Source organism: Bacillus rossius, chromosome 1 (genome assembly GCF_032445375.1).
Source record: "Bacillus rossius redtenbacheri isolate Brsri chromosome 1, Brsri_v3, whole genome shotgun sequence".
NCBI lineage: Eukaryota > Metazoa > Arthropoda > Insecta > Phasmatodea > Bacillidae > Bacillus > Bacillus rossius.
Window position 1 is genome coordinate 141,042,543 of NC_086330.1, and position 144,179 is coordinate 141,186,721.

Consider the following 144,179-nt stretch of genomic DNA (forward strand, 5'->3'; position numbering starts at 1 on the left):
GCGAACAGTAGCTGCGTACATGACCAAGGTCCTGACGATTGCGATGGTAAACATCTGTGCCATTGAAGCACCGTTCAAATATCATGCACGTTTTAGCATTGTACACGCCCAAGCCATAGATGTACTATTCCTACAAGAGTGTGTCGTGGCCCAGTTGCCATATTTCGATCAATTCAATGTATACCCTAATATTGGAACTAATGGAGGCACTATAATTGGCACGAATAAGCATTTAGAACTTACAAACATCAGGGAACACACGTCTGGCAGGATACTCTCGGGCACCCTTGTAGCGCTGAACTCTTCCAGTGCTTCTGGACGGAGATTTCTTAGACAATGCATTAATATCTATGCTCTGTGAGGTATGCAATGCAGATCGGAGCTGCAAGAATTTTTTCGAATGGAAATTATTCCCTTTATTAGGAATGATGGCACAAGTATTATACTGGGCAGCGATTTTAACTGTGTAATTAAACCAATTGATCATATCGGCGGCCATTACCCAACCAACACAGCACTTCATGAGCTCGTTACTGCGATAGAGGTAGAAGATGTGGTGGATGTCCTCAACATACCAACACCGCACTACACGTTTCATTCACATAATTCGAGTTCACGTCTGGACAGGATTTATCTTTCCAGATCACTGCTGCAAAATGCAAGGACCTATGATGTAGTACCGGTGGCGGTTATTGATCTGGTCGGCACAGTGGCGGCCCCGGAAGTCTCACCAACCCCGGGAAGGAATTATTGGAGACTTCAGACACGTTTGTTGGGGCAACTGGAAGTGGATGAGGATTTCCGACAGCATTAGACACAGTGTTTACGACGCAAGCAGCGCTACCCGGACATGGTAGAGTGGTGGGAAGGCTGGGTTAAGACCAGTATTACCAGACTTTATAAACATCATAGCACAAGATGCCGGAGGGAACAGGACTCAATCCTCTACTTGTACGAAAGTGCGCTGTGTGAATTGAGTGCCCAATCCGTTTTGGTCACGAATGTGAGAGAGATGTCGCCAACTGAAGGGGAAAATAATGGCCATTCACCGAACTAACATGGAAAGCAGACTCGGATTCAGTAACACACAGAGTGCGCTCCAACACGAACGGCTAAGCATACATTCCTTCATGCTCGAGAGGAAGATGCGAATGAAGAGACACATTAGCTCGATAACGAAGGAAGATGGAACGGAAATAATGGATCCGAATGAAATACTGAAGGCGTTTACCAGTGAATACGAGGAGCTATATGATGAACATGCCATCGACTATGATGCAGGGACAGCGTTTCTGGACTCATATGACAGCAGCCTTGGGGACGAAGCACAAGATGACTGGGGGCAGAAATAACGGAGGACGGAATCACGCAAATAATTCGACGGGCTCCAAAAGCAAAGTCTCCTGGCATAGATGACATTCCATACGAATTTTACCAACATTTTTGGGCGACAATCAGATGAGACTTCTGTGAAATGGTTCGAACTGTTCTACAACGGGGACGCCTTGGACGCACACAAGCGGAAGGCATTATCGTTCTTCTTCCCAAGAGAACACGCCCACGTGAGATATCTCACTACAGGCCAGTCACCCTTCTATGCGCGGACTACAAACTCATTGCGCGGGTATATGCTCATCGCATTAATGACGTGCTCTCACAAGTCATTGGTTCGGATCAACACTGTGCTGTGCCAGGTATGTCCATTACGCATGCCACCACTGCCCTTCGGGGTGTACAGATAATGGCAAAGAACTCGCATGGTGCTGTCGCCCTTCTGAACATAGACCTCAAAAAAGCATTCGATAAGGTGAATTGGGCGTTCCTGGACAGGGTGCTTGAGCACCTGAATTTCCCATACATGGTGAGGACAACATTACGGGTTTTCCGTGGCGACTTATCTTCGAAGTTATCCATAAATGGAAGATTTGGTGACGCCTTCCCGATCCTCTCATCGGTTCGACAAGGGTGCCCACTCTCCATGGTGCTTTTTGTGATATACATTGAGCCCATTGTTAGGAGGTTCCATACCATGCTCTCAGGATTAAGTGTTAATCGGAATCGCTTGACGTGCGTTGGATATGCCGACGACATCACAGTCATATTGCGCAGTCAAAGGGAGTTAGCGGTCGCCCACGTCATCCTATCGGCGTATCACCTAGCGACACTGGCTAAATGCAACTTCGATAAAACACACTTGTTCAACTTGAAAGATGCATCCGACGTTATCTCTCCACTGCACCCTTTCAACCCCACATGCATGTGCACGCGGGGAATTACTTTCACAAACACCATCGAGCGAACACTTCAAGAGAACTGGAACAAGGTGGTGCAAAAGGTGTGTGGCAGCCTGCTAGAAGCACGCCTGAGAAATTTAGACCTCCTGCAACGAGTATATGTTGTCAACACATACTCTCTGTCTCAGTTATGGAATATGGCACAGGTGTTTCCGATGACAGCTGCCACTGCTGCCCGCATCAGGCAATATGTGGGGTGGTTTATATGGCAGGGTTTCCTCTTCAGGGTCAGTTGAGACCAATTAACTTTGCCTGTCTAGAAAGGAGGTCTAGGGCTCATCGAGCATGAGAAAAAGCCCAGCGCCTTATTCCAGAAGACCTCCATATAGCGGGTCTTGACGGGTGGCCCTCAGTGGCGAGGCGTGAGGTTTACATGAGGGAAAGAAACAACTCCGTTCACCCCAAAACACGGTTGGGGGGGGGGGGGGGGGGGGGTCCGGGAACCCTCCCCGGGAAAATATTGATTTCAAGGTACAAAAGGGTGCTATTTAAGTAGTTTTCTTAAATGAAAATTGACTATTCCACTGGTAGAAAAATTGACATTTTTTAAAAATTATAAACTATTTTTGAAAAATAATAATGTTTGGCATACATTATTCTGATAATAAAATACCTACTCTACATTATTTATATACTAAGTGGGAGTGTAGTATCATCGATATCTGGTACAAAATATATAAACAGACAACACATGGCAAAGTAAGTACTTAAAATAAAGAGAAGCTCATAAAAATGTACTAGATTAGTAAAAGTTAAATGTTGGTATTTTTTGTACCAACACGAAAGAAACTATCTTCATACATATTCAGAAACTCTGTTAACTGGTATGTGGTTATTCACAGTCACTCCAGCGAGATTGCAACTCTCGAGCTGGGATCCCGTATCTGCCACCCGCGGGACACGGTCGGTAGCAGTTGGCACTGCTAGGCCGCCTCCCGTATGCCCACAAATCCCCCATGCACTGCCAGCCTTTGGTTACCCAATAGGGCGCAGGGAACTCCCAGCCAACAGCCCGCGAGAGAGATGCGCGCGCCCCGAGAGACGACCGCCGACTGAAACGCCACCTCGCCACCTGCCCTGCCGAACTGTAGCGGACATAGCCGAAGCAGTCGGCGGAAGAATTCCACCGTCTGCTTCGGCCATGTTCGCTTGAGTTCGGCAAGAAAGCGCTACCTTCGTAGCTTCTACCATGTGTTTTTACAGCCAATCCCCTTCTCGAACCTTTGTACCATGCCACCCCTCTTCCGAAAGGAAACTACTGCGGCAGCCTTCCTGCTGAAAGCGGTCCTACCAGCGCTTCTAAACCTAGCAACGCTTATAAAACAGCATGTTTTGTGTGTCGACGAGTTCTTTTCTTATTGCGCACAGCGCACAGTATTGGGTCCCAAGAAGATAATGTATAAAATACATACACCTAACTGCACGAGCCAAAGTAAAATACTATTCTGAATATATTTATTTAAAAAATACATTGTCTGCAAACTGCCTGGGCAAGCACTGCTTGCCTTGCTTGCCCTGACGAGACGCCACTGGTGGCCCTACAGCTGCCTTGTACAGTGAAGCATGGGAAGTGGTGGGGAACCTCCCCTGGCAGTACAGGACAGCCACCCAGATATTATGTACTACCATTTTCGAACTTCCCGACGGTACGACTGTGTCCACTCGTCAACTCTACGATTTTCATCGCAGAGCGATCAACACGATACCCCACGCACAGCCCAAAGTACTCTCATTGCATTGGGCCCACGTATGGAAAAACATCTCCGATCCTGAACTACCCACACATCTCCGGGCTGCCGCTTATGCTTTCGTGAATGATTTGATCCCTACCAAATACCGCAGGACACGAATCTCACTATCCCGGGACGACCTGTGTGAGATCTGTGGCTACTGTGACACGGCTCTACATAGAGTGTACGTCTGCTCCTCCTCGGGCCGACTGTGGGTGTGGTGTCAAGGAACACTGGCAAGACTCCTGGGCGTATCACCGAGAGACGTATGTGCGGACAGAATGTGCTACCTTGACTTTACAGCTTTCCAGTCTGTGAAGAGGGCTGCCGTATGGCTGATGTCGCATCTGATCGCTTTCGTGTTTACAACTCCGGAGCTGTACTTCCTGCGGGACTTCATTTCCCAGTTACGAACTGACAGATGGGCCATGGTCAAAAACAAAACACTCAGAAGGAGATATGGGCATTACCTTTTTGTGTTTTGAAAATATGTAAGGGCTCGTGTTGTTTTGTTGATGTGCGTGATGGGGTGGGACTATGTAACCAATACTTTTGTGTGAAATGATTCTGTTGTGTACTGTAATGAGCATGTAGTAGTCTTCAATAAACAAACAAAAAAAAGTCGAGTGGTCACATCACTAGCCTTCTACCAAAGCGATCTGGGTTTGATTCCCGCCTGGGTCATACCCAGAATTTTTAATCATGGTAACTTGACGTTGACATTGAGGTCTTGAGGGACAAATTTGTGGCGAATGAGATGGAGCAGCGGACGGAATGATTTGTCAGGAGGGGGAGGAATTCCGAAGTACCTGGAGTAAACACATCAGTTCATAGCCACAGTTGAAGGAAATATTTTAACCTACAGTTATTAAAGTGAAACATCTGATTTAGGAAACACAGTATCATAAGAACACTTAAGGAATAGTTAGTTAAGCTGAATTCCCAAGGCCACTCAGCAATTGATAAAAGTGCCAAGGAGGGTCGATGCACGAGGTGGAGGGGGAGGGTGTTAGTGACGACCCTTGTAATCTGGCGAAGCACGTGTTTCATGACTTATGTCAGTGGTCAGCACGTGACGCCAGTGGCTATGCAAAGCCGCCAACCAGATCTGAACCTGGCGTGTCGCAGTCCTGACTGCATTTTTAACACTGCCCCCTCCTTAAACCTGTTAATCCCGAAAAGGTAACGCATCCCTTCCGGCATATTCCCTCAATCGGTTCAATTGTACCACTTTCATCTGTCCCCTCTTTCCTCTCTGGATGCGGTAGACTACATCATCTAGTCCCTTAAAGATTTTATACAGGCCTTCCCTCACTACTTGAAGCTTAGGGCACCTTCCCTTCCTTCGTTGCGGGTTGTACAGCCACACCAAAATGCCCCCCTGAACACCACTTCTAGACGATTCACATAATTAGTGGTGTTGTTTGGCTCTGCGAGGACGATCGAACTTGACATCACAGGGCAGCCTCAACTCCTGTCCAAACACAATACTCACAGGGGTCTGCCCAATGGAGTTATAGATGACAGATCTATATGCCATTGGGAACTTGATGTGTTGATCCCAATCCTGTTAATGCTCGGCCACAACCTTGGCAAGGTGTTCCTCAAGAATTATTTTGAACCTCTCTACCATGCCACCGGACTGAGGATGTAGGACTATAGTCGTGGTTTTATTAATTCCCAGCAACCAACACACCTCCTGAAATATTTTCGACTCAAATTTGAGGCTTTGATCTGAGTGGAGCTCCATAGGTATCCCAAATCTGCAAATGAAGTTGTTGACTATTACATCCGCAATGGTATTGGCTGGCCACTTACTGAACTAATCCATTGCTACCAGAATATACCCATTACCATCTTCAGTCTTGGAAAATTGTCCAGCGATGTCGATGACTATCCTCTCAATCATATTGCTGTATTATTCAATCCACCTAGCAAGTTGTCCCTCTGGATTATTTAACTGTTGTAGCCACTTAAGTGCAGCATGGTCAGTGCGCAAAAGGAATTTTCTCCCACATAAATATTTGTGGAAATGTTGCAGACACTTCACTACAGCCAAAAGTAATCGTCTCGTGAAGCAATAGTTGCATTCGGGCTTTGACAAAACTTTGCTGTAGTATGCTATTACTCGTTCATTTTCATCTTGAACCTGGGGAAGTACAGCACCCAACCTCTCTGTGCTTGCATCTGTGTCGAGGATATACTCTCCATGTTGACAGGGGTAGTTAAGTATGGGTGTAGTACAGAGAGATTCCTTTAGGTCTTGAAAGGCAGTCTCGCATGCTGAAGTCCATATAAATTATTTCTTTTCCTAAGTTAGATCATGCAGAGGTTTTGCGACTGTCTAGAACCCCGACACAAAGGTCTATAGTAGGTACAGAGTCCCAAGAAACCCCTTACTTCATGCTTATCCTTAAGTTGAGGCAACTCCTTTAACAGAATGGATCTTTTCAGGATCTGTTTGTACTCCATCCTGCAATACATTATGCAGCAGGAATGTTACCTCATGTTGGAACAGGAAGCACTTCTTAGGACTGAATTAAAATGGGCATGGCGAAGCCTGTCGAATACATCCTGGAGATTTCGCAAATGTTTCTTCACTGTATTTCCCACCACAATAATGTCGTCCAGGTATACTAAGCATGTTTTCCAAGTCAAGCCATGCAGTACAAGTTCCATCAATCTCTCAAAAGTTGCAGGAGAATTAGGCCTACATAATCCGAATGGTAAGTGAACTGGAACAGCCCACTCTCTGTTGTGAAAGCAATCTTTTCTTTATCCTCGGGATGCAGCTCCACTTGCCAGTAACCACTCTTCATATGTAGTGTGGTGGGTGTATCAAGTGTGTCATTGATATGTGGGAGGGGGTAGCTGTCCTTTTTGGTGAAGTCGTTCAGCTTCCTGAAGTCCACATAACCTCAGTTGGCCATCCTTCTTCGCCACTAAAACTACAGGGGAAACTCAAGGGCTCGCTGATGGTTCTATTACACCACTCTTCATCATACACACTATTAATTTCTCTGCTTCTTTCTGTTTTGCTAGAGGCAGCCGCCATGGTGCTTGCTGGATTGGCTCCGCATCACCTGTGTTGATGCGATGGTAGACCAGGCTTGTTCTCCCAAGGTCTGTATCCCCTAAGGAAAATACATCCTTGTTGCTACCAGAAAATCTGCGACTTCTTCTATTTCTTCATCTGTTAACATTATTTCAGCATCACCTTTGTAAATGTTTTAGATTTGGGTTCAGTGGTTTCTCAGAATGTCTAATAGGCGAGGAAGACTCAAACAAGCCTACCCAAGAGACTGGTTTACAGTTAGCTATTGGGTCTCCCTGTTTCAGAACCCTTGTTCGCGAAACGAGGTTGGCCACACTGATTGACACAATCTCGCCAAACCTTGCAGTGCTTCAAGCGACCAGGAGCATTTTCAATCCTAATATCACATCTGGCTCATGTTGCCCCTAGGTTCTCCCATAATCTTAGCTGCTATTATCTGCTCATGGTTTGCTGGAATTGAAACGATTCACTAACTACCATTTGTATTACAGGAACTTCTTATTGATCAGGAATAAACAAGGCCACCTCATCTTTAATACGCAGAGCCAGTCCATCAATAACGAATCCATATCGAATCATGGTGTCCACTTCTAAAAATACCTCATCGGTGATATCAGCAACAAGAATGGTCTGTGATAATGACCATGTTCCAATCCTTACCTTCAAATCCAACTTTTAATGCACAGATGAAGTGTCTCCGGTAGCAGTTTTGAGTTTGTATGGGATGGGTGTTCTCTTCAGCTTTTCCCTACTTACAATGTCCGTGGGAACTATACATGCAGATGCCCCTGTGTCAATAGTAAGTAAACAATGTCTGCCATTGGTACATCCATTTACCAACAAACTGTCGTGGCCACTACGAAGTACGAATACAGGAAAAAAACCCTAGGGGCTACCATTTCCCCTCACACCAGCTACTGCTCGTTTCCCTGTTGATCTTCCTGCTTCTCTTCATGTCTTCCTGCGTGTCAAGACAGTCCCACTGGATGTATCCTCATTCATTGCAAACAAAGCATCGCGGACATCAACATACTTTTCTGATCTGGTTACCTGGAGTTTATTCAGCAGCTTCTTCCAATTCCCTGAGAATATCTACTTCATTAGTGGTGTTTTTGGAATTTGCTCCATTGTAGGGCTCTAGTCCAGCTCTCATTGTCCTAATGCTTGTGTTTGAGGCACTTGTGCACCTTGATTTACAAGGCATGGACCAAGGCATCACAGCTCTTCTTGCACCGGGCCAAACAAAGAGTTTGCTGAACCTTCTCATCTCTGAGTCCATCTATAAACGCACTGGTGGCTAGCTGCTGACGGAACTCCGTTGGTGCTTATTGGTAGACGAGGTGCACAAGTCGCTCAATGTCGGCTTCGAATTATTGGAGTGTTTCTGAAGATTGTTATTGACTTGTCTTCCAAGGCTGTTCTATACACCTCGCCCATGTGTCAGTTGCCATACCTCAGCTCCAGGACCTCTACTAATACTCCATAGTCTTTCTAGTCTGGGACTGGTCTGCAGCAAGGCCAAGACAAGTAAGTGCTGAGCCTTTTCTTCCTTGCCCCAACCATTTACTTCTGCAAGTGCCTAGAACTGTCTTCTGTACATGTCCATGAAGATTGACCATCGAAGGTTGGTGGCTTGAATTTTGAGAGGCCACTAGAAATCCCCTCCACCTTAAAATACTCGGAGTTACTCCCGGTTTGCAGCAGCTGTAGCTTCCTTAATCATCCCACAGCACTCCTGTCATAGCTCCTACATGCCGTTCGGTTGCCTGTTCAAGTTGGATTAACTGTTGTTCCTGTTCTTGTTTTGCAAGGTACTACTCCAAACTCTGCACTTTTCCTTTCAACTGGATGCTGGTTTCATCGATTTTCTTCTTCATTTCTTCTTGATATCTTCAATCTCTGGCTTAATAGCATTCTTCATCTCCTCTTGGCAGTTCATTTAATTCTTCATCTCTTCTTGGCATATCATTTTATTCTTCATTTCTTCTTCACTGTTCATTTCATTCTTCATCTCTTCTTGGCCCTTTTTCAATTCCTCCTGGCCCCTCTCTATTTTATTATTCTTTTCGGCCAAGAAAGCCATTATGTTTTTAAGTTCATCAACAGCCATCTTTCTCGTCCACATACACTACCACTCTGTCACTATCATTGCTGCCCTACGATCTACAGTGCAATTTGACCTACGAGCTAACCTACACTTCTACCTGGCACGTTAGTAACAATACAAATACAGGAACCATGCATAAATTTAACACAACTATAGTCACTTGATATATATTGTAACGTTGTACATACCTGGTGCCTAAACCAAATGAAACGTTGGTGTTGATGGTTAATCAAAAAATAACATATCTATTACTTTTGTGGGTTGGGCACCTCAAAAAACGTAACTCGCTTGGAGATAAAAAGGTACTTGTAATCAAAACTGTTCACAACCCGGGATCTTAAAATACTAGGCTCCGCCCCCTGTACAGGTCTGGAGAGAGAAAGGAATTACTTAAAATGAGTTAAAACTTAGTTCTAAAGAAAGTACGTTTATTTCACGAGACCTTAACCTCATACAAAATGATGCTAGTTGATGAGAGACAATCATGAAGTATTAACTTTTACATTTAAACTTAATAAATAAAATCTTGGGCAATCTGAAAATCAGTTTTATTAGTTGCTTTATAGTTAAGTACTTTAACTTGAATAAACTAAAAGGGGTTCATGATTTTCAAACGCTTTGATCAACGAGCAGCTAGAGTGTATCAAAATCTTCTACGATGTTAAAATTCATTATAAGTCCTTAAAGTTAACTTAAACATTATTTTAAATTATCTAAGGTCAAAACATAAAACTATACGTCCCGCATGAGGTCAGCAATATCCGCTCAGGTCCGTCCTCTTCTAAAATAACTCAAACATGACTTCTGCAACCCCAACCAACTTTACATGAACGTATTGCTGTTCCGGGGCATAGCCTCCGCCTCAAAGAGCCTAACATCCTTAAGCCCCTAACTGACTCTTTGCCACTGGCGAGAGGCATAGCCTACCCCAGAGTGAGCCCCGAGCTACCTCCAGCGGCCATTTAAAAACCTTCTCTCGGTCCCCCCGACATTTCCAGAAAATCTCGGCCTGCCGCCCCCAAACTTCGCAATCAGGGCCCGAGCCCGCTGAACGAGTACCACGTTGCGACCTAGTTACACCAGCAAACCGCCGCTTCACGAGGGCCGGTGGCCCGTGCGACTCATAAGGAATGTGCAGCGAGGGCAAACGGCACGCTGCCGGCCGGTCGCTTACGAAACGAGGCCGCTTCTCGCATGGGCGCAGCGACCTGCCCACAGCTCGCGCCATGAAAGACAGAAATCTGAATTCGGCCACACCGAGAAATTCTGGAACGCGACATTACCCTCTGCTAACGAAGCTCGAGCCCCATAGAGCTAGCACAAAAATAAAATAAAAGAATCTTACGTGTTAATGACTAACGGTGATAAAAATTTAAAAGCGAATAAACTCAAAGAAAAATATAAAAAAGATTAATAACAGTACAAACTTGAGCTAGAGACATCGAAGCCTCCTACCTTAAAGGTTGTGATACCCTCTGTACAATAATTTGTTACATTAAGGATTTAATAACATTATGGTCTTAGACTGTGAATTTTACAAGTTCATTCCGATATTTCGTCACAAATTACAATGAGTGGGTCCTAATAAAACATTAATTTATTTTAAATTTACAATGATTATTCTCTAAATTTCCGTCACTTCGAACAAAAGTAATTGTTTACATTATTTATTTCCTGATTCCTACCTTTAATTTAAACCTACTGTAACAATATTTTTTTTAAATTTTCTGTTTAAAATAAATTAAGTATCATATCCCCTGTTACAAAGACAAAAATTTCTTAGCTGATTTATGTCCAACGTGACAATATCAGACTTTGCCACAGTCCTGCAATAAATACTGTGCATGTGTTCGAGGAAATACAACTTCATAAAAAATATGACAACACTGTAATAAATTTGTTTTTTTCTGTATTCTCATTTTCTTAGTACTGGTAATCCTCAACATTCATGATATTTCATACCCTATGTCTAGCTCATAAAAAAGTTTGGGCTGTACATTGGGCTGATCAATAACAATGCTGCTAAAAAATTGCAGATTAAAACAAGATTGTTACAACTTACTTCACTGTTACATTTTTAGCTCACGCTTTCCTAGTCAATTGTTTATGTAGAAACTAAAGTTTTATGGGAAAAACGTCAGTTTTATCAGTATTTGACAAGACTAAAATAAGGTTATCCCGGATATATTTTAGTTCTAAATACATGCTTACATACCCTCTAGTATGGTCTCGTAAAGTCAAAGTTCCCTTTTCTCATATTTGAGTTTTAAAATACTGCAAAGAATTAGAATCTAAAGCTGAAGGGTCAGGAATAAAATAATAGAAGAGCAACACCAAAGAAATTAAAATTTTTAATAATCATTCAACCCATACAATTGTTATCTTTGAAATTAAAACAAAATAAATATAGTACATGTTTAAGCCATAAACAATTCCTTTTTTTTTTGTCATAAATGTTTCTCTAGAAGTGCTAAACAAACATTCCCAGAGCACTGTACATAGCTGGTGGCAGTTACAAACATTCCTTTGTTAGCTTCTGTCAATAATAGTGTTGACTTTGCAAGAGCGTATACAGAATTTAATTTTGGAGTGAAAGGGGAAGGAGGGATAGAAACACATTTCTATCCGTATACTTTCGAATTCTTTACTTTTGTTGGTCGCAGTGGTAGATTTTAATACATATTTGGAATTTTGGGCAGGGAAAGGGGAAATATCCATCCCCATACATATGCCCCTAGTCCTTGTAAACTACACTGTGGGTAGTGCCAGAATTTCTGAATTTCCTTTCCTCACAGTTGTTTCTTTTCCTCCACATTTTTCCTTAGTATCAAATTTTTAGAGTACTAAAGATTGATGGTATTTAAGGATTTCATTGGCCCATTCCACTTGGGCACACATACGGTATGCAGAGCTTCAGAAGAAACCACACGATTTGGAAACCACTCAAGATATGTGAGTGGGTCTGTTTACAAAAAGCATTTCGGAACACGCTGAGGGCGGGTGAGTAGTTCTGTTTCCATTATTTTGTTTTAAAACTGTTTTTACCGTATTTACTTGCGTAAAGCCCCCACCCTTTTTTTTCCAAATTTTCTACTCCTAAAAAGGGGAGGGGGACTATACGCGAATTTTGAGGAAAAAATAGATTTTTCTTTTTTTCAGGTATGAAAAACTAACATTTAATAAAAGCAAAATGAAATACCGCCACACCTTATTTAAACGCGCAATTAAATTTTGATTAATGAAACAGCTGGCAGAACGACTGGCAAGTCGTGCGTCTTTGTTCTAATGAGGGAGGGTGGGGGAGGCAGCGATGCTGCAGGAGGGAGAGAGAGGCAGCGAGTCCGCAGTGGGGGAGAGGCAGAGGCGTGGCTTAACCTCCCTTCTGCCAGCTAGCCAGCCAACCAGACAAAGGAGTGTTAGAAATACCACCCACTTCCAGTGGCGTAGCCAGGATTTGTGTATGGGGGGTGTTAAGAAGCATGGCCCCCCCGTATTAAAGCGGGTGGTCCGGGGGTCCTCCCCCGAGAAAATTTGGATTTTAAGGTGTAAAATAGTGATATTTTAGCAGTTTGCAGTACTTAAATTTAAATATTGTAATGGTAAAAATTTTATTAAATTTAATATGAAATTTGTTTGAGTGATGAATAAGAAATTAATTGAATATTTGGTGCTAAGGGGGGGGGGGGGGGGGGTTTGAACCCCTAAACCCCCCCCCTCCCTGGCTAAGCCCCCGCCCACTTCCCTTCCTCCTTCACTTCCCCTCTTCTTCTCCGACAACACTGCACATCAACACAAGCGCGCGAGTCCAGCTTTCTTTATCTTTATGTCGTTTGAAATACGACTAACTGTGTACGTCTGTTACGCCTCACGACAGTCTTACTGAGAGCGGACAAACTATAATACCAGTCGCTGTATCACTGCCGCTTACAAAATCACCTCCCGCCACTAAAAATACATGGCTTGCTGTTTGATGCATGCCAAGCTGCCCTGCCCTCAGATAAACCCAGAAAAACACGTTTTAAAATTTTTTTTCAAAAATGTTTACAAAACGAGGGGGGGGGCGTATATGCGGGCGGGGCCTTTACGCGAGCAAATACGGTATATAAGAGAGAGAATGGCTAAAACACCTGTTTTCAGAATAATTTTTAAACATGAAATGTCTGGTACAGATTTTTGAAAGCACCCAAGGGCCTTCCATTACACCTTTGTCTTCATTTACATGCAATATAATGTTATGGTTGCAGCTCAAATTTCATAGTTGTCCTTAGCACATCAAGATTAGGCACCAGTTCAAAGCCTCGTGCTTAGAGGAGATACCAGCGAGCGTCAAACTTAATCATCCCGCATAACTGACAAAGTTGTAGCCCTGAATAGGCCGGCCTTTTAAGGGTGACGTTCAGGCAGGAGTTAAAAATGGTTTTAGGAACCACAAATGGTACTTATGAAAATTATGTAATTTCAGATCATGAGTACATTTAGATTCTAATTACAAAAACTAGTAAAAAATGTAAGTGAAAGATAAAATAAATAAACAAGACGAAAGAAAATTAAAATTACAGTTCGTGATGTCTATGCACATAAGTATTTCATTTTTAATAAAATATTTCTAAGGAAAAATAATTTGTGAAAAATCATACCATTACTTATATAAAAATATAGTGATAACAATTGACAACATAAACTTAAGACCCTCGGTGCAATATAATTTGTAGTCGTATAGTTACAACAATATAGAATACTTCTGAATTGCCATATTTATGTAGTAGTAAAATATTATTTTACATAAATTTTAGTTTACTTAAATTTGCTTTCAATCAGAGTGGGTGTATTGCTGTAAAATACGCCAATCTGAAGTTGAAAGCTTGTGATCAATACCCCAAGAGCAGACATAAAAAAAATACTTAAAGGGTTTATTATTATATTACTGAGAAACTTAGTGGGATGGTGAATTTCGGCCTAGGAAAATTCCGGGTTAAGAAAACACATTCCAGCAAAAAACGAGATGGGAACTGAGGTAAGAGACTTCAAACATTTGTATACTTTTATTAAGAATTTTTTTTTTGTTTATGCCCAAAGCTAGTGATTAAAAATTGACACAGGCAGGTATTTTTCACAAACCAACAAATACCACAAAATAAGGCTAAATTTATTTAATTTTATAATTGCTAAATGAAAACAAACACCATATTTTTCATAATAGTGATTAAATTAGTTCATATTTACACTTTTAACTAGCGTTATTCATCAGTTTCAGTTTTTTATTACGGCCTCATGTCCATTTGGCAATATTACTTAACACATTTACGGCTAATTTCACCCAAATCTGGCTTTTTTATTCACTTTTTTATTTTACTTTTGAGTTGCAAGTCCTAATGTCTATAGTGTCTGATAAATGCAGCAAGTAAGCTACATATATGAGAACATAGTGGTTGACTAATCGTAACTATCAATTAAAACATAGTTTTATTTTATGTTTCATATTTTGTCCATAAAATAACAGTCTCAGTGTTTTTGTTAATGTCCATGGTTGTAAGCCATTTTGTTTATGTTTGTTTTTTGATACCATTACCATTATGTGTTACAAAAGAAACAAATCATAATTGTTTCTTCCACTTTTAACATATTAAATGGTCCATATTTTTTTTATTGTGGGCAAGTTTTGGTCCATACTGTTTCGCGACAGTACACTAGAACCCTGATTTTATGTATGCTTGCGGTTACACAAATTACATTCGTTAAATCACTACCTTTGTAAAATTGGAGGTGGCCCATTTTGACCCATCCCCTTACCCAAAGTTTTTTTTACATTATTTGAACCAAATATATATGGTATTATTATTGTGTACTTAGCCTTAATAAATAAAATACCACTAAAAATTGAAGATATTAATGCAATGGAAAAAAAATAACCTCTGGCCATAGCGGGTGAACATGGAATATGTGCTAGATGTCCTCGCCCACTGCCACAGCAACAGTCAGCTGCTCGCAGCGCCCCACTGCACTGCTTCCAGTCTTGGATCCCTGAACTTGTTATGCTACAGTTTTTCCCGTAGCATGCAATGAAATCATGCTCGCCTTTCACACACAGTTATTCCTGATCACGTGAATAGTGACTTCTTCCAGACAGCAAGTGAAGTGTTAATACTAATAGGTAGGGCCCCCTGAAAGTGGTAAATAAAATTTTCAGTTTTCGTCATTAAAAATTACCAAAAGCGGTGTTAAAATTCACTTTTAAAACACAAAAGCGGTGCTAAAAACTAAAAAAAAAAGTGTGTGTTACCGTAAATATATCTGAAATTATTTAAGTTAAATAATTTTACTTGAACCTACTCATTACTGAATACCCTAAACAAATAGGTTACATATATTTATATGACAATACTTTTGATTTAGACACTGATTATTAGTTTGTTCCCATAAACTAATCTGGAAAACTATTAATTCCTTTAACAAAATCGAGGACGCATCACAACTCCGAAATGCCAAATTGATCACAACGACGACAGCTAGAAAACTGCTGTGTACCACAACGCCGAAAAATGTCATTACAGGGCTGCCACAAAGGTTGGGTTGGGTTGGGTTGGGGTGGGTTGGGTTGGGTTGGGTTGGGTTGGGTAAGGTAAGGTAAGGTAAGATAAGGTAAGGTTTGATTGTGGTATTTCGGCGTAAAGGTACATTAGAAACGCACACAAATTCATTCAGTTGTTATTTAGGCATTGTGGTCAATTTTGACATTCGGCGTTATGGTATTTCGGCTTTGTGGTCAATTTTGACATTCGGCGTTATAGTATTTCCGTGTTGTGGTAACGACCCAACAAAATCTATAAAAACTGTTGGCCAACTAATCATCATCGTCACACCATTCGAAAATTAATATTTGTTTACATTTTTCCGCGATTTAAAATGCTTGTGCCTGGTTCGCCCGATAATCAGCTTGATACTACGACGCTGTTCCAACTATATGCCAGCGCCCCCGGCGGACATGATATGGCCACTCACGTAAGGCTGTTCCAAACACCATTCGCCCAATCATCTGCTTGCTTTTGTATTTATCCGGTGTCGCTGTTCTAAGCTGATTTCAGTGCCCCGAGCGGTGTGTGTACGCTTTAAAACTTCGCCTGTTTGTCTTATCTATCCAAACATTATGCCGGAAAGGAAAATAAACGCCGTAGTTTTGCGTATTTTTACAGTATATTTTTGGGTTTAACATTATAACGTGAGCGTGTGTAAGCTTTTGTTTGCTTTAGTTCATTTATGATTAATGTTTGGCGGCCATGTTGCGGTGTTTGTTTACCATTGACGAGACAAGTCTTTAACCAGTATTTAAATTTCGCGTAAAAACACTGCGATTTCGCGTTTTAATACAAAATTCCGTGTAAAAACGCTGTGTTATGGCGATTTCGCGTAAAAACTGTATTTAACGGTGATTTCGCGTTTATCGTCGTTTAATCGCGATCGCGAAAAGAACAGGCCCCTACTAATAGGCTTACACATTTTCATACATTTCTTACATAAAATCAACAAACCATTTATTCAGCCTCCTTTCCCTTCTTATTTAGCCACCACTGATACTTTTCTTCCTCCCCTCCTTTATTAATTTCCCCCAAGGACAGATTGGTATCTAAACTTTATGGAAGAAATAAAGGAGGGGTGAAAAGAGAAACAGAAGTACTGATAGTTAGAAAAGACTAGCCCAGGGTCTGGTTGATAAGCTGGAAGAATTTACTGCCTTGCATTTCTAGGCACTGCCCTTAGCTTTATAAGTTAATTCTTTAGCAGCTCACAGTTAAAAATATACTGCACTGTAATTACATATACATTCATTAAACTGTACATTTTAGAGTTAGAAACCCAATTTTTTTAAAGCCATTGGGAATTATTTGTGTCTAGAAAGTTGGAAAGAGCTTAGTTGAAAAACTGATCATCGTGCCTTCAAACTGAGTCACTTATGCCATTTGGTTTTTGAGCTCTGTTCACAGCTTGATTGAAAAACTGCACTACGTGCCTACAAACAGCATCACTTATACAATTTTTGAGAGCTGTTTACTGGTGAACCTCCCTAGCGAATGTGAGGAATGCAACATGCGTTAAGATAATTGCCAGCGATTAGGCATAGGGGGAGGGAGTCACTTCTCAATTTCTTTTCTTTTTTCTCTCACGTTGCACATGGTTATGGCTGCTATGCATCACGTGCCGGAAAAGTTGGAATGCAGAGAGAGGTAAAGGTGAGTGTGGTTCAGTGGCGAAAAATAAATATTTTTACAGTCCTGCTAAATTTTGCCATTGATGAAATTTTTAAGTTTGTGATTATCCATCAAAAATAAAACAAAGTGTTCCTAGTCTATTTTTTTTTTAAGTATAATGTCTGATGCTATAATAACTTATACAGTATTTAATAAAGGTAAATGGCTGCCACGTGGGCCTTAAAAATATTCATTTTACCAGGAATAGACTATACAACACCGCGCAGTGTTCTGACGGAATGTTGTACAAGGGAAGAGAATGTTGGAATATTAAAAGGGGAGAATCAAGATGGTTCAAGTCTCTGGAAAGGATGAGCTTTTTAACCTTGAAGAATTTGAAGCAAGGGAGGGAGAAGTAAGCCATACATCATGATGCCGCCGCAGCCAAACTAGCTCAAGAGCTGGACGAGTTTCACACGAGCCCACTTACATCGCTGCCAAATTTTTAAACAAAATGTCCCATTTTTTTGTTCTTATAAAGACGTAAAATGGAATATTAAAATCCACACAAAATATACACTGTGCGTTAAAAAATAACATTTGCATAAGCTTTCACTGAAAATTTATCAAAATTTTTCTGATTATTTTAATTTTGGTGTCTCAAAATTTACAATTATTCGACGGTTCCTGAGAATGTATTCGTAAAATCGCTGCATTGTTAAATCTAGATTTCGTAAAATCGGGGTTCTAGTGTAGTAATTTGTGATTTTGATAATTTCTTGTACTTTTAAAATGCTGAATAAAGCGCTTGTTTACGATTGTGCCAGTGAATGTTTTTACGCTACAGTTATTAGTTAAAACTGCTGAAAATGGTGCGTTTGCGATCCCGTGCATGAACTGACTTAGGCTAAAGCGCAGTGCTTTCTTTTAAAATAGTGTAAGAATAATTTTGGCACATTCATACCTATACTAATGCCATATCTTCAGGAATTGGAAAAAAGTAGAATCCCATGTACTTATTTTCAAATTACGTTTGTGTATAAATTAAATAACAGATGATTTTTTTCAACTGATGACTAATTTCAAGTGAACTAAAACCACAAATCTCTTGAAAAACACCACAACAAGTAATTTATATTAAGGCAATGACAAACACCCTTGGGTTTACAGCTGACCTAATTTAATTGATAAACTGACAAATCCATTACAACCTAACATGTTTAAACCATATTAAACCACTTATAAAGTATTTACAATTAGAGCTGTACATTTAGAAAAAATCCTTATTGTAATTTCATGCAATTCTCATGAATTTTATGTTGGCAACATGAGGTATGATGGAGTGACACTGCATCACTCTGCTGAACTATCGACACCACCCGACACTCTGAACCGACACTGATGGGGCAAAATGCTACATACCGTGATACATCACATTTAAAACAATGCCTTGTATTACGATGGGGAGATGGTTGTAAGCCACACATTTACAAGCATGGAGTCCCGGGGTCAATGATCGATATCGAGGTCGTCCAGACCTTCTTCTAAATCTTCAAGGTCATCATCGTCCACAAACAAGTTCTCGTTTATGGGAACAGCTATGGCTTCATCCGCACCATCACCTGCACATGCAGCACAAAGGCACCAAGAGTTATTTCTTGAGCTAACACAAACCAAACAATTGAAATCCGACTGGTATCATTGATCAACCCCAACTTATGAAATACTTGATATGATTGATGGAATTATTACCAAAAATGAAGATTTTATCAATGTAATTAGTTCTTTTCAAGTGTTTCTTAAGTTGCTTACTGGATCAAAAATGTGATAAGTGTAAAATTGAACAAATTAAAAAACTAGAGAGTGCATTTTCTTAAACCAGTAAAAATTTTTGCTGTTGATCCAAGTTATATACATAAAAATAGAATATTATAAATAATTTTAAATGAAATCACATATTTTTTACATATTAAAAAACATATGTATAAATTTGCTGAAAAAAAAAATCAATTTTTTTATAAATAAATCATTTTAATTCACAAATACTGTAATTTAAATAATATTCAATTTGAAATGTTGTATTAAATAAAAATATCAAATTATTAATCAATATCTAATATTAATTTATTCATGAATATATTATATATTTTTTTGAATACCCAGACCCCAAATGCACATATACATAAATGCAAAATGTTATTACAGTGAACATTTTTACGTACTTTCAAAATCTTATTTTATAAACGTTACAATTTTGAATGCTGGCTTTTAAATATTCCTTCAGATATGACTGTCATTAAATATTCAACTGTATAAAAAATCCAAAAAAACTTTTTGTGCACAAGAATTTAGCATATACTTAGTAAAAAGACATCATCTTCTGTAAACTATGTGAAAGGAGCACATCAGCAGTAGAAACTTGTGCGATCTGCACTTACGTTTACAAACACCAGAGACGTTGGTAAGCAACAGAAAGTATGAGCGGAAGAAAACGTGTATAGGTTGGCAGCGCTGGTGCCACAAAATGGTGGCGGGCGTGGCACGCCAAGATAATCACTCGGAAGGGCATGTGACGTAACACAGCTGGCCCAGTTTAAGGACACACGGTATGGGTAGGGGAGACAGATGAATCATTGCATGTTTAGATACGATGATGGCCTCAGATATGGTGTGCCATTTTTGATGGCTGTGTACGAGCTATTGCAGGCTTGTGATCCGTGCTGTGAAAATGACCATGAAAGAATGATGACATTACCAGGAAGCAATATTGAGAACCAAAGACTGTGGATATGGGCTAGAAGCTGCAGGCATGGGAAATGGTTAGTGTGATGATTAATTTTAAAGGAAATTGTGTCGCCAATTAGGATTTTTTGGCACAATTTTAAATTTGAATTTTGAACTATAACTTTACCAGTAATTTTGTAACTAAAACTTTTTCCGCTCTCTGCACACACTCACTTAATCTTTGTCAGGCTAGTCTCCCCAATACGTTCCCAGCGCCAGATCTGATTTTTGCAGAGTCTTTGCAAGCCAGAATGTGGGCTCGTCTTATCCCCGTTTTGATGCACGCCCGTTGTCTGTAATTCTCCCTGTAGCCGTGACAAAACCTGCTATGCTCTACAAGCTATCAGAGCAGCCGGTTTCTTAGAGCCAGCCTTACGCAAGCAATTTCTGACATGATCACGAGCCGTTTTACTCAACGTCCCGGCACGTCTCCGGACTTTGTAGAGGTAGTTTCCCACCGTCGTTGCACATTTCCCCCTCCCCCCCACCCACGAGCATTTCCGGGAAACACTGCCCCGAGCACTGACCGGCCACTAACCCCGGCCAGGGGCGGCCTGTCTCAAGGCCTCGACACTAGTGTGTGAATGTACCGCTTCTGCCCTCTAGTGGCAGATTTGTGAGTTATTTCTCCTGGGTGTTTAAACGCCCGCTAAACGCCTGCTTCCTGGCAACTCACACCACAAGCAGTGCCCTGTAATTCTTTTCCAAGCCATTAGAGCGCTGCACAAGTCTCCTCCATAAGCCCCATACTTTCGAAATAGCCTCGTGTGAGATATGCACAAGTCAATTTGTTTTCTGTTTCGGCCACCACCCAAGAGATTGCACTCCGCTCGGGCAGCTAACGACAACGTCGAGATATCGAGGCAAGTGTTTCTTTGCCACCCACTCGGATATCTTTGGAACCTTTCGCAGTCCCCCCACCCCCCCTTTCTTTAGAAAGCAAGCGCCTGTTTTAATTAAGAGTCACTCCCGCCACACAGAGACTTCGCGCCGCGCTATCAGACTGACCACTTCGCATCCTCTGCCAGCCCACAGCAAGACTTCACTTCTGCCATCATACGAAAATGTAGTCCTCTCGTAAAGGGATGTTTTCCTTTTCCCTAAGTTTTTTAAAGACTTAAATTTGTCAGTCTGTGTTCAATGTAGAAATATTCATATTTTGCTAAATTTTATTTCTATCAATGATGAGTGCGTCCGCGTCAACCGCACTTGTTCGGGACGGTCTTTGCTCACCTCCCGGCTGGCACACATAATGAGTGCTACGAGCTACACCCTGTTTTGGTGAGTTTCTACAACCTTTCTCTTCCCCGACCATCACCGTTTTTGTGGGAAGTTTTGCCAGTTTAATGACTGTCAGTGAACCAGGTCTACTCATGTTGGATTTGTCTTGTTCACAGACAGGGTTCAAGAGCCAGAGCAAGCATGGCGACCGCATGCTTTTTTCCCGTCCTCGGACCCAGGACTGCTATGGCACCCTGGTAGTCGAACTACAGTGTGAAACATCATCTTTGGCCACCTAGTTCCAAACATATTTCCAAATTCTCCGTTAGACCTCCAGCATGCCCAAATGCGATAATTAGAGAACTTTAATTACACAATGTGCCAATATTATAATCCTGGGATTGTTTATTCTTATTGTTAAAACTCTTTATTGTTAATGGTTTATTCTTATTGTTAACAACGGTGGAAGTCATCTCGTAATATTTTTACAACGGGTCGACCCTACGAACCAAGATTAACCCAATTTGTGTATTAGTCACCATTGTAATGGCTAACGAATAATGCATTAGTCAAATTATGTATGTCAAGGAACTAACTTCTTTATCAAGTTTATTGTTATAATGTTTTGTTCGCTCAGTTTCCAGTAACTATAAAAGTAAAATAAATAGGTGCACAGATATAGAAGAAATTGCATTTGTTATTTATGTATTTGAAACTAAAAGATCCACCAGTCTCCCAAAGTTTTTTCCAAGGAGACATTTACGTTACACCAGTATAGAGAGTAGAGAGTGTAACAAAATGTTCATTGTAGCAGCACATTTCAGAATAGTGCTTGTATAGTTTACACACTGTTGATATCTGTAAAGTCTGCTGCAGATGTTTAAAGCTGAACTCTCAATGATCTGTTGTGTCCGTCATCTGTCCATCCCGTTAACAAGCTGAATGATAAACAATGATCCGCACTTCCATTATAATATTTTTTACATTTGGATGCTGCCAACTGACTAGAAAAAATTAATGTTTGAGAAAATTTCTCTTGAAAGTTTTACTAGTTTGACAATCATGTATGCTAAACACTTATATCATTAAATTATATTTTTTTCCACTAGAAAAATATTTATTAAATCAATTTTTTTAGGGGTGTGCAGGAAAGGAAATTGTGCTACGAGAAAAATTTGAGAGGGAAAATCGATTTCAATCGGAAATTGGGAACAATCGGGAAAATACATTAGCTATAGAGCATGAGAGCAAACTTACAAGTTTTGTAATATTTAAACAACATTAAGTTCTAAAAAAAATACCACAATGGTGAGTCTCAAATTTCATGAACTAACCCTCAAGAAACTAAACAATATACATGACATTCTTTACACTTATGATTTGCATCATCTTTCGAGGAAATGTTACTCAGCAGAAGTTAGCTCTATCCGGCCACCCAGGACAGAGAGCATGGAACAACAACAGCCTATGTCATTCCACGTAACTACAGCAATTTCCAATCAATTTTTTATATTTTTACAACAAAATCTGCAAACTTAACGATAAAGCAGTTACATGGCGACCTTCATACATGTGAGTACTATCAATTAAAATTAAATTTAGAGTGTGAACCATCGTACAGTTTGTCCCAGGAGCCCTGAAGGCCTCCAATGTGTTGTTTTCATGGAGTAAATATCAAACATTTTTTTCCGTCCTCTTTGGCCATTGGTACCGATAGAGCTGATACATACATTGAGTGTAAAAAGTATTAGTACACTGAGCAAAAAATAGTGTATCTCTATCGAAGAATTTTATAAACACATTTGATAAACAAATAAATATTATCAATTCTTCTTCTTTGATAAGATTGAACAAAAAAACTAATGAATAAGAATTTTTTAGTTTTTGAACATAGAAATAACGAAATATAGTGATTTCGGGAAGTACAACAACATTATGAAACCAAGGACATACGATGATAGGTCGGGAACACTGTTCGTACATTTGTTTACATCTTTCGGTTTGTCCTTCCCTCCATGTCTATTTACAAAAATTCCATATTTCATTCAGTTGTTACTTTTTACTTGTCGAAAATGGGTCTTAAAGGAAAAGAAACTACAGAGGAAGAAAGAAAAATTATTATTAGGCTTCATAATCAATGCAAAAGTGTTGCGCAAATTTTGATGATCGTCGGTCAAGCCCGCTCAACAATTCAATCCATAATCGATCGATTTGGCACGCGGAAAACTGTAAAAAATGTGCACAAAAGTGGTCGACGACATTCTCTTTCACGTAATGACAAAATATTTAACGTGTGAATTATAAAAAAAAAACCTACAAAATCTGCTCCAACGATTGCTGCTACCATGCAAGATCAAAATACAAAAGTTTCAATCAGTACAGTTCAAAATATCTTGTGGAAAAATGGATATCATGGTCAAGTTATGAGGAAAAAGATTTTTGTCAACAAAACTAATCGTGAAAAACTACTCGAATTAGCCAAAAAATACAGAAATTAAGATAGTGATTTCTGGGGCAAAGTCATCTTCTGCGATGAAAGTAAATTTAATATTTTCGCCTCGGATGGGAGGCGTACAGTATGGCGGAAAAAAAAAACTCAGACTGCATCCAAGTCATTTGATACCGACTGTCAAACACGGTGGTGGTTCGGTAATGGTGTGTGGGTGTATGAGTGTGCAGGAGTCGGAAATTACATGTTATTGAAGGAACAATGAACCATAAGATGTACATTGACATTTTAAAAAATAATTTGGCAGTGAGTGCCGAAAAAACTTGGACTTGAAAGTAATTTTACATTTCAATAGGACAACAATTCGAAGCACACGGCTTATATGTAATACAAAAAATTGGTTATTATATACTCCTGCATACTCCTCCCCAATCACCTGACCTAAATCCTATTGAGCATTTGTGGAATGTTTTAGAAAATTTAATCAGGGAAAGACAAGCTCCGAATCGTGCGGAGTTCATCAAGGTTTTACAAAAAGAATGGGAAGAAATTTCTCCTACCATCACAAAAAATCTTGTCGATTCAATGCCACGAAGACTGCAGGCAGTAATTGATGCAAAAGGATACCCAACAATATATTAATTTCATTTTTATTAAGAACAAATGACTGTGTACAAACACTTTTTCTACTATCCAAAATATTGTTATTTTTTTGTTTTGAAAAGTAAAATATTCTTATTCATTGGTTTTTTCATTCAGAGTTATCCAGAAAAGAAGTATTGATAACCTTTATTTTTGTATCATGTATTGTTCGATAGAATTACACTATTTTTTTGTAAAAAAGCTCAGAATACGAATACTTTTTACACCACTGTAGGTACCTTCCTACAAGTATAGATTATCAAATAAAAAATAGATTTGCGGGTCAAACTATCGTACAGGTTGTCCCAGGAGCCCTGAAGGCCTCCAATGTGTTGTTTTCATGGAGTATATTACAAATATTATAACATAAGTCATGAAACTAAATCATTCTTATTCAACTTTAAATAGAAAAACCAATATTGTGACGCGAATGTGAGTCGGAACGCATAACTATCGTCCACCACGAGAAAGCACAGGCTATCAAATGTAGTCAACTCGGCACTCGACAGAGTGCTCGCGTTGCATGCAACCGGTGAGCTATCTGTATTGATATTATTGGACTACGTGTGCTCGCTCTATACGGGAATCAACATAACCAAACATGAATGATGCCAACGAGCGCTGGCTACATTTTTATAAGCGGTACACAGGGGCAATGAAGACGAAAAGATAAAGGTTATGACATATGAAAACATCTTTAAAAGAAAATTTACATATCAGACACCTTCTTATTTCTGTTAAAATACATTATTTTATACGGGAAAACTACCTACACAAAGTGCTCGGAATCTAAAAACATCATGTGACGTTTATGCCAGAAATTTTTCTCTCCAAATTTTGATGTCCTAAAATAACGGTGCAATGATTATTAAAAAAATACGGTAATCGTATTTTCACTACATGTGGAAAAAAAATTATAGTGCTGCCATCTCTTGTCGGCCGTAGCGTAACCCCACCCCTTAGTGACGCATGGGCCAATCACAGCAGTCCCCGATGATTTTCGTTAATTTTTTCTTGATTTTTCAATTAAACAAAATGTTAGATATTTCAATTTAATTCAAGTAAACACAATAATTAATACAGATATATAATTCAAATGTGTTTTATTATACATGGGAAATGATAAAGCGGTATTGTGAAAATGTCTCGCTCAGCACTGCGTTTCAAGCCATTCATTGCCCATTTATTTTTAGTTTTGACGATAATCATAATACCGTATTGGTCCGAATATAAGGCGACCATTTTTACATAAACGAGAGATGCGAAAATTGGAAGTCGACTTATTTTCACACCCAAGACGTCAGCACCGCAAACATTAGTTCCAAGCTGAAAGCTACAGTAGAAAAATTTTTAATCAAAAGGTTTACAATTTTTTATATTAACTAAAACTTGGTTACCTCACACGGGGAAAACCATAAATCCACCCAATATTGCAGTAATTCACAATTGTTTAAAGTTGAAAATTAAAATATTTGTTCTTGAGTAAAAATGTGAATGTTGAAGCATCTCAAAATGGCAACCTTTTATTACACAATTCATATTTGTACTTTGTGTACAATCGGCAATCGCCTGTTAACGTTTACAGTAGTGGTGCACCGATGCGGATACCGATGAATCGTAATCAGCGATTATGGGTACTTACCGATTAATCGTAATCGGCGATTATCTTAACGATTACTTTGCCGATTATTTACGTCCCGGCGTAAAGTAGGTTTTTACCGTGTACTATTTTGTTACACATTTTAGGACGAAATACGGTAATATTTGTATATATTACAAAATTCATCTAATTCCGTCATATCATAATTACAGATATTTCGTTAAGTTTAATAAATCTCATTGCCTCTAACAATAAAAAATAATTTTTTCCTACACGTTTATTTACGTTTTGTCTTTTGTTCTGTCTTTTGTTTAGTGGCCTTGTACACTACCTATAGCCAGAGACGTAAAATAAATGGCACGCAATCAAAATACCACAAACAGTTGCAGTGGATTCTATGACAATCAATCTTTTCGAGTCGTAGTAGCGGTTAAAAATCGTGGTCCCGATACCTTCTAGTTTTTATCACTGCGTTTTACAAACTCGTTATGGGCGTCTTTGGTAACATTATCCGTTTGTTATTTGTATGTGACGTGAAAAGTGAAAAAGTATTAATAATTTTATATATTCAGTCAACATAAATAAAATCACATGTGCTAGAATTGGTTTTTAGTCATTTTTATATATTTACAGTGAGATGGCGAGTATGGAGAAAAAAAAGTGAAGTGTGGAAACATGTTTCTATAAACTCAAGTGAACAAAATAAAGCAGCATGTTTACATTGTTAAACGGTAATTTCTTGATGCAACCTTATGTGATAGTCAATAGTAATGCTAGTTTTCCGCAACAAAAACTTACCCATTGTAAATTACAATTATTAGACTGTAGTTCAAGTTGTTTACAATATCAAATATAAATAGAAGTTAATTTAATTTACACTTTGCAATGACTTAATAGTGTATTTTATATATTTTTATACTGTTATTATAACCGTATTCTCAATTTTACCTAATCTTGTTATTAAATTCACATGGGAATAAAAAAATTTGTGTGCATTATTACACTTAAAAAAATTTGTTCATTATAATCGGTAACTGAATCGGTATCTGCCGATTATTGCTCTCATAATCGGTAATCGAATCGGTAATCGGTAAAGTCATATCGGTGCACCACTAGTTTACAGTAAATAATTTTCAGATTTTTAACGGAAATATTTTTACTAAAATATCACAGCTATTTTCAGAACGATTGCTTACGTTTACAAACAGAAAATGTTAAGAACATTTCGGATGTAATGTTTGGAAATTCACGGCTGCCAACTGTCTTTCCACAATATTTCTTTTTTGTAAAACGAACATTGCAAAACACGCACGATGACGCCATATTTACAGGAATTTGGTATGTTGCTTCAAAAGCTATTTTAATAATTCCACAGTAATCCACTCTTTATTTATGTAAAAACCTTTCAAACAACATAATTATCATAGATTATTCTTTAAAATTCATAGGACAGAGACTCCCTGTCAGAGAGTAATATGGACAAATATTCGCGGTCACGTCACCGAAGTTATTCATGGTCGTATGCTTCACCATGGCAGCTAGCCACTTGTTTTGTTCCGGCAAGCTGCATTCTTTGTTTGCTTTGTGCGTTTAACACACTACTAAATAGAAATACGTACGTAGCTTAGTGAAACGGAAAGTTAAATGCGGTATTTTAAGAGTGATTAATAGCCATTGTAAAAATTTTAAATTCATAGATACAGTAATTGTTTTCTTTTGACTTTTAGGGTAGGCAGTTCAAACTTTTATTTAAATAAGTAATGTGATAAATATAAATTAATTGTTATACATAAATGCAAAAAGGATTTATCAACACAAAATGTATGTCTAATGAATTTTCATATTAATTTCTACCCAAATTATTTTTACATTTGTTTGGGCTCCTGAAACTACAGGTCGCCTTATATTCGGGCCAATACGGTATACATCATTTTCTGGGGATTATTTTTATCGGAAGAATTGTAATTTTTAAATAGTTTCGGTATTAAACATGCCATTTTTCATAAACATTAGTTTGTTCTTTCGTTTTAAGCCAAAAACGGCCTGCTGTTGTTAATAGAAGCAAAATTTTTTTTGTTTAAAGATAGCAATTTTTGTTTTTTCCCCGAAAATACCAGGAAAAATATTATTCCTCCCAATGGGAAAAAAGTAATTACCTACCAAAGTTTTTCCCGAAAGTTGGGATCCCGCACACCAATAATTTTTTTAAATTTCCATACATTATGTCTCCTGGTCAATTTTTGTTTCAAAAATCAAATTTAAAACGTACTCAAAGGAAAGTTAAAAACATAATACAGAAGCTGTTAAACAAAAGAACAAAAAATATTCTAAACTAAAGGCGATGCTTTTCAGTTATTTTTGAGGTTATAATTTCATCCGTATGTCCAAAGTTAAAGCTTGGCAAGTTTTTGATGAATAGACAGAATTTTTTTGGGCCATCTGATTGGCTGCAGATCACGTGATTGATGGACGGACAGTTGGGATGGGTCATTTTCTGTCTAACTTAAGAAATAAACTTTTTTTTATTTAAAAAAGAATTTTTTTTTCCTTAATCCCAGACCATTGTAGTAGCTGGTGGTGAATACAAACATTTCTTTACTAGCTTCTGCTTGTCAACTACACAGATGCTAGTTCTTGATTTAATTAATTTCCCTTTCACATACAGCAAAACCCCTTATTTGCACTTTTCATGGGGACAAAGTAAAAAAGTGTAAAAAGCGGGAAAGTGTAAATAAAGGGAAAAGTAAGAAATACGTTAAAGTTAATTAAAATACAGTCGCATCCTGCAGCGTTCATAACAAATGCGGGCTACATTACACATACGCAGTGTACCACAGTCAAAAAATTTAAAAAAAAAGGACCATAAATTGGAAATTTACCGTCAATAGCGCGCCGTGCGCGGAGAAAGGTCTTCGTACTCAATCAGCTGTTATAGCGCGGCGTAGCTGCCGGCTGGCTCTCTGTGTTGTCTGAGCTGCGCATGCGCAGTATAACTCACTCAACGCTCCGCCCAGAATCGTGACGTTCCATCAGCAGCCAGCCAACAGATGCGAGCTTAGCGGAAAAAAATATAAGCTCCACCTCCCGTGTACCAGTTTTGTCCAGTTCTAATACCAGTTTATTGGTATACGCACCAGTTTTCTCCTGCTGTGACGTGTTCAAGTTTACGATCATCTTGATGTCTTGATACCAATAATTAATAATTTACGATCCCCAGATATAAATGGTTAGTTTAAAAGATATGCGTCAACTGTACAATACTTCCGAAATTATAAAATACGTTTAAAACAGTTACCAAGACTCCGCTCATTTTATCTAGTGAAGTTTATGTCTCGTACCAGTATTTCGGCTAAGTTGTGACATAAATATAGTAACAGAACGTTTATACATTCGTGAGTTTACGTTTTTCCCGAGTACATTTTAGATTGTCTCCTGCTATAATTACTCGGACATTTACACGCCTAGGCTTAAATTATTATATGTTTAGAAATAAAAGCAATTTTTCATGTTATAAAATATGTTTATTTTGCGATTTAAAATGTTCACTGCCGACTATAAAAGTTACGTTTTTCACAATGTTTTTAGGCCTACTATCGTTGTTACGTGATGTAAATAGCGGGATGGATTAGATTTTTGAGACGTAATTTGCGTGAAAGTATTGTATTGGATTAAATGGGAACCAAACGGGACCTGAAGAATATAGTGCAAATAACGGGAAAACGTAAATAACGGTAACGTAAATAAGGGGTTTCACTGTATTTATCTTGAATTTTTTATTCCTTGAATAGCTAATCCTTCAAATATGATGTTATTTGAGGCATAGTTAAAATAGTTATTTGCATCCTAATAATGGCTTGCAGCTCAGTTGTAAATATTCAGCGGCCCAGTGCCTGTGTATACTGCACGCGGAACTGCACAGACACAATCTACCTGGAGGCTGAGGTTCCCCGTTGGTCTTGCTGTGGTCCACCGGAGGAGGAATCAGTCGGTCGGCGGGAGCCTGGGTACCCGTGCCATCCACCTCTTGAGCTTCGAGAGCCAGCGCATCCAACTGGATTTCTCGGTACTGCCAAACAAACACTCACAGGATGATGACTCAACATTTATAGCTAACAGGATGACACAAATATATAATTAACTTCCCTGACTTTTCTACATGACTAACAAACTATTTTTAAATAATTTACCTATTTTGCAATTCAGCCTTGTTCAAATAGAACATTATACGCAACATTTAATTGTGTATATAAAAATTCACTAAAATTTTAAATTTTAAAAAATATATATATTTCACAGTGTGTGATGGCAAATTGAAGTATAGAAAAAAAATTTCATAGTGTGGGTGATTGCAGATGGAAGCATGACATTTTCCCCCTCAAATTATTATCACTAGGGAATGTTCATGACTTTTTCAGGACTTCAAGTGAATACGATGACTTTCTATGACCAATTACAACTTCCCTGATTTTTTCAGAATGTGGACATCCTGGCTAATTACATACCTTGTAAGTATACATTTCAATACAAAGCTGTTCAAAGATTCTACAGGAACAAGATTTAAGAGTTACAAACTGACTGGCTGGCATAGAAGCATGCAAATAAACGTAGGTGAGTATTGTTGTAAGTACTTAACACAATACACTGAATTCATTACAATATTTAAACAGTAGTTTAATTTTCTATGTCAGTACAAGCACAACAAATATTATTGATGTGAAACTGTTTCAAATGATAAATATTATTTTGTAATTGTCATCTATAGCATGCTTCAATTAAGAACTTTTTTTTTTAAATCTGGTGTAAGAAAACGTTACCAATATTACTTTACAGCGCATGTAAAACTCAACAAAACTCAGGGTGGTACAACGGCCCCAATATTTTGAACATTTTCTATCTGAAGTGCGCCAGTCATAAGAAAATCACTTTACAAACTTGCGAAAGCTACATTAGATAACAACTTACCTCATAACTAATTTGGTCATCATCATCATCATCCTGAAGGTTGTAGGAATCAAAAGCTTCATCTCCTTCTTCAAACTGATCAGCTGCCGCAAGCTCCGGGTTGAAGAAAAACATTTCTCGCCCCGAGAACTGAAATTATTACGATATTTTCACTATAATTATGCATATTCATTAAAATACAGACAATTCGAGAGTTATGTAAAGCTAAATCAATAAAGTTTAGTTTTCTAATTTAAATTAAAGTATCAAATATAATCAACTTTCATTTCTGTGTATCTTGAAGAATAAAATGGCCAGTAATACAACTCAAGCGAAAGCTTTAGAAATTAATTTTTTGTCAATCCTAGTTAAACAACACAAAAACTAAAAAAATGATCCCAACATAGAGGGTGTGAAAGTGATTCAATTTTTAACCAGAGAACCTTAAAGTTGGCAAGTATGTGAAGGACAGTGTTGCCAATGTTGGCATGCTATCATATTTTCCCCTACTCCTTCCATTATGATTATAATCATTGTAGTTTTACGGAAAGCCTACAACTACACACTTGCAATGAAGCCCCTTTGTTTCATTTGCACACCTGATGATTAGCAAACTGAAAATTCATTCAATTCAAAATTGAGCCATTTTCTACCCATGTTCAATGACAATTTTTTTCACTCATTTTGATTTTTTTACTTGAGAACGATAATAGACAAAAAGTAATTTGGGATCCCACTGAAAACTACAAATTAATTAACCCAATGTACAGGGGAACCTAGCTTATACAAGTAAGAGAGAATGAGAGGTAAACTAGAGAATATTTAAGCAACAAATACACTATGAACAGTGTTTCAAAGACATTTCTTTTATTTTAGAATATTTGCTTTAGAATTAATAATAATTTTATGGTATTCACCAACAAATTTATAAAAACAATTTACGTTTTAACTACACTAGAACCCCGAATTTACGTATGCTGACGGTTTATGGATTGCATTTGTAAAATCGCTACCTTCATAAAATTGGGCAGTTCAGTTGGTCAAAAAAGTTTATTATGATCCCCCTCTCCTTTTCGGTCACTATTCTGCATTGTACACACACAGTTTTACTGTATTACCTCCGCCAGTATGCAATCTTTACAGAAGAGGTTAGACAAGACTGACCCCGGGTCTTGTTGCTATGCTGGAAGAATTTCATGCCTTGCATTTCTAAATGCTTCCCCCCTTATCAGCTTTGTAAGTTATCTTTAACAGCTCACCATTAGAAATATTGTTGAATGCACATTGATTACCACAATCGAGGGGAACAAGTACATAGTTCAGTGTACATCTATACTGTTTCATAAGTGATCATAGGCAGTTGTGTTTGACAAAAACACTGCACTGTAAAGACAAAACACGTTCATTAAAACATCTGTACATTTTAGTACCACAAATCTGTGAATTTTAAAAAGGCATTAAGAATTATTGGTTTTTATAGCAAGTAGAAAAGAGCTGTTCACAGCTTAGTTTTGAAAAACTGAGCTGTTCACAGCTTAGTTTTGAAAAACAGCATCACTTATACTATTTTTGAGCACTGTTTACTGGCAAACCTTCTAAGGTGATAAGAGGAATGCAACATGTGTTAAGATAACTATGGGTTGCCGGCGATTAGCCGTAGAGGAAGAAGTTGCTACTTAATTTATTTTCATTCTTCTCTCACGCTGCTCACAGTTTCAGTTGCTATGTGTCTTACACTGTAAATGTTGGAATGCAGAGGGAAAAATGAGTAGTTAATTTGCGATAAAATAAATATTTTTACGACCCTGCTAAAATTTTCAATCCAGGTAATTTTGAAGTTTGTGATTTTCCAGCATAAATCATGCTGAGTTACTAATGAAAATAACTGTAGGCCAAGTTTTTTAAAAATTTAATGTTGAATGCCATAACTCATACAGTATTTTTTAACAGTAAATGACTGTCGCGTGAGCCTTAAAAATTAGTGATGGGTCGATTCCGATTCCGGAATCGGTCAGTTCCACCGATTCCAGTATAATCGTGGGATTCAGAATACAATGGTTTTGGAATCGACCACCGATTCCTGCATTGTTTTTAAGTTTGCAAAATACATCTCCTACGCAACGTAAGAAAATATTAAAATGCATGCAATATAATTTTTCAACTACATAATACAATATATTTTTACGGAACTGATTTACGAATTACGGTGATTAACGTATTTATTTTCTTGCACCACCATTTTCCCTACAGTACAAATGCAGTATCTACTTTCCCGCTTTAAGCGAAAACATTTTTCGGAAATTACGTTGCACCAGCACTGCATTTAATAGTAAACCTTCAAAAATAATTAGACAAAACCATAAATGTTTAAAGAAAATTATGTAAATGTAAACGGTAAGTAAAATAATGTAAACATTAACTATTTGATCATGGCAGCTACATTTGCCATTGTAAACAACCTAATTTTTTTTTGTGCTACCTGCCATGGTAAACCATATGGCCATGAACAAAATCTTTGGTGACGTGAACGTGAAAATTAAGATGTTTCACATCTCTGCACTTTAAACTTTAAAGAATTAAAATGAAATAATTTTTGAATTAGATTTTACTCAAATTCACAGTGGATTACTGCGACCATATTAAAATAAGTTTAAAAGCAACATAACCAAATTGCTGTAAATCGGCGTTCTTGTGCGTGTTCAGTGATGCTCACCTTTACTTACTCTATGGATGCTCGTTTTACATTAGATATATTTTGGAAAGGCAGTTGGCTAATCTGAATTTCCAAACGTTGCTGCTGAAACGTTCGTAAATTTTTTTTTACCAAACGTAAACAATCTTTTGAAAGTAGGTAGTTGTGTTAGTTTAACAGAATTTTTTCTGATAAATTTCTGAAATAAATTAAATGTTAACAGGCGATTATTTGAAGAGTTTAAATATTTTGTGTAAGAAAATCTCACCATAAAATGTGGAAATTTTGAGATGCTAAAACAAGCACAGAACTTTCTTACTCAAGAACCGAAAATTTATTTTCTCTTTACGGTTATGAAGAACTGCAAGACTGGATGGTTTTATTCTTTTCACGAAGTGAGATAATTAAGTTCTAGGTAATATATTAAAAGTAAGCATATCTGAAATTTTATTTTAGTGTGGTACATATTTATTTCTTGTCATTTCCATCATAATAAGTTAATAAAGTTTTATTTTTACATTTCCCTCTTTATTTTTTTTTTCGCCCTGGTCCCTTGAAATATGTATAAACGAGGTTGTATTGTCATTTTATTTGGATCATTATTTAGTTGTGCTTGAAAATAAAATTCTTAACCTAACCGTACAAACCTCTTTTTTTACAATTAATTAATTGAGTTAGTAATGTAAGGTATCTAAAGTTGGTTAAGTTATAACATTATTTACAATTTATGTCATAAGACATCTTTGATTATTGGCAGTGTTTGAACACGTGTTTCGTCTAACTATATGCAAGGTTAAAAAACCAAATTGTACTAGAAATTCAAGGTAGCATAGCATAACTTGATGGTAATGAACATACTTTTTAACATTATATAAGCTGTATATAATGTTAATTTCTGCACAGAAAATGAAACACAACCCAATTACCTTTTTAAAATCATAAACAACCTTTTTTTTTCTGAGTATATTACTATGTTGAACATTGTCAGATAAAAATTAAGGAATCGGAATCGGATTCGAAGAATTAACCCTTTAATTTAAGAATCGAAAATGGAATCGGAATCGGTATATTTTAGGAATCGGCCCAACACTATTAAAAATATTTATTTTACCGCGAATAGACTATAATACAACATTTTGTGGTGTTCTGGCTTTAGTCACCTCGGGGGGAGATGTTGAAAGTTTCTCAAGGGAAAGGTAGTAAAATGGAAGGGAATTTTGGAATGTAAACCAGGAGAAGAGACTCGACATTATGCTGCCAGCACACGCCAACCTAATTGGATAAGTTTCGCGCACTTCTGCTTACGTCGCAAAAGCTACTGCTGCCATATTTTTTAACGTGTCTTATTTTTTTTGTTCTTATAGGAACATAATATATGCTGTGCATTAAAAAGTAATATTTTTATATGCTTTCATTCTGATTATTTCAATTTTCTTTCTGATTATATATTACTTGGTTTCAAAATTTCTAATTTTTCAACAGTTCCTGAAAATTAATTCATAAAATTACTGCTTCGTTAAATCTGAAATTAAAACTAGTTAAAATTGGGGTTTTAGTATATTTGTTTAAAAAGTATGGCTAGTAATATTATATGTTGGTTGATTCTAGTGTCAGGTATCTGTGGTATCAGAGTTTCAGCATCGGTATTGCAACAGTCCTATGTGAAATGTAAACTTTTTTTAATACGTGTGGGAATCTAACATTGGACATATTTCATCCTTATTTGGCTGTAACGAGTAAATCCTCTGCCACATTAGTTCTGAAGGTTCGACTGCACACTTCGGAAGTTGTCCTCACCCCCATCTGTTTGCCGGCCTTGTAATCCGAGCGCTTCCTCTCCTCCTCCCTCAGGGCAGCATCCTTCTTCTCCTTCAGCTTGCGCTTCTTCCATCCCGTGAATGTCTCCAGAGTGATCTTGGTGAGCACAGAGCCGAGGGCGGCCCGCTCACGCTCTATCAGGTCCTCCAGCGAGATTTCGTCCTTCTTCTCCTCTTTCTTGCGGTCCTGGTCGACATCACACAGCGACCCGGTGTCGAGAACTCAAACTTGTGCGGTTTGTGCAGTCAGTACCAACTAACACAGCAAGTTACTGTTACAGGGTGTCTACAAATAGCTAGTGAACCGATTTCAGGACTTTTTCAGAACCTTTTAACTAAATTTTTTACAAGTTTTTGTTATCAAAGGGTGATTTTTAAAACTAAACACAAATTCAAAACCAAACAAGAGCAGGTGTAATACAAAATTTTCTACAAATTGCAGGAAAATACATATTTTTTTTAATAAAAAAGCTAAAACGTTTTCAGAGATAATTCCTACATGCAACTATAAAAAACTGAAATGAGGCATCAAAAACCAAAAACAAGTCAGCTAAAGGCTGCTGGGAATTATTTAGGGATTTTTTCACGACTTTTATGACCAGTCCTTCAATTTACTTACTTTTTCATGACCTTCGGGACTGTTGATACCCTTAAGGGCTTAGCCACACTGGATGCAATGAGACGAGACATGACGCGACGAGACACTTTGGAGTAACCATGCTTTTGTATGTGGATGGCCACAATAAGTAAGAACGACACCTAGAGACAAATATCAGCACGACTATCTCTCAGCTTTCTCAGGAGATAGTCTCGTCACTTGCACATCAAACATGGATGCAGAAAAGTCTACAAGTGCAGTTTATGTGAAAAATGCTTATGAGACATGGGCTGAAATTGTTAATGGGATCGTAACATGAGGGATAAAGTGAGATATAGAATCCCCTAAAGGTTTAATTTCAATAAATTTAAAAACTGTACATGAATGTTGTTCTTTAATTTCTTACCCTTAGTTTCAATAGATTGGGAAGTACGTATAAATTTTTATGTTTAATACATTCTGACCCCTTTGACAGTTCTTACGGATTGTTTTTCACAAAATGGTAAAATCGTGGTTGGTAGTTATAATATGTTTATTATTAATACTCATCTTTTCATATGCTTGATTATGTTTTTAGACATGATTAACTATTTTTAAATCATATTTCCCCTTTTTTCACCGCCTTAGGGATGTAAAATTATAATTTTATATAACAGAAACATTTCATCAAAATATGTCAAAGAGTTTTTGGTTGATGCTAGAACCAACAACAGACAAACTAAAAACAGATAAAAATTTTAAAAACTATATATTTTTAGTTCCGAAAAATTTAAATAGCCGTTTACATTTGTTTTTTTCATTACTTCAAACAATTTACAGACTTTTTAACTCTTAACAGTTATATTATTATATTTATTATTTTATTATTATAACAATAATAATAATAGGGTTCAAATGTAATCAAAAGATCAGAAATCAATTCTAAAGTTCTCAATAGATTCATTTCAAAATTCTTTGTGGACATATAGGTGAAATTTGCCAAGCCTTCATTGCTCCCAATAATAGTAATCCACATACAATTTTCTTACTGTCTAGGAGAGCATTTTTTTATTAATAAATAAGATTCTGTTAGTATTAACATTCTCTACATCATCTTCAGCACGTCTCTCGTATGAAACTGAGACAGTTCAGTGGGAAAAGGCTGTTGGAGATAGTCTCGTCGCGTCACGTTTTATAGTGTCGCGTCACATTCAGTGTGTTCAAGCCCTTAGATCTTACCTATAGTGCATTCCAGCTAATATGAACACTTCTGAATAACTGCCAAAGATTTTAGTGAAGTGAAGAAAGCATTAAACAATGGAACTACTTGTCCTGAGACAGCTGAGACAGGGGAAGAGATACTATGCATAATTTTCAATTTAAAAATACATCACAAATAATTAATTAATTTTTAGTTTGAATTTCAAGCACATGCTCTTTCCTATTATTATTTTTTTAAACACCTATTTTCTTTTGTGAAAACCTACCACTCAACTTCTGGATACAATTGTGACCCTTGGGCTCTCTGAACTTGGAAAGATGCTTTTTTTGATCAAAATACATACATAACATTTGCACATGCATGTCAGTGGACAGCTAAAGATAAGATGCGAATGTGAGAAACTGTTACCTAACCTTCTTCAGCATGAATCCAGGTGGAAGGGCATGCCTGTATATACAGTTCGAGCCATTTGGGCAGCTCCAAAACCAGCCATATTTGCTCTTCTCTACCGCATCCAAGAAGAACTTGCAAATCTGAGACAAACATGATATCAGGATATCCTATACATCATACAAACTAACACACTATTAGTCAGACAATATTCAAGAAAATGAAAGGAAAAAAAAGTGCAAGCAAAATAATAAATATACACAGGTACATCATGACTTCATTTACAACAAAATTCTTCGTGAGACCAGAATTATGATTAACTTATTAGAAATCATGGTATTTTTGTATATATACATAAAAATGTACATAAAAGAAATGTACATAAATAGAAACTTTAGTTATAACAGCAAAACCCCTTATTTACACTATTCAGGAAGAACAACGGAATAAGTTCAATCTGCGGGAAAGTGTAAATTTAGGAAAAACTCTTAAAACTATTTCCAGTATGTATTCCTTCAACAAATACTTTACATTAATGAAAAATTATTATTTTTTTTATATAGCACTTGGCTTGCACTGTGCAGCATTTTCTGCAATTATTTTGCTGTTATTGACAATTGTTTTGAGTGTGCTCTTTTGCCAGATAAACATGGGCATCAATAAGTTTATCAAACTTTGATGTAATCTTTCATTTATCTGCATATGAAATAGTTTTACACACTTAAATGTTTTGCATTATTTTCACTAATCAAACAGTTATTTAAGTATGTATAGATAAAAAATACTACTAATATTTAGCACGTGTGTTATTTACACTCAAAATTCACCATAGAAACAGTCACTACGATGCGGCCACGCAAGTACAAATTACACTTAGACTTGAAACAAATAAACACCATTTTAATGCACAAATGGCTGTCAGTTACCACAAGCACTTTAGTGGTGACAAAAATATGAAACTCACCATTTTATTTTGCACTATCTATTCTTTGTGCTCTGCATTTAAAAAATTCAGGAAGTAACCCAACATTTCCCCCAAACATTTTTGAGCTTTTTAAAATTAAGGTAAACTAAGACATTTTTATCTGTGCGGACATGCAACATGTAAATAAAAAAACGTTTTTTTTTAAGTTGTATACTGTAAAAGGTCCAGCTGTTTACAGTTTTATTTATTGTCAGAATTATTATTCTAAATCAATTTATTTATTTTTTACGTTTTTAATTGATTTAAATGTATAGAATTAAGCGAAACTACAGAGATCCAACTTAATGTAAACCATTCAAGTTCACCTTAGTTTAGACATCGATAGAAGGTAATGTCCGATTTTCAACTATATATTCTTTGAAGTTGTTATTCCGTTTCTAAACTATGGACCAGAAACGCATTTCATAGTTATTTTCTCTTCATGAGTTTCATTAACTCCAGCTGGAAATACTTCTCATAGTTATCTTGTGCCATGGTTGCTACAACAAACCAAGTTAGGACTTCAAAATTAGAATAGAAGGAAAGCTGAAAGACGCCATCACGAGAAGAAGAGTTGTCCTCACGTATGGGGCTAGCCGAATACTCAGGGCCCACGCGGGAGATTTGAAGACACGCGACTACCACGATTTAGTAACAGAAATTGGCAAAGTGCTAGTTATAGGAAATTATGATTTTTTATAGTATCAGCATTAGGGAGTATCGAAGTCCCAATAAGTCTACTGTGTCGGTCGCAATTGGTTATGAGTGCGAAGAGATGACTGTGTTGCAGAGCTTGGTTCCTACTAGATCATAGAAGGTGAGACTATTCCAAGATTTAGACTTTTCAGGAGCCACAGAAATCGCCGATTTTCGACATCATTCCAGCATCCATAGCAGTAGTCGTTCTTTGCAGCTATCCGTGTGAGTTCCTGCCACCGGAGAATCTACCCAGAGCTCCGAAGGAAGCAGAGAATCTTTTCTACCGTCGCGTAGCAGCTAGTCAATTAAGATTTTTGTGTGTTCTGTCTTGACTGACATCAATCATAGCTAGGGACATATTACATCATCAACATGGGCTCATAATAATAATGAAGGATTGGCTTATAAATTAACACAAGAATTAACTTTAAAGTCATATCTAGTTTTGCGCAATTACCTTAAAAGTTAATGTTTTGACAAATGAATAACTATAATTTATCAGTTTGTCCAAGTACATACGTTTTGAGGTCAAAGCCCATTTTGAAGAAATGCATGATATGTTTAGAGCCAAACATAGTTGCATATCATTACTGGCATTAACAATATTAATTTGAAACCACTCAGAAATGTCAGAATTGTATTTATCAGTCGATAGCAGATGCATTTACATATTATGTCAGTTTATTATAACTACGTAGAATCTCACACACCTACACCAATGGCAATTTAAAACTTTATTGCTAATTTATTTTACTACACTCTTTAATCCTGAGAAATTCCTTATAAGTATTGAAAGTTCAAAGCACACTAGATACAGCAGTGACATGATGGTTGCACTGCTGGGCATATTTAAAATTGATCGCATTCATTGTACCTTCAGCACGCACGTGAGCTGCGTGTGCAAATCATCTGTCGTAGTGAGTCTCGCTGTGACAATACGAGACATGAATAACGGGAAGAAAGTAATTTCCATGATGTAATTTGTGGGAAAATAATGCATTACAATTAATGAATTGTAAATAGGACTTTAAAAAATCTTCTAAATTGCAGTAAATCATAAATTCCTAGAATGCAAATATGAGTTTCACTGTATATAAATGTAGACAAAAACATAAACAATAATATTGGTATTAACTAATTGATAGCTTATAAAGTTTTGCTTTAAATCAATTGTACTCTCTTCTGTACATTGAATAATTTTTAGAATATACAGCAATTGTCAGTTTTTTTTATATGAATTCTAAAATAAATAAATGTGTTTATTGTTTATTTCTTTTTCTTGGATAAATTAATATGTTGGTAACTATGATTCCAACATGTACTTCAATTTCACATAATCTGACATTGCTTTGTAAAAGATTAAAAGTTTGTAGCTAGTTAAGTTCACTAATGTGATACTTTAATATATACAAAATACAACACACAATGTTCTGTTGTTTAAAAGATTACCACATGTCTACATGGCCATTTTAAAATTCTTATCAAGAATTTTCCTACAAAAAATCTCTCGCAGTATTGAAGTTTAAGGGGCTGCCTACCCTACATGAAATTTCACTGTAGAAAATTCACAATTCATGTTATAAAAGGAACTTTAAGCTCAGCAGGATGCTAACTTTCAAAACAATTGGAGTTTAGTAAAGATTAATTCAAAGCTCGTAAACATGGCCAAAATGGGTATTTTGATACTGCTCTAGCTTAAAGCCTACCAACTTAACTTTGATGTAATCAAAACCACCCATGGTATGTGCACTGAGATTTGTTAAACACTTTTCAACCACTTCAAAGTCAACGAAAAGACTGCGCATCCGCTCACTCCAGAGGGGAGAAGAGACGACTGGGCAATTGATTGAATGCAGACATCAACCTTTGTGCTACCTTACAGCTGCACCAAGTAACCATAATAGCAACTTAGAGTAGGAAGGCATCTTGAACCAGGCCCAGGCCTCTAAAAAATTCTGAAAGTTTAGGAGCCAGATACAAAATCTAGGATCCAGTCTTACAGCCTTCTACCTATTTAGATTATATATCACACCACGATCAGTGGATATGTAAACAACAGTACAGTGCCCGTGATAATGCTGCAAATGCCCTGCTCGTCTGTTTTTAGGTTGCACTGTTGTCTACATTTAGATGTGCGAGGTGCACATTTAAGGCGCATGAGTGTTGCATTCGCAGTGAGTCCGTCATGACCAATCTATATGAAGTAGCCTGCCTCTCGAAGTAACGCTGTTTGATTTGCTTTGTTTTTGAAGTAACGACGCCAATAAATTACGGCATGTTTGGAAGTAGTGTGGTTATTGATTTGATGAAGCTCTTTTTTCGTTTACATGAATTTTTATTTCCATGCACACACCATGGCAACAGCACTTGTATAGCATTAAATGCAATGCTACTAGTGATGCACCGATTATGCCGCTGGTTAATCGGCAACTGCGATTATTGACCCAATGGCGATTAATCGTAATCGGCGATTACCAGGTTAGGTTATAACCGATTGCCGATTATTGTAAAATTTGTTGCTGAAACCCATACGACTTGAAAGAAAAGAAAATACATTTAAAGTTTAAACCTTAATAAGTTCTTGAATTGAAACTACAAACGGCTGAAATCTCTTAACGAATATGACCGTGGAAGGTAGGGAATGTCAACATCTCAGAGTGTACATAGATACACTCGCCTAATAATATTTGCTTGTTTCGTGAATTGTGCTCGTACATACATAACTGCCCCGTATTACTATTTACAGTATTTACCCCTTTCAATTAATTTACTTACTGTACAATTTATCCTGTTAAGTTAACGTCGTGAATGGTATTATTGTCACAATATTTACCATGGCCACAGACAAATCACACACTTGATTTCTTCGCACAAAATATTTAGTTAAGAAAATTAATGCATTTTTAAAGCTGTCACAATTCACAATATGGCATATGTTACTTATATTAGTAAATGTAAGACTGCAAAAAAAAAAAAAAAAAAAAAAATTGGACATGGTATCGTAGAAACGATGCGCCTAACTAATTTCCACTGCATGCCGTATGTCGGCCATGTTTGTTATGTATGATGTGAGGTTGGAACGGAAAACACGCACAAATACATAATAACGCCATCGGTTCACATTCCACTGCCTATACATAATTACCTTTCTCAAAGGATTCAGAAAAGCAGGCTCACGTGATGCTAATTAGTAATTAATAAACTGAAATGGTGATTATTTGGCATTTTTTAAAATTTAGTTTTTACTTTTTAGTCATTAACGGGAGTTACTAAAATAAAATACCAAATTGCAACCATAATGTTTGCACAAGTGACGATCAGAATTGAAGTTGGCAACACTGCAATAGTAAATCATGAATATTGAATACTGCAGTTTTTTTTCCGTAGACAATTGCCAATGACGACATATGGAAATTTTTCTCGGTGGATTTAATAAGTGAATCTAAAGCAAAATACTTAATATGTGGAACACTCATCTCACGAGGCAGTTGAGGGAACCGGAAGTCGTACACAACTACAAACATGTGGAACCATGCAAAAAAAGTAGGAATATTTAGTAAAAGACTTTGTTTTTTATTTCAACTTCACGCAAAAACTGATAATCGTAATCGGTAATTGCAATTATTAGTGTAATAATCGGTAATCGTAATTGTAATCGGCAAAGTATAATCGGTGCATCACTAAATGCTACAAAATAATAATAATGTGACAGATCAACAACAATATTATGCTCTTCCCTTAATAGCTATTCGCTTCCTCTACTGAAAATTTATCTCCGACGAAGGCCCGAGTTTTCAGCTTAAGGGGGCGGTTCACGTTGAACACAGAATTCGTAGTATACTTCATTGGTGATATAAATCTTTTGTGTTATGGTAATGCGATTGTAACTAGATATTCACATAAAAGAAAGGTATTACTTTAATATTTAATTTATGGCAAACACTGGAACAGTCCAAAAAGTTAATAAAAAAAATTTTTAAATATGGATCTTTATGAGACAAAAACACGTCTTGTTTCTTGCATATTATGCGTAATTATGATGCAATGTTTAGAAAATATTTTTTTTACAAATATTTTATTCTTATATTTCATTATGTATAAAAAGTGAGTATTTTACTAAACGAGACCTTTTTTAAATCAGTTTTTAATTTTTCCAAGCGCATCGCACCATGTTGAAGAAAGCCGTACATAGTAGTTAATAAATTTATATCCCTATAAATACATGATCTACTTGTTAAGCTAAGTTTCTTCTTCAATTATATAGCTCAATAATTGTTGTACGAACAGCAACTTAGACAACATGCACGAAATATTCCTTGCATGCACGAGAAAGCGGTTTGACTAGTTGATAAACTGCCAACAGAGTGCAGCTACTGTGTCAGTAACCATTTCCTGCCTTCTCGTCCTCCCGCCGCGAAGCAGCACTGACAGTGCGCGGACAGCGTTGCCATAGATATTCACGTGAATTCATGTTCCGGTGTTACTAGCAAAAACGTTTTCTTGTGAAAAATAAATAATGGGTAAAAGAAAATACCCTATCGTGTTAAAAAAAAGAGTAAAAAAGCTTTAGCAGTTCGTTTGACCTGGCAAAAAAGAAAGGAAAATGACCTGACAAAAGAAAGATGAATCCAAGCAAGTTACTGACTTGATGTAAGTTTTTGGACATACGCCATTGCTAAGCACTTTTTCTGTAGAAGAAAACTAATAAATAAATAAATAAATAAATAAAAATACCCAAAAAAACAAAAAACACAAATTAAGCAAAAAAATTGCTGTTGTCAACAGGATATAAACACCACAAAATATTCCGTAATAGGAATATGGTCAACAAAGAAAAACAAGAATAATGTTCTAAGAGAACGAAAAAAAAAAAAAAAAAAAAAATAAACAAATGATGACACAAAAATATTGAACCCAAAAAAAAATCAGCACAACGGTTGAAACGAGACAAAAACACGACAAAACGAAAATACGAAACAAACACAATAGTTTTTCCAAAACAGAATAGAACGTTAAAAAAACCCACAAATGATGACAGCACAAAAATATTGAACCCAAAAACATTCAGCACAACAGTTGAAACGAGACAAAAACACGACAAAACGAAAAGACGAAACAAACACAATAGTTTTTCCAAAACAGAAACAAGCGACGTTTCGGGAACTGCTATCTGCTCCCGTCGTGGCGTTATGTCCAAAAACTTACATCAAGTCATGCACTCCCGTTGCACAAATCTTTCAAAGATAATAAGCAAGTTACTGAAGTAAACCAATTCCAGGATGCCCTACAGTAAGTAAATTTAATTTAATTTATTAATTTTAAATATGTAATCCTTAAATATCACAATGTTCTGCCGGGATATGTTCTTGTTGCTTTACTAGACATTCGCGAACTGCGTATTTATTTTTATCTTGCTGCAGTATAAACTCTATAAACCTCATTGTTTCTTAGCTGTTTTTGAGAAATTTTTTATATTTGGGCTCGGTTGTATACCTTTAAACTATAGTGATAATTAGAGTATAAATATTCGCGAGGTCAGTAACAGACGGTGATGTCACTTCAGTAGTGCTACATTATCTTTGTTCTAATCCAGTGAACATGTGATTGAACCCACATTTTTTAGTTATATTATTATTTACTTAAGTCTTGAGTATGCATATAATCCATTGACAGCAACGCAGACGCACAATTATATAACAGTATGCAATTCGTCTTGAAATAAATCAGTGACACATAATTTTTTTCTAGTGTCGTAAACCTCAGTAACAAGAGGAACACAAGCGCACGTAGCGTCGTTTATATCAAAACAATACCGTCAGAAGGCCTACCCCGAAGCATCAGTGATTGACAAATAAATAAATAAACTTAACGTTTTCACTAAAAATACGAAAAATATATCTAATGTCTTTCTTTATGTAACTACAATATAACTAATATTGACTTTACCTGAGAAGGCCTGGAAAAAATCGGAGTTAATAATAAAACCAGCAAGAGAATGTAGAAACAATCGTATTCTTCAAATGTGTTAACAAGTAACCAATGAATAGTTAACAATATTGTTTGATTAAGATAATACACATCAGTGATTAGTATACATTAAATGCCATCGGTCCTGGAACCTGTGAATTTTTCATGCCTCTCATCGGCTTGACAATTTGTGTTTAGTAGGTATATTAAAGATAAAAAATAAGTTTCAGGAAAATGCTTTATGCTTAGACTTTTTTTTATCAAAGACAAAAAATCTTGACTGACCGAGTTAAAAATATTAGGCATTATCCTCTTTGTGAGTGGATATTATCTAAGTACCTATAGTCTACCAATTTCTACAACATTCAAAGTACGGCCAAATAAAAAATATTGAATGATATTAGTCAGAAAGTGTGTCTACTGGTGTACCACAAGATTTTGAAACATTTTTGAGAAAATTAATTTTAAACAGGAAAATGTTGAGCTACAAATGTATAAAAAGGCTGCACCAAGAGGCTCAAGTTAGATTTTAGGCCGGCGAGGGGATCTTTAAAATATTCTCCCTGGGATCAGGACTAAGTTTTTGTAATCTTCCATTCACCATAATACCATGGAAGGCAATGGCAAACCACTGTAGCATCATCGGAAAAACCTACGCCCCGGACACGCAGTCAAATTTCATGTTTGTGGGCAGAGTTTTATTGGGATCTCCTCTAATTTTTGTATTTTTTACATTGATACACTAGGTAATATACGAATTTCTTAAATAAGAATTATTATTTGTTTGTTTTCTTGGAGAGTAGTTTTAAATTTAATACACGTCTGGCCTCGAAATGAAGCCCAGTAGGATGTCCCTTCAGAGTGGATGCCTATCCTGCCAATGTTTCTTTTGAAGAAGAGTGCCGTGCGGTCAAGCTGTAGCACATAGTTTTGATTACTAAATATTTAATGAAAGCTTAAATTAAACATATAATAGAGTCCTTTATGTATTAAACCATTATAATAACAAATAAAAAATTAAATGGCCTACATATTACAAATGTAAATGAAAAGTTAAGAAAACCAGGAAATAATAATTGGAAATGAATAATAATTGGAGTGAAAATGGCTAGAAGTTTTGCATGACTTTTGTTGCAGTTTTCAAGAAAAAAATTAATATATTTATAGTTGTATATTAATGACAATTCTTTCAGACGAAAATACATAATTTTTAAATTGTTCATAAGGTCTCGTCGACAGCGCGGAACTCGCACACAAATCTCGCACCAAAAGATAGCTTCCAACAGGAAGATAATTTTAGTTTGGTATTAAAGTTCCGGTACAACAATAAACTGGAAATTAAGATTTTACTTATTTGTATATTGCTTGTTAATTTTTACGTCGTCGAACTAGATAAGCAAATCAGACAGGCAAACCATGTTCTAAACGTGTATGTACTAACTATTACTTTTAAGACCATTCTTAGTGTGCAATTTTTACGGTGTTTTCAAAAACAGCTACAAAATATTATTTTTGGAATGTTTATTATGATATTTAATAGGCGTCTGCGAGCAGAAGATTTTCACTTCGAGTCGAGCTCGAGCGAGTTTGCTAAAATACTCGCGAGTATCGAGTCGAGTTCGAGTTTTTTTTTTAAGTTTATTGCACATAAATTTACTGTGATGGAGTAATAAAATGTGAGAACTTTTGAGAAAAATATGGAAATAAAAAAAGAAACCATTATCATTGTTAGCCTACTAAATTAAAAAATTCGATATTCCTAAAGTATTTGGAATTTCTTATCTCCGCCGGTTGATTTGAAAAGAGGAAGTGAAAGAGCATAGAATAAAAGTATTTTCAGATTTTTAGCATTTTTTTTTCGCATATACCGTTACTCTACATATTTACCAAATTGTTTAACCTCAAAATTAGTGTCAAATATCTGTAACTTGTCATTAAGTTTAATCAATTTAAAGTAATAAAAATAGAAGCATTTTACTTAATTCAATTTACACTTGCAAAAAAAACTTACGCACAATAAACCTACTTGGAAATTAAAGTCTTTTTCAATGTCCTGTAGTCTGAAATATGTTTACTCATGTCATCAAATGTAGAGCTGTACTGAAGAAGCCGATTTTGCCAATATTTAGTTGAATCGGCATTTCTGCCAACTTCCAATACTCTTGTTAATTTTCGACCGATATTACTGAAAAACGAAAGAGACTGCCATAACCTAAAAATCCACGAGTACCCTTTTCACTTTTCGTAGTAGTACTACATTCTTTCAGATCACATTATTTCTTAGCAACATGTGCCAACCGTACATATCAAGATTTAACATCCTTTTTTTTTTCAATAATGTTCTTTAATTTTAATATGTCCTAAATAAATACATTACCATCACTGTAAATACACATCTCGGTTATTACGGCAACTATAGTGCAAATGTGGTAACTATCATGCTTCTGCAGTAGTTATGGTATCTACAAAGAATCTTTAGTTCTTTTTATGGTAATTATCTTAAGATAACTATTGGAATTGTACTGTAGTTATGGTACATCATCCATATTTCTTCGTAAGTTGTTGTTCATTTGTATTTTCTTCATATTTATATTTACGTGCGCCATTACTGGCAGGAATTTTCATAAAAATGTTAAACGGGACTTTATATCACACATTTAATGGTGTAAATGATGAGACCCCGGACAATTTAAATGCTTTTTATAGTAAAATGCGGGAAATGTTTCCGCATAAGGCGGGAAATACTTCCGCATAAAGGAGGAAAGTGATACATTAATGCTATGCGGAAAATTATAGAAGTAAAAAAAATTAATCACGGAAATTCGTAAATCCCGGGTACGTAAAAATGATGTGTTCATGTATACGGTCGATCATGTTACATTATAAAGTAAAGGATAATAGTGTTGTAAGACTTTTATTCCGATATAATGAGAGTTTTTTTTCTATAGGTACAGTGCAAGAAAAGCTCGCTCGAATTTCGAGTTGTTGAAAAGCCACGAGCTCGAGTTCGAGTATTACTAAAAAACTCGACTCGAAACTCGAATTTCGAGTACTCGCAGGTGTCTAATATTTAACTACCTACCTAGCCTCGAAACATAAATCAATTGTTTTAAAAAATTGGTTGTCTGTAAAGTCGGTTTACGGACGATAGTTTAACGTGACAACGTCATAACAAAACATTAACGAAATGATTGCATACTTTTATCAATAAAATTGAATCATTTTTATTGAATTATCACTAATTTGTATGGATACAAAGGAGTGAAATGAAATCTACAATTTAATCGATAAATTAACTTTTATTTCCACTCATTAATTGAAATATGTTTATTACTTTAACGAAGAGATTATTTTAACTATAACTTTTATACATGTTTGCTATTTAACCTCTTCCAATCTGTGTTATTCTGTAAAAAGGATAGGGCGATGATAGGAAAAGTAGGAAATGAATGGGAGTGTTTCAAGTTTAATGTGCCTGGAAAAAGTCAAATCGATGGTTGTTCCAATCGAGTGGAAGAGAGATAGATGCGGCGCAACCGTACAATGAGCGTAACGGGACACAGCGTAAAGGAACAATGAGCATAACGGGACACAGCGTAACGTAACAATGTGCGTAACGGGACACTTTTCGTGCGTGCAGCCGGTGTTCATCGATTTATTAGATGTTGTCACGTCAGAAAAAATCCTATTCAATTTAATAAGGTAAATAATGTTGGCAGCTTTATTGCCCATATGGCATGCACAATTAAATAATTTCAGTTCATTACATCTGCACAGTATATTCTCTTCTTTGTTATTACAACTTATGGTACACAATTATACTATGATTGAAGTAAATTAAATGTATTATCATTATTGCAAGTAGCATATCTTATCTGAAATGTTGTATGATTTTAAACATTTGTGATTTATTTGTTTATTTCTGTTATTCTATGAGTTGTCATAATTAACTTGGCAGTGAAAGATACAGTTTTTCAGTTTTGTAATCATGCACATTTTGAATGTTTTTTTTTTTTTTTTGTAAATTGTAAATATTTTTTATGGTTGGTACATGTTTCACAGATTACATATTTAATATGTTTTTGATATTTTTAAAGTCTACTTTGTTTGGTGCATTATTACTAATTTTCTAGGCTTATGGCAATAACATTTACATTTAGAAGAAAAATAAACAAAATACCAGAAAGTATAAAGTTTTGTAGTTTAAATATAAAATCTAGAAATAAATAAAAAAGAGCAACATATCTATCAGATCCAGGGAATTTTAAATATAACAAAAAATATTTATGTTATTTAATTGTCATGACTGATACTAAACAAGATTTGTTTGTTGAAAAAGTTAAGCGAAATGAAGATTTTTGGAAAACTGAAATGCTGCCCAAACTCACGCGATTCTATAAAGAGTGTTTACTTCCCGAAATTGTTGAATCACGAGTAATTAGAGGAAAACAAGCGAGAGAGCCAGAGTAGGTATATTTCAAAAGGCAAAAGAGGAAATGGATGCAAGAAAGTCCAGAAATCTTCTCTACGAATCTTTCAAAACATATGAAGTTAATATGAATACAGTTTTATTCTGTTCATCGTGAAAACTTAATATTTTTAAATATCTTGATGCTTAGAAATGTATGCTTAGTAAATTTGCCGTTTTTTCGTTTGTAATTTACAACAAAATATTATCTAGTACGTTATAAATACGATAGAGAATAATAGAAACTCATATATGATATTCGTTAAACAGAATGCAACATATAATGATGTAACTGTAGTTATAATAACTTGGAAATTAATGTTACAAATAAATGAAACTAGGTATCTTTGTAATCAAAGTCGTTTGATTACTAATGCAATGTAAATATAATAAACTGTTATTTTAAACCCTTTGATACAGATTTTTTTTTTTAAATTAAGGTAATATAAAAATTCAAGCTTATCGCGGAATCAAACCGCAAATTGTTCCGTACTTTATCTATAAAGTGTGCGGGGATTTTTAATAGTAAAACCCCTAATTAGACAATTTACTGTTGCAATAATTGATCTAAATTAATCAGGTAAGATTTTATTTTACACTTGTGCTAATCATTATTTATAAATTTGTTCTGTCATTATGATTCCTATTTATTTTACTCTTTAAATATCAAGTATAAATTACATCTCATAACTTCAGGCCTTCCCAAATTGAGTTAACCGTAAGAAAATTTTAAATTATGATATGTTGATAGAGCATGTTTTTAACGTCTCAATGTTTGAAATGTTAGTGAAAATGATAATAAAAATATATTTGAAATTTGTATTATGATTTTATCTTGAACCAAATGTTAACATCGAATAATATGTACAGCACATAAATGTGTTGATGTCTAAAGTGCGCGCGAAGGTATTTCCCGACGGGCCGTCAAACTTCGCTCGCCTGCGCGGCGGATTGTCAGTCTGGATCAGCCGCGGTCGTCATGACTCATGGCCCTGGTCTGGTGGAGTGGAACTGGCAACACTGTGACTCTCAGCCCTGTCCTGCGCATGCGCGGGTGAAACCCACACATTCCTCGGGGAGGGGGGCGGCCAACCGTCTTCGCGTGTCTAGAGCCGGCCAGGAGAGAGGAGAAATACAACCTCCCCGTTTGAAGAGCCTGACTGGAATGACCGTTGCTCCCAGCTACTCAGGTACTTATACTGACCGAGCGGAGTATTCGGGTAGTTGATTTCGAAGGTTTTATTCAGATTTTACCAAAATTATCACGATTTAGAAGAGTAGCGATTTTTAGTCTCTGAACCGCCCCCTTAAGTTTATATTCTCCCATACTCTGAAGAGTAAAGCTAAAAGCTTTCAAAGCTAGTTTACCTCGTGCCTACTACGATGCACTAGTGGCAAATCATGGAAGACACACTAGTAAACAACAGTGTCAGGAATTATGTTAACAGGTTAAATAATCTTTCTCATAATAGAAAACATTTTATGATTTTTAAAATCTTATTAGAATTGAAATATATCTGCACATTAATAGCATTATTTTGTTAACTCAGAAATGTTGTTAGCGCCTCTTATGTTATGCCCAAGCCCTATTACCCTGTTTTATCGCATAATCGTTACACTAATATTATAGGGCGTCAAAATTTGGATAAAAAAACCTCTCGCGTAAACGTTGCATGATGTTTTTGGTCCTACTATTAGATTCCGAGCGCTTTGTGTAGGGTTTTTTTACGTATAAAACGATGTATTTTAAAGTATAAATCTAATATTTATTTGGACATTACCACTTACTTATTTAATTAACGGAAATACGAAGTTGTCTGGTGTATAAATTTTCTTTTAAAGACATTTTTAAACGTTGTAACCTTTATCTGTTCGTCTGCGTCGCCGCGGTGTACCGCTTATAAAAATGTAGCCAGCGCTAGTTGGCATCATTCATGTTTGGTTATGTTGCTTCCCGTATAGAGCGCGCACACGTAGTGATGGGTAGTGGAAAAATTCCAGTTGGAAATTTCCTGCCGAAAACTTTCAAAAATGGAAAATTTACAGACCTCATGGAAACTTTGAAAAAAAGTGGAAACTTTGGGAAACATTGAATTTTTTTAGCTGTAATTCAATATTCTTACATTTGTTATGCAATCATTGCAGATTTAATAAGAGCTTAGTTAGCATATTAATTCATCCATATCGACCATATCAGTAAAGAGTTTAATATTCTCCCTCAATGCTTTTATTATGGGAAACCATGCTGGTAAAATTTCTGTTAAAATTTTCTTGTGTGTTTACCTTGTAATTTTGTGCGAGATAAATGTGGGATAGAATTTCACTTTCGGGTACTTCAAACTTTATATCAATTTCAAATCACACATACTTCTCATGTTTCCATTCTTCTTCCAGGAAGATAAGATAAAGTGTTTTGAGCATTTGCCATATGGTGGTATATTGTTTCTGTTCTTACACATCTAGTCTTCTCACAACTTAACCCATTTTGTACATATTACTGCTAGACAGTCAGTCCTGTTGTGCTTGCTAAACGAGATGCATTTGTGCTAGTATAGCTGGTTTTGAGGTTGAATTTTATAAGTGTTAACTGGTTAATGAAAAATGTGCAAGATTAAAGGTGATATTTGGAGTTACTTTTACGAAAAATCAGTTCAAGGAAAAATCAAAGTGTTCTGTGTATTTTGTGATGTGTCATACTTCAGAAACAGTACAAGAATGGTAAGGCACATTAAAAAGTGTCCAAAATGTCCATTAACTATCAAATCCAAGTTTCTGGGAAGTGAAAAACAAGAAAAAGAACTTTCAAATGGAACAACATGTCCTGAAGTGTGCAATAATGTTGGTCCAAGTTCATCAGTAAACTTAAGTGAAAATATGGCTCAGATTTACAGTGAAACACAAAATTCACCATCATCTTTACAACTTGCAGTCTCAAGTGCTTCAGAATTTGCAGGAACTAGTGCCAGTACTAATACAACTAGGCCAATATGGTCTAACTCACACAGTGTAAATTCAACAATGTTTTCTTTTCTCGACCATATGACTCCAACAGCTAAGATAAGTGTCACTTTAATACAGGCTTGTCTTGTGCCTAGTCATTATGCTTGATTGACTAATGTTTTTAACATAATCTTAACTTGATATGTTTAAGAGGCATCATTAGTAATGCAGAACTAATTTTAAAAAATTAGTATTTTATTTTAGCTTGTGAACCAGTTAGGTATAACATGTTTTGTAAATATAAATTAAAAATTAAATCAGTGATAGGTATATAAGTGACTGAAAAATTCCTTTAAAAGAAAAGGAAACTGTAACATGTCTTTCATATAAACCTTCAAAAATTTTTAAATAGTACAAGGAATTCAAGTAATGGAATCTTTTGTTTTGCAGGACAAAGCCAATGAGTTGCTGGCTAAAGCTATCTATGTTAGTGGAGCACCTTTATCAATGGTTGAGCATCCACAGTGGCAAGAATTCTTTAAGTTAATTCACCCCGCATACAGTCTGCCAACACGAAAATCAGTTTCAACAACCCTTCTTGATGCAGAGTTTGCAATCTGTGTATATTACAAAGCTAATGGTCACTTTCAGTCTTTAATCAATTTTTTAACCAAATATTAACACATTTAACTTTGTTTTATAAAAGGCACCAACTTGTTTATATAAATCTGCACTTTCTGTTTTTGTCTAAGGCAGAAGATTCAAAATTGAGAATTTTAAAATTTTGGTTATATAAGATATTCACTTTCATAAGTCTTCTTACAATATGTCCAAATCAGTGTGCCATGCCACACACAAAGTACATTATTGTAGCATGTTATGAATTTTATAGGAAGGTGTTGCAGTAGTGTATCAAACCATGCCACAAGTAACCAAACTTCACAATAAAACTGTTTTATAGTAAAAAAACCTCTTGTAAAAATTGAATTAGGGACAAAAATTATGTTAAAGAAAATGAAAATATAGAGAGGTTTATGATATTATACATAACATAATTAAAATATTATTACACAAATAACACAAAACTCTTTTAAATCTAACAGTGTATTTAGTAACAAAAAAAAAAAAATGGCGTGAGTTTACAGGAAAAGCGTACTGTTATTGTTCATGCAGGTAGTATGGCTGTCTGTCTAGAGTAAAGTTTGCAGTTTTTGGTAGTTACACCACATGCCAATATGCCATCAATGATGTATTTAAAGTAATTAACACATTTGTAATAAGATTACTGCTTTTTTTTTTTTTAGCTTGTCTTGAAAGTCAACTGCAAAACACTTGTTTATAGTGGCTATATATTGACACAATCTGCCTAAAACTGGGAACATTACAACAGACATACTGCAATAATGTGAATGTGTAAAGAAGGACTATGTGGCCTTAATATTAACTGCTTTTGAATTACAATAATTTTAACACTAATTCAATTATATTTATTTTCAGGAATGAAAGCATTTTGAATTTCATCATCAACACACCACAGCCAGTGTTTGTAGACTATTAATACCAAAGACAACTGTCATACTGGAGAATACATCGCTGGTGAAATGAAAACAATTTTGATGAAATATGATCCAAGAAAGTTATTGGTGATAATGCTTCCAACATGAAGAAAGCAAGTGAACTGGTAGAAAATGAATTTCCACATATTGTGTCTATTGGATGTATAGCACATACACTATATCTTTTATGCAATGATATTGTGAAGTGTGAGTCAATTTCTAATTGTTTCAAAAGAGTTGTTGACATCATTAAAACAATCAAACAGTCTCATATTTTAACTTCAGTACTTTCTGAAATTAATGAGACAAAAGGTAACATAACTACTCTTCACTTGCCTGTTGTAACCCATTGGGGAAGTTTCTTACATAGCTTAGACAGTATGATGAACAACAGAGTAAGTTTACAGACCTTAGAGGTAAGCGAAAAAGTTGGAATCAGATAAACTCAATATTCATAACACACATGGAGCTTTAGCTGAAATTGAAGATGGTTTAAAAGTGTCACTTTCAGAATCCCCACTTTCAAAGAGCGACGAGAAAATTGTACTAATGAAAATGGAAACCAGGAAAGAACTTGCTTTGAAACCTATCCATCTGGCTGCATGCATGTTAGACCCCTCTTCACAAGGCCATACACTTAAACCTGATGAACAGTTGAGTGCTGTTGAGTATATATGCAAAATTTCAACAGATATGGAAAACATTGAAGAAGGTATAGTTTTAAGAGTTAGTTCAGTACCGAAGTAGAGAAGATATGTGGGCCAAAGAATTTCTTTGGATGGCGCTTGAAAAAGGTAAAATTGAACCCTGTACTTGGTGGAAAGGTTTGTGTGGTCATACACAGCTGTCAAAAGTTGCAAACAGAATCTTAGGTATGCCAGTAACCTCTGCTGCTACAGAGGTCTTTCAGTATACATGGTAGTATACATACAAAACCAAGAAACCGCTTGACCACTGAAAGAGCAGGTAAAATATCATTCATTGCCCACAACTGGAAAGTGTGTCACCACATCCTGGAGGACATTGAAAAATTATAAAGGAAAGATTCTATTACTGTCATTGTGGAAGACGAATGTGAGAAAGTACAGCAGAAGAAAAAACTACCACAGTGTGTTTTAAAAGAAGACAGTGCATCTTGTTCTAACAATGAAACAGAAGAGGAAGAAAAAAGTGATTTCAGTTATGAGGACAATGATGATTTCAATGGTTTCAAAGACCCAATATGACTTCATATGTAAATAAGGACATGTTTGTTTCCAGTTCAGTTAAAAATGTAACATGTATGATTTCTTATTATGCATGCAACTAATTGTTGATCAATATATTTTTTAGTGTTCTATTTGTTACAACTTATTTGTCTTTATTTCCAATCCGTTGATAAATTGTAATAATAGTGTTAATATTTTCAAATCTATGTAGTCAAATATTTTAACTGTGATTGACCAGGTAATTGTTTTTTCAGAAGGAACCATTTCTGTTAAATCTGCAGTTAAGTAACTTTACCTTAATTTTTCTTCCACTACATTAGCTTTTTGTAACGTTGAAAGCAGCTGATTAAATAATTTTCAGAATTAAAAACTGATTAGGCCTACTTGGAATGAATTTGTGAACTATATTTGTAAAAAGAATAATTCCACCTAAATGTTGAAATTAATTTATAACAGCACCCACAGTAAATTCTACATCGCTAACAAAAGATATTTAAACATCCTCTTAATACTGCAACTATGAATATTGTATTTTACAGTATAAAAATTTCATACAGTAGAGACAGTCACATGTCTAAATCTCTGAAATGGTTATTTATAAACCAACATCAAAGTTTCCTAAAGTTTCCTATATTTTTCGGTTTTTGGAAAGTTTCCATGAAAATTTTCCAGGAAAATTTCCGATAGATAAAATTTTGGACATTTACCCATCCCTACGCACACGTAGTCGAATATCGATCTCTCGCCGATTGCATGCAACGCGCGCTATCTGTCGACTGTCAAGTTAACTACATTTGATGGCCTGCACTCTTTCATGGTAAGTGTGTACTACAATGATAGTTAAATACGTTAGTTCAGGCTCGCATTCGGCTCACAGATTATGTTTTTCTATTTAAAGTTGAAGAAAGGATTTTGTCGCATGACTTATTAATTTAAATTATTTCGCGTGCTTTTGTATACTCTACTTTTTAAATAAACGTATTTTCCATGAATGGATTAAGTTTTTTTGAATAACTTTATCTAACAAAAAGAATTTTTTTTTCACATAAAAATCGCACCTCTACTTTTCAAACTTGATTTTAGTACAAAATGTGCGACGACTATGCGATAAAACACGGTCTGTAAAAAATGTGGTCCAAAAAATTTTTTCATTTAATTTTAGGTTGTTAGATTCCAAAATGTTTCTCAACATTTATTTCAAAGTACTTCAAAAGTATTTAGACATATATTAGTACTGTATGATTTTAAAGGGAGTAGTGTCTTGATTAAAATATTTGCCAAGGAAGAAATTAACATTTTGAAACAAAAATATTTTCTGTTTTTTCAGAGCCGCTGTATAGTTATATCTTAAGAGTCTTGGCAGAAGTTAGTTTTCAGCAAGAAAAAGATAGGCGTTATGGCGACCTGGTGGCAGGGATTTGAACAGCCCTGTCTTAAACAACATCAAATCTGCGCCGCAGTGTTCTGCAGCAACTCGCAAGGTACATACAATTTCTGTGGGAGGCATCTTGCGCTCAGCCTCTCCGTGCTTCTTCTCGACAACCTCCATCAGCTTCTGCTCGTCCCAGTTCTCCATGGTGTCCTCCCCGTCGTCCCGCATGTCCACGTACAGACTGCGCTTCTCTGCCTTCCGCTCGAGTGTCAGGTCGTGCGAGAACTTGCAGCGGTCCCCCTTGCTGCACTGCCCCTGCTTGAAGAAGGCACACAGCACCGACTTGGGGTCTGCCCCTGGAAGCACCAGAAACGGACGACGCAGTCAAACACCAGACATTCGCATTCCTTTGTCCAGGTCTGAACACAAAAGCTATAATGCATATCTCATCCACTCATGCTGTATTTTCTTTTTTCTTTTTTTGCTAACAAGGTTTATATGAACTTATAAACATCTAGTGAGCAATTATTCAAGCAAAAATATTTTGTTACAAGTATATGTCTAACCTTTTACAAACAGCTACTAATATACAGCACATACATGGTGGACAAAACATAATTTGCAAAGCTTAAACAACAAATATCCATTTGGATCACACTAAAACCAAAATTACATCCAGAAAATGCAAAAACACAGCATGGAGGCTGAGGTAGAGCCTTAAACTAAGATAATTAAACCCATTTAATTACCTTACTCCTACACCTGGCATTCTGCTTACACTCTATAACAATTGTAGCAAAATGGAGAGGACAAAATCACACACACGACAATGTGAGTTACAATGTGAGTTGCAATTTAGCTACTGCAAGATAAATTTGGAAGTCAGGGTAGTTACCTAAGTCATTAATATAAACAACAAAACTCTTAACCTGTTTAGTTTTCCAAATTAAATTTTCATCATAAGATTAAAACATTTTTAGACTGTAATATTTTCCTGAAATATGAGAATGATGTATGCAAAGTAATTGTAATCAAAGTAATTAACAGAAGACCAAACTTAAAATGAAAAAAGAACCATAAAAAAAGTTGAAAGAAATAATGTACTTAAAAAGGAACATGTTGTGATGCCCAAATGTCTCGTGAACTGGACTCCATAGTTCAATGGAAAAGTGTAGCTCAGAACAAACCTGCAGAGCTCTAAGGAACCAAATAATACCTACTTGCATTGCCTGGTTATAAATATCAACTGTCAAAAACACCAATCATGAAATGATGCTGGTACACATATGTATCTATGTATCCCTCGGTTAGGAATACACTATCAACATACTTTGAACAGGTTTCACTCAAATTATGCCAAAGGGTTTTTTTTTGTTCTTTTTCCTTAATTCCACTCCCATCATGCCTACCTCGCATGTTCCTTGCCACTGTGCAGACAGCTCACAAGACATTTGGCCTGCACTATTAGTACAAGCTAGGCATGTGTGAATACTAGTTTTTTGATGCTAAGCGAATATAAATTGAATATTTAAAATATTAAGTCTAATTGAATTGCAAATATTGTTCTCAGTGAAGTTGTGATTCACTTATTTGATAAAATACATGACTGAAGTAAAAAAACATAATTGTTTAACATTTGTAATGTTTGAATTGAGCAAGTGATTAGTCAAGTATGACATCATTCAATAAAAATGGTAAAATAACCACAAATAATATTAATATTGAGCCCTAATAAAAGCAAAGTGAGTGCTTCCTTTTGATTATTTTTATGTAATCAACTTTTTTTTTAAGCAAAAATAGACAAAACAAGAAAATCTATATATTTTCATGAGCGAATATTACGCTTCCAATGTTTTAAAGATTTGCAACAAATGCGAAGCTTCGCATCACAACCGAAGCTTCAAATAAAATGAATAGTAAATTTCCTGGTGAAGTCAAATTGAATATTAAAAAGAGCTCCGATTGATTCGCTTAGTCGAAGCTTCACGCAGGCCTGGTACAAGCAGTAGGTACCCAAATAAAGGAGTGCTGAATGAGGCGTGTACCTTTCTCAATCTTCTGGGTGGCGACAGGCCTGAACAGGAGGTTCATCTCCTTCTGCTCCAACAACTTTTTCTCCTTCTCCAGTTTCTTGACATCCTCCGTCTTCTTGGCACCTGGTCCTCCAGTTTTCACCTGGTGCTGGACTTGCTGAATGAACCGCTGCTGCTTGGCCCCCTTCTTGTTCTTCAGCCCAAATGTCTTGTCCTGAAGGATCAACATATCACCAGAGTGTACACAAGACAGTAACAGCATGATATTCACTACTAAGATCAGCACTTTATGGCAGGGTTGGCTCATTTAAACCACTAAGGTTTAAACCATGATATAAACCATGGTTTAAACTAAGTGGTTTTTATAAAAAAAACACACATTTTATCAAATGTATTTTTAAATAGAATATCTTAATTTTTTTTAATGAAAAGTCTAATTCCACTCTAAGAACAAGAGTTTGCTTATTAATGTTTGTGATTTACAGGAACAAAAAAATATATATTTAATCAAGATCTTATCATTTAAGCCATCTGAATCAGTTGTATATCATATCCAGCTAAATACTACTCTAAAATTTAATTAATTAATGAATTGTAGTCAAATTGTCAGAAGAAGAAAAAGGAAATAAAATTATTATTATTATTATTATTATTATTATTATTATTAAAAAATTTATATTCTGTAGGAAATCCCCGACTAATGTACATCCCTATTCTGTGAGAAACACCCATTATATGGGGAATCATCTTCCTGTGGGGAAATAACCTTTCTATGGTTAAGTCCCAGTCAGATGAGCAGATTTGCTGGACTTCAATCCTTTGATGTTATTACTTTTCTGGTTCAACATGAGTGACAGAAAGCGGGATGTTGTATGGCCAACTGCCAATACAACTCACTCCTATAGCATTCAAGATTTCACGTGTGTTTCTTGTAAACTATATCTCACTGCCATGAGAGCAACATTTAAAGTACAGGTGTTCTCACGGTACGCATACAGTTTTCTATCTTTTGTATGGCTTTTATCTGAACATGCTAAGAACCAAAATAACTTCTAATGTAAAAAAAATCTGGTTTCAACCTAAAAAAGAAACCTGGTAAAAAAATTAACTTATTAAAAAAAATGTATGAAACAAATGGATTGTAAAAATAAATTATATCTCCTGATTTATTATTCACCTCTTAATTCTTTTTTAATCATAGATTCTGGTACATGGTTAAACACTAAAATATTTTTTATTCAGGTTAAAGCTGTATCAACAAATGTTACGAATTTGCTATCTAAGAAATATGGATAAAATAAAATGTACAATGTTTTAGTGAAAATAGTATTATAAAACCTTTTACCCTCTAAGTATAATATTGTTACGATTTACTGCGGGTTCGTTAAGGATAGCCCAATTAATAGATGTTATTTCACACACACAGTTTTATTTATTGCCACTACTTGTCACTTACAATTCATCTTCTAAATTGGCAGATAATTAATTACACGTAAAGAAATATCAATTCCCCAGTCACTCGTTTCACACAACTCGCTGGGCCGCACTTTCGGCGCAACTCTCGCCGCAGCACCCCTCGTGGGTCTCCGCCACGGGACTCTGTCGCCGCACTCCGCCGCCGCCGTCACACCCTTCGCCGAGATCCCACACGACGACTCGCTCGCGACTTCACTCGGGACTCCGCCGCGCCCGCGACTCTATCGCCCGGAAACTCCCGACTCCACTGAACTCACTCACTCCCTGCCCTGGAACCTTCGTCCAAGGACTTCGCCACTCTGCCGCACCCGCGGCACTATCGCCCGGAAACTCCGCCGTGGGAGAACTCCCCACTCAGACTCAACTCGAAGGTCGGCCCAACCTCCTTATATAGCCCTTGGGTTCCCGTCCAGAACAATCGGGCATGTCTCCGAGATATTGCGCGACATTCGCCGTCGAAATGCCCAGAAACGCTTCGTGAGTCCTCAAAGGACGCGGCGGCTGCTCAAAGAACGCCGATAAACGCAACAAGCATCGGGTTCCCACAAAACGCGCCGATAAACATGTCTAAGTCCTTTTATTCCGCAGTGCGGCCTCTTTTAAGTAACTCGATCTGAGGCAGGTGCGCGTTGCGACGGTCAGGATGTTGCGAGACAGTATGACACGAGATACCAGGGAGAGGATGCGGGTGGAAGGGGGGCGCAGACAGGCCGAACGAGCGCGGCGATGCCAAGCACTGCAGCCAAGCGCGATCGTAACAATATAATGCTAAATTTTTATAAATAAATTACAATTTAAAAATATTAATTATAGGTATAGAAATTACATTTTTGTTTAAATATAATTGAACAAAAAATAAAACCATAAAATTATATTTGTTTATTACATTGGTACTACAAGCTATAAGAAAGTTGATGTGTATATATCAAGCACAAACCACTACAAGAAAAACTTACTGCATAGCTACTCCAGATTTTTGTATATCAACTGCTGTGTGTAAATACTTATTGAGTATTTAGTATAACTTGTAAACAGGAGAGGAAACAAACCAATAATTTTTACATTCCTTATTTTTGATGAGGAACTGATGTGTGGCAATATTAAATTGTTATATTTTACTTATTAATAATTAATAACCCATTGAAATCCATCAACTTTTCCTAGTTTTTCTTATTTAAATTTTTTTTTTCTTTAAAACAACATCCTAAGCTAAAGCTAATGTGAGTTTATAACTCTTGTTTTATTCCATATAATAACTGCTGCTGCACCTACAAAGCCCAGTAATGAAATAAACTCATTCATAAATTATTCAAACAGCTTCTATCTACAGACACAACAGTTTATTTGATAATTCATTTCCATACAAAGCAATTTATCTCACAATACTTTATAATTTGTCTAAATATTTTTTTAAATTTTTACATTTTGTTTATCTAGCATAGCACTTAATATCCTTGGTGACTCTTCTTAAACGATAGACAATATCAAAGAAACTTAATTATCTCACTAAAGCACTCACCTAAAAAATGACTTTCTTTGGAGAAAATGTAGCTCCGTTAACATGTGCTACTCGTTAATTTTTTTTAGACAGTCTAATGTATGTTTCTAAACAAAAACTATTTTACCATAATACTAACCTCATCTTTAAAGACTGGATATTACAAAAATATAGACATACTATGGTTAATGACTAATGAGTAGTCAAAGGTTTTTGCCAAAGGCTGTGAGGAAACTCTCTCACCGGGCATGAAAGATTCTTCGTTGAGGTAAGAAACTTTAAAGGTGTTCTGTAAAAAGAGAATTTAAAAGGTTCTTTTTCCAGGTGAAGAATCTTATAAATCTTCTGCTAAAGATGATTTGAAAATAAGGCATATGGACATAAATGTTTAAGTACAAGTCTAATTTAGATAAATAAATATAGGTACATCTTAAAGAGAAACTACAAGGCAGAGTTTGGGGACTGAGGAAAGGATGAAGGTACAACTAAAACAACAATTTAAATAGAGCCATAAAGGGAAGGATTCCTCCAATTACTTTAAGCATTTAAGCAAGCAGAGGCATAACCAGAATTTGAATATTGGGGAAGGGAGGGCACCAGGAGTCCGGACCTAGCATAATAGCTGTTTATTACATGAAAGGCATATTATCCAATGCACTTTTACCCTCCTAGAGGGTTAGGGGGAGAAAAGACATGCCCCTATAACCCCTCCCCACGAATCCACCCACATAAGCAAGTGTGTCATTATCGTTGCAACTTGCATAGACAATTGCCTGATATTTACAAGAAAACCTGAAAGATCAAATTGAAATCCAAATTCCAGATGAAGAACCTGGCTTAAGTGAATATAGCCACAGAACGGAAGTGGGGAAGACAATTGCATCGATCAGGCAGATTTACACTGACCAGGTGCTCACAAATACGGTGTGACAGACTGCCAACCAACTGATCTTAACGCCGATATCAGGTGTAAGAGTTGCGTTTTCTTGGAATCGTAATCGCTTTTCCGTACACCTATCCCTCACTTAGCACGACTAATTTGTTCCTAAAAATGCTAATGTTATTCAAAATGGCGTATTCTGAAGCATTAGTTTCCATAAATAGCAAGGCTAATTTACTTAATGTGTTAAAATAATTGTGTAGGAAAATATACTTTACGTAATATAAATGCGTAGAATAACACTCAACTATAAATATGTCACACCATTAATCATTATATGCCTCCAATCGCACTTTGTATGACAAATACAACACCGCTTAACGGGAGCTTCGTCAGTCGGTTGGCTGACTTGCCCGCCCGGGCGTGACCTTCAACTCATTTTGCGTACCTTTCCAAACCATCCTTTACTGACAGTGAAACCGATATTACTGTCCGGATAATTACATTTTATTTTCCAAAAAATTAAAGAGCTTATTCGCGTATTACCACCTGGTTCACACCAATCCTGTTAGGCCAATGATTATTTTTTTCATTGCAACATTTATTTAACAACATTTTCCATGTGAATTATCTGTTAATTTCTGTTCCGGTAACTAATGTCAAATATATTCCCGCTAGTACAACCAACAGCATCAGACTTATATAAACTTTTGATAAGAGTCCTTATTTCATACGATTGTGCGCACAGTTGACTTGCTTAAAACTACTAAAGTGCGACCAACATAAGCGTGGCCTTCATGACAATCTGCGTGCCGTAATACTTCTAATTTTGTTTCAAATACTTGAACACGATGCATTATGACTGATCAAGCATGTACAATTACCAGCATCTGAATAAGCAGAAGTTGCTTTTGTTTGAGTCAATTCCCTGCCACTGGCTAGACTGAGTTCACGGCCCGGTCTTCGGCCAGGCAACAACAGTACGGCATGGCGGCATACGCGCGGATTTTAAAACATTTGGTCCTTTATACTCCATAGCCGCAATTACACTTGCCATAGCTGATGTTTGTATAACAGCCGATAGCGTAGACAGACCTGGGCGCGCATCTGTTCCCCCCTTGTTTGGCTAACTGTATCCCACATCACATCTGTTGTTTACAGAAGTTGAAACAGACTTTGTGGCATCGTGCCCTTTTTTTTTTGCCTGCGGAGATTTCGTGTCAACTGAAATTTACAGACGTGCTATTCAAGACTAGGGCAGTAAAATTAAGTGAATCCGCGCAATCTGAAGAGGTGCTAAGTAAGGGATAGGTGTATTTTAAATGTGGCTAACGTAACTCAACATACCCTTCACTTTAGTCATAAATCTCATAAATTTGTGCAGAAAAAACACTAATTCATAATTATGTCTTTTTTGTGGCTGGTAACTGAAACTTGCTCAAAGTTAGGTTACTATCATCCTCAGACACTGTATTTAACATGGCAGCAATGAAACAAGCATACAATAGGGTAATAAAATAAAGCAAATATTTTTATGCAGTTTTACAGAAGCATAACAAGTATAAAAAAAACCAAAATTATCCTTTTTTTATATGTAATTGTATATTTTGTATTTACAATGAACTCATCTAATAAATATTCTTCATTTTACAACAACAACAAAAAAAAAGGAAAACATGGTTTTCACACAGTATACTTGTCCTTAAATTTACTCCCAAGGGAAGGATTCTTAGATAATTCCTACTAGTTTGTCAACAATAATAGTTTATAGCATACATTACTGTTGCGATTTACAGGGTTCGTAAAGGTATAGCCCAATTAAAGATTTTATTACACACACAGTTTTATTTATTGTCACTATTTACATTACTAGCAAATAATATAAAAATGCCAATTAACCAACTGTACTTAGAAATGTTGCTTCCTCAGTCACTCGTTTGTACACACCGCACACCTCGCTGGGCAGCACCTCTGGCGCAACTCTCGCCGCGGCACCCCTCGTGGTCCTCCGTCGCAGGACACCGTCGCTGCACTCCGCCGCCGCTGTCGCACTTCCCCTTCGCCGAGATCCCACTCGATGCCTCGCTCGGAACTTTGCTCGGGACTCCGCCGCACCCGCGACACTATCGCCCGGAACTGAACTCTTCGCCCTGGAACCTTCGTCCAGGGACTTCGCCACTCTATCGCCCAGAAACCCCGCCGCGGGAAAACTCCCGACTTCACTCTGAACTCTTTCTGAGGCCGGCGTTCCCCGGCTTTTATATCAGACCAGACACCTTTCAGAACTCCCGAGCGTGGCTGGGGCCAGTCGCGTCATTCCGCGCCGACCCGACGGCATAAATCTCTCGAAACACGTGTCGGCGGCTCGCGTAACTCCGCATCTGTCAGGTTTCGGATGTCAAACTAACAGCGCCGCGCGGGGAGTTGAGGGCTGGAGGGAGGGAAGCTGCGACCCAGGTGCGCACTGCACATCTCATGTTACAGCGGCATGTGATATCAGCCCAGCTAGCTCTGCACCTGCGCGTGACGCAATCTTGCTCACTTTCGTAACATTAATATACCAGCATCAGATATTGCAGCTTCTGGGAATAAAAAGTAAATAAAAACGGAAAATATGTTTTTCAAGTACTTAAGACAAGGTTACTATTTCCACTGGTTCGTGAAAAATAACAATTTAAAGCTTACATTACAATACCTGTGTTTTCACGCTGCCACCACCAGTCATTCTTTACCGCACAACTGTAGCCAACAATGGAGAATTGAAAATACGCTAATTCTTCCGTTTCATATATTGAAGTTAATCCATGGATCCTGGCGGTTTGATCCTGATGGCATGATCATGTTGGCTTGATCCTGTGGTACATGATGCTTGCTGTTTTAACTCAGTACATCAAAAGATCCTGATGGCATGATCCTGATGGCTTAACCGTGGTACATGATGCTTGCTGTTTTAATTAAGTATGTCGAAAGATCCTGATGGCATAATCCTGATGGTTTGATCCTGTGGTAAATGATGCTTGCCATTTTAATTCCATACGTCAGAAGATAAAAATATTGTCATAGGCCACTCATTCCACACAAAATCAACCAATGGTCAAAATACGATGTCTTCAGATCTTTATGATTTTTTTATATGAGATAGTATTAGCTTAGCATATAAAAAATAAAAAGGTAAAATTTTTTATAACCTTTAGTTTTTGAGTTATACATTTTTCAAAAATTAAAAAACTCCAATTTCTAGACATTTTGATATATTTAAAAGCATGTAACTTTAAAACTGTTTGTCCTAGAACTCAAATGCATACCATTCTCTTTAGAATGACAAGGTCTTTAATTTGACATATAACTTAAGTGTATCACGTCACTTTATATATTTTTTTTTTTCCAAAAAAACTCCAAAAAGGTTTTTTTTTATAAAAAACAAAAATCAAAATTTTTAATTTTGATTAAATCAATATATTTATATACCAAACGTCTTTAGTAAGTTGTGTACAAGGTTTCATGATGGTATTCCAATGTATCATATTGCAACTTTTTTTATGTATATTAATGCATATGGAAATTCTGTAAATTTGTTACGATACTTGTTAGCCTTAAAAAAAATATCTTTTAAACTCGATTTTATTTAAACTTAAATTTCATTTTACCCATTTTATTCAAACAAAAAATTCAACTTACTTTACACTCAAGGAACAGTTTTTATTCTTCTTTTAGCACTTCCAATTAGTAAAAGTGAGTTCTCTTCTTTGCCAAAACTTGTGCTGCTTCGGCCATCTCATCTGCTATAACTAGGTAGGTTCTACCTGTTGCTGTGGTTGGATGTAATTTGCACAAAGTATAGTTTTTTGGCAGTGCTAAGGTATCTGCTCTCCTAGGATATGTGAATGATGGCGATTTTCCTTTTGGGTGAAGAAAGGAAACAAGAACTTCTTTTTCAACATCATCTTTTGAGTCAACATGCACCAACCACCACTCATCGTAAGCATAAGCAACAAACCCCAAAATTTCTTCAAAGCTGATCAGTACCTTAAGTGTTGCTGAATCTTCAGAAAAAAAGTAGCTTTGGTTTTGACCCTATTTAGATCTAGAGGGATGAAGGCATGGGATTTCTTAGTCCTAGGATCCAATTTTACTACAGCTTCACTTTCTTCCAGCAAAGATTTTTTTCCAGAGAAAAACCTTGATTATTGTCATGTTTTTTAAGGTTACTCAATTGATTGCCAAATTCTTGAACAAACTCATCAAATGGTTTGGTAAATGTTTAGAAATTGCATTGGTCAACAGTAACCCATTGTTTGTAGGTGGTGATGTCAATCATTTCCTCCTCAAAAAACACGGTTAAAAGTTCTCTAAATTCCTCAATATCAGGACAGTAGTCACATCAATTTAGGAAGCATGCCTGTAATGGTGGATTGCACATAACTTTAGCCATACATATAGAGTACTTTCAGAGCCAGGAAGTGTCTATTTATTTAACCTACCTTATAAAAACATGTTTTATATTCAGGTGTGCAGTGCAAACAGACAGAATGAGTGCTGCTAGCACCAGCAAAAATGCAATTCTTGGGCCTCAGTTCTGCAAACTTTGATAAGCCAATTTTTAAATAAGGGAATTTTGATTTGAAAATATTGTAAATTTCATGCATATTTCCGAAAATCAACCTTTTTTGTTTTTTCTTAACATGGATTGGCTTATTTTCAGTGTCCTTACCCATTGAGAAGATTTTTTTTTTTTCCCAGGCATTTGTTTCCTCACTTTGTCATTATCATAAAATTCCGTTTCCAACACACCCATTTACCGAGTTAGAGTTTTCCCAGGTTTTGGTTCAGGTGTCGATAACACTCCATTTTCTTTAATGAGTTTTTTTTCTTTACTCACCATATAGTTACTAATACCAAATTCACGTTCCATTTTTGCACAAGACCAACTGGTTGGTAAAATTGTTAAAATCTGAAGGTTTTCACTCTTACTTGCTGTTGCAAATTTTTCTTTTAGCTGATTAAGGATTTCTGTCTGCGAGTTTTCTGGTGGATTCTTGTTAACCTCTTTTATGTTGCAAACTTGGAAAAAAGTTTCATTAAATCTTAATTTAATTGATCAAGTTTTTTTTTGCGCAGTATTCCCTATTTAATTTTAACAACAGGCGATTCTCCTATTGACGTCAATGAGGCATTTAAAAAATCAATACCTGATTCTATATCCATATATTCAGGATCATCTTTGCTGCAGCCTGGTTTTGTATTTACATTTTCAGCCAAAGGTTCATCATGAATATTTGTATCACCTTCAGAGCTTGAATGTGATTGATAAGTGGCAAGAAGAGCAAATTTTTATTCCATTTTCAATAATATAATTTAGCTTTGTCATCCATGGTGTCACATTCCGTAAGTTTTTAGCTACCCAATGCCTGTCTTTATTAAAAGGATTGCAACAATATTTACCCAAAGGTTTATCCATTTGTATCTTATGAACCTGCACAGAGCACTTTAATCACTCATAAACAACTCACAACACAATGACTGAAGACAAGAGCCCTAGTAGGAGGAAGCTGACTAAGGGTTGCAAGTTACGACAGGAAAGAAACATGTCACTGCTTGAATAACTCCTGTTAGATCCAATGTTATATTTCCAAAAGAAACTATTATCACCATATTTAAACTTAACTTTTCTTACGTAAATTTTTATGGTATAATGGAGAAATAAGGTCAAGCGTTCGGGACCCAGGGATAAACTTGGATACATGAAACACCAGCCAGCTGAAATCAAAGAATTCCCTGGGAGGACTGAAAAATTCAATGTGTCAGCTACTTCAGTGCACAGCACGTATTCCTCACAGAAAATGTACGACGTTAACAATTCAATTCAAATTTTAGACTCCCATTAGACTCGTTTGTTACGTTACCCAAAATTGTACGTACTTTAAATGTAATGTAACAAAACAAACATTTTGTAATACAACTATTTATTCTAATAAAACAAACAACAAAATACAAGATTAAAAATTCCTTACAACTAAAATATTCGTTTTGGTAAATATGTATTGTACGGATTAGCGCCAAAAAAAAATCGTACAAATATGAAATAACTTTCATTATATGCTATCTTACGTCCTCTTTTCAGAACCGCCTGCGGAGATAAAAAATTCCAATTACTTTAGGAGATATCGAATTTTTTAATCTTCATTTTTTGGCGATTTTTTTAAAAAAAAATTTAAAAAATCTGAAAATACCTTTATTCTGTGCTCTTAAACTTCCTCTTTTCATTGAACCCGGCTGAGATAAGAAATTCCAAATACTTTTGGAGATATTGAATTTTTTAATTTTCATCCTGTGCACTCATGCGGCGATAACAGTTGCTTGTTTACAAGTATGATTTTTTTTTTTTGCGATGTTCCCGAACGGAGAAACCTAAGATGCACATTAAGTTCTGCCATTCCCGATTACACCCGAACAATTCACCTTCGGCCAACCTCGGGTTTATTTATTAATATTTATATTTCTCTGTTTATTTTAATGTAGCTATACTAACCTAACTAACCATCCAAAGGGTTTTAAAGTGTTTTAATGTAGCTAACCTATCCGACCACTTTAAATATTTCAATTCATTTTTCCTGCGCAAAAATAAATAAATCCCGAGGTTGGCCGAAGGTGAATATTCGGGTGTAATCGGGAATGGCAGAACTTAATGTGGATCTTAGGACTCTCACGTGAACGAATACATCATGTAAAAAGAAACTTACGTGAGTTTATTCTGTTCATCCTTTGTCCCGGTTTGTTAGGTCAGGTCAGCTACATTATAAATACTTAAAACTATACAACATGTAAAATAAATTGATATTATTTTTAATTTCCGTTTATTTTGAAGTATTTATAATGTAACTAACCTTACCTAATGGAAAATTTCTCTTATTTAGACATTCAGGCGCACACGGCAAAATATAAAATGGCAACGGTCAAATTATTACACACGTCTGGTATAGCCGCATGAGTGCACAGGATGAAAATTAAAAAATTCGATATCTCCAAAAGTATTTGGAATTTCTTATTTCAGCCGGGTTTAATGAAAAGAGGAAGTTTAATAGCACAGAATAAAGGTATTTTCAAATTTTTAAATTTTTTTTTAAAAAAATCGCCAAAAAATGAATGTTAAAAAATTGGATATCTCCTTAAGTAATTGGAATTTTTTATCTACGCAGGCGGTTCTGAAAAGAGGACGTAAGATAGCATATAATGAAAGTTATTTCATATTTGTACGATTTTTTTTGGCGCTAATCCGTACAATACATATTTACCAAAAACACAGGTAAACATAAACAATAAATGTAGGTGATTGCATGAATACATAGGATTGTAATGAAAGCTGTGAACTGTTATATTTTCACAAAACCAGTAGAAATTAGGAACCTTCCTTGCAGGGTAAATTCCAGAACATCTCTTGTATATGGAAAACATATATTCCTATTTATCGCAGATGCACAATGAACGGCGGCAGCAGCAGCGCAAAAGCACACGTTTTGTAATGTAAGATATAATTTTTTTTTTCATAAACTAGTAGTTTATGAAACCATCCCTTGTGAGAAAACTAAGGCACATGTTAAGTGTGTGAAAACCATGTTTTCCGATTTTATTTTCTTTCCGTTCTAAGAAAGCCACCACGGCCGATAATTACATTTTTTTTCCTCGGATTGGCCACTCTCATGCAGTATTTTTAGTCATGCATCACATAATCAAAGCAAAAATATATATATTATCAACACGTTTTCGTTTTAAGGACTTTATGGTCAGGAAAAGAAAACTGAATCACTAGAATTAGTTTATTACAGCAAAATTCATTTACATCAAAACCTATCGGAATTGAACACGCGACCAAAAAAAAAAACTTATCCCACACTCGTAAAAACATACATATGCAACAGTAGGTACAATTCCATTAACAGCTATATGTATTTTTTTTTAAATACGTAATTTAAAGATTAGTTCAGAAATATTTATCAGTAATAAGTATAAAGTTAAAAATATATCAAAAGGCATAACAGCAGGCTGTCAACTCAACTCAAGTTTTAAAATGTTCATCGTGTGAGAAGCGTTTACAAGAAATACTTACTTCAATCACTTTCTCCTTTTTCTTTTCGATAGTTTTCTTACTAGGTTGAGCAGGTTTGACTTTAGGTGGCATTTTCATACAATAATCCAACCTAAATTTTTAACAACATGAACAGAACCATGAATTTTTTTTTTTTTTTTTGCCAACGACAATAAAAAAAACATTGAACCGGCGGGCATTCACAAATAACTGAGATTAACATTAATTTTAAAAGTCGAACGACCCATAAAAATTTAAAATTAAAAGATATTATTAATAACTCATCATAAAAATCCAAGTCATAAAGATACAACCTAAAATTTTAGCAGCTGGAAACCTAATTTTATTTATTTATTTCTGTTCTGTGAATTCGCATTGGTTTCGACTACTCCGGAATTTACGATCGTAAATATCAAACGTCAACAAGCTAGAGGTGGGTCGAAAAGTATCAACCTGATACTTTACACTATTACGCGCGTGTATCAGGCACGGCAAACGAGTACACTTAAAAAATTTCAAGATCTTTAGTATCAGTTCAGAATTCGCCTGGAACAACACCCGGCCAATGTGCGCAGAACCCGATCGCAGATGACGGTCACTTGGGCGGAGCAGGAACGACGAATAAGGGATAAAGAAGGGAAATAATGTAGGGGAGGAAGCGCAGGGGAAGGCGTTGAAGGAGAGGCGCAAAGCGAAATTGTTACAAGTCGTTTGGTTATTGTCCCACATCAAAGTACGCTCAGTACGCAGTGCGTGCACAGTCTCGTTCAATAATAAAACTAATGAAATTTTAATATTAAAAAGTACATTAATACAAGATATAATATTTATATTTGTGCACCTAACAGCTATGAAAATGCAAATAAATTCTCAGTTGACACTAATAACAGATGTAATCAACATATGGGCTTTTTTTTTTTCGAAAACAATTAGTAACTAGTGTTTTCATACATTAAAAGATTACGATTTTATCAAAAATTAAAAATAAAAAAACAGATACGTACATTAGTGAGCATACTATATCAATGTTTACATTTCAAATGTTTCTTCAGATTAGTCGATGATGATTTATAACTCAGTTTTTGTTTACACAAATTACAATTAGCAAACTCATTATTTTCCGTAAAAAAATTCCACACAAATTAAGTCTTTTTCCTGCACTTATCCATTCCTTATTTCACTGTAAAGATACTAACTACAAAGCATGACAGCCCGCAACAATGTACTTGGTGGTAATTAATACACGGACAGGACGAACTGCAGTGAATGTTGATCTGATTGATACTGGCTGTATCAGGCGGGCATGAGAGTAACAGAGGTAGAGAATTACCGAGCGTGATGAATAATGTATCAGAAACAACGATACCTTTTTACGCTAGTGATGACGGCAAGGAGGATGTGTACCCTGAAACGAGAATGCTGATACCTTGTCACTTCCTGGAACCGCTACTGCTCTAATACAAAGTATCAGATACTTGTAACTATGTACATTACTGTATCAATATCAGGTAGGAACAGATACAGAAAATTGCTGTAACAACTCACCTCTACAACAAGCTCTATAGATGATGGAGGGTCAATTATAAATTCGTTGGCTGCAAGTATCCGCTTCGCTGAAATTTTTTTGGTCGTTAATTATTAATTTATTTATAATACAAGTTTTTTTCTATAAATTACGTGTGTTAGAAGACTTTTATCAATTTTTTTTACATAAAATTTTTACAATTAGGTAAACACAAAAATCTTAGACATTCTAAATATTTAAAAAAAATTGGATTATTTATAAATTATTTATAGTGCTTCAGCACATAAAAATATTTTTAGTCATTTTTTCGTGTAGTATTAGTATAATTATATACTTTTTCTCTGCAACCTGATCGACATAAGGCAAAATAATTGCCCAAGGGAAAAACAATATTCTCTCAAATCTATTCCCAAATTCAAAAAGGTTTGTCCCTGCGCTTTGTTTGTAGTTACCTACTGCAAACGATACCTTCAAAGGAAATTGTAACCTTTTAAATCCAAATGGTAAATCTGTGGATATGATTGGAATGCGAGTTATTATTTCCGTTTGTCCAAACAGCTGGTCTAATCAAAACTATAGCTGGTATGACATTGTTTTTAAGAAATTACACTTGGGGCGGTATTCCAAGACATTTGAGTAATGTAGCGAATATGCACTGCCTTGTTGGGCAACTGCCGTACCTTAACTCTCGGGTCATATTCCAAAACGTATCCTAACTGAACTCCTGCAAGGTATCAGATCGGCAAACGTTTTAATAAACGAGGACTTGTATAAGGCTATAAACAGTTGTACTTTGTGGAATTAATCGTAATTTTAGCTTATTTTTTAAAACTGTGGAATTATAATGTGAAACAAAATATTTAATTTTGGTTGTACAAGAATAAACGATGAATTTTTGGCCGTAATTATGTTTGCTGTTTTTTATGATATATTAAGGAGGGGGGGGGGGGGGAATTGTAATCGTAAAAGTTCCGTTAAAGTTCATTAAAAAGAAATATATATATATATACAGCTATGGATCAAATCGGCAACAGATAGGACACCAAAAATCAGTGCCCTAAAAATAAGGGACTGGCCATGTCCTATCGTGCACTTGGAATATGGTTAGGGTACAGGTATTGCATATGCAACACCTAAACCCCTATTTTTGTGTCTTGGAATACGGCCCTTGAAGTCTGATTCTGTTACATAAGTATGGTGGTATAAGGTTATATAATAAAATAATTGGAAAGCCAGTTTTTAATTTCAACGAATATGGGGATATCCCACAAAGATTCAATGAATTCAAAAATTATTGTGGGTACTGTACTGTGCATTCTTGATCCATAGCAGTGTATCAATAGCAAAGTAGTATACGATGTCGCCTGGTAGTTTAAACATTATTTTGTCGTTTATGGCATCAACACTTATATTTCTGGCAGCTAAAATTGACCTCTCACACAGCCATTCACAATTTTTGTTTTCCTCGTGGATATTGGCCACATCCGGATACACTTTATAGATAAGTTTTTCAATATTGATCACAATATCAACAAGGTCTTTATCAATGGCAGTTTTTTTCTGATTCAGGTACTTTCCCATCACCAATCAAAAGGAGTTTTATTGGTAAAGCTGTGCTTCCTCCACCTAAGTGACTCATCATATTGGTATTCAACTTCTGGGATTCAACATACTTTCACAGTGGGGAAGAATTTAAGCAAGATTTAATAATATCTCCTCTAGTTCCTCTAACTATTACTGCCGTCAGCCGCGGTCTCGTGTTCGAGATCGGGCGCAGGTCCTAGCGGGTTGGCTGGCTTTCTTAGCGTTTTCTGGTCCGGGAGGGCGCCAGGCTAGCACGGTGTCTAACCGTGTGATGGTCGTGGGTTCGTTGCCCCAGCGTGGTCCGCTAGAACCGTCGGCGGTGGTGAATTTTGTTTCCTGATTGGGTTGTTTAAGTTAATTGACATACACTGTTTGGTTTTTCTACGGGTCGCACGTCGCGTACGGGGGGTGCGGGGTGGACTTTTTATTGTTCACGATTGACACTGGTTCATTACATTGGGCGTGAGGTTTACTCGGCAGTACATGACTGCCAATGGGGCGTCGGAACACGTAGAAGTTTTGATTACACTATGATTACAATTACACTTGATAAAATGGCACTCTGTGGTGCTTTTAAGTACACGGTTACACTGCACACGTTATTTGAGAGGGGCACCTGCGTGCCTCTACGTGCGTTTACTTAAGACCTCACGCCAGTTGCAGTCGAGGGAGAGCGTTCAATTAGCATCGGCTAATTTCGTAATCTGTAATTGGCGATGCGCGGGCCCACCTGTGCGGACCGCGGCTCGCTATTAAATTAAAACACGTTTAATCTTGAAGGTAGCCTGTGCCTGTGCACTAGGTGATTAAATAAAGTTCTGGGGTGGCGGGAGACGGCCCGTACAGAATACTGCACGGCCCCACGTAATGCTTTGTGTGGGGCGTGTTAAATTGATGCGGCTGGGTTAGGCCCTACACCGGAAAAAGGACCGGGCGCACACGGGGAGTATTAAAAAGAGGTTTTGGTGGTGACTATAATTACCAGATGGACGTTCGGTGAAACAAAGAGATGCTGGCTCCCCGTGGGACGTGCGTCCGTCCCGGTCCGCGAGTCGCGCTGTACTCACGTGCAGCCCTGGCGCGAGGGGAGGGGTAAGCTCCCTGTCGCGCCAGAGTTTCTAAAGTTCCATTATTCGTAAAAATCTATATAATTAACTAATTTTAAGTGGCTCTAAATTCACATAATAAAACATAATGATTAATCTAATATCTATATATGTTATAGAAATGACATTTAATAAGTTTGTCTAAAATAAGTTTGAATATTAGAGTCAAGCTGGAGACTGTCTGTTTCTTGAAAACTACTCCAGTGGCGAACGATAATGCTAATTTGGGGGTGGTTTGAATTACGTCACACGTTTCCCCACTGAAATTAGGCTGAAGGCCGCAAGGGTTGCACTCACAGCTATTTTAGCGGAAAACCACACGTGAGTGAGCCGGGCACTCCTACTTCGCACTTTATTAATTAGGGGCTTTTGTTTGTTTTTGATTACGTTATTATTGCGTGGGGAATTTTGTAGGCACGGTGAGTGCATTGCATGCGTAATTAGAAATGGCTCGCTATTCTCTACCTTGGGGCTGCGGTCCGCTCACTTGACTCGGGTGGGCCATGGCTAGGTGCGCTTTCCGTTAGCGGAGCCGAGTACTGGCGGGTGCAGGTCGGGCTTTGGGGTGGCCTTCGGCCGTACGACGTCAAAAGCCCCCCCCTCGAGAAGCCCGACCTTGCGCCGCGAGTGACTCCGCCACGTGAGGGGCGCCCCTAGCTTCGGCAGCAGCACTGCTTCAGCGGTGTCCGTGATGGACGCAGCTGGTAGGCTCTGCGTCCTGGGCCCAGCATGGTCCCGCGTAGAACACCCGGGTGCTGGCCTGTTGACGTTGGCCCTCGGCGGCTGCAGTGGCAGGCTGGCCGAGGGGCGGCGTCGTGGCGCCTGTAGAGCGCAGAGTGCGCGCCTCCCTGGCGCGGCAGTATCAGGCCGGCTAGGGGTAGGCGTCGGCGATGGAGACGTGGGTGTTGCCGCATTAGGGTTGGCAGCACGTCCGCGCTGGCGGGGGCTGTCGCGGCCGCAGCTGGTAGACTCTGTCCCTCGCAGGTGGGTCGTCCCGGGTTGGCGAGTCGGAGTTGTGAGTGGGGAGGTTTCTCCTTGGGGGCCTCCCGAGGTCGTATTCGGTTAGGTATTCCGGGCATCGCCGGTCTCTCTGGGGCCTCCCCGTCCGTGGTGGTGGTGTGGGCGGTGTTTCGGGCGGTGAATGGGTCCGTGAGACTGCCGGCCTGTTTGGTGTGTTGTGCCTCAGTCGTTGGTCCATGGCGTCGGCCGCTTGCAGTCCGCTTGCGTAGGGCTGTCTCCTGCGCTCCGGGATACCTGGGGCTTCACTGGCCTTCGTGTCGTTGGGGTCGAACAGTTAACGTGGCTCTGGTTCCATGCGTGGCGCAGATGTTCTCTCATCGGGTTCTTCTACGAACATACTGAATGTGGCATCCGCGAGAGAGGCCGAGTGTCCCCATGCTCCGCGTGTTGGGCTTACCCAGGGGGTAGCGTCTGAGTCCTCTGGCTCCTCCAAGACTGCCGTCACGTCGTCCAGTTGGGGTGTCAAGTCCCCTGTCGCCATTTCTGTGATTGTTGCATGCTCGTACTCTGTCATCCGCCCTTGTTGGTGAGGCGTCATTGCCTCGTGCAGGTTGTCTGGTGCGGGTGGTCGTTGGTCTCTTGAATTTTGCGCGCTTGTCTCTAGTGTTGGGGGTGCGTCCTCGTGGTTATCACCTGCGGGTGTTGAACTGGGACCCTCCTCCGGGTTGTCGGGTTCTGGGGGTTCGTCATGGTCTTGGTCTTCTGGTGGAGGTTCCCCAGGGTTGGAGGCGAGGCGTAAGTCGTCGCGGTGGATTTTTCGTACTCGTCTGCCTCCGAGTCGAACCAGGTACGACGTCCTCCCTAGAGGTCTCTGCACGGTGTAGGGCCCCCCCCCCCCCCCAGCGGGGTGCTAGCCCAGCGCAGTAATTGCGCGGTGCTGCGGACAGTGGGTGGACGCGGGCATATACGTGATCACCTGCTCGTACCGCGGGGGGCTCCCGCGCGGTCTAGGGGGTGATTTGTTGCGTATAATTTGCCTGGCGCTGCCTGGTGGTCTCGTGCATTGCGGTCAGTCGCCGTGCACGCTCCCTCTCTTTTTCTCCCGCGTGTGGGATGCCGTGTGTAGCCCATTCGCCTGGCAGTGGCAAGTTGTTCCCCTGCACCATCTCCGCCGGAGTTCGACCGGTCGCGGCGTTAACGCGGCGGCGGGTGCAAAACAATGCGTCGGCGACATGCTGGTCCCACTGGGTGTGGTCCTCGCCCAGTCTGAGGCGGAGTTGGACCTTCAAGTCCTGGTTCCTGCGCTCAGTGGGGTTGGCCCTGGGGTGGTAGGCTGGGGTGGTGTGGTGCTGGATGCTCATCCGGTTGCACCAATCTTGCCACTGCTTGCCCAGAAATTGGCTGCCGTTATCCGTCAGTGCTGATTGCGGGTAGCCCCACCGAGGCAGGAACTCGAGGGCCATGAGGTGGATGATAGTGGTGGCCCTCGCGTTGCTGCAAGCGTACGCTTCTGTCCATCGCGTAAACATGTCAGTTACGACGAGCAAAAATCGTTTGCCCCTGGGTGACCGGGGGTAGGGCCCCATCACGTCCAGTGCGATGGTCTGGAATGCTTGTGTCGGTTGGCGGGGTTGTTATTGTTGCTCGCCGTCCCGCCGGCGCGCTTTACGTGCTTGACACACCTCGCATTCACGAACGTATTCCCTGACGTCCCTTACCATCCCGGGCCAGTGATGGTGCTGTGAGGCCGCTCTCTGTGTTTGGTCTGTGCCTGGGTGGCCTGCAAGGTCATGGTCGTCGAAAAAGCGGAGTACCACCTCGCGCGCTTCGGGTGGCACGTATGTCTTCCAGTCCCCCGCGCCCCCTGGGGCGCGATTTAGGATTCGGTTCGCCTCGATTTTCCAGTTGGCGTGGGGTTCCTCTCCTAAACGACCCCGACGTCGGTTGGCCTCGGGGGACTGTTGTTGGGGTGCCAGTACCCTGCGGTCCAGGTCAGCGGCGGTGTCAGGTGGTGTGTCAGCCCCTTCATCATCAGTGATTATGCATGTGCATGTGGCAGGTAGATGGTGCCAGCCGTCCCTTGGGGAGGGGGGTAGCATCTCCTCCCACCCCTCGGCACCTGTCACTTCGTGCTGGTAACTCGGGTGCCTGGATAGCATGTCTGGGAGTTGGTTTTCCTCTCCTGGTACGTGTTCGACCACGAAATCGAACGACTGGAGTAGGAGAGCCCAACGTACGAGTTTTCCCTTACGCCCTTGCATGGTCTGGAGCCAGGTGAGGCAGCGGTTGTCTGTGCGGAGGGTAAATGTCCGTCCTTCGAGGTGGGGACGGTACCTTTTGACAGCCCATATCACGGCCAGGCATTCCTGCTCGTTGCTATGATATTTTCGCTCGGCGGACCCAAATTTCGCGCTGGCGTACTCAATGACCTGTTTGTTCCCCTGGTCGTCCTCCTGAAAAAGTATTGCCCCTACCCCTAGTGCGCTGGCGTCGGTCTGGAGTATTAAGGGGCGTTCGGGGTCAATGCGTGCTAGCGTATGACACCTGGTGAACGCGACCTTTACCTGTTCAAACGCCTGTTGGGCCCAGTTGTTCCAGCGGTAACGTGTCTGGGGGGACAGCAGATCCGTGAGGGGTGAGATTATGTGAGAAAAATTTGGTATGTAGTTTCTTAACCAGTTGACCAGGCCTATAAATCGTTGCAGTTGTTTCCGCGTACGCGGAGCTTCTGCCGCTGCGATTTTTTGCAGGTGGGATGGTTGTGGGTGGCTCCCTTCCGCATTGACTAGGTGTCCCAGGAATTCTACTTCTCGCGTGCCCAGATGACATTTCGCCGGGTTGGCCGTTAGGTGGTGGGTTGCGAGCCGTTCGAGGACTAGGGCAAGGTGGCGACAGTGGTCCTCCCACGTCTCCGAGAAGACGATGACGTCATCTAAGTACGCGAGAGCGAACTGGCCGAGGTACCCCTCCAGCACACGGGTCATCATGGCTTGGAAGGTAGCCGGCGCGCACTTTAGACCAAAGGGCATGGCCCGGAACTGGAAACGTCGGCCGTCGGGGATCGTGAATTCCGTTTTCTCTCGGTCCTGCTGCCGTATGGGCACTTGCCAATAGCCCGATTTAAGGTCTAGTGTGCTGAATACCCGGGCCCTACCGAGACTGGCGACGGTGGTCTCGACGCTGATCTGTGGGGGCGGCGAACTGACTGTCACTGCATTTAGTGCGCGGAAGTCTGCGCAAAAACGTAAGGTGCTGTCCTTCTTGGCTGCCAGTACTATGCATGCGTTATATGGGCTGTTGGAGGGTTCTATTACTCCGCTGTGCAGCATTTCCATTACCTGTTCGCGTATTATTTGCTGTTCGCGAAACCCGTATCCGCGGGGCGACTCGTAGATGGGTTGGTCGGTGGTGTTGGGGATGGAATGTTCGGCTACTGTTGTGCGCCGTAGGGGCTCAAAGGTTGTGAACACGTCCCGTTGTTCGCGCAAGATTTTGTTCACCGCGTCTTCGAGCTCAGGTGGGACGTTATGACGTAAGTCAGTGAGGGTCACGCCTCCGTCTGCCGGTGTAGGGGCCCGCCCTATGGCGTAGACTACGAACCTTTCGGACCGCCCGATGTTTACTTTGGCGGGGCCTAGTTCTAGTACAGCGTCGTGCTCGGTCAACCAGGGTTACCCTAGCACGAGCTCCTCACTTAAGTCGCTCACAACGATAGAAGTCGCGTTAGTAATCAGCTCCCTTAGGCTTATCTGGACGTCTGCGTACCCCATCATCTGGCCAGCGGGCATGGTGGTGGCCAGGCGCAGCTCGCCCCGGTGTGGGCGGAGGGCACCGGGTGGTACCAGTGAGGGGTGGATGAATACATGGCTCGCTCCCGTATCCACGAGTGCAATGGCTGGCCGGTTGTTGATTTCCACTGGTATGCGAAGCAGGTTGTCCGGTGGTAGGGTCAGTTGTCCCAGTCTGGGTGGGGGGTGCCCACCGGGGGCCGTGTTGGTCGTCGTGTTTGGTTGGTCGTTGTTGTGGTTGGTGGTCATGTGGTGGGTTGGGGGACTCTGTTTCAGTTCCCCCTTGGTCCGTTTCCCGCTGGTTGTGTCTCGCGCGGCGGTTGTTGAAATGTGTTCCTCTGCGCGTTTCCACTCTGTGGACACTCACTGTGCCAGTGGAAGGTGCACCTTGGGCATCCCAGTTGGCAGTGGGGTGGTCGGGGGGCCGCGTTAGCGTCCGCTTGAGGTGACTCTGGCGCATAGGGAGGGTGTCGTCCGTCGGGGGGTGGTGCCCTGCGTTGTTGGGGCGGTGGTGCCCCTTGGATGGCTAGTAGGCGCCTGTCATTCGGAGGGGGTGGTCCTCCCGGTTTGCCCTACGAGGGTTCCTCCACCAGGCCCTCTGGAAGTTTTGTTCGGTGGCCACTGCCAGTTGGACGTAGTCTTCGACGGAGTTGGCGCGGCTTATGCGTAGGAAAGGCTGGAGTTCGTCTCTGAGTAGCAGTGTGATCGTGGGTAGTGCCCTGATCAGTTCTACGACTGGTGATATCCGGCGGAATAGCTGTATCTTGTGGGCTATGAATTCTTCAACTGGTTCCCCTTCCCGCTGCGTGCTACTGTAAAATTGTGAGGTGCATTGTACCAGTGTAGACCCAGCGTTGAAACGGTGGTTGAGGGCCTCGGTGAATTCTGACCATTCCATGTCGGCCCTTCCCCATCGTTGCCACCATTCGTGGGCGGGTCCCCGCAACCGTTCGCTGGTCCTCTCGGGCCACTCGTCGATGGTTATCCCACTGTGCGCCAGGCGCACTTCGCATTGACATGTGTATGCTAGGGGGTCTTCGTGTGGTGCTCCGCTAAACTCCGGTAATTTTGACATGTAGTTCGCTGTCCGTGCCGTGCATGCACGTGCGGTGTCGGGTCGGGCGATTATCCCGCCCTCGGCTGTGGTGGTGGTGCGGGTTGCGTGTCCACACTCCTGGCACGGTTGCGGTTTCGTATCGGTTGCCGTGGTTGTTGGCATAGGTTGTAATGGCATGGCTAATCCCGTCTCTATTTTTCCTTTCCATATCTGATCCCAATCTACTTCCCATGGTTCGTGTTTCATGTCTGTCCCCGGTGGTGTTTTGTCCAGTGGTGGGCACTGGCAGGTGCTCCGCCAAGGTAATGGGCCTGTCAGTAGATCCATTGCTCTAGGCCGTTGGCATTGTGTGCATGTCGCGTGAGCTACGTGTGGCAGCATGGCGCGTGGTTAGGCGCGGTGTTGTTGACAGCTGAGCTCTGTTGACGGGGCGGGCGCACGTGTTCGCGCGCGCGCTGTGCAAGTCTGCGCGCGGGGTCGCGCTCGCCGGCTGGGCAGGTGCCCGGACAGCCGCACAAAGCGGAGGTCGAGAATGGCCGCGGCGGAGGTGGTGCGCAGATCGTCGTGCGCAGCGATGGCCGAGAGCGCCCGGACAGCCGCACAAAACGGAGGTCGAGAGCTGTCCGCGTTGGGGAGGGGGTACGGATGAGCGTGCGAGGCAACGGGCGAGGGCGCCCGGACAGTCGCACAAAGCGGACGGGTGGAGGATTGAAGCGGGGGGGGGGGGAGGGTGTTCGGCCCTTCACGCGAAAGAGAAAGCGGGATGGTGCGGAAGTGAAGAGGGGTTGGGGGTGGCCGTTGGGCTGTGACGTCGCTCGCCTGCGTCGCGCGTTCTGCTGGAATGTCGTGCGCTGTGGGAGGGGGAGAGGGATCCTTTGTCCGCTGCTCCTGGCGCGTCAGCCTGTCTAACCCTCACGCGTCCAAACTGGCCGTTTTCTTGAAGTTTGTTCGGTTTTCACGTATTTTGTTCAAAATTTAGCCACACGCAGGGGCGCCATTTGCCGTCAGCCGCGGTCTCGTGTTCGAGATCGGGCGCAGGTCCTAGCGGGTTGGCTGGCTTTCTTAGCGTTTTCTGCTCCGGGACCGCGCCAGGCTAGCTCGGTGTCTAACCGTGTGATGGTCGTGGGTTCGTTGCCCCAGCGTGGTCCGCTAGAACCGTCGGCGGTGGTGAATTTTGTTTCCTGATTGGGTTGTTTAAGTTAATTGACATACACTGTTTGGTTTTTCAACGGGTCGCACGTCGCGCACGGGGGGTGCGGGGTGGACTTTTTATTGTTCACGATTGACACTGGTTCATTACATTGGGCGTGAGGTTTACTCGGCAGTACATGACTGCCAATGGGGCGTCGGAACACGTAGAAGTTTTGATTACACTATGATTACAATTACACTTGATAAAATGGCACTCTGTGGTGCTTTTAAGTACACGGTTACACTGCACACGTTATTTGAGAGGGGCACCTGCGTGCCTCTACGTGCGTTTACTTAAGACCTCACGCCAGTTGCAGTCGAGGGAGAGCGTTCAATTAGCATCGGCTAATTTCGTAATCTGTAATTGGCGATGCGCGGGCCCACCTGTGCGGACCGCGGCTCGCTATTAAATTAAAACACGTTTAATCTTGAAGGTAGCCTGTGCCTGTGCACTAGGTGATTAAATAAAGTTCTGGGGTGGCGGGAGACGGCCCGTACAGAATACTGCACGGCCCCACGTAATGCTTTGTGTGGGGCGTGTTAAATTGATGCGGCTGGGTTAGGCCCTACACCGGAAAAAGGACCGGGCGCACACGGGGAGTATTAAAAAGAGGTTTTGGTGGTGACTATAATTACCAGATGGACGTTCGGTGAAACAAAGAGATGCTGGCTCCCCGTGGGACGTGCGTCCGTCCCGGTCCGCGAGTCGCGCTGTACTCACGTGCAGCCCTGGCGCGAGGGGAGGGGTAAGCTCCCTGTCGCGCCAGAGTTTCTAAAGTTCCGTTATTCGTAAAAATCTATATAATTAACTAATTTTAAGTGGCTCTAAATTCACATAATAAAACATAATGATTAATCTAATATCTATATATGTTATAGAAATGACATTTAATAAGTTTGTCTAAAATAAGTTTGAATATTAGAGTCAAGCTGGAGACTGTCTGTTTCTTGAAAACTACTCCAGTGGCGAACGATAATGCTAATTTGGGGGTGGTTTGAATTACGTCACACGTTTCCCCACTGAAATTAGGCTGAAGGCCGCAAGGGTTGCACTCACAGCTATTTTAGCGGAAAACCACACGTGAGTGAGCCGGGCACTCCTACTTCGCACTTTATTAATTAGGTGCTTTTGTTTGTTTTTGATTACGTTATTATTGCGTGGGGAATTTTGTAGGCACGGTGAGTGCATTGCATGCGTAATTAGAAATGGCTCGCTATTCTCTACCTTGGGGCTGCGGTCCGCTCACTTGACTCGGGTGGGCCATGGCTAGGGGCGCATTCCGTTAGCGGAGCCGAGTACTGGCGGGTGCAGGTCGGGCTTTGGGGTGGCCTTCGGCCGTACGATGTCATTACAAACAATGTTAGTCCAAAATAGGGTTGCCAACCCTCCCGTATTGTACAGGATTTCCCGTATTCCGTGACTAAAAGAATTATCCCGTAAGTAGGCAGGACGGGACGTGATATTTCCCGTATCTTGTTTAAAGTTAAATTCACACACTTGCATAAAATTGAAGAAGTATTTTCCCGCCTGCGCCGCACCACCTGTTATATGTATTGCGACATTGCGAGGCTCCGTTTACTCCGCAGTTCACTGGCCACCAAATAGTTCATGTTGACGCCGACAGATGGCATCACTCGTCCGCGCTTAGTCTGTTATGTTTATGTTAATATTGTGTTGAGTTGAAAACGAATAAAGTTGAGTAAATCGGGTAAAGTTAAGTTGAAAAAATGTGCGATTCGCCACCGCGAAAAAAGAAACGGCTGTGCATTTATTTAGTTCGATGGGAACATAACTATAAGTGGCTAACATGTAGTGATAATAGTTACAAAGCTAAATGTGTACTTTGCAAAAGAGAGTTTTCAATAGCACACGGCGGCGAAAACGATGTAAAACAGCATGCTTCAACATTGTTACATAGAAATACAGTTCAACAAGCAAATGAGAGTGGAAAAACTAAGATAAACAGTTATTTCATAAAACAAGGCACTAGCGATCAAAATTCTGTTGTAGCATCTGAACTAGCTCTTTGTTATCACAATACGAAGCATGGTTTAATTTACAACAGTTTTAATTGTAATACAAAATTGATACGGCATACAAAATCCGCTAAAATAGCACCAATTTGCATCTAGAAATTCAAATTTTTCCTGGGGAGGGACCCCCAACCTCCCTCTCTATTAGGTGGCGTTCAGTGTCCCTTATGGTCAGAGTGAAATAGTTGGTAACCCTAGTCCAAAATTACCATAAAACTCAAAGTTATTCCACCCATAATTTTTTTTGGGCTACATATGTCTCTGAGAATTGTATTTAAAGCCTCCACGTGAGCTCTATGACTCATAGTCCAATCATCCCATATTATTAAGCTTGCACCTGGCAAGATCTTGCCCAATGAAATATTTTTATGGATAGAGTACACACTGTCTATTTTAAATGATACTGTGAGGGGTGTATTAAAAGTGAAAAGAACAATTATACTTCTTTACAATAGTGTGGCAGCAATAGCTGATCACACAACAGCTATGGCTATTTTCCCCTGTGACCTGTCTAATATTAAATTGGTCATAAAAGTATTGCCAGTACTACCTAGAGAATATATTAAAAAAATGAGAAAACACAAAAACTCTTTTAAAAACAGAATTACAAGCGAAAAGTTAATCACTTACTGACTTGAGTTCATATTTGGAGATATAGCTATATAATTCATTTAAATTATATAGTCTCTGCAAAACTCATTCTAGAGTGTCCATATTATTAGTATTATCGCGAATGGTTCCGGGAGTGCGAAATCTGTAAAATTTGTTTTTCGCATACCTATCATGAATTTTATCCTCTATCAATGTTGACACCACCGTCGGTGCTCCCTCTGAGAACACAGGCCGTTATGTGTCCTCAACACCTGAGCCTGCGCATGTAGCTTAGTGCAGTGCCTCGAACGGCGTGACATCATTCACGGATGGCTAGGTGTACAAAGCGCCCGGCCGGATGTGGCAATGCGCATATGTAATCCAGTGCATATATAATTCAAATAACAAACACAAAATAAAACTTTTAATGAGCCTTATAATTCTTGTTAATTAATTAATGATATTGTAAATTATTTCCGTTCTCAAAACTGGCCGTCATCATCTTCCCGCGCTCTGTCTTTTTCACGCGGGTTTTTCTCCCCTCCCTGGCCAGGTTGCCAGGGAGAGTAGTCAGTAGCCTTCCAGCACTCACCAGGGCCACAGCCCCGCGCACGGGGAGCATCCAACTTTCGCACCAGATTCCACATGTAACGTCCATAGGTAATATTTCTGAATCTTCTTTCTCCAGCTCCACGGTCGGCCCTAACCGGTCGTAAAATGAGTCGTACGGTCCTTAATTAAAATGTGCGACTCGACTACGAGTCTTTCATGTATTCTACGTAAAAGCTAGTGTTTTTAGGCAGCCCGCCGAGGTGCCTGCGATTCACGCTTGACGCCGACCGCCGGTGCTCCCTCTGGTTCGCACAGGCCGTTATGTCACAACAACACCTCTTAGGTGCATCGAACACGCCCAAGCGTGATTTCCGCCGAGTGTGTAAAAGTGCGCCGCAACGAACACCAAAGCGACGACAGCGCCCGGCTGGGTGTGGCAATGCGCCGAATTAAATATGTAATTATTCTGTTCAAATCAAAAACAACCAATTTAATAACAATTTAAAAGATAATTAATTCAAAGGAAATCATGTCTAATTGTTTTATAATCATATATTGGGTAACATGTCTTTTAAGCCCAAAACTGGCCGGATCTGTTTTCCCGCGGTCCACGCGTTTAGGCGCGAGGCCGCAGGGCGGTCTCAAACTGAGTTGCCGTCGGGAGCTCGCAGGGGTCGGACGCTCCGCGAACACAGAGCCATCAACTTTCGCGCTACATCCACATATCAGCAATAGTGTAAGTTTTAAAATCCTTTTACCAGTTCTGCGCCGACCCCACCCAGTCGCACGATATTTAGTGCGAATCGTAACTAATTAATTTTATCCCAACAGGGAACTTTCGCTTTCTAACTTTCATCGTCTGTAAATGTGTAACTTGTAATGTGCAATCTAACTGAGTAATTTCCAATTAGAAAGTGACTGTAACGTATATGATTCCAGCGTACCGGGTTACATACTTTTCGGGACCACAATATTTCGCCACAGGTTAGATTGCAAATAACTTTGGAACGCCCGTTTGTATGTGCTGTTTTCCCTGTTAACGTAACAGCCTGTAGAAGCTCTTGCAGCACAGGAGATCTGTGACTATCCGCCGCACCTTTCACATTTATAATCGGCCACTGTATAAGTCCGTGTACACCACTTTGCAACCCATCCTGGTCGCGCGTACCGTTTACGTAGAGAGATACGCGTGTCGCAGCAGTCAGACAACAGTCGCGGCCAGTACCTGGACCAATAAGTGTATCGGTTCTGAATAAAGTGCAGTGTCGTGTCAAATCGTTTACCAGTTTGCCGTCACCCGACCTATGTGAAAGGCCCGGGGGGTACCTGACGGGCGCTACGGGCGTCGCGGTGCTCTTGTTGTCCGGAGGGGCGCCAGGCTAGTGGGCTGCTAGGCTGTTGGTGTTGGGTCGTGGGTACTCTGCCCCCGCGTGCCCCGCCAGGTACACGGCTTGAATCTACCCTGAATGGCTCTTCCTTGACTGTGAAGGCCGCTCGGCCGTGTGGAGGACGGGAGACTCCGGAAAATTAGTATACACGAGTTGGTGAGAACTACCTTTAATCTAGTCCCGCTACAAAACACTCTCACCAACACTTGGCGACGTCTAGCCGTTACACAATTAACATAGAAAAAACATAACACTACGCGACACTGATGGTTACCGCGGCAGTCTCGCGGTACGCGGGTCGTTGCTCGCTGGAGACGGCCAGCGCCGAACATTAACGGGTGCAGGGGGGGCTCTATGAGCGGGCTCCTAAATTAGGCGAAACACTTACTTGAGTGATACGATCTGCCGCACGGTATCACGATGAAGACGGTCGGGATAGGCCCGGTTCCGTAAAATACGCGCCGAGTCGACGTGGGCAGCTATGAGTTAATGAGGTTTAAATTTAAAGATTTAGTATAGAATAAAAATTAATAAAATGAAAGAAACTTTGGTGCTGCCCACGGACACACGTCTGTTCCTGGCGCGGAGTGGTTCGAGACTTCCGGACATGGCCGCCTCGCAAGGAAGAGAAACTTTCTCTTCTTTGTGAGTCGGCGTCAAAAAACATATATTAATTTAATTTACTATATTACCAGTTAAAACATGTTCCAGGTGCCCAATTAAAATGTAGCACCTGGTAATTGGGTGCTTAAGGCTTAACAATAGTTTTAATGTATTTAATTATTTAAAATGTGACATCAAGTTGGCGACTGTATTTATCAACATATTGTCTCACTGTGAGCTGTAATAGTTGGATTTCTTCTTATCTGACACGATCCTAGTTACGGACATTTTAATTAAGGCCAGTGGCCGCGGTGACTTTTAATAAGGTTTGTTGTCTATTGGGGTCACGCCCGGGACGCTCGCCTGACTCAATCCGGCTGGGCAAGGGGCGCGCTCCGAAAACGGGATACGGTACTGATGGTGCGGAGCACGGGCTTAAAGGCCATGGTCGGTACGACGTCAAATGCCTCCCCCAGTGGAAGCCCGTCTCCGCCCCGTGTTCCCGCTCCCGCGGTAAGACGACCCCCTAGCTCAGCCGGCACACTTCGACACGCGATCCCATAGCGCGTGGCGCCTTAGCGCCCGCGACGCATGGAGTGTCGGCGCAGGCAGACGCCGCCTCGGTCGCTGCGTGGGCAGCTGGGCCGGGAGGCGGCGCCGCGGCGCATGAAGTGCCGGCGCAGGCGGACGCCGCCTCGGTCGCTGCGTGGGCAGCTGGGCCGGGAGGCGGCGCCGCGGCGCATGAGGTGCCAGCGCAGGCGGATGCCGCCTCGGTCGCTGCGTGGGCAGCTGGGCCGGGAGGCGGCGCCGCGGCGCATGGAGTGTCGGCGCAGGCGGACGCTGCCTCGGTCGCTGCGTGGGCAGCTGGGCCGGGAGGCGGCGCCGCGGCGCATGGAGTGTCAGCACAGGCGGACACCGCCTCGGTCGCTGCGTGGGCAGCTGGGCCGGGAGGCGGCGCCGCAGCGCATGAGGTGCTGGCGCAGGCGGACGCCGCCTCGGTCGCTGCGTGGGCAGCTGGGCCGGGAGGTGGCGCCGCGGCGCATGAGGTGCTGGCGCAGGCGGACGCCGTCTCGGTTGCTGCGTGGGCAGCTGGGCCGGGAGGCGGCGCCGCGGCGCATGTAGTGTCGGCGCAGGCGGACGCCGCCTCGTCCGCTGCGTGGGCAGCTGGGCCGGGAGGCGGCGCCGCGGCGCATGAGGTGCTGGCGCAGGCGGACGCCGCCTCGGTCGCTGCGTGGGCAGCTGGGCCGGGAGGCAGCGCCGCGGCGCATGGAGTGTCGGCGCAGGCGGACGCCGCCTCGGTCGCTGCGTGGGCAGCTGGGCCGGGAGGCGGCGCCGCGGCGCATGAGGTGCTGGCGCAGGCGGACGCCGCCTCGGTCGCTGCGTGGGCAGCTGGGCCGGGAGGCGGCGCCGTGGCGCTTGGAGTGTCGGCGCAGGCAGACGCCGTCTCGGTCGCTGCGTGGGCAGCTGGGCCGGGAGGCGGCGCCGCGGCGCATGAGGTGCTGGCGCAGGTGGACGCCGCCTCGGTCGCTGCGTGGGCAGCTGGGCCGGGAGGCGGTGCCGTGGCGCATGAGGTGCTGGCGCAGGCGGACGCCGCCTCGGTCGCTGCGTGGGCAGCTGGGCCGGGAGGCGGCGCCGCGGCGCATGGAGTGTCGGCGCAGGCGGACGCCGCTTAGGTCGCTGCGTGGGCAGCTGGGCCGGGAGGCGGCGCCGCGGCGCGTGATATGTGGGGCGGCGTGACGAGACTGCCCAGGACGTACTCGGCCAGGTGGGCCGGGGGTCGGCGCTCCCGTCGGGGGCGCTCTCGCGGGCTACTCTCCGCGGGGCTCGTCGGGCCTTGCCGTCCGTAGGGCTGGCGTTCCCGCTCGGGTATCAGTGCCCGGCTGGGTGAGCTCCGCCCCGGGGTGGTGTTCAGGACGAACCCCCGCAGCCTCGCGGGTCTGCGTCGTGTCCGACAGGGACGTCCAGCCCCCTCCTCGCGCGGTTGTGTGACGGTGATGCGGAAAGTTGCGTCGGCAAGGGAGGCCGCGTGCCCCCAACCACCTCTGGTCGGGCTCGGGGGCGATTCCTCTTCGTCCTCGTCTGGGTCGGATATGATGGGTTCGGGGTCAGGGGTCGCTCTGGCGGGGTCGTCGGAGTCGTCCGCCGCGACTTCTGTCACCTGGCACCTGGCGTGGCGGGGCCGGCCCCTTCTCCGCCGGCGCGGCGTGGTGTGAGTCTCCGTAGGTGCCTTATGCCGCGGGGGCGGCTCGCTCGCGGGGGCCTCCCCTCGTGGCGCGGTTTCTGCAGGATAGGGTGCCTCGCCGGGGTCGTGGGGTGCGTCCGCGTCCAGTTCCCCATCGCTGAGGTACTCGGGCTCGTCTGGAGCGGTGTCCTCGGCTTCCTCTCGCTGTTGCTCCAGTCCTCCAGGAGGGAGTGCATCAAGGGGGATGTCTGGTCCGTCTGCCGTGTCCCCATGTTCGGGTTCGGCCGGGAGTGGTTCCCCGGGGGTCGCCGCCACTCGCAGGTGGTCCCGGTGGATCTTCTGCACGCGGCGGCCACCCAAGTCCACCATGTAGGACGTCGCCCCCAGGCGTCGCGTCACGGTGTAGGGCCCCTCCCACCGGGGAGAGAGTCCGGCGCAGTAATTGCGCGGCACTGCCGACAGGGGGTACGCTCGGGCGTACACCCGATCGCCGGCCCGCAGTTTTGCCGGGGGTCGCGCTGTCTGGGGCGTGATTCCCTGACTGTAGCGGGCTTGTCTTGCGCGTGCTGCGTCGTGCTCCTGGGTTCGTCGCTCGTCGCGCTCCTCCGGTTGCTCTACTGGGTGCGGTACGCCGTGTGTTGCCAGCTCGCCGGGCAGCGGCAGGTTACGCCCCTGGATCATCTCGGCGGGGGTCATCCCAGTGGCCGCGTTCACGCGCCGCCGAACGCAGAACAGTGCATCGGCGACGTGGCGGTCCCACTGGGTGTGGTCCTCCCCTAGGCGCAGCCGCAGTTGAGTTTTCAGATCCTGATTCCTGCGCTCGGTTGGATTCGCCCTGGGGTGGTATGAGGGTGTGGTGTGGTGGATGATGTGTGCCTCTTGGCACCACCCTCTCCACCGGGCCCCCAGGAACTGGCTGCCGTTGTCCGTCAAGACGGACTCCGGGTAGCCGAAACGAGTGAGGAACTCGCGCGTCAGGACTTCGATGATGGTGGCCGCCCGTGCGTTGCCGCAGGGGTAGGCTTCTGTCCAGCGGGTGAACATGTCGGTCACGACCACTAGGAAGCGCTTACCCCGCGGCGAGCGGGGGTACGGCCCCATCACGTCCAGTGCGAGCGTCTGGAACGGTGTTGACGGCTGGCGAGGCTGCTGTTGCTGCGTGCCGTCGCCTCTGCGGGCCTTGCGGCGCTGGCAGATCTCGCACTCCCGGACGTAGACCCGGACATCCCGGTTCACCCCTGGCCAGTGGTAGTACCGGCAGAAGGCTCTCCGGGTCTGGTCCGAGCCCGGGTGTCCGGCGAGGTCATGATCGTGGTAGAATCGCAGTGTTGCCTCGCGTGCTTCGGATGGGACGTAGGTCTTCCACTCGTCCTCTTCCCCCGGCGGTCTGTTCATGACCCGGTCGCCCTGGAGCTGCCAGGCGGGGTGCTCTCCTCCGCGCGCTGTCTCGCGGCGCCGGTCGGCGTCCGGCGAGCGGCGCTGGGCCGTGAGGACGCGCTGCTCCAGGTCGGCCTCGGTACTGGGAGGGTCTTCGGTCCCTTCTACGCCGAGCGTGAGGCGGGTGCAGGTAGGTTGTCCGTCGGCAGTCGTGCTGGTGTGGGATGGAGGCAGGATTTCGTCCCACTACTCCTCGTCCAGCACCTCCCGTCTGCCGTCTGGCTCGCGCGAGAGCAGGTCTGGGAGCTGATTTTCCGCGCCTGGCACGTGCTCGACCGTAAAGTCGAACAACTGTAGGAGCAGCGCCCAGCGAATCAGCTTCCCCTTCCTCCCCTGCATGGTGTGGAGCCAGGTGAGGCAGCGGTTGTCGGTGCGGAGGGTGAAATGCCTGCCCTCCAGGTGTGGACGGTATTTCTTCACGGCCCACACCACCGCCAAGCACTCCTGTTCGTTGCTGTGGTACCGCCTCTCCGCCGCGCCGAACTTCGCGCTGGCGTAGTCCACCACTTGCCGTTCTCCGTGGTCGTTCACCTGGTACAGCACGGCTCCGGTTCCCAGGGCGCTTGCGTCCGTCTGGAGGACGAGTGGGCGCTCGGGGTCGATGCGGGCCAGTGTGTGGCACCGGGTGAACGCGCTCTTGACGGCCTTGAATGCCGTCTGGGTGGGCGAGCCCCAGTGGTAGCGGACTTGGGGCGACAACAGGTCCGTCAGAGGCGCGATGACTTGTGAAAAATTCGGAATATAGTTCCGGAGCCAGTTCAGCAGCCTGATGAAGCGCTGCAGTTGCTTCCGGGTGCGTGGGACTTCGGCCATCGCGATCTGCTGGAGGTGTCCTAGTTGGGGGCGGTTCCCCTCCGCGTTGACCACGTGGCCCAGGAAGTCGACCTCGGCGGCTCCTAGATGACATTTGGCTGGGTTGGCTGTCAGGTGGTTTGTGGCCAACCGCTCCATCACCAAGGCCAGATGGCGGCAGTGGTTCTCCCAGGTGTCTGAGTATACTATGACGTCGTCCAGGTATGCTAGGGCGAACTGTCCGATGTAGCCCTCCAGCACACGGGTCAACATGCACTGGAAGGTGGACGGGGCGCACTTTAGGCCGAACGGCATGGCTCTGAACTGGAACCTCCGTCCGTCTGGCACCGTGAACGCCGTCTTCTCCCGGTCCCCGCGTCATATGGGCACTTGCCAGTACCCGGACTTCAGGTCCAAGGTGCTGAAGACCTGGGCCCTTCCCAATCCGGCTACGGCGGCCTCGACGCTAATCTGGGGGGGCGGGGCGCTGACGTTCACGGCATTTAACGGCCGGAAGTCCACACAGAATCTGCTTGTCCCGTCTTTCTTGTTGGCCAGCACAATGCACGCATTGTACCGGCTGTGGGACGGCTCGATGACTCCGTCGTGCAGCATCTCGTCCACCTGTTCCCGGATGATTCGCTGCTCGCGAAACCCGTAGCCGCGGGGCGGGTCGAACACTGGGTCATCAGTCAGGTTGGGGATGCAGTGTTCGGTGACGGTGGTCCGCCTCAAGGTTCCGTCCACGGCAAACACTTCGGGTCGGGCGGCGAGGACCTTGTTTACCTCAGCCTGGTAGGAGGGGGGGACGTTGTGGCGCACGTCCGCCAGGGTCAGCACCGCGTCCTGTCGGGGGGGGCGTCTGTCCTAGTGCGTACACCACGTACCTCTCGGCTCTTCCCAGGTTGAGGCGGGGGGGTCCTAGCTCCAAGACCGCATCTTGCTGGACCAACCAGGGGAGTCCTAGCACCACCTCCTCACACAAGTCTTGCACGACTACTGCGGACACACTACTGTTCAATTCCTGCGTACTCACCACGATCTCAGCATGCCCCAGCATCCGCCCGGTGTGTGTGGTGGTAGCCAGGCGCAGCACGCCGCTGCCCGGACGCAACGCGCCTGCGGGCACGAACGCGGGGCGTACGAACACGTCGCTCGCTCCGGTGTCGACGAGCGCGGCAGCTGGCCGGCCGTTCACCTCCACGGGGATGCGGAACAGGTTGTCCCGCGGGCGGCCCAGCTGTCCCAAGGTCGGGAGGGCGCGCACCCCGCCAGGCGCGGGGTTGATGGTCTGTGCGGGGGGAGGGGGCTCTAATCCCGGCCCCCCCGGGGGCCGTTTCCCGACTGGGCCGGGCTGGTGCGCTGTGGCGGAGGTGGTACCACGTGCGTCTCCTGACGCGGCGGTGTGGCGGGTCGCGCCGCCCGGAATCCCTGCGGGCACTCGCTGTGCCAGTGACGTTCGCCACGCGGGCAACACAAGCGACACAGGGGGACTTGCTCTCGTGCTCCGGCGTCCCGCGGTCGCTCTGCTCGCCAAGTTGGCGGTGCCTCGATGGCTCGTAGTCCTCGGTGTTGGTGTGAGGGTGAGTCCCGTAGTGCGGTGTTCCGCCGGGCTTCTGGTGGGCTGTCACCCCCTCGGGTGCTCGTGGTCGGGCCGCGCTTGCAGGCTCTCTGGAAGTTGCGTTCCGTCTCGCGTGCTTCCTGCACGTACTCCGCTACACCGCCGGTGTGGCAGCGACGCAGGAAGGGCTGCAGCTCGTCCCTCACTAAGCCCGTGATGATGGGCAGTGCCCCGGACAGGGGCGTGCCGGGCGAGATGCAGCGAAACAATTGTAGTTTAGTGGTGATGAACGCCTCCACTGCCTCGCTGTCCTTCTGCCGAGCCCCATAGAATGAGGCGGAACACTCGACGAGGGGCGATCCTGTGTCGAACCGGTGTCGGAACGTGTCCGTAAACTCGCCCCATGGCATGGCAAATAGGCCCCACATGCTCCACCAGCTCCGAGCGGTCCCTCGCAGCTGCTCGCTTACCCGCTCTGCCCACTCCGATTGGTGCGTCTGGCACCCGGTCAGGCGCACCTCGCACTGCGTCAGGAATTCCCCTGGGTCCTCGTGCGCGGCTCCGGCGAACTCTGGCAGAGTCGCTCTGCGGGGCGGCAGGGCTCGTGCCAGGTCTTCCAGGCCAGGCCACACGCACTTGGCCTCGGTGATGTCCAGCGCGTGCGTCGCGCGGCCAGGGTTCGAGCTCCAGTCGCTGGCGTGGGTGGTTGGGGGGGGGGTGGTGATGGCCGGGGTGGTACGGCTCGGTAGGGGTGTGTGGTCCACTGGTGGTGTTCGCGCCTGTAATTCTGTCTCCGTGCTGTCGTGCCACGGTTCTATGAGCGCTTCGACCTTGATTGCCGGCAAGTTGTAATCCGGTGCGCATTTACATGTCTGTAGAGGGTTCGCTTTCCCCGTTACCAGGTCCCTGCCCTGTGGCCAGTAGCAGACTCGACAGGTGTTCATCTTGAGTCTGTCTGCCATTGCGTCGCGCGGCGCGTCGGTGTTGACAGTCGCTTCATGCGCTCACGTGGCTCTGTTTACAAACAGACTCCCGATGAATGAAGAGGGGTGAGGGGGGTTGGCGCGCGCGCTGATTCGGGCCGCTGGCCGTGAGGCGCCCGGACAGCCGCACAAAAGGGAGAGCCGAGACTGGCCACTGCGAAGGGGGGATGCGGATAGCCGTGTGTAGCGGCGGCCGAGAGCGCCCAGACAGCCGCACAAAGCGGAGAGCGCGATGATGTGAAGATGGGTGGGGGGGGTGGTGTGCGGGCGAGGATGTTCGCTGAAGGCCAAAGAGGGGGGTGGGGGTGAAAGTGAAAGTTGGCGAGGGTCGGCGCGGGCGGGGACGCGCGCTTCCGGGTGGTCCCTTTGTCGCTGCCCTCCTGTGTGCCAAATTCCACTGCGCGCGTCCAAAATGGCCGTCTTCTGTCCCCTTTGTCTGATTTTCGGCTGTAGTTATGCCCAACGCAAGGGCGCCATTTGCCGTCACCCGACCTATATGAAAGACCCGGGGGGTACCTGACGGGCTCTACGGGCGTCGCGGTGCTCTTGTTGTCCGGAGGGGCGCCAAGCTAGTGGGCTGCTAGGCCGTTGGTGTTGGGTCGTGGGTACTCTGCCCCCGCGTGCCCCGCCAGGTACACGGCTTGAATCTACCCTGAATGGCTCTTCCTTGACTGTGAAGGCCGCTCGGCCGTGTGGAGGACGGGAGACTCCGGAAAATTAGTATACACGAGTTGGTGAGAACTACCTTTAATCTAGTCCCGCTACAAAACACTCTCACCAACACTTGGCGACGTCTAGCCGTTACACAATTAACATAGAAAAAACATAACACTACGCGACACTGATGGTTACCGCTGCAGTCTCGCGGGACACGGGTCGATGCTCGCTGGAGACGGCCAGCGCCGAACATTAACGGGTGCAGGGGGGGCTCTATGAGCGGGCTCCTAAATTAGGCGAAACACTTACTTGAGTGATACGATCTGCCGCACGGTATCACGATGAAGACGGTCGGGATAGGCCCGGTTCCGTAAAATACGCGCCGAGTCGACGTGGGCAGCTATGAGTTAATGAGGTTTAAATTTAAAGATTTAGTATAGAATAAAAATTAATAAAATGAAAGAAACTTTGGTGCTGCCCACGGACACACGTCTGTTCCCGGCGCGGAGTGGTTCGAGACTGCCGGACATGGCCGCCTCGCAAGGAAGAGAAACTTTCTCTTCTTTGTGAGTCGGCGTCAAAAAACATATATTAATTTAATTTACTATATTACCAGTTAAAACATGTTCCAGGTGCCCAATTAAAATGTAGCACCTGGTAATTGGGTGCTTAAGGCTTAACAATAGTTTTAATGTATTTAATTATTTAAAATGTGACATCAAGTTGGCGACTGTATTTATCAACATATTGTCTCACTGTGAGCTGTAATAGTTGGATTTCTTCTTATCTGACACGATCCTAGTTACGGACATTTTAATTAAGGCCAGTGGCCGCGGTGACTTTTAATAAGGTTTGTTGTCTATTGGGGTCACGCCCGGGACGCTCGCCTGACTCAATCCGGCTGGGCAAGGGGCGCGCTCCGAAAACGGGATACGGTACTGACGGTGCGGAGCACGGGCTTAAAGGCCATGGTCGGTACGACGTCAAGTTATTTATAAGGCGTCCTGGGTGGCCTGTACTGCCAGGGTAGGTTTCGAACCGCGACGCGCTCCTGCCTGCAGCCACGAGGCCGAATCCCCGTTAAAACCCCTGAGATCTTTTCCAACTTTAATAATTTCTTAAAAAACTTAGACAGGCAGCAGGAGTGGCGTCATATGGCGCGCAACTAGTGTGGCTTTTGAAAAACGAACTTTCGAAAGTCTTTCAAATTTCAAAGTACATCAAAATTAATTTAGCCCGAGTGAGATCTAAGGCCGGCAAGTGACATTTAGTTTTTGAGACTTTTATAATAATGCGGGACTATTCACTAAGAAACATTTGTATTTCAAAAATTTTAATTTTATTTTCATAACTCCAACGCGACAGTCTAATGCCAAGGTGGCAGCGGAAGCCGGCGCGCCAGGACATGGTATACGGCGCCGCGAGATAGCGATGTGTGACACGAGGATCGGTTTCACCGCGACGTGATAACGTCGGCACCGCGAGATACGGCCGGGATCAGTTACACGGCGTCTAACCGCGATCAGTTACGACTTGGCACCGCGGGGACGGCGCGCCGAAACCGCGGGACAGCTGCACGGCGCAGAGTGACGTCACAGCAGGCACAGACAGACAGCCGCGCATGGCCGTGTATGCATCACCGGGCTTCCACGGGACAGGAGGCATGCGAGCACGGGACACCGACTCGGGGGGTGAAGGGAGGCGGTCCTCCCTACCTGCTCGCGCCCTGTCATCGACTTCCTGATCCGTCACTCGCATCAGTCTGCCGCGACCGCGTGACAGGTCACACATAAGCATGGACGGGGGCGACCCATGGGAGACGTGCTTACGGGCGGTAAAAAATACCGAGGAAATAGATGCCGCAGGGCGCTCCATGGACAATAGTGACCAGGCTGCAAAACCGGAGCCGCAGAAGCGGAACATACGAGTAGGCGAGTGCGGGTCCACGCAGTGCCATGGACAGTCGGATGAGTTAGCCTCTTGTTATCAGTGCTGCACAGTACGCCACCGAACATGTACTGTTGCACGGGAATTTCTGGTTTTTCGTGACGGACTCTTTATGTGCCAGGCCTGTGAGAGTAAGGCGACCGCGCCGACGCACGTAGCGGTCATGGCCGGTCTAGTCCGCGCAGGCGCCAGAATTAGGCTCCCCGAGTTCGCCGGACAGGAACACGAGGACCCACGAACATTCGGCCGCCACTGCCACGACCTTTTGGCCCATTACGGCGTTCCACTCAACGAGTGGACGGAGCGAGTGAGTGACCAGCTCAGAGGAGCCACCCGTGACTGGTGGGCCATGGTCGGGGAAGGCGAAATGGCATGGGACGGGTTCATCTCTCGGCTGGAGAGCCGGTTCGACGATGCGCAGACACGAGCGCAGTGCAAGCACTCCCTCTTGTGTACCCCGCAAGGTGATGACGAGGACGTTGAGTCGTTCATACGAGCCAAAGTTCGACTTCATCGCCATCTTACCACTGGAAGCTACCTAAGCGAGGCCCTTGGACTGGTGGTCGAATTGATGAGGTGGGAGCTGTGCCCACATCTGAGGGGCGCTACCGGACATGACCTGGAGGACTTCGTGCAACTGGCCATGGGAATTGAGCGGGATGTGCAGCTGCTACCTCATCCGCACATCACAAGAGCTCGGCAACAGGGGACGGCGCGACAACAGCACATAGCACCAGAAGACAGGCAGATGGTGGTGCCTTATAGAGTTCCGGCACCTCAGAACACTACACTGGCGGGCGAAGTGCGGGGACACACTCCCCCGACAGATACAGCATGCCTGACTGAACGTGTGGTGCCACAGAACAGGCACGTAGTAGGACACCGAGCACCACCGCCAACTGTCACATCAGGCGGTGGTGCCACGCACCACGTGTCACCTCCCCGCTCCGGGTCGCCGACGCACCGCGCTGACATGTCAGCGCCTGCGGCGACCCCGGCACCACCTGCGGGGCGCGACCACGCAACGCCGCCACCTGTCACGTCAGGCGGTGGTGTCACGCACCACGTGTCGACGTCACGCCACGGGTCGCCGCCGCACCGCGTCGAGCCGCCGGTGCACACGGCGATCCCGGCACCACTTGCGGGGCACGACCATGCACCGCCGCCACCTGTCACCTCAGGCGGTGGTGCCACGCACCACGTGTCGACGTCCTGCCCCGGGTCGCCGCCGCACTGCCCCGAGCCGCCGGCGCACACTGCGACCCCGGTAGCACGGACGGCAGCACCTAACCGGCTGGGACGAGCGGGTGACAACGCGGGGAGCCTGATCCATGTGCCGATCCTGGTCAACGGGCAGCCCGTCCACGCCCTGGTGGACATCGCAGCAAGCCACTCCTACATCGCCACCCACCTGGTACCTGAGGCAGAGCTGTAGCAGGGGGAAGAGGACATCCTTCTGGCCACTCATGGGACCCGCGTGCTCACATCTGGGTGCGCCCAGGTAACAATCACCATAAGAGACATGACCAGTCAGACCACCGCCCTGGTGCTGCGGGAGTTGCGGGACGACCTCATCCTGGGACTCCCGTGGTTCGTCCAGCAGGACGCGTCCATCGATATCAAAGACGGTAAGGTGCATGCAGGACGTGCGTGTCGCAGGACAGTGTACAGCATCGGCGGGGACAGGCCACTCGTAACCACACCGGCCATCACTGTGTGTGAATTACGAAATGAGGTCCCGGCAGAACAAGTGGGCAGATTTAATGAGGTTCTGACACAGCATCCCCAGGTGTTCGCGGCTGCGGACATGCTACGTCGCACATCGGTAACACAAAACACGATCCCTACCCGCCCTCATGAACCTAAATTTGTAAAACCTTTTGGATTTGGACCCCAAGAATGCGAGGCCATCCAGGTGCAAATAGCAGAAATGTTACATGATGGGGTGATTGAGCCGAGTGAGTCGCCCTACAACTGCCTAGTGGTGATGGCGAAAAAGAAGGATGGCTCGCTCAGGTTTTGCATCAATTTTAAACCTATCAACTCCATCACCATTCCGGCCCCACCACCTCTCATTAACATCACGGATTCCCTGGCAGGACTAGGGGACACCCGCATCTTCACATCATTAGACCTTAAGTCAGGATATCAGCTGGTCCCAGTATGCCCGGAGGACAGGCACAAAACCGCATTCACAGCTTCCGATGGCCGCAGGTTTCAGTTCTGCGCCATGCCGTTCGGGCTGATGGATGCCCCCGCGACCTTCCAGACCATGATGGTCCGCATCCTGGATGGGTTCGTGGGCAAGTTTGCCGCGGCCTACCTGGACGAAGTGATCGTCTGGTCGCGGACATGGGAGGAGCATGCGCAGCACCTTGCAATGGTCCTCGAGCAGCTGGCCAGACATGGGCTGACCTGCGTGCCCCACAAATGTAATGTCGGCACGACGGAGCTAGAATACCTGGGCCACATTGTGAGTGCGGACGGATGTCGTCCCCTGCCAGCGCAACTTGACCTGATTGAATCTAAGACCGCACCATGTACCCGCAACCAACTCCAGCAGCTCATAGGCCTACTCAATTGGCTGAGGGGCTTCATCCCCCACTTCGCCACAGTCACGGCACCAATGACAGCCCTTCTCTCCCCCAAGAACATGTTCAAATGGACAGATGAGGCAGACCACGCGCTGGCTGACGTGAAGCGCTTGTTCCGGGAGTGCCACACACTCGCCCACCTCCGCCTTGAGGAGCACGTGTTCTTGCAAACTGACGCCAGCCAGGAGGGAATGGGGGCGGTGTAGTACCAGGTGGGCCCAGGGGGGAACGGCACGTAGTGGAATACGCGAGCGCCAAGTACAGCCCACCAAGCGCCCTTATCATGTCAATGAACAGGAGTGTCTCGCAGTCGTGTGGGCCGTAGGGCGCTACCAACAACACCTGGAGGGTAAGCCCTTTACCCTTTTTTACCGACAGTCAGTGTCTCAAGTGGCTCGACTCGTTACAGGGCCGCAAGTCGAAATTCACGCGGTGGGCTCTGACACTCTAAAGCTTTGACTTCCACGTCGAGCACGTTTCAGGGCGCGAGAACCAACTGGCTGACGAACTATCACGACATCCCGATCCTAACACCGAGTACCATGACGAGGGCAGCTGGGAGGAACTGCTACCACCAGAAGGGCACACTGCGGACACTCCAGGGGCAGGCAAACCCGCGGTTCTATACTCCACTGTTTCCAACACGAGTCCAGACACGTCTCTCCCCGACACGCTCACGGACCTACATCGTGTTGTGCTGGGGGCACAACAAGATGACGAATCAGTGAGGGAGTGGGTGACCAAGTGCGGGGAGCAGACACGGGAACCGGGGAACATGGAGACCTGGAGGACGTTTGTACCCGCAGCTGCCCGTTCAGCTGTCCTAAGTTTCTATCACGACCACGACCTGGCCGGTCACCCGGGTGCGGAACAGACGCAAGGGGCGCTGCGTCGGGAGTTCCAGTGGCCCGGCGTTGTCAGGGACGTCCGCGACTATGTGCGGAGGTGCCAGCTGTGTCAACAGCGCAAGTCGCGGAGGGCCGACAGAGTAGAGCAGCAGCAGCCCCGCAGACCGAGCGAACCTTTTCACACCCTAGCCTTGGACATCATGGGGCCGTACCCCCGCACTTCACGAGGGAAAAGGTTTTTAGTCGTAATAACCGACCTTTTCACCAGCTGTGTCGAAGCTTTCCCCGTATCCAACGTTAGGTCGGGCACCATATTGTCCCTACTAGAAAATGAGGTCTACCCACGATTCGGCTTCCCGAAAATACTACTAACAGACAATGGATGCCAGTTCACGGGGGGGCGCTGGCAGGCTGGATGTCGCTGGTGGGGAATCTCCCATCACACCACACCCACGTACCATCCCCGGGCGAATCCCACGGAATGGAGGAACCAAAAGATAAAGGTTCAGCTCTGCCTCCGTCTCGGGGAGGACCATTCAAAGTGGGACATACATCTACCTAAATTGCTGTACTGCCTGCGCCGGTGCACCAATGTAGTCACGGGCCACTCTCCGGCCGATCTGCTCCTGTGACAGAACCTGGACCTCCCTGGGGAATGCCGAGTGGCCACGGCGGCCACCGAGGACTTATGGGGGGAGGAAATCGCAGCCATGAGAGAACAGGCACGCATTCAACAAGAACAATTTCTGAGACAAAAAACGCCACAGTCTACCCGCACCCCGGCACAGCTTGAACCCGGTCAATGGGTGTATGTGCGGCAGCACCACCTATCCTCGGGAAAACACAACTTCTGCGTGGGGCTGGCCCCCAAGTGGTCTGAACCACACCAAATCCTATGGCGAACCGGCCCAGCCACATACACTGTTCGCATTCCCAGCGGAAGGCCGGCGAAGGTGCACCGAGATGACATGCGCCTCGCAACCGACGAGGGGCGGGACCTCCGGGTGATAGGCCACCAGGCATTCCCCCAAGTCCGGCTCCAGGCTCACCCGAACCGGTCGTGGCTGACCCGCACGGTCACCGCGACGGCCAAGCACCTGCCCCATCACCCGCACCAATACCAGATACTGCGTGTTCCGTGCCAGGGACTCCACCTGAGTCCACAAACATCATGGACTCCCCAGTTCCCGACTGCCCCTTACCCAGCATCCTTCCTCTTGCAGCAGCCGCGAGCTTGCCAATGACCAACCCAGCACCGACCTCTCAGGCTGAGGAGGAGACGACCCCCCTTGTCAGGCAGCCGGATGATGGGGACTCGAACAGTGTAGCGAACGATGTCGACGAGCCCTGGTGGCCGCTGGATGTTAGCTTGAGCGAGTCCTCTTTCACAATGTCCGTGGAGGAGCCTATGTCAGAGGGGGAGGGGGAAGTAGCGCAGAGGCGGTATCCGCAGAGGCGGCGGCGGCTAATGACCCGCATGTGTTGCTCACCACAACAGCTGCAAGCTAACGGCTCGACAGGCCCTGGGGAAGGGCGCGCGGCTGATAACACCGAGGGCAGTAGTGAGGGGGAGAACCAGGCGATCCTAGATATAAATGCTGGTGCTAACACCATCCCTTCCAGACAGGCACGGCGCCCTCCAGTCCATTTGCAGCATTACGTCACCAGAAACATCCCGAATCAGGGGAACACGAGCGTCCAGGGGGTGACCAGTGCGCACCGGGACGAGCGGCATGAGCAGGTAGCACCAGTAATACATCCTATCAGGATATCACACCGCGTTCCACAAGTACCAACACATTTTAGGGACTACTTTCTGGGTCGAATCACGACGGCGGAATCCCAAGGGATGACGGGGCTGTCTCCGACTATGGCAAGGGAGGACCCATACCCATTCTTCAATCCAGTCGTAGGCTCACAGTCGAGTACAAATCAAATCCTACATCACCCACTAGTTACGCCCTCCAGATGGGTCATTCCAGAACCGCTATTAATTCAATTGTAGAAATATCTTTACTGAGTATGCCACGCCAGGGGCCCCACCACGCATTAACCCCCTTAGTGCAACGAACCAGTGCACCACTTCCATGCGTGTGAGGGGTAGTGTTGTTGAGCATAACTGCCTCGTTGGAGGGGGGGCATTTGACGCCGACCGCCGGTGCTCCCTCTGGTTCGCACAGGCCATTATGTCACAACAACACCTCTTAAGTGCATCGAACACGCCCGAGCGTGATTTCCGCCGAGTGTGTAAAAGTGCCCCGCGACGAACACCAAAGCGATGACAGCGCCCGGACGGGTGTGATAATGCGCCGAATCAAATATGTAATTATTCTGTTCAAATCAAAAACAACTATTTTAATAACAATTTAAAAGATAATTAATTCAAAGGAAATCATGTCTAATTGTTTTATAATCATATATTGTGTAACATGTCTTTTAAGCCTAAAACTGTCCGGAGTGGCGTCACGCTTTTATATCTCACTTCGGAGAGCTAGTACATTGCCCATGCAGGGCGGCATTGAGACGAACGCATACCTGAACTTGTGAACGTATCATTCCCTGGGACATGCAACAGTCGCAGACGAGATAGCACTCTGGGTTCCGCCGCGTCCATTCCCAGTTTAACGTTGACGTCGTCCGACCGAAGGCCACCCTAAACCCAACCTGCAACCACCAGTATCCGACCCCGCTAACGGAACGTGCCCCTAACCATGGCCCACCCGAGTCAGACGAGCGCTGCGGAACTTAGGTATTATCAACGCCCTTAACTTAATTGGCAAGACAAAACCAAGTCATGCAAACGGTAAATTCACTACACTTTAATGAACCCGCCACTTTCAATTATCAACATCGTGCAACACAAGTGCCACGTAGGAATGCCCGGGCCACTCACGTGTAGTTTTTTACTAAAACAGCTGTGAGTGCTCCCCTTGTGGCCTTCAGCCTGAATTCAATAGTGTAATATGTGACTTAACTAAAACCGCCCCAAATTTGCATTTATCATTCGCCACTGGAGCAGTTATCAAGCAACGAACAGTCTCCAGTGTGACTCTAATAATTCAAACTTATTTTATACAAACTTGTCACATGTCATTTCTAAAACATATTGCCGTCCGCCGCGGTCTCGTGTTCGAGATCGGGCGCAGGTCCTAGCAGGGTGGCTGGCTTTCTTAGAGGTTTCTGTTCCGGGAGGGCTCCAGGCTAGCTCGGTGTCTAACCGTGTGATGGTCGAGGGTTCGTTGCCCCAGCGTGGTCCGCTAGAACCGTCGGCGGTGGTGGAATTTGTTTCCTGATTAGGTTGGGTTGTTTAGGTTAATTTACATACACTGTTATGGTTGTTCTACGGGTCGCACGTCGCGCACGGGGGGTGCGGGGTGGACTTTTTATTGTTCATGATTGACACTGGTTCATTACATTGAGCGCGAGGTTTACTCGGCGGTACATGACTGCCAATGAGGCGTCGTAACACGTAGAAGTTTTGATTATACTATTATTACAATTACACTTGATAAAACGGCACTCGGTGGTGCTTTTACATACACGATTACACTGCACACGTTATCTGAGAGGGACACCTGCGTGCCTCTACGTGCATTTACTTAAGTCCTCATGCCAGTTGCAGTCGAGGGAGAGCGTTCGATTAGCATCGGCTAATCTCGTAATCTGTAACTTGCGACGCGCGGGCCCACCTGTGCGGACCGCGGCTCGCTACTAAATTAAAAACACGTTTGAGTTTGAATGTAGCCTGTGCCTGTGCACTGGGCGATTAAATAAATTTCTGGGGTGGCGGGAGAGGGCCTGTAACGTATACTGCATGGCCCCACGTAATGCTTTGTGTGGGGCGTGTTAAATTGACGCGGCTGGGTTAGGCCCTACACCGGAAAAGGACCGGGCGCACACGGGGAGTATTAAAGAAAAGGTTTTGGTTGTGACTATAATTACCAGATGGACGTTCGGTGAAACAAAGAGATGCTGGCTCCCCGTGGGACATGCGTCCATCCCGGTCCGCGAGTCGCGCTGTACTGGCGTGCAGCCCTGGCGCGTGGGGAGGGGTGAGCTCCCGGTCGCGCCAGAGTTTCTAAAGTTCCTTTATTCGTAAAAATCTATATAATTAACTAGTTTTAAGTGGCTCTAAATTCACATAATAAAACTCAATGATTCACTTATTATCTATATATGTTTTAGAATTGACATTTAATAAGTTTTTTTAAAATAAGTTTGAATATTAGAGTCAAGCTGGAGACTGTCTGTTTCTTGATAACTACTCTAGTGGCGAATGATAATGCTAATTTGGGGCGGTTTGCGTTACGTCACACGTTTGACTACTGAATTTAGGCTGAAGGCCGCAAGGGTTGCACTCACAGCTGTTTTAGTAGAAAACTACACGTGAGTGACCCGGGCACTCCTACGTCGCACTTTATTAATTAGGGGCTTTCGTTTGTTTTTGATTACGTTATTATGTGGGGAATTTTGTAGGCACGGGGAGTGCCTTGCATGCGTAATTAAATGGTTCGCTATTCTCTACCTTGGGCTGCGGTCCGCTCACTTGACTCGGGTGGGCCATGGCTAGGGGTGCTATCCGTTAGCGGAGCCGATTACTGGCGGGTGCAGGTCGGGCTTTGGGGTGGCCTTCGGCCGTACGATGTCAATATATATAGATTAAGTTAATTATTAAGTTTTTTTGTCTGAATTTAGAGCCACTTGCTTTTTGTTATTAATAAAAATTTTTACGAATAATGGAACTTTAGAAACTCTGGCGCGACACTGAGCTCACCCCTCTCCTCGCGCCAACGCCAGATGCCAGTACAGCACGACTCGCGGACCGGGACGGACACACGTTCCACGGGGAGCCATTATCTTTAGGTTATCACCGAACTTCCATCTGGTAACTATAGTCAAACCCCGAAACCTTTTTTAGCTACTCCCCGTGTGCGCCCGGTCCTTTTCCGGTGTAGGGCTTAACCCAGCCGCGTAAACTTAACACGCCTCACACAACGCATTACGTGGGGCCGTGCAATATACAGTACGGGCCGACTCCCACACAACCGACTTTTAATTAATCGCCAAGTACACAGGCACTGGCTACATCTAATCGTAGACTTTTCTTAATATAATAGCGAGTCGCGGTCCACACAGATGGGCCCGCGTGTCGCCGTTCACCAATTACGGGATTAGCCGACTCTAATCAAACTCTCTTCCTCAACCTCGACTGGCGTGAGGATGTAACTATAGTAACGGCACGTCAGAGCGCCCAGTGTTTAATGACAGTGTACTTTATGTAGGGAAATCGTGTGAATGTAATTGCAAGTGTAATTTGCCAGCTTAATTAAACGTCCACTCCGCACACTCCGTGCACGACGTGTGAACGACAGTGCAAAGCCGTGTACGTTATTTCTGAACCTCTCCAATCCTGTTAGGGATCAGCGTCATATGCTGTGTAGGGCCAGTGGTACAGCAGGCATTAGGGACCCCTAACATCATCACAACCACCGCCGTTCCTAGTGGGTCACGCAGGGGCTTTCGGACCTCACGACCCACCTCATCGCTAACCACCGCGTTAGCCTGGCGCCTTCCCGGACACGTTTCCCCGCAAGAAAACAGCCTTCCTGCTAGGAACACCGCCGAGTCTCGAACACGAGAACCCGGGCGACGGCATTTGGCGCCCGCTGCGTGGGGCAAAAACAGAAAATTCAAGACTTCCTTCAAGTGCATTACAGAAGAAAAATTTACCGAAAAAATTTTTTTTAGCCATTATCTATCAATTTTTTCTTTCCGGCCACATACGCGGATACAGGACAGCCATTTTGCGCAGAAAAGCGGATTAGGGTCAGACAGGCCAGCGCGACGCAGAGAGGAGACAAAGGGGCTACAGCAACCCCCCCTCCCCCAGCGAACATTCCGGCCCAGCTCTTGACGCGGACCACCGACGTCACTACCAGCACCCCTCCACACCCCTCCACACTGTGCCTGTTTCCGTCCTCCGCTTTGTGCGATTGTCTGAGTGCTCTCGCCAGTCGCTTCGCACGCCCATCCGCACCCCCTCCTCCGCCGCGGACATTTTTCTACCTCCGCTTTGTGCGGCTGTCCGGGCGCTCTCGGCCATCGCTTCGATTGCCCATCCGCACCTCCGCCCGCGACGCAGCCATTATCAGCCTCCACTTTGTGCGGCTGTCCGGGCACCTGCCCAGCCAGAGAACGCGAACCCGCGCACAGACTTACCCGCACGCACAACGCCACGAATGATAGGGAGGAATAAACACAGCTGAACATGCACCATAGCAAGAGATGTATGTGGACGAATGCATCGGGTGTTACCACCACCGTCCGAGTTGGTACTTATACGGCAGGACCGCCGCGGGGTACGAGTGCGGCTATTATCAAGAGTATCGCATGTACGGGGCGACGATGTGTGGAAACCGGTTGAGTCCTGAGGAAGTAGCATGGGCTACCACTGTGAAGAGTGCCAGCCTATGGCATCGTGACTGTACCAACGAGCGTGAAGGGAATTTGCGGCGCGAGTCCTTCACCTTCTCGTGCGCGCGATGTACCGCAAAACGAGCCACCCAGGAGCAGTATTCGGCAGCGACGCTAACGATTCCTCCCCTACGATACGCCGCGACGATTCACGACATCGAGACACCACTCACGCGACGCATGACGTACCACGGGCGCCAGTATACCGAACGCACGCCAAGACGACATCCGACTCGTCACAAACAATGTTCCCGACACCGACGACCGTCATTCTGCCGCCAGAAATCCCACTCCCGTCACCTCCTGTCCCGCCGCCACCAACCTCGGCATTCCTCGTAGACCTGACGCCTCCCGACACAAGTCCGTAAACACCGTTAAGAGCGAGACCACGCTTCATTGACCTGACGCCACTCATGCCGACGCACTATGTACCAAGGACGCCTGCCGTCCCGACACCGACGCTCGTCACCCTCTTGCCGCCAATCCCGCTCCTTCCGGCTCTGGGCCCAAAGCCCTCAGCCTCAGCACCACACGCAGACCTGACGCCACTCAACATGACTGTGACGACGCTTGATGCGCTGAAGCCGAACGAACGATGCACGACGCCGACCGTCCCACCGCAGTCTGCCACGCCGTCCCGAAACCACCTCGTGTGGGAGACACATCACAATCCGGGATGGCCTCGCCACCACAACTGACCACTGTCAAAGTGCCGCGAAGGACCATTCCGACGCAACCCGCGTCGTTCTGACACATGCCTCATCCAGGATGCCACGAGACTCGACACCGACATGTCGCGCGACACTGTCGCCACCGCCTAACTTCAACTTCATGCAGCTGTCGTCACTGCCACTTGAGTTCGCGGTCTCAAAAGGGACGCTGGACAACGCAATGCCCAGGGCCACGACGCCGAGACACCTGTGCGAGGCCCTGCCGCCTGGATTCGCCCCACGGTGCCCGCCTGGCTTCGAGGCTCAGTCGATTCAACCCGCCAGAATGAAACAGAGGCGCACGACGCCGACGCCGTCTTTGTCACCACCTGAGGCGTCATCAGGTGCGCCCGAGGCGCCACGACACCACCCCTCAGCCAGCCTGCCACAGCAGCCGCCGAGGCGACGCGCACTCTGGCCGCCACAGGCGCCACGATGCCGCCCCTCGGCCAGCCTGCCACAGCAGGCGCCGAGGCGACGAACACTCCGGCCGCCACAGGCGCCACGACCCCGCCCCTCGGCCAGCCTGCCACAGAAGCCACCGAGGCGACGCACACTCTGGCCGCCACAGGCGCCACGACGCCGCCCCTCGGCCAGTCTGCCACAGCAGGCGCCGAGGCGACGAACATTCCGGCCGCCACAGGCGCCACGACGCCGCCCCTCGGCCAGCCTGCCGCAGAAGCCCCCGAGGCGACGCACACTCTGCCCCCAAGACCACCACGCCACCACACCGTGACGTCACCGTGGCTACCAGGTCGCCTGAGCTCCCTGCATCTGCCTGACGCAATGCAGGTCGACACCACGGCACCTGGATGCCCGACCGCCCCACCACCGTACGTGACCGTCACTCAGACGATGACACCTGTCAACCGTCTGGCACGATGGGCCGCTAAACGCCCGCATGTCGGCAAGGCTGAGCCGGGCCGTGCCGAGCGCCGCCCGCGCTTGCTGTCCGCCTGCCGAGAGCCACCTAATCTAGGTCGCCGCCACCCCTGCCTGCCGGCACCCTGGCCATCACCGCACCGCCGCACGCTGCGAGACACCGCAGCCACACTCGGAACATCTGTCACCCCCGAGAACGAGTCCGGGGAGGTGCTTAGGGCACAACCGAACAACGACAACGCCGACACCACCCCCATGGTTACGGAACTGGACGACGAGGACGAGGAGGCCTCTACTCCAAACCCGTCCGGAATACCGGAACGGGACAGGAGGATGCACCCATCACCTCCATACCAGGCACCGAGGGACGACGCCAACAGGCCAGCACCCGGGTGTTCGACGTGGGATGACCTGGGACCAGAGCGCAGAGCCTACCAGCTGCGGCCACCGCGAGCACACCACCTGGATGGAGCTGCTGCCGAAGCTAGTGGTGCCCCCACGTGGCGGGGTCACTAGCGGCGCAAGGTCGGGCTTCTCAAGGGGGGGGGGGGGTGGCGTTTGACGTCGTCCGACTGAAGGCCACCCTAAACCCAACCTGCAACCGCCAGTATCCGACCCCGCTAACGGAACACGCCCCTAGCCATGACCAGCCGATTCAGGCGAGCGCTGCAGAACTTAGGTATTATCAACGCCCTTAACTTAATTAGCAAGACAAACCGAGTCATGTACACGGTAAATTCACTACATTTTAAAGAAACCTGCCACTCTGAATTAACAACACCGTGCAACACAAGTGCGACGTAGGAGTGCCCGGGCCACTCACGTGTAGTTTTTTTACTAAAACAGCTGTGAGTGCTCCCCTTGCGGCCTTCATCCTGAATTCAATAGTGTAATATGTGACATAACTAAAACCACCCCAAATTAGCATTTATCATTCGCCACCGAAGCAGTTATCAAGCAACGAACAGTCTCCAATGTGACTCTAATAATTCAAACTTATTTTATACAAACTTGTCACATGTCATTTCTAAAACATATATATATATATATAGATTAAGTTAATCATTAAGTTTTATTGTGTGAATTTAGAGCCACTTGCTTTTTGTTATTAATATAATTTTTTACGAATAATGGAACTTTAGAAACTCTGGCGCGACACCGAGCTCACCCCTCCCCTCGCACCAGGGCCAGATGCCAGTACAGCGCGACTCGCGAACCGGGACGGACGCACGTCCCACGGGGAGCCATCAACTCTTTGTCTTCACCGAACTTCCATCTGGTAACTATAGTCAAACCCCGAAACCTTTTTTAACTACTCCCCATGTGCGCCCGGTCCTTTGCCAGTGTAGGGCCTAACCCAGCTGCGTAAACTTAACACGCCCCACACAACGCATTACGTGGGGCCGTGCAATATACGGTACAGGCTGACTCACGCCACAACCGACTTTTATTTAATCGCCAAGTGCACAGGCACTGGTGCCATCACCCGGGGTTTCGGATGCAATTCCCGCGGTGAGTCTAAGGAGCTGTACGTGAAAATTGGGGTGTTTTCTGGGAGGGTACCAGGCTAGCTCTGTCGTCTAACCGTGAGTGGCCCCAGCGTGTCCCCTAGACTCGGTGGCTTGACTTGGAAAGTAGCGACGGCCGGGTTAATTCCTGCACCGTAGAAAAAAAATCGACCCAGAGTCGCGTGGGGAGTTAAGTTGAAAAAGGTATTTGGTGATGACTATAGTTACCAGTCGTGAGGAATCATAGACAAAACTTTAAGGCTCCCCACAGTATGCGCATGTCCACTCTGGTCCGCGAGCTGATCAGAACTCCTTCAGGGGTTGGCGTCCGGAGGGGGGGGGACACTCCCTCCATGCGCCAAGGTTACGCTGCTCATCTCATTTAGGTGGAGACTTGGCGAGGGGTGCGTTCCGCCATTAGGAGCCAGTACTGCGGGCTGAGGCCGGGCTAATGGCCTTCGGTCGGTACAACGTCACTGGCTACATCTAATAGTAGACTTTTCTTAATTTAATAGCGAGCCACGGTCCACACAGGTGGGCCCGCGCGTCGCCGTTCACCAATTACAGGATTAGCCGACTCTAATAAAACTCTCTCTCTCAACCTCGACTGGCGTGAGGATGTAACTTTAGTAACGGCGCCTCAGAGCACCCAGTTTTTAATGACAATGTACTTTATATAGAGAAATCGTGTGAATGTAATTGCAAGTGTAATTTGCTAGCGTAATTAAATGTCCACTCCGCACACTCCATGTGCGACGTGTGAACGACAGTGCAAAGCCGTGTACGTTATTTCTGAACCTCACCAATCCAGTTAGGGATCAGCGTCCTATGCTGTGTAGGGCCAGTGGTACAGCAGGCATTAGGGACCCCTAACATCATCACCACCACCGCCATTCCTAGTGGGCCTCACAGGGGCTTTCGGACCTCACGACCCACCTCGTGGCTAACCACCACGTTAGCCTGTCGCCCTCCCGGACACGTTTCCCCTCAAGAAAACAGCCTTCCCGCTAGGAACACCGCCGTGTCTCGAACACGAGAACCCGGGCGACGGCACCGTTTCCCACGCCACCACAAGGACGAGCCTCGATTTACGTAATTTCTATGAGCAAAGGTACCGAAACCATCCCGAGCATGGGACTCGCTCGTAATGACTTTAGTGTTTGATTTCCGTGTTAATGTTAGTATTTGCCTTCATCATTACGCCTATGTTTATTTCAGTGTTATTTGTAATCTCTCCCGCAGTCATTAGCATACCATCGTATTACATACCGTACGGACTACTACATGCTGGGCACTAGTCTTGCCACGTCACGAATCGTCGTCACCGTAGCTCAGGTTAGCCTGCACCCCTCGATGGAGTATTCTTCGGAACACCGTGAGACGTTATCCAGTACCGCCATTCGAGGGCCCTGTGGGCAGAGTGGAGGTCGACAATGATACAGCCAGTCACGTGAAAGTGCCTTATTCGAAGTGAAGTTTTGTAATGTGTGCTTCAGTAATAAATTATTTTAATAGTACGGCATCCTGGGAGGCCATAACAGCCCGGGGGGCCCTTTGAAGAAGCGTCCCTGCTTGCAGCCACGAGGCAAAGTGCCCCGCCCTTGAGACCAGATTTCCTTTCATGTATTTAATTAGCATAATTTCAGGACAAGCAGCGGAGACGGCGTCAATGTAAACCCTTCATTGTAAATTTCATCATTGCATTGCATTAGTGGGTCATGAACTTTATTTCGAATTCTAAATAATATGTCCTCACACAAATTATTACAATTATGTTTTACATTATGACGCCATCCCCGCTACCTCTGACTATTTAGACGTGATTTTTGCTTAGGTTCGTAATCTCAGGAAAGGTTCGGCCTTGTGGCTAGAGGTAGGGGTTAACGCAGTAGGGCTCCCCGAGCTGTTATGGCCACTCGGGACGCCTGAAGAATAACACAAAGTTTCTGAGAGATATTTGATGAATTTATTATGGCACAGCCCTATACAGGATGCTGCCTGTTCTGGCCGTAATGGTTTTCCCGACGCGACTAGTCACACGCACAGCTCACTTCCTCAGTGGTGGCTCACGATTTTAATGCGTGTGAGGGGCGGACTTGTACACGTGATGCGACAGTTACAAAAATACACTCTAACATGACGAACGATATCTTGACGGACAATACACTTCACTACTACCTAACACTTAATAAATTGGGTTAGTGGCACGTAGGCCCGTGTCTCCGGTGACTCTACGTGATACCTAGATGTGTCCCAGGGACTGATTCGTTATTACATTTGGCGGCACGATGCCGTGCAGCGGTGATACCTAAACTCTTACATGACAGATTACACTTTTGACGAACAAATATTTCACTAATACATAACACTTAATAAACTGGGCTAGTGGCACGTAGGCCCGTGTCTCCGGCGACTCTACGTGATACTGACGCCGACCGCCAATGCTCCTCTATGTCGCATAGACCGCTATGCCTCATCAACGTCTCGCAAAAGCGTGTGCACCGAACGCGCTCGTGCGCGCAGCTAAGTGTAGTTCGTGCGACGAGGCGAACGCCATGCAACGAGTGCTGCGCCGGCGGAAGGATCCGGCCGGGTGTGGCATATTCCTCCGCCGCACTACAACAAATTGATTTATGTATATTTTTCCACAGGTTTTTATTAAACATTATTTTTCATCAATTCATATTTCAGTCCTTACAAAATCATGTTCACTGTGTGATTTGTCCCGAACCTGGCCGGTTCAGTTTCCCACGAAATTCACACGTTTCCGCGGGAGGGCTGGCGGTGAAGGGGGGTCGCGCGCGGCGACACCGTTAGTGTCCTTCAGGAGCTCCGACGGGCTGGCAGCCTACGCGCAACGCGGAACCATCAACCTTTGCTTTCACCGACATGTAGTTTTCAATAGTGTAATATCTTTTCAAACTTTTACGTACAGTTCCACGGTCGTCCTCAATTCACCATGAGGTATTTAACTTAATTAAATCAGTGCTCCAAGATGAGTGTTCTACGTCATACGTAAGTACTGTGGAAAGTTTACGTGAATTTACGTCGACGCTTCACGCCCCAACTTAGCCTACAGGCTACTTAGTTTTGGCCCGCACGGGGTAGCCAGCAGGCGACGCGTGCCGTCGAACATAATAACGATTCAGTCCCTGGGACTCATCTAGGTATCACGTAGAGTCACCGGAGACCCGGGCCTACGTGCCACTAGCCCAGTTTATTAAGTGTTAGGTAATAGTAAAGTGTATTGTTCGTCAATATATCGTGCGCCATGTCAGAGTGTATTTTTGTAACTATCGCATCACGTTTACAAGTTCGCTCCTCACGCGCATTAAAATCGTGAGCCGCCACTGAGAAAGTGAGCTGCGCGTGTAACTAGTAGCGTCGGGCAAACCGTTACGGCCAGAACGGGCAGCACCATGTATTGGGCTGTGCTGTATCAAATTCACCAACTATCTTCCAGAAACTTTGTGTTATTCTTCAGGCGTCCCGAGTGGCCATAACAGCTCGGGGGGCCCTACTGCATTAACCCCTACCTCTAGCCACAAGGCCGAACCTTCCCTGAGATTACGAACCCGAGCAAAAATCACGTCTAAATAGTCAGAGGTAGCGGGGACGGCGTCAATACCTAGATGTGTCCCAGGGACTGATTCGTTAGTACGTTCGATGGCACGTGTCGCCTGCTGTCTGCCCCGTGCGGGCTAAAACCAAGTAGCTGGTAAGCTAAGTTAGACGTGAAGCACCGACGTAGAGTCTCGTAAACTTCCCACAGTACTTACGTATTACGTAGAACACTTGAGGCGTGGTCTTTTTCTAATGTCTACTTAAGGGCCTATATGTCCATAGCCCTAAGTCCTAGCGTTGTTTACACTAGCAGCATAATTTTCATGTTATTACATGCAAGGTCCATGCTGTAATGGACAAGGGAGCTTGGCACTGGGTTGTGAACCATAAGGAAAAGTTTATTCAAGTCGACCTTATTTATTCCACTCTAACCAGATATAATTTTATCCGAATACAAAACTTTATTACTTATATATTTATCTTAACAGTAAATAGAAAACTTTAAGTTTCCGAGATAATTAGCACTAGGACATCATACTAGTGATCATAAGACATTAAACATATATTCTCAATCACATTAAAATAGATAATTTACAATGATCGTAACACTTATGTCGACACGCGCACGTGCATATGATACGCCACAGGGACACAAACGTCCCGCGTGTATAAGAATCTACAAACTTATTTAAACGACAATTACACGACTGAATATGCTGGGCATGAAAGATAGTACAGGTTTAAGCATTGAATGCCCATTAAACCCGCCTGTTTTCTTTCTAGCGAATAAACGCTTCATCTAATCCCTTGCGAACGAACATGCAACTTTATCAAGACAGAACAGGGGAATGAATCCTTATCATATTCCCACTACAAACAATCTTCTTAATAGTTACGCCAGCATCTACAGCTCGATGCAAATGGCCACGTGGACCACTTACTGATTCAATTTAAAATGGAAAAGTTAAATGGACAATTACATTTACAGTGACTCGTCACGTTAGAATATACGGAAATATCAATTAAGCCAACGTGATATTAAAGAGCAACTTTACAATTAGCTCCACGCACGTGGCTGCGGTTGACGACCCATGGCAAGGTCTCGAGGAGTGAAGCTCCCTAAAGAGTATTCAAAACATTAAATTCTCACAAACGCAATCCAAAACCGATATAACCCAAACTTTAATTTTTTCCAGGTGGCATCCAAAACATATAATTTAGAGGAAAAGAGAACTATCATTAATTTAAATCAAGGATACGCAGAGCCACCTTCTGCCACGAACACCACAGTTATCGAATACTTGCCATGCTCGTTTTTCGCTGCCACGCCGTCACTCGCCTAAGTCTTTTCTAGACCTCTACATTTGATTACAGTTACTAGTCGGTGCAGACCTAAATGAAGAATAAGAACGAGTCCGGGCTCTCCCGGGCTTAAATAACATGGCCCCAGCCAGGCGCGCATGCGCAGAACCCAGACTGGAGGGGATACAAGAAAGGAGTGAGAGGTGGAACTAGAGAGAGAAAGACTAACGGAAGACGGGATAGCAGTGGCCGCGCCCTGACGTCATCGTCGACGTGGCTGTTGCAGGTTTCAACCCCCCTGCCCTAGAGTAAACCTTGCCCCCCCCCCCCTTTGCCGAAACGTTATTTGCCTTATATATCAAATGCATGAATTAACATATGAGTGTCCACTATGTTCATTGTCGATCTGCGTCTTGAGAACAGCAACTCTGGTCCAGGTTCCCGCGTCTCTTGAACATGCAGAATATTCTTAACACAGCGTTTCCAGTCATCGCGCCCAGATGGTCTGCAACCAATGGCGCACCGCTACCTGGCCAGAAACTGGCCTACAGGAACTCCATTCGGCGTTTCCGCTCCCGCGCTGTCCTCAGCTCAGCCTTTCCTCTTCTATGTAGATGGGCCTCTTGGAGCGCAGCTTCCATCTTCGCGATCAAGGGTTCCGACTGACCATAGGCTCGGTCAGTCCGACCCGATCGACTTTACTCCTGGGCATCTCCGTCGAACAAGTGACGTCAGTGGCTCAGGGCTGGGCTGATACGTCTGGCTGGGCGACCGTGCGAGCGGGCGGAACAGGTGACAGGCCGCGCCTTGCGTTGCAGCCAGAAGTTGGTCAAGCACCTGACCTTGAGCGGCCTTGCGGCTCCTCATCATCGTACTCAGGCGCCACGTTGCGAGCGGGCGGCCAGCGGGTCACGTGACTTATCCCGCGGCACGTGCACAGGCGCGCCTTCCGTCCATGACTCGGAAGGGCACGTCACACATGCGTGGGCAGTTGGGACTCCATGATTCGGTTCAGCACACCGGACAGCATTCCCGTCTGGCCCAGACAGGGGCGCACGTAGTCGGCAGGGGCGGTTTGCTCCCGCGTGGTCGGCACGCCCGTCATCAGCGCCAGTCCCAGGTCCGCGTACATCCGACGGCATACAGCGGTGCAGGCGCAATCCTTACTCGTTCACATCAGGGCGGGGGTAGTTCAAACTCTAGGCAGGCAGGCGGCGTACGGTCTTGTAGTTTTCGCGCGGCCTTGACGACCTCGTAGTGACGACCGTCGGGGCGACCACCGTGGGAACGGATAAAAGGACACACGTTAACCTGCAAAACGTGTGAAACAGCAGCAAAACGAAGTAACAAACAAACAAACAAATAAACAAACAACTTCGTTGAGCACTTAAGGGGGAGTGTGAAACATCTTAATTTGTGAAACATGCGCCTTGCGTAGTCTACCCCTTCTACCTATTTCTTTTAACAAGACGGTATTCGGTCCCAATATTTTATTAATTACATACGGGCCAGTATATGGTGGTATTAATTTAATATTAATTTTGTCAGCGAGTGAGGGCAAAACATAATTTCTACATACAACTGTGTGGTTTACTTTGAACTCATGGGGCTTCCTCTGCGAATCATACAAACCCTTGACGACCTCTCGAGCCTTCGCGAGATTCTGAGTGACCTTTCGAATCACCATGTCAAATTCACGTTCATCAGAGCCCTGTTCCAGAGGCGGGAGTCCCCACTGATTTAGGAGAGGGTGCGTGAGTTCCCTGCCAAGAAACGGGATGGAGGGAGGAAACCCAGTGGAGGAGTGAACAGCTGAATTCAAACCTACGTTAATGAAATCCAGGTCGCTGTCCCAAGCGGCCTGGTCATCCCTGTATAAAGACGTGAGAATCCCTTTCAACACTTTATTCGTGCGTTCCGACTGGTTTCCCTGGGGGAAATACGCGCTACTATATATAGGGCGAATCGCCCATTCTAGGCACATTTCCTTCCACAATGTGAATTGGAAATACCTCACATTATCGCTAACTATCATGGCTGGAGCTCCTAACAACTTCCACACATGATCGCGTAACGCTTTCACGATGGAGGCGGCTTTCATGTTCCTTAAGGGCAGAAGAACTACAAATTTTGTAAAAATATCCAGGACTACTAATATACAGTTATTTCCTCGTTTGGAACGTGTTAACGGACCAAAAATATCCACATGTAGTACGTGCCACGGTGCCACAGGTGGGTCCGCACAGTATAGGCCTACCTTAGTGGTCACGGGGGGTTTAGACAGCTGACAATCTTTGCAAGTACGTACGTACTTACGTACATCCGTACGCAATTCTGGCCACGCCAGATGCGCACTTATGCGTTTATACGTTTTCTCCATACCTAAATGACCCCCAATTAACGAGTCATGGAAATACTGTAAGACCATGGGGCGCAATCTCTCAGGCACCACCACTTTCTTCATTCTACCCGATTTACCGATGTAGTACACCACATCATCCTGCATAACGTAAGGAACATTTTCTTTAGCCTGTAATTTATGTTTTATTTCCTTACAGAGTTTATCCTCCTGTTGACAATCACGTAAATTGAAATATGATTCAGGGAAAATTTTACATGTGTTAACGTTAAAAGAATCGTGTTCACTGTGTTTTTCATCAATAATAAATTCCTCTGGATTAAACATTCTCGACAAAGTGTCTGCCACTACATTTTCTGTACCTTTAATATGATGAATTTTAAATTTAAATTTTGAAAGTCTCAAAATCCATCGGCCTAATTTTCCCAGTTGGTGCGGATGATTATACAACCAGCTGAGGGCTTGGTTGTCTGTATACAGATCAAATTCTTTACAATCTAAATATGATGCGAATTTTTCTACCCCAAACAGACAAGCTAGGGCCTCTTTTTCGTAGACGCCTAACCGTTTTTCGCTTTCGCTGAGGGTTTTACTAGCAAAGGCAATGGGTCTCAGCACATCCTGTCTAGGTGGCCTAACACTGCACCTAGTGCTACGCTGGAGGCATCTACCTGTAGGGCAAAGCATTTCCCAAAATCCGGTAAAATCAAAACTGGTGGAGAAATAAGAAGGTGTTTTAAGCTTTCAAATGACTTTTGCTGCGAATCTCCCCAGTCAAAGTTTACTCCCTTCTTACGTAATTTATTGAGGGGCGCACATACCGTCGCGTAATTTGGTATGAATCTCGCGTAATACCCCGTCATCCCTAAAAATTTCTGAATACCTTTTATATTCTTAGGACGTGGAAAATTCACAATAGGCACAACTTTGTCCGGATTCATGATCAGATTTCCCTGGGATATTACGTAACCTAAAAATTTAACATGTTTACGACCCAAATCAATTTTGTTAGGATTTACAGTTAATTTCGCCGCCGTAAGGCATTCAAATACGTCTCTCAGATGACATACATGCTCCTTCCATGTTTGACTATATACTATTATGTCATCGATGTAGTTAAATACGTGTTTATACTTTACATCATTTAGTACGTGGTCAAGTACGCGGCTTAAGGCCTGGCTTCCAAAACTCACACCCATGGGTATACGATTGAAGTGGTATTGACCCCAAGGGGTGGCAAATGCCGTGTATTTACGAAAAACCGGATCCAACAAACACTGGTGAAAGCTGGAATTCAGGTCTATAACTGAAAAATAACGGGCCTTCCCCAGGTGTTGCAGGGCGCTCTCTACCGTCGGTAAGGGGAACTGGTCTTCCAATATACGTTTATTAAGCTGAGAGAAATCAGTAACAAAACGGAATTCCCCTGGTTCCTTTTTTCCTACGAGGAAAGCTGGTGAACGATAGTCAGAAACGGTCGGCGAGATTTCTCCTGCATCCAACATGCGATTTATCTTTTCACGTAGAATCTGCATTTGAGGTGGAGAAATTTTGAAATATTTTCCCCTAACTGGCGTCTCATCTTTCAAAAAAAAATTATACGGGAGAACGTCGCATTTACCTAATTGTTTGGTAATGACGTCGGGAAATTCTCCTATTAATCTAGCAATATCCCTTTGTTTCCCGGGATTCTGTTCCTGTTCACGACCCGATAAAATTATGGGAGTTTTATTTTTGTGGGTGAGGTAAATTTTAGCCTGAGCGGCAAAACTAAATTTGAGTTCGTGATTCGCTACGTCCAACACGCAACGCGTAGCTCCTAGGAAATCTAGACCCAAGATAATATCCTCAGCCAGGTTTTCAATGACAATAAGTTTCCAATTCCACGAGAATCTATGAATTTTCAAATGTAATATTACTTCAGTACCGGAATGCATCACTTGGCTATTTACCACGCACACGTGTATGTTTTTACCATGGTTAATCTTTACTTGATGGGGGTATTGATTCTTAAGGTTAGTTATAAACTTTTTACTAATTAAGGAACAAGTAGCACCTGTGTCTACTAAGGCTGGGTAATTCTTTTCAAACACTTGTACGTGCACTATATTACAAAATACCCTTTTGTTGGTTTTTTGTCTAAAACGACTACAGCGACCAACTATACGCCGAGTCCCCGGGCGTTTCCCGGACATTCCGAACGGTAATGTCCCGTGCGTTCACATCGGAAACATTTCCGCTGTGATAGGTCTACTGCCGGCTGCATGCACTCAGCCGTTGCGTGGCCGAACATGCTACAGTTGGCACACCTGAACCCGGTCGCCGCGGCGACCGGAGCATTTGACCACTGAGCCCGGTTACGAGTCGCGCTCGGCTGGCCTATGGGCAAGCGCGGAGCACTGGTTGGACCTAATGCGCCTTCACGCGCACCAACACGCACGTCACCTCTTGTTAGTTCTGAACCTGAGAAAACAGCGTTTCCTGAATGACGTTGATCATTTAGTTTCACAGGATTACTTAGCGCTAACTTGGTACTCTGTAGCTCCTCATGATATTTCCGGACAGTTAACAATCTATTTTCTACATCTCCGCACCATTTGCGTAGTGCCTCTAGATTCTGCGGGGGTAACAACATAGCACTGTTCTGTAATGCCAGCAGAGAAACGTTACCTAGTATTACCTGAACTAGCTCTCCTTCCGGAATACCCAAATCCATTATTTCCGCATAAGCGGCGACGGAATTAACAAATTGCAACAAGGGCTCCTCTGGCGCTTGAAAGCGATACACCAGGTCTCGCTTACAAGATTCCATCACACATGGAGGACATGCAAACTGCAATACCGCCTTTTTGTACTGCAAAAAGGAATGACCATTATTTATAGCTTCAGTCAGAAGCTGCAGGTACACTTCCCCACAAACACTAAGTAAGGCTTTCAAAAATTCGGGCTCGCTTACTAGTTTTAAATTAGCCGTATGCCCTGTTTTAATGAGGAAATCGAGCACGGACTTCGGCTCGTTTCCTACAAGACGCGGAAGCGACTTTAACGACGCAAAGAATAATTTTAAATTAAACTGGGTATTAACTGGACTCACGGATCGGGCGGACTGCCGCGTCTGGGGGGACTCTGACGTCTCAGCTTCCCCATGAACATATCGGAACAGCAATGCCCTCAATTCTGCCACGGTATAGGATTCCTCATAGGGAATTTCATTCTCCTTCAAATACTCGAGCAGGTCGGCTCTCTTGAGCTTGTATACCCAGGAGGTGGAAGCCCCTTGCGTCGCCATATTCCTGGAACAAACAAACACACTACACCGAAGCCAACTCCTTAAGCAGAGTGGCGCAGTTGATGCGTGGTCTTTTTCTAATGTCTACTTAAGGGCCTATATGTCCATAGCCCTAAGTCCTAGCGTTGTTTACACTAGCAGCATAATTTTCATGTTATTACATGCAAGGTCCATGCTGTAATGGACAAGGGAGCTTGGCACTGGGTTGTGAACCATAAGGAAAAGTTTATTCAAGTCGACCTTATTTATTCCACTCTAACCAGATATAATTTTATCCGAATACAAAACTTTATTACTTATATATTTATCTTAACAGTAAATAGAAAACTTTAAGTTTCCGAGATAATTAGCACTAGGACATCATACTAGTGATCATAAGACATTAAACATATATTCTCAATCACATTAAAATAGATAATTTACAATGATCGTAACACTTATGTCGACACGCGCACGTGCATATGATACGCCACAGGGACACAAACGTCCCGCGTGTATAAGAATCTACAAACTTATTTAAACGACAATTACACGACTGAATATGCTGGGCATGAAAGATAGTACAGGTTTAAGCATTGAATGCCCATTAAACCCGCCTGTTTTCTTTCTAGCGAATAAACGCTTCATCTAATCCCTTGCGAACGAACATGCAACTTTATCAAGACAGAACAGGGGAATGAATCCTTATCATATTCCCACTACAAACAATCTTCTTAATAGTTACGCCAGCATCTACAGCTCGATGCAAATGGCCACGTGGACCACTTACTGATTCAATTTAAAATGGAAAAGTTAAATGGACAATTACATTTACAGTGACTCGTCACGTTAGAATATACGGAAATATCAATTAAGCCAACGTGATATTAAAGAGCAACTTTACAATTAGCTCCACGCACGTGGCTGCGGTTGACGACCCATGGCAAGGTCTCGAGGAGTGAAGCTCCCTAAAGAGTATTCAAAACATTAAATTCTCACAAACGCAATCCAAAACCGATATAACCCAAACTTTAATTTTTTCCAGGTGGCATCCAAAACATATAATTTAGAGGAAAAGAGAACTATCATTAATTTAAATCATGGATACGCAGAGCCACCGTCTGCCACGAACACCACAGTTATCGAATACTTGCCATGCTCGTTTTTCGCTGCCATGCCGTCACTCGCCTAAGTCTTTTCTAGACCTCTACATTCGATTACAGTTACTAGTCGGTGCAGACCTAAATGAAGAATAAGAACGAGTCCGGGCTCTCCCGGGCTTAAATAACATGGCCCCGGCCAGGCGCGCACGCGCAGAACCCAGACTGGAGGGGATACAAGAAAGGAGTGAGAGGTGGAACTAGAGAGAGAAAGACTAACGGAAGACGGGATAGCAGTGGCCGCGCCCTGACGTCATCGTCGACGTGGCTGTTGCAGGTTTCACACTCATCTTGGAGCACTGATTTAATTAAGTTAAATACTACATGGTAGATTGAGGCCGACCGCGGAACTGTACGTAAAAGTTTAAGAAGATATTACACTGAAGGCTTCCATGAGCTTCATAGGAAAGTGTCAACAGGAGAAGTACTTTCACGTGAACCTTCACCTGCGTGTAACACAATCCTTAAAAATTAATAAATTAATTTGAGCTGAGTAAACAGTGTTCAAAAGGGTATTCTAATTAATTATAGCCAAGGATAGATGAAAAGGTTAAAGTAGCAAGTATTTAAACTAACTCATTTCGTTTAATCCTGGGCAAAAGCCTCATGTAAATCCTCATATAATTACATCCTTCTTTCACATATAAATTAATACTGATTAACCAATTAATACTGATAGCAAGGAAAACACTAGTACAAATGTCACGGCATTATACGTGAACGTAATTCTATATTTCTTTAGACAAATAGAATTGAATACTTGATAAAAAAACTTGATAGATAGAATACTTTATAATAATATTAAACGTTAACACACAGGGACCATGAATGTCGTTAGCACTGACAAATGCCTCATTAGACAATACAAAACCCGTAAATGAACAAGCAGGCAACCGCGTCCTAACCTACACTAGGCAGTATGAAACTTACTTTAAAGCATGACATCAAAAGAAAACCCACAAAAAAAAACATTAAATACATTACGTAAAAGCGAAAGACAAGTCCTAATGAAGAGTGAAGACATGACGGGGAGAAACGTCAAACAAACTACACGTAGCAAAGAGAGCAATTAATCCAAAAAGAATAGGGTAAAATAAATGCCAAATAGAATTTAGAAGGTGACAGCCGAGTAAAGAATTTAGAGTTTAGCTATGGCCAGTTACTAATTACATGACTGTAAGGGTCACCACCTTACAAACACTTACGTGCATTCTCCCCGCTGTCACACTCTCTCCTAATCAACTATCTGACCTACATGCTTAAATCAGCGCATAACCAGCACCGACTGGTTATCACGACCAATCTACCTGAGTGCTAACGAACAAGAAGAGCCTTCAAGGCAATACACGCAGTTTTAAGTAAAACAGAGGGCGCCACGCGCATGCGCGGACACCTCAAGAGGGGAAGTCAAGCACAGCACAAGACGCAGGGAGGGGGGGGGAAAAGGAGGAAGGGGAGGAGTGCCAAAGCCCGCCGCGCGGCGCGAAGTTCAATCACAGCGCACCGACCACTTCAACACTATTGAAAACTACATGTCGGTGAAAGCAAAGGTTGATGGTTCCGCGTTGCGCGTAGGCTGCCGGCCCGTCGGAGCTCCTGAAGGACACTGACGGTGTCACCGCGCGCAACCCTCCTCCCCCACCAGCCCTCCCGCCGAAATGTGTGAATTTCGCGGGAAACTGAACCGGCCAGGTTCGGGACAAATCGCACAGTGAACATGATTTTGTAAGGACTGAAATATGAATTGATAAAAAATAATGTTTAATAAAAACCTGTGGAAAAATATACATAAATCAATTTGTTGTAGTGCGGCGGAGGGATATGCCACACCCGGCCGGATCCTTCCGTCGGCGCAGCACTCGTTGCATGGCGTTCGCCTCGTCGCACGAACTACACTTAGCTGCGCGCACGAGCGCGTTCGGTGCACACGCTTTTGCGAGACGTTGATGAGGCATAGCGGTCTATGCGACATAGAGGAGCATTGGCGGTCGGCGTCAGTATCACGTAGAGTCGCCGGAGACACGGGCCTACGTGCCACTAGCCCAGTTTATTAAGTGTTATGTATTAGTGATATATTTGTTCGTCAAACCTTTAATTAGCCAACATTAGACTTTTTTTTAACGTTTTATTTATTTTTGGAATAGTGTTGGAGTGGTCTACTTAAATAATAATTTCATTTATTTAATAATAAATTTTTGCCATTTTTATGCTTATTCATGTTTGTTGTCATTGGTAGGTCAAACCCTACCCTATAAAGTTATTAGAGAAATTAGGTATTTTATTTTCAAAGTTTGTTTACAGTGTAATAACAAGAGGGATAAATGTGTGCATGTAGTAGCAAAGAATAAATAAGTTACAGACTGGTGTCCTAAGTGGGGCATTAGTACAGAAGTTGTATGTACAGGTTAAAGATACCTATTCTGTTACAAGGGGGTGTTTCTCAAGTCCAACTGAATTCTAAGAATCAGCTGGGGGGCAAAGTCAAAATGGGAATGCCTAGAAGTAGGAAGGAAAATACTAGGAAGGTTTTTAAAGAGAGGAGGAGAACAGAAAGGGGAAAAAATGTGATGGTCGTGAGGACAGTAGGGGAATGGAATAGGCTGGAGGAGGAGTGTGTGGCGGCTGGGAGTGTGGACCAGTTCAGAAGGAGAGTGAGGGGGAAGTAAGGAGAATGCTTGCCACCGGGAACTTTGTACCCAATTGCAGCTATTAATTAATTATATTAATTAAATTAATTAATGAATAATAGTGGGACGTCTATGAAAACCTGGAAAATTACTCTGGAATAAATGTAAATAATATTAAGGAGCCAATATAAGTAGCAATTGCTTATATCACAAAAATAAGAGCTGTTCAAATGAAATGTCAAAACGGAAATAAGGCTATATATAAACGCAGTGTTTCGGCAACTGAACTATTATATAACTTAGGCCTATTTAACTTAAAAAGTTGCTTAATTCAATTGTTACGTAAATCATTTTAAAACGGTACATTTACAAATACTTTACGTAAGCCAAGATGAGCGAAATCGCGGGGATAAAATTGTCAATACAAGACCATAACAAACTTTTATTTACGGAAATTCCAACTAGGCTCAGTGGTTGATTGAATCTGACTGTATTATTTATATTGTGCTGCTTTTATATTACACATTTTGTAAGGTGACCTTACTTGTTACGAATAATTAGACTTGAAAAACGAACTAGTAGTTTCATTTGTCCACAAGGAACAATGAACAATGGATACGATCTTGCCCCCTCTTCTGTCAAAACATGTTTTTTTTTTTTTTTTTTTTTTTTTTTTTTTTTTTTTTTTTAGTTGTTTGTATGGTTAACGGCTTTCGCCCACCACAACCAGAACTAAATCATTCCAATCTTTATCATATCGTAGCATTCAAATCTCTTACTGTAATTTAACACCCATGCCTTACCCGGGACTCGAACCCAGAACCCCTCGCACCGTAAGCAAACATGTTTCTGTCTCACTCACTCGAAGAGTAGTTCCAGAGATTGCCGTCGACAGCAGTAAATGGCACTGAAAGCATATGTACCAGCAGTCTATGTATTTCTAGGTCGTTGGTGTATAGCTATTCACTGCTTTTATCCAGAGTTGGTAATACAGGCCCTAATAATAATAGTAATTTCTAACTATATAAAGAACAATTGAATATATATGTTCAATTTTTCAATTAATTTTTTTTTTTGCATTTTTGCGTTTTTTTTGTCGAAAAAATGTTTATAGCATTATAAAGGTTATAGTTAAATATTTGTGATTCTGATTTGTGTAATATAAGAATATAACTCCCATGTAGTTGGCACATAGAGTAACTACACAATTCGAACTTGACGGACATGTGAAAAAATACTCCCCTATTTTTTGCCCTATGTTCTTATTCTATGAACGAATGAAGAAAAATGGTAATTATGAGCTGAAACTCCTGCAACCATGATATATGGTCGTTGCCTGCAACAATTATTTGCCAAGCGAGAGCAACAATGTTGAGAATTGTAACGTCTGTGCTTCTACATGTTTCAAAATCTCCACATATATCATTATCGCATTATAGTGTAAACAATTACCTGTCCACCGACTGCTCTAAACTTTTAAGTTTTGCGTCTTATGTTTATAAATCATGCGCGCGTAATTTGAGAATAAGGAAGAATTTGAGCGATGAAGCTATTGGACTTGTTAACAGTGGAGTGAGAAAAATATCAACTCAAAGTGCTGCATATAGTACTGGGATTGAAGAGAACACAAAAGTTGTTAAAGATGTGTTGTTATACAGATATGACCGACTTAAATATATGCGTGCATTGAGCCTTTTTGGGGTTAGTCAGTATTTGTTTTGGACTTTCCTAGGGCATACGACATACACCACACTCAAAGATGTGCCAGTAGAGGAGAAAAATGATAATGACCCTTGGTGGAAAAAAATCAACTTGGGTGAACAAAAGTATAGACTGGGGATTACCATCCTCTGTTTGGTTGTGGGTAATACATTTTATATTTATTTTGTTCTGTAGATCCAACCTTTAATCCTGTAATTATGTAGTCAATAGATTTTGAAATTCTCTTTAGTGAAGAGTACAATGAAGTCTAGGGTAAATATTTACTTGGGCGGTATTTCCGAAAAAAAATGTTAAAAATCCGAAAATACCTTTATTTTATGCTCTTCAACTTCCTCTTTTCATTAAAAGTGGCGGAGGTAAGAAATTCCAAATACTTTAGGAGATATCGAATTTTTAAATTTCATCATATGTAGTTGAGCGGTATTTGCGAAAATAAATGTTAAAAATCCGAAAATACCTTTATCATGTGCTCTTCAACTTCCTCTTTTCATTAAAAGCGGCGGAGATAAGAAATTCCAAATACTTTAGGAGATATCGAATTTTTTAATTTTGCAATACAAGACCTGTGGAACCATTCGAGCGGCGCCATTTTTGTTATTTTGCCGTGTGTTCGTGAATACGTGAATCGTGAATGCGTAATTAATAAAATGTTTGATTAGGTCAGGTCAGTTACATTATTAATACTTTCAAACTAAGCCGACATTAAAAATTATTTTGTGAATTAATTTTAATGGCTGTTTAGTTTTAAAATATTTATAATGTAACTGACCTGACCAAACAAACCCGGACAGAGGGTGAACAGTAAACTAAAATGGTCGATTAGGTCAGGTCAGTTACATTATAAACACTTTGAAACTAAGGTTATATTAAAAATAATGTGAATTAATTTTAATTATTCTTTAGTTTTAAATTATTTATAATGTAACTGACCTTACCTAACAAACCCGTAACAAAGGATGTACAGTAACAACTCACGTAAATTTTTTTGTTACTTATTACTTGCGCAACAACATCAAAATAACAAATAAGACTTTAAAATTAGAAACGTTAAAAACTCACCTAAGTTGGAGGCGGTAACTAAACACCGTTTTAAACAATAATTGAACTAAATAATCACGTATTAGTTCATTTGAATTCTGGCCTATCACGAACAATCACGTGACATCATTATCCAATAAAAAAATAGATACTCGTACGTAAACAAGAAACAATGGTGTACGCACGCCACAGGAATGCGCTGGTTTTGTGCTGAAATTTAAAAATTCGATATCTCCTAAAGTATTTGGAATTTCTAATCTCCGCCGCTTTTAATGAAAAGAGGAATTTGAAGAGCATATAATAAAGGTATTTTCGGATTTTTAACATTTTTTTTCGCAAATACCACTCAACTACATATGAAGAAATTTAAAAATTCGATATCTCCTAAAGTATTTGGAATTTCTAATCTCCGCCGATTTTAATGAAAAGAGGAAGTTGAAGAGCATAAAATAAAGGTATTTTCGGATTTTTAACATTTTTTTTTCGGAAATACCGCCCAAGTAAATATTTACCAAGTCTAGAGCAACAGCTGGGAAAAAAAGCAGCATCAAAAAAGAGAAAATGCTAACTGAAAATTATTGAAACTGTTTCAAGATTGAAATGATATCGATTTCATTCATTTTTAATTTGCTAAACCACAGTTTTCCTAGATTTCAAAGTCCTTCCGTTCTGTAAATTGTAAGTCGCAGATATTCAAAAAAATACTAGAATTCCAAAAATTGTGTTTTTGAACACTACAGTCGTTCCTTTATGTACCTTGAAAACAGGGTAAATATGTAGTTTAGCTGTATTTGCGAAAAAAAAATGTTAAAAATCAGAAAATACTTTTATTATATGCTCTTTCAATTCCTCTTTTCATTAAACCCGGCAGAGATAAGAAATTCCAAATACTTTAGGAGATATCGCCGTTATTATTTTGCAATACAAGACCTGTGCTATCATTCGACCGACACCATTTTTTTTATTTTGCCGTGTTTTGTGAATGCCTAATTAATTAAAATGGTTGATTAGGTCAGTTCAGTTACATTATAAATACTTTCAAACTAAGCGGACATTAAAAATAATGTGAATTAATTTTAATGGTTCTTTAGTTTTAAAGTATTTATAATGTAACTGACCTGACCAAACAAACCGGGACAAAGGATGAACAGTAGGAACTCACATAATTTTTTTTTGCTTATTACTTGCGCAAAAATATCCAAATAACAAATAACACATTAAAATTTCAAACGTTAAAAACTCACCTAAGTTAGAGGCGGGTACAATTCCTTTGCCATTAGTAGAAAATGATTGTCGTTCACCTACGTCGCGAAAAAAAAAGTTCATACTCGTAAACAAGAAACAATGTGAATGCCGCATGAATGCCCAGGTATTGTGATGAAAATTAAAAAATTTGATATCTCCTAAAGTATTTGGAATTTATTATCTCTGCCGGGTTTAATGAAAAGAGGAAGTTAAAGAGCATATAATTTAAGTATTTTTGGATTTTTAACATTTTTTCCACAAATACCGCTAAACTACATATTTACCGAAAACAGTGTTTAAAAATTCCTTAACCTCCTGGATTCTTAAAAACTACAATTTTTAGGCTACAGTGTAGTGTCACGGCTGCCACTATGTTGTGCTATAATAGCATAGCTGAGACTGTTTTCAAAAAGACAGGGATTTTTTTAAAGTCATTACTTAATGGCCAGGTTGATTTCTAACTTAATTGGTTTTTCATTGTAAGTGAATATTATTCAATATAATTTGTAATATATAGTTTAGTTTGCATTTCAACATAATCTGGAAGGTTTTTACTTAAGTATGTTCATGATATTTATTTTTAGGACATGGTCTTTTGGCATCAACTTGGCTGTACTCATTAAAATCTATACGCTACTTGGTCCTGCGTAAAGGTGGCAATAATGTTTCCATAGTGACCTACACTCCAGTTGGCCAAACTAGAACAATAACTACAGATTTGAATAAGGTAAAGTATTTTAAACTTTTGCAAAATATATTAAATATATATTGTAATACAAAATTAACTAACTTTATTATGGCTGAAAGTAGCGGCTCTTGTAGAAAAAATTAGGAAAATATTGTTTTTGTGTTTTAGTTATGTTTTGATTATCACACAAAATATTTTTTTAGTTAGTTTTTCTGAAAAAAAAATTGCTAGTGGAAAGGGTAAATAAGTCCACGAGGGTTGTGTGGTGACGATTAAAAAGGAGATTATGTGAAAATTGATTAAAATTGGCTTATAATTAAATTACAGTTAGTCCAGTCAGAGTTCCATCCATTACAAGCAATGTGCCTTATTTCCGTTTTGACATTTCATTTGAACAGCTCTAATTTTTGTGATATAAGCAATTGCTACTTATATTGGCTCCTTAATATTATTTACATTTATTCCAGAGTAATTTTCCAGGTTTTCATAGACGTCCCACTATTATTCATTAATTAATTTAATTAATATAATTAATTAATAGCTGCAATTGGGTACAAAGTGCCCGGTGGCAAGCATTCTCCTTACTTCCCCCTCACTCTCCTTCTGAACTGGTCCACACTCCCAGCCGCCACACACTCCTCCTCCAGCCTATTCCATTCCCCTACTGTCCTCACGACCATCACATTTTTTCCCCTTTCTGTTCTCCTCCTCTCTTTGAAAACCTTCCTAGTATTTTCCTTCCTACTTCTAGGTATTCCCATTTTGACTTTGCCCCCCAGCTGATTCTTAGAATTCAGTTGGACTTGAGAAACACCCCCTTGTAACAGAATAGGTATCTTTAACCTGTACATACAACTTCTGTACTAATGCCCCACTTAGGACACCAGTCTGTAACTTATTTATTCTTTGCTACTACATGCACACATTTATCCCTCTTGTTATTACACTGTAAACAAACTTTGAAAATAAAATACCTAATTTCTCTAATAACTTTATAGGGTAGGGTTTGACCTACCAATGACAACAAACATGAATGAGCATAAAAATGGCAAAAATTTATTATTAAATAAATGAAATTATTATTTATGTAGACCACTCCAACACTATTCCAAAAATAAATAAAACGTTAAAAAAAAGTCTAATGTTGCCATATATGTTGTTCACAACGTAAACAAAAGTCATTAAGGTTTTCCAGTAACAAGGTTAAAGTTTATTAAATTCTTAAATTGTCATTTATCAGGGTTATTATAATTTGGCCAGCTCAGAGCGATAAAGCAATACAATTCCACGTTTTAGGTCTTCAGAGCTTGATTGTCTCGGTTTGTGTTATTTAAAATTAGGCTGTGAAAAACAAAGGAAATGTTTCAAGTCTTAGGCCACACAACAAACAAATGTTCACACAAACATGACTGTGAAAATAGCCTGAAAACTGTCGGGTGTCAGTTTTCAATAGGCCTACCTGGAACTATTTCGTGCATAATGTCAATTGCACTGTCCCGTACCAACACAGACACAAATTATGCTCGCGCATGAACAATTTACAGTGTTTTTAATGCTACCGTCAGGATGTCCTGATGGGAAGGTGTATTTCACAAGTGGGACCAAAACGTTTAATTTCCCAGGCTCTCAGTTTGAGGCACTTCCAAAGCCTCGGCCAATCACAGGGCGCTGTCCAGGAAATCAAAGAAAGAGAGATGTAACAATCTCAAAATTATAAATTAATAGTTATAACCAAACTGTGACTTGGCAACACCTTTAAATATGTATTAAATAGTGTTCAAAACACAAAAATTATTTTTATAGCTGTAAACTAAACAAATAGTCACCTTAGGTATCTTAGCAACTGCAATCAAAATGTAAACAATGGTTTAAATGTATAGTTCCAGGTCTCTGTACTTGCAGGATAACCAAATGATTTGAAACCTTATAGGGTGAAGTGGGGTAAGTGGGATCAGGAAATCACATAGTTCAACTTTGAGGTGTAATCCTTAAAAAGTTATCAGGCATAGGGAGATAATTTTTTTTTTTGCACATTCTATATAATGTTTCCAGTATCCCTTAATATTTTAGTTATTATATATTAAATAGTTAATAAGTAACATAGATTTTTTCAACATAAACTGCAGTGATCCCACTTACCCCATGGTTTGGGGTAAGTAGGATCGTCACCTGTATCCCTCCAATTAAGTGTGTGCCATTTTATATGGGGCATGTGGGTTATACACCATTTTCAGCTGATCATTTTGGTGAAAACAAAACTGTTTTATAGTAATAGGTTCAGAAGATACAAACTTTTTTGCAGGCCAATGTGTGTGATCACAGCAGTCAACAAAGGTAAATTAGTCATTTAAATTTAAATCAGACAGAATAACCCTGTTCATATAAATACTAACTTAATGATAACTTATTTAAAGCTAAACTGCCTCTGTTTTAAACATACCTACACCACAAAGTAAACTTTTAAAAAATAATAAATTCACACAATAGACTGCACTTACCTTACATGTAGCATACACACAATCATAGTTATTAAAATGTAAATATTTCCTTAAATTATCTTCCAGGTCTCAAGTTAGTTTTTACTCTTAAAACTAATTGTAACTTATATGCATGGTACTATTTACATATTAACCTATTTTTTAAGAGGTTCCAGTTGTATTTGTCTGTTACTTTGGTGGTCACTGAGGTTACTGCACATTATAAGAAGCAAATGAAAGTTCAAAAATTATTTCACCTTGATGACCCAATTTTGGTTCTAATAATACCATGACAACATCCTTGCATCCCACTTCAGAAATATCATCAGGTGTACACCAAACAAATGTACTTGCACTTGCAGTCTTCCGACAAAGAAACTTCACAGTTGGTTCTCCTGTGTCATTGCAACTAATAACTTGGCCAACATAATGTATTACAGTTTTCTTAGTAGCAAATCGAACAAGTACCCATTTTCCAACTGTGAGTTCATTTGATTGATTGAGACTAACTATAATTTCACTGTTCCGCATTTCTTCATTTGTTTCGACCAATACACTTTTGTAGGTCACACTGTCATCCTCACTCAATGACATACAATCTTCAGTCGATTCTGAACTGCTGTCAGAAACCTGAATTTGCCTTGATTTGTGTTTTTTGGGTGCGGGCTTCTTTGTCTGTTTTGCTTTTCTTTTCTGTGTTACTGTCTGTAAAACATTTTTGTCAGTTGACAGTTTTGCAGCTGTAATGACTTCAGCCCCTTTACATACTTTTTTCCGTGTTGTTTTCTCACATTATTAGTTTGCTTAACTAAGGAGAGCAAAAGTGTTTCAAAACTGGTTGAGACAGAACCATTGGATGATTTTAGTGGAGTTTGAAGATCTTTTGATGTTGAAGCATCCGCAGAGGTAGAAATATCTAATGGTAATTCCCTAGTCAGTTTAGTCTGATGGTCTCTTGTAGTATCCATTGTCATAGGTTGGCAAATATTTGACGCAACAGAACAAGGAGGGCATGCTTGGCTAATTTCTTTTCCTGATGAAACAGCTGGGCCATCACGAGACTGGGAGGATTTCTTAATAGCTTCTTCGAATCTTCTCAGTGCATGTGGATCGTACTTGGAAGGATCAACTACAGAATTGTTAAATGGAAAAATTCCACCCTTACGGAAGCCTGCTGAAATATTTTCTGCTTTGCTGTCCTTCCAAACATTTCCAATCAGAGTGACAAACTCTTTTTTAGGAATTTTACTTCCTTGATGATGCCGTTGCCACAGAGTAATTTTTTTCATCCCATGCACTCTTTATGCCCCTGAAAACAGCCAAGTCCATTGGCTGCAGTAGGTGGCTGCTGTGTGGGGGCAATTTCAAAATGGTAATATTATTTTCAACTGCTAGTTGGACAACTTTAGGATCTATGTGGGTTGAGTGGCCATCAAAGATCAGCAAAATTGGCCTCTCCTTTGATAAAGAAGTAATGAAAGTCCTTTGGAAGTAATTGATGAAAACTTCTGTTTCCATCCACCCATTAGGTGTGGCTGCATATGATGTATTTGGGTACCCAACACCTTCAGGAGCAATCCACTGATCCCAAATGTTTTTTCCTTTGAATATAACAAGTGGCGGCAGTTTCTTTCGTGCAGCATTCCCTCCCAAAAAAAACAGTTACATTTTCCTTACCAGGCCCACTTGTAATCCTTGATGATGGACTGTTTTTTTGTCCTACAACTTTGGTGTTTGCAGGGTCCATGCAAAAACTGGTCTCATCGATATTATATATTTGGTGAGGTTAGTCATTCAAATTTAGTTCATCCAGTGTTGATTTTAGAAGTTTAAAATATTCATCAATCAAGAATGAGTCAGTTGCCTTCTTTCTTGCATACTCTATGGACTGTGGCTTCTTAATGGATAGATTATGCTTTTTTTTTTTGAAATTTAGGAACCAATCTTCTCCCGTTACTCAATTTTTGAATGGTGTTTGTAAATTATTCTCTTTCACATTCTTTCCAACTATTTGCAAAACTTCTTTCCTACCAAGCCCCCCAACCCCACTTTTCCATAACCTTGATACATTCTACCAGTGTGTGTTCATCATTTATCGGTATCGCCAGGGGGTGCAACAACTAAATTTCCAAAAGGGAGGGGGGGGGGGGGGCAATATACCTTTTTATAAAGAATCATCGATCCCCCCCTATTGAAACGGGGGGTCCGGGGGTCCTCCCCCGAGAAAATTTGTATTTCAAGGTGGAAAATGGTGCTATTTAAGCAGTTTTATTATCTAAAAATTGATTACACAGCACTTTCTTTGCCCCCGTTTGCCCCCACTTCAAGGTTTCAGAGGGAGGGCAAAATACCCTTGCCCCTCCTGTTGCGCCCCTGGGTATCGCTGTACTTCTTCCTAAAGTTTCACTTTTTCCTCTCTTACCATTCAAATGGTTCATAAGAGAAGAGTATGGAATTGAATACTTTCTTGTAACACCTCTAGCCGATATATTACCACATCTTACTTGAGTTAGAGTACAATGTAGTGTTTCTTTGGAGTAACTTTCACCCTTTGCAGTCTTTTTTTATAATTCCTCACCATTTTGACTTAAATCATCAAACCTGAAACCAAATACAAACAGTAACTATAACTGGGGTGAGATCTCATGATCCCACTGGTCATGATCCCACTGCCCCACTGGTCATGATCCCCATATAAAATATCAAGGGCAAAATATAGCTGTTTTTAAATGCAATCACTGTCATTTTCATAGTTTTTTTTACCCTGAGAAGGCAAGTCAGGACACTGCAACTTTAACCAGCAGACCAAAATTCTCATTATGAGCTCATGATCAAAGGTTAATAATAGAGTTTTTCAATTTGACATTTTTGGCAAAAAAAAAAAAAAAGAGGTGCTTATGTTGAACTACAATTATTTAAATAACATAAAGAAACATCAAAGTACTCAAAAATGTAAATAAACCCTTCTAAATATATATCACCAACATACAAACTGCAGTAATCCCACTTACCCCACTTCACCCTACTTATGTTGCAAGTTGCAATTTAGCATTTTACATTGGCTCGGTCATGATTCATGTCATTCCTATTTTATCATGGATTTTCAGGAAATTTATTCTGATAGCACGTTTACATTTTGTTCTTATAAATATTTACTAAACATTTTTGAGCTATAAAATGATGCACAAGTGATTATTATGAACAGTTGTGTGACTATTTACCGTAATTGATAATCTTTATTAGTGTTAGTAAGGCACTATCATGCATTTGCAGTTTATCCTTCAAATGATAGTAATGGCAAGAAGTAACCAACATGGTTACTCTTACCGAGCCTTAAACATAAATAGTAATGTTGAGTTTTCTATGCAGTACACCAGTCCCTCACTTAGCACCACTAATGCGTTCCTAAAAGTAGCATGTAGTGAGATTTCATTGTACAACTTGACATATACAGAATAAAAGATGCAATAATGATGTGTATAAATATGGTATTTACATAGAAAGTAGTGTATTATACTGATATTTTAATAGACTGTATTCATCTTGCCAGACTTACACGTGGAAAGGTGTATTTGTGCGCTTGCTGTTGTATCGTATAATTTCTCAAGCCTGTATGACGTGCAGGTAGTAATAGGCAGTCATGTTTTGCAGGTGAGCTGCACAGAGAGTCGGCTGAGTGCTCGGGTGCACCTGCCAGTGAAGGTGAAGGGCTACTCGTTGTACTTCATGCTGGACAAGGACGGGGAGTTCTTCAACCCTCAGCTGTTTGACCGCACGGTTGGGATGAGGCGGCAACTTAATTAGTGGCGTGTGTGCATGTGTGTGCAGAATCATAGTGGGTAAATAAAGTTTAATTTCTCACAAAGAAAATTGTTTTGATGAGGCCCTGCAGCTAGCAAATGCTCCCCGTATCAACGTATAGCAAAATTTGACCCACCATAAGCATAAATCTTACATTAAAGGCTGTTTAATCCGGCACGTTTGGGACCGCAACTGTGCCGTTTAATGATTTTTACTGGAGTACAGAACATTGAAATATTTTAAAGGGGATATCAGTGAAAAACTAATATACAGAACAATGATTTATATTCATAAAAAGATGTAATAAACTTCTCTGTGGCAAGAAAAATATACAGTCATAAGATTATACGGACGAGTATCCACCCGCTAGGAAACACTGCACTGACGTCCAAAATGAGTGTCAATAAAAACTGGGCAACTAAAATGCCTGCCCATTGACACAACCTAGCGGTAAAGAAAGGCCAATAAATGTTTAAAGTTGCTATAAAAAATCATGAGAACGGTTTGATCGGTGCAAGATCACAGAATGAGCTAAACGAAATAATTTTGAATCAAAGAAAGATTATTACTCTCATTGTGTTGGTGATATCTGAGGTCAGTTAACATTAAGGGGCCCACCTAGTCAGGGGTGTATGTTAGTGAGGCGAGGTGAAGTGCTACGCTCGTTGGTGCTTCTAGCGCAGTGTCACCTCCAAGCACATAACTGGCATGCAGTCTTTTCATCGTACACAGGGCAACTATGAGATTTGAGAGGTAACATTACATTATGTGGCAGAGAAAAGAAGATACAGGTACAATGCAAGGCCCTTGAGTGCTTTCAAGAATCTGTAGCAGGCATTTCATTTCTAAATTTCTTTCTGAAATCACATGTTTTATCCCTTTTCACTCTCCTAAAAATACAGTTTTAAAATTTTTTACGGAAACAGACCTACTCGTCCACTTTCAGTGCATTCTTAAATGTAGACATCACTATGATATCATGAGTAGTTATAAAACTGAGTGGTTTCTTGTGAAGCGCTCACACTTTGTGTGCACATATATAGGTGGGTCTTTTAACAGTTGCTTGTGGCTCAAATTTTGTTAATAGTCTGTGAAATATTCTCTTAATTATTATTCTGTTCCTTTAAGATATGCTACATTTGAATCTACATTGTAGGTTTTTTTTGTTAAATGGAAAAAAATATGTATTGCCAGTTTTTTTCTTTCCAATTTAAAGTTGGACTTGTGTTATCATCTGCAACAGGTCACTGTTGGATTATGAACGTGTGATTTCGAACAGCAACATCTGCTCTAGCTCAGCTCTTACCACTAAGGTCAACTGTTGCTTGGCCTATTCTGAGAGACAGTCTAGCTCTAGCACCTTCTGCATAAGAATCACACTAACACAATTTATTGCAGGAAAACAAATCCTTACACAGTTAGTCTGCTGTTATAATATTATGTCATTTACTTGGATGATGGCAGAAGGTTCTAGAAAACAAAATGGCAGCTGCATACCTGCCAACAAGAACACCTTCAGTAAGATTTAATTTCCATAAATCATATATGCAATGATTTATTCACCATAAGTCCTGCAATAATTTTAATCACATCAATAGTGTAATGCACGCATAATCTGTACAAAAACTAAATACCTTAAAGGACTATTTAAAGTCCACATTAAGAAAAAAACTTATTTGGCTGTTTTTCTTTTAAGATAGGAATCGCATAGTGTTTAGGTCCAACAATATCTGTTGCATTGTCAGAAAAAAAAGCTATACAATTCTGTCAATAATATTTGTCCAATATTTTTGCCAGTTGAAGCACCTTGCAAAGATGGCATAGCCAACACATACCTAATAATTAAACTAGGAGGAGGTTCATAAGTAACAAGATAATGGTTCACTTTGCAAAAGTTTATAACAACCATGGTAGTTGTGCTGCATTCTATTTCTTTGATCAATCATAGCAGTTTTTGTGCACCTGCAACTATACCATTTTGCTGTGTATTAAGTCTGGAACATTTTCCAGACAAATTTCCAGTGTAATCAGCTACACTAAATGAAATAACTGGTGAAATAGCATTTTGCTTGAATAAAATCCCTGCCACTAGTAAAGCTCGCCGTAAATAAATAATTTATTTTTTGTTTTTCTCTATAGTTTTCGCATTACTTACGTGTTTCAAACACTTCACGTTATTAGAAACATTTTTCTTCCCACCATTACAAAAATTTATATCACAACGGTATATACTGCAAAATATATAAATCTGGTCTTTTTAATGTTTGGTGATACAAGAAAATAGTTCCGAATATGCTGACCTAAACACCTGTCCATAATGTTTGTTTTTGGACATTAAGACGACACAAACCACTTCACTAAATACACCAATCCCTCGCATAGCACGTCTTCAATTAATGCGAATTCAGTTAGCACGATGTAAATTTTACTGCCCTAGTCTCGAATAGCACGTCTGTAAATTTCAGTTAGCACGAAATCGCCACAGGCTAAAAAAAATCTCGAAAACAACGCGACGTCAGGTATGGAATTCGAGGAGGGAAGAGTGGTTTGGAATGCGAGGGGAAAGAGATGCGCACGCAGATAAACAAACACCGGGCCGTACTGTTGATGCCCGGCCGCAGACCAGGCCGTACCGTTGATGCCCGGCTGCAGACCAGGCCGTACCGTACAGAAACCAAAGCAGATGAAATTGGACACGTTTTTTAAAAAAAAGCAAGATGATAGTGTTAATTTCACCCCAGAAAATATTTAACTAACTTTTATGTTTTGTATATGTACATATTGTACATACAGTACACTCCCTATTTAACGCGGTTGTCGGGAGACATAACTTTTACCCGCGTTGTTGCATAACCGCGATGTTTCGATGTGACCAAGGTCAAAAGGCATAAAACACCGCCTGTGTTCTAATAGGTCGGCAAGCACGCACAGTATAGACGGCCCGCCTTTGTGTGGACTTTGCATCCGCAGTTTCCACTAAACACAGGTGAAAAAATAAAAATAATAAATTTTAAAGATAAATATTAAATGTTGAATTGTTTTTATTTTTCCGCGTGCCGCGCACAGTTTGTCGCACGGCCTACGAGCGCGCCACACGCCGCCATACACACGTGCGGCACACAAGCTGCTGCTGCCTGTCTCGTGGTGTTAGCCACAGTATCTGCTTCGTCAGTGTCCGTAACAAAGTAAGTGCAGTGTGTGCGGTTACACACGATTCTGTGGTCAAAGTCTTCTAAAAAGAAAGGCCGTAGTGATACTTCAAACCGAATATGAATCGCAAAGTACCGAGTTTGATTGACAAAATAAAAATTCTAGATTTACTTAAAGATAGCTTGTCTTTTGTAGAAGCAGGCCGCAGATACAGGAAAAAAACGATTCTAGCATTCGTACAATAAAAAATAAAGAATCGTCTATCGTGTCAAGTGGTTAAACTTTATTATCCATGCTTACAGTAAATTATAAATGGTCACATGTGGGAAACAAAAATTGCGCCAATTTAATTTTAGTGCAATCAGTGACGCCGTATTAAAAACCGTGTTAAACTTTGTCTTTACTTATTTCACCAAACGCTGTGTCGAGTTGCTGAGTGTGTGTGGCTCGGATCGGCAAGTGTTATATTCCCCAGCCTCTGGTTTAAGGTCGGGAGACCGCTACACATAAACATTTCCGGGACTTGTTTACTACCTCACGGCAAAAGTGGTACAGTATGGTTCACGTAAATATTGGACCACTGGGAATTCCTGGGCAAAGATTAAAAATACGCTAGCCGATTTACTTTACTATTTAATGTTAAAACATTATACCAAAGTAAAAAGATGAACTTGTATAATACAATGAATTACCCAATAATATTACGTCTGTAGGTTTAAGTTGTAACAAAACATTTATATACAGATGTCCAGTAAAGTACCAATTAAGATTCTGGAGTGGAATTTTAAACACCGGACTACCTGATTTTGCCTTGTACGCAGCGACGCTGCTCAGTCAAGTGACTCATGCTCTGCCTGTGTGCTGCGTGAACACATTCCCTCCCCCACTCCCCCTGGTGTTTCTGCCCGCTCTAATCTCTACCTCTCTCCATGTTCTCGGCTAGCCTCTCCCTACCCAGCGCTTGCCGACAACCAAGCCTATCCAACATCAATCCCCAGCCGAGTCACGCTGGATAATGTCGCTGGACGGTGGGCTTTATCAGGTCCCCTGTGCGGTGCTTCATTTGTGAGATAAAGCGACGTTAAGAACTAGTGTTTCAGAAAATATCACTGGGCTGGATTGGACCATAATTTGAAAACCCTACAAGATAGTGGAATAATGTACGGAGATATCTTGTTTAGAATTTTACTGCGGACATTTTCTACGCCTAGGCTTTTTTCTGCCCGATGCTTAGTTTGTTAGTTACAACGCAAAATTATCCTAATCGGCTGTCAACCATTTATTCCATTATTATCATTCATTTCTGACTGGGGGACATGGTTTGACCCACGATATACCCGATTCCGCGATATACCGGGAGTTTACTGTATTTTAATGTTATGTTTGTGCTCTAGGGAAAATCTAAATCTGTTTATCTGTTAACTGATTTGTTTACATAGCCGCTTTTATAGGAGGTGTGCATAACAAATTGAATGTTTACATATGGCTGTGTGTTTTAAAGTTATATAAAACCGGTTCTTAATTTCATAAAAGTGTTTTAATTTTGTTAAGTTTTAAACGTAATAACAAAGGATCCAGCTGCTTGCAACAGCAGGCAGACAGACGCACGCGCGTGTTGAAGGTCACGCCTGGGCGGGCAAGCCAACCTGCTGACTGACGGTAAATATGTTACCACTTATCTCCCGTTACACTGTGCCATGTTTTCTTTATCTAACGTATTCTGTGGTAGGCTTAAAAAGATAAATGATATGACATATGCATTTTCAAGTATTATTCTACGCATTTATATTATGTAAAGATTACTTCCCTACACATCTTGGAACACATTAAATAATTTAGCCTTATATTTATGGGGACTAATGCTTCAGAATACGCGATTTCGATTAACACGAACATTTTTGGGAACGAATTAGTCGTGCTAAGTGAGGGATTGGTGTATCTTCATACACAAACATTAAACATCTTAACTCATATAGACCAAAACAACCCGCCATGGAACTAAAGGTTGTGAATAAATTTCTGTTATTTTGTTTCACTGAGATAAAATACTTTTCACCTTCGCTTGTTTACGTGCCAAAATACATCAAGATGAGCTGCCATATTGTAACAATCACGAAATGCAGACATTAAAAACATTTCCAATACTGGAAAAAAAAAGTTGAAATAAAATTTAACATAAGATACTGATTTCTGTACAACCATAATGTAGATTAGTTTCCGTACAAATAACGGAAAAACCATAAAAGTTGGCAGGTACGCAGCTGTGATGATGGGATTGTAGTGACAGGTTGCGAATGGCATTTATAAAGTATGTAGTTACCTAATAAAATTATTACTGATAGTCATAATACTATTGTTTACTCCAAGTATTTATAAACTCAGTAAAGAAGTGGTCTGCATACCTAATTTATCTTTGTTGTATAGAGATAGCAATCATTCTCTTTACTATACACTGCAATTTTCTGGTTGAAACACAATATTCTCTTATGACTCCCAATATGTTAACATGTGAAAATTGACAGGCTTACAACTTACTATCCAATTACGTGCTCTGGATGGCACACAGTTAATTCCACCATGTTCAAGGCTGGCTATCCTCCTTGTTAAAAGGAACATGCATACTGATAGCTCTGCTAGAATTCACAATCCCAGTGGTGTCGACCCCATAATCTTCACTTATGGGAAACATTAGTGACGGTGCCAGGGCCTGTGGTTTTCCTCAGGGTACTTCCGTTTCCTTACTCATGTATCCCATTGATGCTCCATCTCACTGTTTCACACTTCACCTCAATTACTTCAGTGTCGATGAAATATGAAACTATAATTTGTTAGGAACACAGGCTTTTTGTTTGCTGCCATTGTCTGAGGTTGCTTGACTTGACTTATAATTCATTCATTGAGACTTCACAAGGTGGTGACCTCTTCTTCCATTGTTTAAACGGGTTAGTTCCACAGACACCTAATAAGCTCTGAGAAGGTCCCGCTAAGTGGCAACAACCTCTCATTCATTTCTTTATTCAGAATATTTTATATCGAGCCAAGAATCATGCCACAAATCAAATAATAAAGGACTGACCATTCTTTACCAGGAAGTACTTTCCTCAACCTAGTACATGTCTATGTAACATGGTTTTGAAAATGAACAGCTTAGCTTGGTGCAATCACAAGTTATATCCTAACGGTTTTACACAAAGATGAAAAATGAATAAGCTAGCATGATATATTTTATCTTCATTCAGAATTGTATTTTTATCTCTAACACCACCATAAGTTTCAAACATGTATTTCAGTGCAAATAAATTTGCTGTAGTGTAAACTGGTGTTTTATTATATACCTAAATGATGGATTATAAAAAACAAAAAGCAATACCACCAAGAAAACAGCTATTTAAGATTTGTAAATTGCTAATTTAAATTAGTTTAACACAAATATAATATGAATGTTTTAATAAAATATGATTTTAAAAATTCTATATACAGTTTGTCAAAACTTGCAGCCTAATTGTTTATTACTTCAAAAAATCCTGAGGTTATTGCTTCATTATTCCCTAACAGTTTGCCTTTTAATTATAATTTGAATTTTTAATTTAGTAACATTTCCATGATTACAATTACTGTGTACATAATAATGTTTTAAACAAATTTTCTGTGTTCCGAAAATCCCTCATACTCTTCCGTTTATAAAATAGTTTTAAAAACTCTAAAAGTTGTATTAGAATTATCCCGGACACACTGCCACAGACACAAGGAATGGTACTTCATGCTCCAAGTCGCATCTCTTGGGAGCTGGTGAAAGTTAGCACTGGTCATCCTCCACGCATGCTTCCGCGCACACCGGCCGGCCACTAGGAAGAAAAACAAGGAGAGGATGGGGCAGGAAGGATGGCTGGCCTGTGACAGTCGAAAGCCAAGAGTCGCATCATTGAGGGGCATTTGTAAGGTTTTGTATCTGTTCACGCCTGTTCTTTCCGTAGAAAACTAGCTACAGCTGTGAATTTTTTGATACCTCAGGTCAGGACAAACTAAGACTATACGCACTGCTTGGGAACAATGCCTAAACCGCCACATAAAATAATTCAAACATCAATTCAGTCTAAAAAGTTGTTACCTTTTATGATAAAATATTACCCAGCATAAAAATTTCCAGTCCTGCACTTGGCAAGTAATTTTTTAATAAATTGACCAAAAGTTAGTCTTCAATGACCGGCATAAATGTTTGATGTATGTTTTAAAGTTTGGTTTTGGGCAATTAATGCAGCGTTGACTGAAAGTGAGTACAGTGCTGCAATTACAGATTTGACCTACAGTAATAGCAGTGCAGACTTTGCATTCGCACAGATGGTCAATAGGTTACTGCTGTATGAGGGGAGGCGACAGTATTTGCAACAGGAGCAGTGTGCATTCACCGAGGGCATTTTCACTACAGACGTGTACCGATCAGGAAGACCTCTATTTGGCGGAACCAACAACTGCCTGAAACTGGGAGTTTCATACTACGAAAGGTGGTGTACACCAGACAGCTGGTTGCTAGTGCGTTTGACTAACTCAAATTGTCTGCGCTTGGCTTGACACCTGTTTCCTGCAGAGCACTTGAACATCACTGTGATCAAGTGTCCTCTCGGCTAGTGGAATTGTACCCTGATGAGTGTGAAATCCAAATTTGTGTGCTAACATTTGCAGCTGTAACTTTGCAGGGTTTTTTATGTTCCTTATCAAAAATAGCTTATTTAGGCATTCCCTGCCACCCATTAATTTATGCACAGCAATTTCCGAACATTTTGTATAACAATCTCTGGTGATCTATCATGCAACTGAATCTTCATGTATGTAAAAGTTTTAACAAGTAGCGCACACAATTTTTTGGGTAAGGGGGGGGGGGGGGGGTTAGTATACAGTGCACGCTGTTTGCTTTTAAATTCTTTCTTTTGTTAATAGGAATGGTTTTATATATATATATATATATATATATATATATATATATATATATATATATATATATATATATATAAAGATTTTGATGGGAGGGAGGAGATAAACCCCCTTCCTGTGTATGCCCCTGTTTTCCTATATCGCTAATTTAATGTGCAAGCAATCTTTGGTGCAAGAGATTCTGGGTTTGAATCTTGAGTAAGGCATGGATATATGTATTCTAACTATTGTAAGTATAGTAAAACTGTCACCATCCAGACCGGGGGTGCGACAGATAATGGAATGGCCGGATAACAGAATTTTCTCATTGCATATATACAGTAACATATCACTGCGAGCTGGGGACGAAAATGAAAATATCCTTTAAAAATAAATAACACACATTGTACTTAATTTTACAAAGCAAAGAAAAAACAAATGAAAGTGAGTATCAGAAATATATCCACTCTTAAAATGATCCCTAAACCATCCTCCCTACCTCCCTCCCATACACACACATATATAAAGCACTATTCGTAACCAAGTTTAATACAACTGTTCAAGAGCAGGAAATTATTGTATACTATCCAACAAACTTAATTTATCTCAACTATAGTGACCAAACTCAAGACAAAATTTAACTCATATGCTTTGTTTCATGTGCCTGTAGCAGGGTTCCCACCAACTTGTTTCAGTAAATTTCCCTGTGTTTTTCCTGTACTATAATATATTTTCCCTGTGCTAAATTAAAAAAAAAATGCAATAAACTAATCACAATAAGAACAATTTTACATAATATACAGGCATACCAATGCTAAGATAAAGGTATTATCAGCTATTTTATTACCTGCTAAATTGCTGTGAACATTTAGACATATATAGGCCTAATGTTATACCACTTCTGCTGCATAGGAAAAAAATGTTTAGGTATCTTGCATATTCAATGTACATTCACAAAATATTACAAATATGTACTGGCTGTTCTTTAAGCCCATTACATATTTTTATTTTTTTAATTTTCATCTCTAAATGCTCTTTTTGTTTCTCTGTTTCCAGTTTTTTGTTTAG

General features: G+C 42.2%; 2 protein-coding genes across 2 annotated transcripts; one reads left to right on the plus strand and one right to left on the minus strand.

The window, feature by feature from the left end:
- Nucleotides 1-11,524: 11,524 nt before the first annotated feature.
- Nucleotides 11,525-71,034, minus strand: LOC134546228 (zinc finger CCCH domain-containing protein 15 homolog). The gene is made up of 8 exons (XM_063388862.1): nt 70,870-71,034; nt 58,924-59,125; nt 56,996-57,234; nt 37,728-37,847; nt 35,496-35,702; nt 31,028-31,156; nt 29,996-30,131; nt 11,525-18,991 (listed from the first exon to the last, which is right to left on the minus strand). Exons 1-8 carry the CDS (start codon nt 70,945-70,947, stop codon nt 18,879-18,881), a joined length of 1,224 nt encoding a protein of 407 aa, XP_063244932.1. The 5' UTR covers nt 70,948-71,034; the 3' UTR covers nt 11,525-18,878.
- A 54,300-nt stretch (nt 71,035-125,334) lies between these two features.
- Nucleotides 125,335-135,122, plus strand: LOC134546229 (transmembrane protein 223). The gene is made up of 3 exons (XM_063388863.1): nt 125,335-125,946; nt 128,672-128,814; nt 134,904-135,122. The coding sequence occupies exons 1-3, from the start codon at nt 125,451-125,453 to the stop codon at nt 135,054-135,056; spliced, it is 792 nt and encodes a 263-aa protein (XP_063244933.1). The 5' UTR covers nt 125,335-125,450; the 3' UTR covers nt 135,057-135,122.
- Nucleotides 135,123-144,179: the final 9,057 nt, after the last annotated feature.

Bases quoted from the DNA above. Each gene is read 5' to 3' on its own strand.
- LOC134546229 (XM_063388863.1), top strand. From the start codon at position 125,451: ATGTTGAGAATTGTAACGTCTGTGCTTCTACATGTTTCAAAATCTCCA. The intron at 125,947-128,671 runs GTAATACATTTT...ATTTATTTTTAG, and splicing joins CATCCTCTGTTTGGTTGTGG to GACATGGTCTTTTGGCATCA. The intron at 128,815-134,903 runs GTAAAGTATTTT...CATGTTTTGCAG, and splicing joins TAACTACAGATTTGAATAAG to GTGAGCTGCACAGAGAGTCG.
- LOC134546228 (XM_063388862.1), bottom strand. From the start codon at position 70,947: ATGAAAATGCCACCTAAAGTCAAACCTGCTCAACCTAGTAAGAAAACT. The intron at 59,126-70,869 runs GTAAGTATTTCT...TTGATCCTTCAG, and splicing joins AAAAGGAGAAAGTGATTGAA to GACAAGACATTTGGGCTGAA. The intron at 57,235-58,923 runs GTACACGCCTCA...TGGTGCTTCCAG, and splicing joins CACCCAGAAGATTGAGAAAG to GGGCAGACCCCAAGTCGGTG.